The sequence below is a fragment of the Falco cherrug genome, chromosome 1 (genome assembly GCF_023634085.1).
Source record: "Falco cherrug isolate bFalChe1 chromosome 1, bFalChe1.pri, whole genome shotgun sequence".
Classification (NCBI taxonomy): domain Eukaryota; kingdom Metazoa; phylum Chordata; class Aves; order Falconiformes; family Falconidae; genus Falco; species Falco cherrug.
This window is the reverse complement of record NC_073697.1, coordinates 27,965,123-28,109,301: the sequence shown is the minus strand read 5'-3', so window position 1 is coordinate 28,109,301 and position 144,179 is coordinate 27,965,123. Positions and strand designations below refer to the sequence as shown.

Genomic DNA, 144,179 nt, shown 5'->3' with positions numbered 1-144,179 from the left:
GAACAAGGGCATCCCTGTCTTGTTAATTCCTATATCCTTTCAACAACTGCAGAAAATATCAGGAAGAGATTAAGTCACTTAAAAGCCATTTTTAGTACAGAATTAAAGTGCTGCTTCATGCAACCTAAAGAATAAACTTCCTTATTATTCAAATGCTACTGTAATTTTTAAAAAAGTACCAGCAGAAGTAATACTGCATTTTCTATTCTTTGTTTAATGCCTATGAGGCTGTTTTTTTACTGCAAGATGAGAGAGTAATACAGAGCCTTACCGTAACTTTAGTTGTGCATTGGCAGGGACAAGAGAGTAGCTTGCCAACTGATTCTTCATCTGCTTATAAGTGTATTGAAAATTTAGTTGTGATATTACATAGCTCTCAGATGATTTTTTATTATTTGTTCTTAAACTACATCTCTCTGCGCCCTATCTATTGGGGTTTATTTTTTTTTAAAAAAAGAACAACTTTTTGACTATGCTGGGCTATAGCAATATAACAACTGCCAGTTGGACAACATAAAAATATGCATTTCACTGTAAATAAGAGTATAAGTACTTCTCACCAGTTTAATTATAATATACTGGAAGCAATAAGTGATTGCTTTTTATTAAGAGGAACTGAAATGCTAATTAGCACTTTTTTAATGAGTGTTTCAGCTTACACAAGTGTTTACTGCCAACAAAAAAGGATTAATATAGCTCTCCTTTTGTGTACTTGCACTTAAATTTGCCACCATATTGTCTTCATACAGAGCTTGTTTCTTCTTGGAAAGCCAGTGTGGTGGTATATTCATCAGTAATTCTTCTAGTGTCTTAATTTTTGAACAAAAATTAGTCAGTGAAATGATGACTCATGCAATAGAGCTTAAATGGTTTTATTCCTACTGATCTCCAAGGTTAAGATTTCCAGTTTGATACCTTTCCTGTCTGATTTATTGATTTTCATATCATCAGTCAAATAAGCACATGAGCTTTGTTATCAAGCACATTAACTTTCACATAATTTGCAACTATTTCCACAGCTATGAGTTTTTTGTGTGACTATATCCCATAGCTTTCTTCCTTATACCTCGTTCACAGACAGCCTTACCCAGAAACAATTTCACATGAATGACCTCTTGATTGATATCCTGTTCAAATTAGGCTATCACTGCCCAAATATGCTCCTTCCTAAAGTATGTAAAGCACCAGTTTTTCATTTCTATGTATTTTCTTCCTCCTTCTCAGCTCTGTAGGTCACAATATATTAATCTTGCATTCAATACACACATCAGCCATGCGCAAAACATCACTTCAGACAGATGCAAACAAAACAATACAGGTATACCCTGAATTAATAATCTGCAATTAGTATGGTAGATAGATTTGAACTAGCTATTAGCAACAGAGAGCTCAGCCCGGCTTCCAAAGCCTGCTCAGTTAGTACAAGTCAGCTTGCCAGAGTTGTGTTGTAACAGAATCGGGCTATTGTTTGTCTCCCACCTCCAACATGCTGAACAATGCATCCCCACTGCAATTCCAGCTAACCAGGACCATGAGCCCACATACTACAAGCTAAGCCACAAAAGTTCAGAGAGGACTACTACTTCAGCTGTGGTTTAGAATAACAAAATACATTTATAAGGCTCTAAGACCTCTCGGATTCTATCTACAGGGATCTCCCTTGATTTATTTGGAGGCCCCGGTAAGATTATGCATATGAGACCTGTTCTGTTACATCTGTTCTTGTTTCCAATTAATTTCTCACATAGAGGTATCGGTTCACAACTGACAAACTCCACACATGCTTTGGTACTCACCTATCTTCAGTCTTAATCCTAAAAGCAACTCAAATACAGCACCCCTTCAGCTCAAAAGCCATCTCATTTAGAGCTCATTCATTTTCCTACAGACAGGAGTATCCTCTATTAATCTTCTAATGACTTCAGGACACTAAAGAAAATAACCTGCCTGCATACCTGTCAGACAGAAGCATCAGATTCTGACTCCCTGGCAGATACAGGCAGCTTTAGGTGCATGGCTTTAAGACTCAGGATCCGCTCCCCTTATAGTTAGCAGACCATCACATACAGCATGAAGCTGATTATTTCATTCATAATACATCCTTGAGTAAAACCAGCATATCTCACAAGAGAAAGAATAACTAAACCAGCATGGTTAAAATTTTACTGTCAATGTCTTTTAAAAAGGTAAGGTTTACTGCCCCAACCAATTTCAATTTGACAGAGGAGATCTGTCTTAGAAAATTTAAGTCCCTTCAGGTTTCAGGGAAGTCAGCAGAAAGGTAAAAATCTAATTTTCTGCTCACCCTTCTCCCCTGGAGATACCAGGTTGGCAGACAACTTGAGGCTTAGGCTTTGGTAGTTCCACTCCTGAGAAAACTTCCATAGACTACCTTTTTACAAGAACATAGAAAAAACGTTTAATTATGTTGAAGGCAATTCAGCTAGAATCATCAGGAAAGAGCACACCCCAATAAACCTGTACAAAGAATTCACAATTCCATTTTCCCTTACCAATGACAGAAAACATATCTCTTATATTATGAACTCTGGATTTGCAGCACAGGACACAACACACCAAGGCACAGCAAGGGAAAAAGTGGTTACATTTGAATGTATTAGCAAAACCTCAGAAATACAGGACAGAATTTGCATGGAAGCACAAAAGAACATACAAGGATGAGGATGACCTGAAACGCATGTTACCTTCTTGCAAATGTCTTTCAACATTTTACCATAAAAGTCTAAGTACAAACAGAATCTAAACTATAGATTATTGCAGTTTGAGTCCACTGTAACATGTTAATTTCACTCTAATTTAAAACTGAAAGTGTTCACATTTGCAATAAATGCCCATTTATACACCCAGAAGTGCTGCCTTACCAGCTAAAATTCCAAGAACACATGCAAAACTATTGAAAATCGGTAAGTTTCCACTACTGAACTTGGCACAACAGCAGGTGCATAAAGTCAAGATTTTAATTGCTAAAAAGCACACACCCCTGCCTGCTTTACTCCAGTTAGCACGAAGTCATCTTTTTGAAGACAAAGAGTAGCTTCACCCTTTGCTAATTCACTGTTTAGCAAACAAGGTAGTTTACTGGAGCCAGCCCAACTATACCATCAGCATTATGGTTACTCCAGATTTATTTGCACATTTGTATCAAGACTAATACAGCCCTTAAATTTTCATGACTAGCTGCTTGTGACGAGGACCTATTTTCTCCCTAGCTACAGCACATTTCATAGGCTGCCATCTGGCCCTGTAAACGCAGGCTTACAGAGACAGAAATAAAGCAAACTTTCATAGCTTAGGTCCGTAGCAAGAATAAAAGTTGAAACTGCTTATTGTACTCCTGAAGCTGTTTTTAAAACTACTTATCCCAACATGCACATTGCTTATCATTTATATGTTAACCAACAGGTGTTATGCTAAAATGAGATTTTACCCTGTATGATGTGATTGCATCTTGTGCAAAATGCTTGCTAGCTACCAAAAAGCGTTTGCTATTCTGTTCCAAATACCTGATTCAGTAACCACCATGGGGAGCATTTGTTTGACACGAATATGTAGATATGTGAAGATCTGTGTTCCAAACAAGACAGACTATGATGAAAAGGTCAAGTTTGACAGGCTGGAAAAAAGCCTTAAGGCTCCTCTTCAAATCAAGTTTGAGTTTTCTTCAAAGGTCAATGCCACTGTGACCTATTTCTATTTTCTTCATTAGCAGGCTTCAGGAATGCTTTGAAATATTATTTTTCTAAGCACATGAGGAAAACCTTAATACTGATAAAAATGTATTACTGCACAACTAGCACAACACAGCCTCCATAGCATGTTAGTTCCTGTGATTAAAAAGACTTCTCTATATCATACATCTTTGCATCAAAATTCAGAAGCAATTTTGATCGTTGAGTGTTTCAAAAAACACTCCGTCAATATGCTCACAATCTAATGAGCATTCCCTCAACTATAAAGTACATCTTTTTCACATAGCATTTGAAATGACCTGGCTTTTTGTTTTGGGATAAGCCAATGATTTTTATACCTCTTGTGCATACCAGTTGATGATCATTAGAGCACTCACATGAGAGAACTTATTTGTGACACTTTCCACAGGAGGCTTCTTCAAGCATCCTGCAAAAATGACATATCCTGTCTGTTCAAGTCCAATATGACTACTGCACCAACTGGCATCAGAGATAAGATCCATAATTATCAACTAAAAGCATTACATAAGACATTTCCTAAGAATAATGAGATATGTAGGTATGGAAGACTTTTGTTTTACTCAAATTTGTGTTCGTTTAGGAAGAACTACACAAACTGACTACATGAAGCTCATTTCTCTTTCACATTGGAAGTAACTGTAGAGTTCAATTTAGATCGCATGATCCTGCCTGAAAAGTAGTTTGAAGACTCAACTTTTATATTTCAGTTAATCCACACTGCATTAGAAACACTCCATAGTCATTGATTCCCTTGAATTATTTTGTAGTAAAGACAGGAAGAGGTGGAAAGATACATGAAAGGCACACATGAAGTAACTAAATCCTTCTCCAGAAACATTTTTTAAAATGTGTAATCTAACACTTTCCCCTTGCACAAATTCTGTTTAGGAAGAGATCTAGACCAGGAAGCGTTCCCATCAAGTTACATATCTCACAAATAAAATAAATGACACAAATAGCTACAACAAGATACAAGTTAGAAAGCTTTTACTTCACCCTTCACCTACCTCAATAAATTAAATGAGATGGCTACCTACATTTGTGTATAACAGGGCAGGGGAACCACCTCCAACAAAAATACTTTTACAGCAGGTGTCTTCAGACAGGTCTAACATTTTCTGCATTGTTCTGAAGTTTAGAAACCATACAAGTAAGATTTTATTGAAAAAAATCTTGGGGGTGGGGTGACAAAGACATCATGATACACTATTATCCTTTTGTATTAATTACTTTCCAAAAGCGTACAGTATCCCTGAAAACTCACCGATAAAGTTATTTACCGTTAATATCAACACACATCACAATTAGATACCTTAACATAAGAAACTAAAGGTCATAATTACCATATTCCATGATGTATGAGTATGGTTCACCCCTCATTTTAAAAGGATGTTCATACTATTTATACCATAAGAAGCTTTCATAAGTGACATTTGAGTGCTTTCCAACTTCAGGGAAAGTGATGCACAAAGACAGAGACAAATATTTGTTTTATTGTTAATTTAGCAAAATGCAATTTAATGCAAGGCAGATTTAGCATAAAATAACCCTTACAGACAAGGTGACATCTAAACAATGACATGTCCCTCCCTCTCAATTCCTCAATTGGGAAATTGTCCATTTCATCTTCCACTCAGGTACATCCAGATCATTCAGGGACAGCACTTCTTCGTATCAGCACCTGGCTAATTTCAATGCATTTCATAAACATCCTGTTACAGCAAGAGCATAATGTTATATCAGACAACTGAAAGCCATCACAGCAGGAAAGCCAGATACTCCAACACCTGTAGGCCACACAAAGCTGTTTTGGATATAGAAGAGGCATGGGAAAGGGATGTGCATTCATAGACAACGTAAGCAACTACGGATTGGTTTGCTGGAGCTGGAAGTCCTGCTTGCAACTCCTAAAATTCTTAATTGCGGCCGTGCATGCTAGTGTTTCAATTATATTTGCATAGACAACTTCCAGGCTTTACTAAGCCCCTAGCTCTCCTTCCATCAAGGAGCAGTTTAAAGGTATTTCTCTGCACCAATTGTTTCATCCATGCTGACAGTTACCTTACAGAGAATGTCCTTCTACAAAAACAGAAGCCATTCTTCAAGTTGCTGTAATTCACTGTTGCAAAACTTAAATTACTAGCTCTGCTCGCTCATCCAGGACCCAGGTACAAGCTTCAGTCAGATACATGGCTGAGCAAACAGATCAAGAACAGCACTCACACTAGAAGGGGGTTTACCATGCCCACTCTGGAGGGAAAGCTAGGCTTCAGTGCAAGGTAAAACACACTGAAATGAGAGAACAGCCAGGGAGAAGTAGTACACAACATTTTCCTTTAAACACTCAGGTGCAGATAATGAGCTGGTCAGTACAACTCAGTGGTCGCTGACTGGCTTAAGCAAGTCTCCCTCACCTTCTCCTCCCGCTGAAGATTCTGTTTTCTCTCCTGCCACATGCAAAGAGGCTGTGAGCATACCATGGAGCCAAATTCACATGCACACAAACCCTTCTTGCAGGAGGGAGTAGTGACATCCAAGGTCAACTCATCATGCTAGCAGCAAGCAAACATGCATGGGGTGTGCATGCAAAGGAGGAGATTGTTCAATACCCCGCAAAATACAGATATTCCCGGTCATTGGAGTATTACATGCATTAGTAAAAATCATCGCCACATGAGAGCCTGTTCAAATACGACTAGAGTATTAGGGTTTCAGCTGTTACAAGGGGAAAAAAAAAGAAAATAAAACACACATTTTTCAGACTTAATTGAACACGTTTGCATAAAATCCTCTTTCCAAATCAGAGCAACACCTCTATCACTTACACTTAACACAGGTATAAGATACGCAGTTGTGCGACCCTTTTTACTGCTTTAAAAACCTACAGCACAGGAAAGCACTTCCTCTGCCTTTGCATATTCCCGTTTTAGGGCAGCCTTGCAAAATTCCTGTAGAAGGCAGTCATTACAGACTGAGCTCATATCAAGTGGGAAATCATGAAAACTTTACCCAGGAACTATTTCATAAGCATCCCATCTGTCCTCCTTCCTCTTTTATTTCCATGGAAAACTCCTCATCACAAACTAGTAGATCATACCTACTTTATCATATATAAGCTACAGCTTCTTTTCTCATGTAGCTGCACACAATTATATTTCTCCCCAACTTCTCCTTAATGGAGTCATGTGTTCCCTCTCAAGTTATATAAAGGAGCAAGAACATTCATGGTGTACCTCTTCTATGCCCAGGACTAAAAAATCAGAATATGCTGAAGCATACTACAACACAAATATGCCCACACCTTCAGGACTGCCTACCCTTATAATTACTTTTTCTAATCCTACCTCCTAGAGCTTTTCTTAACAAGAATCCCACAGCCCCTTCCTAAGAACTTTTGTCTGCCTTTTTTTCTTCCCTAGCTCCTAGGGAAGCGAGCTTCTACTTACCCTTTTCTCCTTCAATATCCAGGTAGCAAGCGGATAGAAACATATCCCACTGCATCTCCCTTAAAAAATAAATAAATTAATTAAAAATAGTAATTAAAAAGAACCACCAGAGCCAATAAACCAATCTTTCTGTCACCTTTGTTACAGCAGGAGAGTCAAAGAGCACAAGGCAATCCCTAGGAAGCCTTACAAATATTAAAGTGGCTTTCTTCTCCTCATTTCTAGGTGCAGGTGCCACCTGGCCTGCCCACCTTACCAGGGCCAGATGGGGAACACCTGCTCCACAGGGCAGCAAGGAAGGCTGACTATTTTTCTTTATATGCAATGAGTTCATAGCAGCTGTAATTGGTTTGCATAACTTAGAAAGATCTGGAATGTCAGTAACTTTGCTAATTCTAATGAAAGCCTGCTACATTTCCATAGGTATTTCACTTAGACAAAGCTAACGGCATTGCTTTTAAAAAAAAAACCCTACTGTACTGAGTAACTATCTTTTATGAAGTAGCAGCTTGGGGCAGGGGGCTGGGTAGCTATTCTTAAATGATCTATGAACACTGTAGTTCTGTGCAATCTGGAACACATTTTCTCTAATCAAATAGTATTTCACATTCTTTTTGCAGGAAAAAAGTCTTAATTATCTCTTCTGGATCTAAAAGAAACAGGACAGTTATTCTGTGATATTTTCATGTGCCAGGAATTGCTGAATAGCCTTCTCGTACTGATTTAGACCTTTTTCAGATCCTAAAAAGTCAAAGTTTGCTTTATAGTTTACAAATCTTGAGATACCAGGAAGAAGGTGACTGAATAATATTAACTACCAAAACATGCTGTGCTTGCTAGCACCAGGGCAAGTCAATCTCAACCAAGACTAATCTTCTAAAACAGATGACCTGAGCCAGATTTAACTCCAGTTGGACCCGTACATTATAGTTTCAACGGAATTATTACTTTGTAGTCTCTCTCTCTTTACCCAAAGCAAGACACTTAAACAGTCACTTTTCATTTTGTGCCCCTCTCAAGGTAAAAAAAAAAAGACCTGAAACAGCAAGAGAATAACAGGCTTGCGTGTTTAAAAAGTCATAGTGCTGTTGTGTACATTGTTTTAGTTCTCCGTGATTTACAAATACACAATCCTTATGCAGCCTGGTCTAACGGGCAGCCCTGGCTTGCCTCCTCTTACCCAAAGGAGAAGGGAAGCAGCTTGTTCAGTGAACTCAGCCAGAACGGTGCCTCCTCCTGTTTTCGCACCAGCTGTGGTTTGCCAGCCACTAGTCACAGGCATTGCCCCATCCGCAACCCAGCAGCACAATCCAGCTCTTTGTGTCAGGCAACAGCCATTCCCCCACTCCCAGCAGTGAGAACAAAACACGGCCCGTGAGGGATCCTAGAACCCAAATCTGTCCCATGCAGCTGACGAAACTGGACCACCCTACAGCTAGGAAAGGAACATTTCTTATCTAAGTGCCAGATCTCTTTCCATTACGCAAAATGCGTTTGGGATTGTTGGGAAATGTTGCTTCTTCACTTTCTTGTGAGAAGCCTAGTACCATATGTGCATCAAAGTTATATCATTGCCAGCAGCTGAAAAAGTGTGGGTGCCGGTGTGTGAATACCAAATAATAAAGGAATCCCCAGGAGACATCTGATCCAATTTCCTCGGTAGTACCAGACAAACATGAAAATTCATTGTCTTGATTAGCTTTAGTGCAGGGAAACATCTTTCACAGCTGATTGTAAATCTTCTGAATGATCTCATTTAGCTTTTAACCTTCCTCTCTTTTTCATCCCTGCAAAGATTATTCCAGCACAGACATTCATTTATTTAAATAGCTTAAGACATGCATATGTTGTCTCCAGTTAGAACAAGAAGCCTCTGAAGAGCACGAATAAGACTAAGAACATTATAAACATCCTTCATAGTTTCTTAGTACAAACATATACTGCAGATCTTATTCCTAGAAATAAGAAAACTCTGAGGAGCATTCCCATCACAGACAAAATATATGCACTTTCCTCAAAACTGCTAGTGTTAAAACTGTGGCATGTGGGAATAGTTTAAAAACTGGAGACTGCACCCTGTGTTTTAAATCACCTTCCCGAGGACCTTCACAATGACATGAAAGCTAGTAACGTGCAAAAGCACAGTGCCAGTGTGGGTCACAGAAGCAGGGGATGAGTGTTGTGATCTAATGAGACACTGGCAGCATGCTCACACGGCTGCATTCTTCTTACAGTCACTGCATCTGGTTTATCTGTACCAATTCCTCTGCCCTTCCATTGTTTCATCTGTAATGTTTCTGTTACAGTTACCAAAGGAATTATTCAAATGTCAAGACCTGTTATGACCAAGAGAGAAATCACTCTCTAATACGTTTTTGCAGAATTTTATTAATGCAAATGATGATGGAAATTACTGATCTGCTTTCAAAAGGCATATGAGATTAAATCACAAACAGAGCATCATACCTCAATCTGGTTTCTATCAGTATTCTTCCTCACAGGTCAGAAAATCTAAAATCAAAGCTGTTACATGCTTCACCAGGCAAAATATAAGGAATCAAAATCTTGCAAGATATAATTCTACCTCAGGTACTCTTTGGCCTAATCACGTTTTAGGAATTTCAGTTAGCTATAAATTTTGCAGAATTTTTTTTTTTTTTAAATAACTAAACACCATCTTCTCAAAAGTGCAAAATGTCAAAAAAAAATTTGGTATGTGCTTTCTCCCACCATCTCTTCCCAATATAAATAGGAGGCAAAAAAGATTAGCAGGAATATTTTGTTTATCTGTTTTCATTCACACACATGTCCACAACACCTTAGAATAATTATGAAAATTAATGCCTGCCTTCAGACAGAACTTAAAGACATAAAGATTCAGGACATCTCACTTCAATTCTTCAAACTCAGACCTAATCTAAACTAGCTACCTAGGTTTCTTCCACAGTCTGCAGGGAATTATGGGCATGTTTAACTGCTGTTCAATTCATATATCCTAAAGCCTCTCATGATGCAATGTAGAGCCTGTGGAGATACTCCCTCTCACCATGAGTGATGACAGCCCAAATGATCAGTTTAAGTTAGATATCTGACTCTTACAAAACTAACCTACAAAAATTCTACCTAAACTCTCTATTTCAGATTTTCCATACTACTTACCTGGAAAGAAGAAATAATTAACAAACAGATGATCATTATCACCAATAATGTCAGTGTGTCACCAAAGAGGGGCATATCTGGACAGTTTTGATAGCTGTCTGGCGTGCAGACACCATCCTGACACATCTATGCCAGCTGCAGGGAGCAGCCATCACACTTCCTCCTCCAGACAGAAGGAGATCATAATATGATGTATGTTCTGATAACTTTAATTGCATTAAAAATAACTAATATGTAACAACACAAGAGCACATAATCAGTTTTTAATAAAGTTTTGTATGCATGTTCTTATGAATGCATCAAGTACCTATCGATGTCCAGAACTTTCAGTGAGAAGCAGACAAACATTTCTGCCAAAACCAAGGCAGAGTAAACCAAAACTTCCAATCCCGATTTCAGCAGGGAATGGGAATGGCAGCAAAGGTGAAGTAGCGGCCATCTTCTTCAAATCTAACTTAATTTCCTATGCAATTTGTCTTTTTCCAGTTATTTTATTATGAAGTCAATAATACAGGCTACCTAACAGAGCTGAGACAGCCTGAGGATGCCTCTCGAGATACCCACCAGCCTTTGTACATGCATATCAACGCCAGATACCCATCTGGCCAACCTGCTCGAGAGGAAAAGTCCGGAGGGAATTGAGTGAAGGCTGCCACCTCTCGGCGAATTAAATAGCACAAAAACTGGCTTTGCTGGAAGATGACACGCCCTATGTATTGAGTTCATATTCATTCATCTGAAAGTATGCAATCAGTAAAAGCTTCTTTATGTCATAGCAGTGTATGTTTTAATGTATATCGGTTTCTTAAAAAAAAAAAAAAAACACACCTAAAATTATCCAGTCTTCCACAAAGGCCAAGATTACATAATTTCCAAAAGAAATTAGCTTCATGAGTTTCCATTCACAAATATACCTAGACTGTCAAACAGTAACACCAGTTGAGATGGTCTTATATTCTAAACAACAGATGATGCATAGTGAATAACATAGTGAATAGATTTTGTATACGTGGTGGGTCAAACAGATCAGATAAAAGGAATATTTCAGACCTAACCAACCTCTAATGTGAAGTTCCCGGTAAATTCGCCTTCATCTTGCTCTACTATTGACTTTTAATAGATGAAAAGTTAAAAATTACTTTTATTTAGCATGCTCAGCACATACTGATGCATGTTAACACTTCCCCTCACAACTGAAATGTGAGATTGCTTTGTAAAAAGTCACCAATTTCTATTTATTTTCTTCTGGTTCAACACCACAATTTGAGTGTTCCAGCTTTTTCTTTTCCTTGGCAATAGTTCTGGGGCTTTCATAAAAGTTTTGTAATACTGATAAAATCCCCAAAGCTGTAAGATTTGCTACTATTTCTGTTTCTATCAAAGATCTTTATATTGAATTAAATCTAATGATGACTCCACAAGGTCTCAATAAATATCAGCATGCATTTGAAACAACATTTGTCTTGTATTTCACATATATGACCTTGATCTAGCTTGTCCTCATGCCTTACACAGGACAGCAGTCTGACAGTCATAGAATCCACGTATTTTTTCTTCAGGTAAAATCCTATGAGATAAATACAAAGTCAGTGCATTCAAATGCCATTTAACTTCATTTCTCTTGCGTTTCTGCTTGATGAGGAACTGACACATTTATTCCTCTGACCAATACTAAGAAGATTAAATTAAAATGAGGAGACTAAATTAAAATGAAACATTTATTTTAGTGTGAAATAAGTACAAGATGCATTTATTAGCACTTAAATATAATTACCGTAATGACGCTACTTTTACTGATACCCCAGATTTTATCTTAAGAAGCCTGAGACATAAGTACCTTCTCCTGACTGGACAAAACCCATCCCAAGAAACACCAGGGAGGCCTGCACTAATTAGCCTGTTTTTGGGGTGCTGGTGCGGGGGGAGGAACAAGGCTTGGTCCAGTTTGGGAAGGAGAAAGATGAGGTTACTTAAAGACTTTGAACCAACATCCACTGAAATGAACGACAGCCTCTCAAAAGAAAGTCCCACAGGTTCTCTTCAGAAGAGCCCTGGTTAAGCGGACACTCAGTCCCTGGTTTGTCTTTAGTTCCCTCTCAGGTAACACCAAAGGCTCAGTCCCTGCAGAGGTCAGCACAGCTGGGGATTTGGGTCAAGACAGACATCATGAGTGGATAAATGCTCAGAGAAGTGCTTGCACTACACAGCACTGCAATCACTGTTCTGCTGGGATCAGCGCTGCTAGAAGTTTCTGAAACAAAATTTCAAAAATTACCCATTCTATCTGTGGAAGGCAGCTGCAGTAATGAAAAGCTTACACCAGGTATCTGCAATGTTTGACAGGTCTTTTTGCTGGCCTACAGAATGTGTTAAAGTTTTATCAAAATAATTACTTTGGAAAAGGCACACTTTGACACTGCTCATTGGTTCCAGGTTTGTAGCTCTCTGTTACATTAGGCAGCATGTCCTACCTCTCCTCAGTTTAGAGTAAGTGCCACCAGATATCTGTGGAATAAAGGAAAATGCTTCAGTACCAAAGAACTATTTAAGCCTTTAATGGGATGGATTACCAGCTCTATCTCAGAAGAGGTGTACAGACAGATATAAATATTGTTGCTAAACTGACACTGAAGTATTACTCCAACTATAGACATGTCCCTCAGAATAGGAAATGAATTAATCTGCTCATAGTGCAAATAATTTTGCTTCTTACTACAGGCCTCGTTTAAGCAGCACAGTAAGTTCTGGAGCTAACTTTTCACAGAAGGTCTGCACAGTATGACTTAGCTTAGCAACATCTAACTTACCAATGATTTTTTTTTCTATCTTCTGCAGAGCTTTCCAACTTCTAAACAAAATCATTACTCAAAATTGTGTTTAGAGTGCAGAATCGCAAAAGAAACCTGAGTGTCAAGACGAAGAGCTTGATTTTATAACAGCAAAGACATTCCAAGGAGAACGAAACATTCTCGTAGCCTCTTAAACTCTGCTTTCTGGACTTTGGGGTATGAATTACTTCTACAGACTGAATATCTCCCTAGCAGGCATTTTCATATTATTTATAGATTACTTGGTCTGGCCTACTACATGCAGAACTGATGCCAGTGTAAGTTCAATAAACACGCTTTCATTAGTCTAGGCATTTTTCCCATAACTGGCCTCTGAGCGTTATCTATATCACAACTCCATATTCTTATGCACCTACCAGAGCACACAGCATTACCATATGCTAGTCTTAGAGTCATCCAAGCACACAATGACAAATATGATGCATAGTATAAAAACCAAGTTGAGATCAAGCCAGATTATTTTTCACCTAGTATTTGGCCTCCATCATATTTGCAACTTGCTCTCTGGGTACTAAATAAACCTTTTCCATCCTGTTCTATAACCTCTTAATAGGGCTGACATACTTCTCATAAAAAGCTTGAATACTTTTTTTCCTCCCACAGGCAGGCTCCAACTGTTCTGTAAGTATCTGTTCCAAACAGATTGATATGTTAGGGGCAATTTAAGAGAGTGGCAACCAGGGCATGTATGTAGTTTTAGTCCAATCACCTTCTTCAAAAACTTGCCCCAATGCATGAACCTGTTCCATCTGGAACCAGCTGATTTGAGTTTGGGAGGAACAGATTGCTTCAGAGGGGTCAGCAGGTTCCTGGGTGGAAATGAGGGTGTTCAGGTATTTGCAGGAGGAACTACTTTTATCTTCAGAGCAAAATGAGTTTTCAGTGTAGAGATATGAGAAGTAAATGTATCACTCATATCTGAACAGGTGTTTAAAATCTTATCCTTCTAGCAATGTAGTAAAGTAGCTATGCTATTATGTCAGGCTCCCACAGCAGAATCACATCTATAGACAGTAATTCTGAAACATCGCTATCTCTATTTTAAAATAATCTAACACAGCATCAGAGCGGGAGGTATAGATGTTGCCACCAACAATTTGTGGTGTCTAGGTGGGTGAGGCAAAGATAATCCATATGGCAGTAATAACAGAATATGGAACTTTAGCTTAATTCCTTAGAAAGCCTACAGCTATCTATTATAAAAGTATTTTTAAAAATCTGATTTTAGGTTCCTCAAGGAAACATCTTTGAGTTATTGCCTACATCATTTATGATTAATGCAACAGAGAATCATCCTTGTTCATAAGTTCTAGTCTGAACTCTTGAGCATTCTGAATATTTTCTGTTGGACATTTCAAGGTTACTTTTCTTATAAAAATTGTGTTTAATTCTGACTAGACAAAGGCACCTAAACCAGTTCAAAATCATAGTACAGTGGCTTTCTATATATATGTAAAGTATCAACTTGAATAGGTAATAACCGTGCCTCCTCAAGTTCCAAGATTATTATATGACATGCTACCACTTCTCTGGCCATTTTAGCCACTGCTCAGTAATTTTTAGTATCACCTTTTCTTGTGCTTCAACTAGCTATGAGCTACCTGGACTAACAATAGAAGAGAGGATATTAATTCAGCACTGAAGATGCATGCTGTAGCTTGACCCAAATATATCCTATTACTGTAGGATTGCTTGGCTTCTTATGGCTCCTAGTACTCAGGAATCAAATTCAGCCGAAACATTCTGATAAATGCTTGTCAGAAAATGCCAATGTGTGTGTGGAACACAAACTTTTATTAAAAATATCTCAGGCTTGACAACCGTTTGCCAAATGCTGACTGAGTGCTCTAGAACATGGAACCTAGAGGAATCAAGAGCCCTCAATGGTCCAGGTGTGCCTGTCCCCAGGACCTTCCCAAAACCAGGAGCACAGCTCTTTCAAGGTCCACACTTTCAGGGTCGATCTTTTGATGAGTAACTCAGGGCTTTAGCTCTACAGTAGAGCTAGGAATCTAAAATCTCTATCCAAAAACACAAACCTGGGCATTTTAGACTACAGCTCAGTGAATTCATCTTTCTTTTTATTTGCCAACGTGAACTAGATACCAGTTTCAGGTTCACAGAACAGTTCCAAGGTATAGCAAGCATATTTAATTTTGAAAATATATAAATGTTTAAAAAAAAAATTACTTGGAAAATTTCAAAACCAAAATTATTCCAGTCTAGTTCTTAACCGAAAAAAAATCCCATCATCGTGTACTTACAGAGGGTAAGGTCCCAGCCTTCATCACTGACCTTGCTTATTAACAACTAATCCACAGTTGCACAACTGTTCATGAGCAGCTGATCTTCAGAAAAGCCTACAGTTATTCCTGCTTGTCCGAATGATGAAAGCTTGAAAGGCAGATGCTTCCACTGAACAGAGAAAAAGACTGTCCTTTTCTTCTGAGAAATGTTGAGGACGTTCCTGCTAGCAGATAGAATAAGAATGCCTTCACACTTTACAGCATGGATGTGGAATGGAAACAGTGATGGTTCCCTTATGATTTCATTGACCTTTCTGTGAGTAAGTGAACTCTTTAGACAGAGATACTCTTCAGTGAATAGAAGCTGATTAAACTCCTTTGCAAGACAACTGAAAAATGAAAGTAGAAGGCACCTGCAGTACCTTTCGTACCTCAAAAAAGCATAAGAGAATAGAATGAGTTAAGGATACCAATGCACTGGAAATATTAGTCAGCTTCATGTGAGGAAGTTGAACTGAAATTACTATGATGATCCAGCCAAGTACTGACCTGTTTAAAATGCGGATTTAAAATATTAGTCTGGGATTTGCAATCTGGTAATACCTAACTCTACCACAGACCTTCTCATCAGCGTAAGCAGGCTGGTTGGTACATCAACTTCTTATGTGCCAAAATAAAAGTAGACTTCCAGAAGTCACAGAAGCTCAGCAGAATATCCATTGAGAAGCATAGAGTGCCCAAGAGATGTAGTAAATCCGCTTCCGAGTATATTGTAAATATGGTAGGGTTTTAATGAAAACTATCCTCACAAAGTGCAATAAGCAGTCCTAGAGCCAGTTCTTGTAGTTTTCATCATTTCTATGTTTAGAAATAATTTATCAAACTCACAGATATTAAAATAGTGGAAAGAAAAATCAGGATTAGAGGAGAAACATGACAGATGCAGCAATCAAAACAGGTCACACACATTTTTTATTTTTTCTCCAGTCTCACTGAGAATCACTGCAGATTTACAGAGTGTTATTTGATGAATAAAAATGAAGCTTCTAATCTGTAATTTAGCTCTATTAGGAATAGCATTAGAACTGCTGTCAACAGCTTAAATACACAAACTGTCCACATAAAAATTGTTGCTCTAAAGAAATAATTATATACCACTTCCTCTAAAAGATCACAGTAAACAGGAGTTTTGCTTCAGAAATCCCAACACAACTAAAGTCTTCAGCTCCCCTCCATCAGGACTAAATGTGCCCCCTCTTTAATACCCAAATGGTCTCAGATTAAGCCCTCAGGCTCTGGTCCCTCCTTCATCCTCCAAGCTGCTCTTTTTGGCAGCAGCCCTGCTCCTGCCTCACATCCTCCCATAATCCCTCTCTGAGACCTTTCCTTTAGGCATTGCTCTGGTACCTGACTGCAGCTGTCTTTTGCTGCAAAGTTGTTAAGCAGGGAAGGGAAAATCTCAGCATTACCAGATGGGAAATGGTGGTGGGATCAGGACACAGTGTCTCTGCAGTTTTCTACACTGACAGTCACTGTGGGAAGGTGACTACATCCTGAGCCTCTGCAGCTAAAATGCCTCCAGGAAGTTTGTTATAGATGTTTCACATTTAAATAAGCAACAGAATATATCATTGACTTACATTCATACAGAAGAGTCGTCTGTAATTTAGCTAAATGCTGCTGAGTCGGGATCATGGAGCTCCTCCTACTCTTGTGTATTCAACCATCTTTCTCCTGGCACAGCCTCTTTCCTCTTCCATAACCTTCTCTTGCTTGACTTTGCTTGCTGCTTTACTTGTACTTGTTCTCTCTCTTGGCATCTTTCCTTCTCATTGACATCCAAGGTATCACTAGCATTTTCTGCTCTCAAATAAAGTCCCTTAACTCCAGTTTCTCTCTTCAGCCTTTGTTCCTAGTATTGATATCATCGAGCACGACTCCTCTGGGAAAAGAATCCAAAACACACTTCTGGTTCCCCTTCATTTAAAAACTCCTTGAAAAGGGCATTAACCCCTACTACCCTCCTTTACATGGTTTCAGTACCTTTCTAGAACCTTCTGGTACCTTACGCAACTTTGGTTGCAGAAAACCACTTAACATCATACAAAGTCACAAACTTCCCCTTTGATGAAAACACAGAGAACATGTGTAAATAGTTAAATGCCAGTTCAGAAATAACTTGTGCAACAACAATATCCTCTTTACGGGGATCGTAAGTACAAGTTGATGTTTGGCAGACCTTGTATTTTTATAGATTTTTTTAAAACACCTCTCAGGTTTTACTGGATGAAAAAGAGTTTAAAATTAATTCCAGTTCTTATTCTCCACACAGCATGTGCATCAAGATCGTAATTAAATGGTTCAAGAGTGATAATCTCAACATGAAATGGTGTCAGCTCACTGCCACTTGCAAGTGACAGATACAATGAAAAATGTTAGAGAAAAAATACTTTTTTAGGGGAGCTCCCTCGAATTATGATAAAGTATATGCATGCAACAAACTTCTGAAATCTTTGCAGTTTGACAGTCACACCCATGACCAGGGTGTTAAGCAGTTGCCTACCTGGCTAGCATGACTGCACTGTCCATCTAATTTACATAGACTCTACACATTCCTTCAAAAGTAGTAAACCAAAAGAAGACAAACAAATGTAAGCAAAACATTCTCTTAGAAAAGTTATACAGAAGTGAGACTACCAGTTAACGCAAGCAGCATCCTGGAACTAGAACCAAGACCTTACCAAGAGGGCAGGATAGCAGCAGACACAAATTTGCCAAGATATCCTGCCACAATGAAGGATCTCAAATTTACTTTGCTGAATGATTCCCCTTACACATACTACCACAGCTTTAGCTTTTTCCCAGAATGCCACAGCTGATAAAGCTCAGCTGTCACACCACAGGGAGAGGCATCAGCACACCTCTCCTTCATTGCACAGGGTACAGCTACTACTGTAATCACCTCACAGGTCCGGACAGCTTTGTCCAGGATGCGATGCTGTCTGGGGCTAGATGTAGTTACTGCTTCCACCCTCTCATTTTACATCACTAGTTAAACAAACACATTTAATAATTGCCTTATTGTTATTGCCTGTGCAAAAAGGGCTAATTAGGCTCTAGAACACTTTTCCTGTAGAAGATAGGACAGCCTGTGATATGGCACTTGCTAAATTATGACTAGAAATTAAAGGAAACAAAATTATGCAAAGTGTCAGACGAGACAGTAATCCACAGTTTGTCCAAACAATGTTGGAAAGGATCATCTTATTCTCTTGATAAGAGCCAGAAATAATATTCTTCACTTATGTCTGTGACACAGAGCTCCAGAATGTAGAGTTCAGCAAACCGAAGCTTGCTCCTTGAAAAGTGTTTGTTTATTTTGGATACCTTGGTTTTTCATCACCCAGTTTGGGAAGGCTGAAGCTAGTTTTCTGCTCAATATTTACCACTGATTTGCTCAGCCCTAAAAATTACCAACCTTCTTTGCAAGTATACAGGGTCTCCTGTGACTGCCAGGATGTCCGTGGAGGGGAGTCACTCTGTGAAGGCAAGTGCCCAGCACAACATCATTCATTCTACTATAGGCTGTTCAGGTCTCTCTTCTGGAATGCTTCCCAGTTATTTCTGACAAGCTGGTTATGTTGCAAGCCTGCTAATGTGTTGTAAGGCAATTAAAAACAAGGGGGGGGGTTGCATCAATTTCTACCAAATTAGAAACACTAAGCCCTATTGTTTCTTTTGCCCCCAAGAGAAGTTCAACATGAAGTCTACAGGTTGCACTACTCAAATTGTAAGTTTTCCCTTTCATTTGGGCAAGTAGCCAGGCAGTGAAGATTTTCCTATCCAGAACTAATGGTTGCCTCTGTCACCTCTTCCCTTCAATTATTTAGACTTCCCCCACACTTAAGCTCGCTTCCTGCTGGCAGCACTGCAGACTGTGTCTATTAATCATTAACTGTCATTGTGCTTTAAAAAGGAGGAAGGTGAAAAGATTGCTCAAGAACAAAAATAGACCTTTCTGTTTTTTTCCTGATGAATAAATGACAGCTATGTGCTACCTGGATTTATAGTGTCTTCAAATATGTTTTCCGTTTTCCTGAGGAATAATTAATATTCTCGACAAGCAGAGCAAATTGGCTGGTCCCAGTAAGTCCATATTCCAGGACTCACTTTTCCCTATCATATCAAGGTTTGGTAGCCTCTCTTAAAGCTTATGAGTTCTTCTTCATCAGTAGTCCACCTCTGGACAAGTATCAGGGGAACAGGATTATGTTCCCCATCTAGTACTGGAGGCTTAGCCTATTAAATCACTGGGAATCTCTCTTTTCCAGTGTTCAACCTGACCTGCTTCACTATTTCCCAGGAACTTGCCCAGCACAATACATACTCTTAGGCCTCCTCTGCTGCCCTTGTCCAGACAGACCTCTTGTAGACCACAGCCAGAATGCTCCTCTGCAAGTCCTCCCTTGTGGTCTTCTCACTGCAAAGTCCACAGGGAGGTTCCAGGTCCAGAGCCTCTTTCCCTGAACGCTTGGACTTCCCACAACTTTTTTTCCTAGCAGGTCTTCCTCTTCCTCAGTTGTGCACTACTCCTCTGGAAACCACAGGCACAGCTGAATGCTTGGCTGTACTGAGGCAGACACCACAGAACAAGAGTGTTTCCCAAGCCTTGTGCTTTGAAGACACATAAAGCTCATGCCAACTCAGAAAACAGGAAAACACTCCAGCTTCCACTTCAACATATACTCTCAGTTTTGGTTCTTCCAGACTGAAAAGCCACGATAAGCAGAAAATCACATCAAACTGCTCCTATTCACTGCACGCTGTTTTGTGCTCAGAATAAACTATTGCCATATGCCCGACCCAGTCACTCCAATAAATAATTCATGGTATGTCTCACTCAGATGCTTTCCTGCAGGGTCCAAGAAAAGAGGATTTCAGAGAAAATAACACGTCCTATGAAGAAATGTCCATTTGAGTAAGCATAATGAAATTCCTCCTCGAGTTGCAGTACATCCTGCCAGAGACAGAAGTCAGCCCCAGCTGATGGAAGTGAGACAGGTGCAAGGACTCAAACGAGCTGAATCTACATGGCTGAAACACTTCGAAGTCAATGAAAAGTTGGTTTGGACCTAAGGATCCTGCTCTCTCTTGTCTCATTAGGAATTAAATCCAAAGACTATGCTGTATATTTACATGCTTTCTTTGCATTTTAATCTATTATGGACACCATGTTACAGAATGTAAGAACAGAAAGGTTTTCAGAAACTTGCCAGGGAAAAACATTTGCCATTTATAAGGCTAAATACTGATTTTATTCACTACAATATACTCATATATTTATAATGTTATATTATTATTCTTACCATCACATAGTATTATAATAATATGTATGTCATTACATGTTATTAAATTATTGCCATAATATTTATAATATTATCTTATAAGAAATGACCTGATAAATGTCAGGCACTCGTGGCTTTAAATGTATTACCAACAACTGGAATGCTAATTAGTTTGGATAGGCCCTGTGCATGTATACAAGTGCGTACATGTGCTGGTGTATTGTGCACTCCTCCTCAGCTAGTGTGTTACCACAGCTGTAAGCAGACAATGCACGTGGCTGGGCTGATTCAAAGCATCTTTACTTAATTTACATTACAAGTGATTTTATTTTTTGAGAACAGTGGAACAGGGGAAACCAAAATTAAAGTCAAAGGTGCTGACTGTAAAGGAGACAATACATAGGCCACATTTTCCAACAAAAACTGTTTATCTAGCAGTAGAGAGAAACTGGAGCAGCAGATTAAACTGTTTCCTGGCATCCTCATTTCTGATCTTTCAGTTGTATGGGAATTCAAAAGGTGTAATTTAAATCATCAGTAGTAATGCATAAGAATGCTATTTCTTTTCTGACTACCAAAAAAATACAGATCCTGAGGTCTGTCTTTCTATAGATCAGGGATGTTTTCTGTTCCCCATTTTCTGAAAATTTTCAGCAGAAGTCTCTAGTTTGTGCTACCTTTTAGCTACGTCTACATTAGCAAGTAGTGTGGACCACTCTGTAAAGCAAAACTGTTGATGCAAAGGTCTGAACACAAACAGCATACACATTTTACATTTTGATATTTTACTTCAGATTATCTCCAGTCTGGCTCCATGGGCTGAATGCCACAGCTTGCCTTTCAGTTTATATCACCCAAAAAGAATCCAGTTCACGCACTCCAAGACTACTGTATGATACCAGCCAAAACCCAGTAAGTGGGGGCTACTGGGAGAGATTTATCACAAGTGCACTTCAACCCAAACTGAATATGGAGGCATTTCCCTGTAACTTAGTGGTGCCTGCCCTTCCACTGCTGCCACTTCTGGGTTTCGAAATCAATCTGCATCACAGAAGAAAAGGCAGTTCTGTTCTTCAGCATCCACTAATCTGTTTACTATAACATGGATGAATTTATTTGCAAGGGAAAGTGGAGCAGATGGGACCAAAACAAATTAATGTAAGTATCCATTAAGACATTAATTAAATTATAGCATAGATATGATATAAAATTAATTCACACCTAAGAAAACTAGTTAATTAAACTTAATCCTGTTTACCTGGAATACATATAAAAATAAAGTTTTGCAACTAAGAGAAAAAATATTTCCATTGACTACCTTAGTACCTCTTGAAAACACAAGACTCTGAAATGTAACAGCTGTAAGGTGCCACCTATTTCTGTATTGTTGCAAAATGTCACAAAAGACCTTAAAGAGTACAGAACTAAACAGCTTTATGCATTTCACTGCGATACCCACCTAATTTTGTGAGTAATAAGCCTGTAAGACCAAAGTTTGGGAGACCTTACCAGTTGCAGACATTTTCAGTGCTGTTTTCTCTGAACAGTCATAGTATCGTTGCACTCTGAAGGCACAGCAAGTTATTTGCTCAACAGATTATTTGGCAGTGAGCTTTTATCTTCTGAACAGCTCAACTGCCCTTCTCCTCTGGAAAGCAGCAAGCAACCTTCGTGACACACTCAATATGAAGAATGAAACTTTAATCCATTCCTAAATACAGACAATACAGACCACCACTATGTCAAGGATCCTCTGTGCTGCTGGCTTCCCAAAACACTGCCAAACAGGGAGCACATTACTTGCCAAGCAGCTTTGCAGAGGTGGACAGACCCAGCAATGCAAATAGCCTCAGCACCTGGTTTAAGCTCATAATGTTTCACACGTGAAGGCTGTGTCTTTGAAGAACAACGTTTGCTCTGAAAAGCTCGGTTCCAGTGCTATACCTGAAAACAAACACAGAAAAGGAACGCTTAACACAAACACACTATCCCAGGAATCAGTGTTATAAAAAATTCAGAACTCGTATAAAAGACACTGCTCCTTAAGTGAACCATGAAGTGGAAACTGCTGAGGAGGTGCCATGGTAACTTGTAACACCTATCTGCTCTCACTGATTCAATACCATGGGATGAATTTAGCACAGGGTGTCGATCAAAATGCTATTTTCCATGTGAAAAGCTAAATGATGTCTTATGCCCTTGGGTTATGAGAGTACCAAAAGCAATCCTCCCAAGAGTAGTAGATTTAAGTCCACTGTACTGTACTGGTCAAACTCTGACTTGGTAAACTAGATTATTTCAATTTTTTAAATTACATACTTCCTTTTTAAGGATCAACCAGTGAAATTTGTAAAGACATCCAATAGTACCTGGAGGCTCTCATGCTCGTTTTCCTCATGAGCTCTAATGCTTCCAGCGACCTTGTGAGGTGAGGAGATACTACAGCTTCTATCTTAGCTCCCTCACAGCTTACAAATGAGGAAATGAAGTATATAAACTTACTGCTAAAGCTGTTCAGCCCTCAGCCCCAACTTTGACTCCCTGGCTCCTGAAGATCCATAGGAAGAATTATTTTCTGAGGAAAGAGGCTCTCAGAAGCCATAAGGCTGAGTAACCTAAATTAGCAATTCTAGAATTAAGGATTCAGCAGCATCCAAAGAAGGATTGTGATCACCTGGAGTTGTATCCTTAAACTTCTCAGTAGATCTAGTCCTAGATGACTTGCTTAATCATTGCATAGGAAACTTTGACAGACCTGGGAGTCAAACCCCAGCCTCCTGACACCCTGACCATGCCTTGTTCTCTGTGTGTTGAAGAGAATACATAACATATATTTGGCCCTTTTTTGGAAGGAACCTAAAAGGAAATCTATTTTACTTAGTTACGTATATCACACTCTATAACACATTTTTCAACACCCAGTAACAAACTGAAGCCTGCATACTTTGTACAACACTACAAAGCCACAAAATTACTGTAGGCATGAGAATTTGTGGAGCAAATACGCTCAATGACTGCTTGAAGCAGATCAGGCCACCCATAACAGCGGGTAGCAAATACAGCCAACAGTCTTAGGCCACCTGGCCTGTAGGGAATCATCTTCATGGCTCAGATTTAGCAATTTGTTTAACTGTGTGTGCACAAGCAAGATACAAGCCAGCAGGAAGCAGAAGGCTTCATCCCAGCTCCAGCTGTGCTCTGTCTCCTACTCAAATCAACAGGAGTACTCGCTTCCTTGGAGGAAGGCACTTTTCCTCAGCTTGCATGCTTTTTATGTGCTTTCACTTACAAATTAATTTGGGAGGAGGGGGATGCTGTGTGATAAAATGTGCTCAGATATTTTCATTTTTTTTTCTTTTTTTTTTTTTTTACAAGACAGAGTAAGACATGAACTTCTGTTTCAGTCACTTCAATTAAGACTCAAGAATTCGGGGTTCAGTTCTCCAGACATGCCTGAACCGTCACTTAGCATCTCCAGGCCCTACTTCCATCATGAGAAGATGATCACAAAAAGGGCAATAAAGTGAATTCACACACTCCTAGTGGGAGAACAGCTCTATTTCTGAACAAATACAATTTATTGTTTTTAGGAGGTTTGTGGGTAGTTGGACATCTTAAAGCAAAGCTTTTACTTAGAGTTGTATTTATAAAAGATGTAGAGCCATCCAACCAGTTTCAGTTGGCATCCAGACAAACAAGAGAGAACCATGTCTCTTGGAAGGCCAGCCACCAACTCTCTTAAGTGGGAAAACTAAAAAAGGAGTGACTGCACCAATCAGGCAGCTCATCCATCAGGAAATATTCAATCCCACGCTCAGCACACTTACCTGCTGGCAGAATACTTGGCAAAGAGTCAGAGGCTGGTGCCTAGAGTAAGCAGCTAGGGAGTGTTGGGGCACCTGTCTCTCTGTCTGGTGCCTGCTGCTGCTCCAGTCTGGCCCGAACCTGCAGATTTTCTTCCCAAGAAAAACAATGCACAAGAGGGGCTGGTGCATGATCTCACCCTGACAGTGACCTTCAATACAACTGTATAACTGGGAGCTCTGAAACATTTTTGGGCCTGCCAGTTTACACGTACCTACACTGACGAAAGAACAGACTCTGATGCCATTCTTTACAACAAGCAATGAGTAACTCATAGAAGAGACTTATTGAATTATTTAAATGGCTCACCAAATATGATTAACAGCCAAGAACAGATCTAAACTATTCTTGCTTCTGTAAAAAATAAAATAAAATCATTTTATGGAAGCAATGACCCAAATGACAGATTTTATTTGGAGATAAAGACTATTTCAAATTAAAATTCACCCTTGGATGATGATAGCTGTCTTCACGATTCTTCAGCGAATGTTTTTACATTCAGGCTGCCTAAGGGCCTTCATAACACTTCAGAGAACATCACTGCACAACTGTGGCAGAGCAATGGTTGCAAAACATGTCTATGATGGCATTTGGTAATAAGGTACTCCATGCTCCATCAACTTACACAAATCAGTATTAGCAACAGTAGACTAGAGACAGAAATCCACTGCCGTCATTTCTGTGGCAAAACGACCAGATTCATGTAAAGACATTCCCTTTTGCTCTCAGTGCTTGTCTCCAAGATTAAGTACTTTGTACTGGACTTGGAGCTGGTGGAGAGCTTCCTTTTCCCCCAGCATCATTGCAGTATCAATTCAGGAACCAGATGAAAAATGATGGCATACACTAAATAAGACTAAAAAAAAGTGACAGCTGCTTTTTCAGAACCTCTGCAGGTAAAACAAAGCTTAGCAAGTTTGGGGTTTTTGCTTTCTTAGCACTAAAAAGACAAATTATTGTGGCTATTATAATCCCACTCCCCTGGGTCTTCATATGTCTAAAAGAAACATACCATGTCAATAACTCCTATAAAATCACATTAACTACGGAGTGTAAATGGCTTCATTTTCTATTAGCACAAACACATCGGAGTACCGATTTTATTTGCTATGTAATGTGCACAAATAAATAAATACACTCACACGCACACATGTATAATCAGATTGTTAAGCTTTATTCATCAGCACCCCTGCAGCATATTTTGACTCATCTATTTAAAATTCACTTGCCACATGTGCAGCAGGTGTAGTTCACTTAGAAGAAGAAAACACATAAAATCCTGCACAGCAGATGGCCCTCTCTTAACTCCGCTGCAGACGTGTACGTACTCACCAGGCTCACCCTCTCCCTAACTGCTGTTTCAAACACGATTCCAAGATGACTTGCCATAACAATCTATGCAAAAGCAGCAGCACAGAAAGTTGGACAGGCTCAGAGAGAAACATCTCAGCCTTCTGTCCCTCCTCCTTTACTTTCTGATTTGTATTTGGATTGCATTTCCCCAGAGGGAGTCCAACATGTATCTTCTTTGCTGCTGCAAGCAACTTCTAGACCGAGAAGCCTTTAGGTCCATCTCAGACGTTCTCACCATATGGAACTTTACCATGCATGTCACCACTAGCAGTATGTATTTTTAAAAACTAAAGTGCCTTTTTACTGTCCTAGGAGAAGTGCCTGTCAGAGAGCAGCAGGGGCGATCCCACCACCTCCAGGATGGGAGGGAGCAGAGCAGGCAGAGGGGAAAGGGAGGACTGAGCTCAGGTGGGGAACTGGGGAGAAAGGAGGCTCGGAACAGCTATGCAAAGTCATGATCCCTAGAAAGGAAAGGGACAGAAGAGCTACGAGTGATTGACCAAAAAATGAGGGGGGGTGGGGGGTGGGGGTGTGTGAAGACTAGGACCAGCGGCTGAGAGAGGGGGAAAACAGGTGGCAGGCAATGGAAAGAGACAGACACATCGGACAGGAATCTGGAAAAAGGGTAAAAGGACTGGGTAAGACAAGCTGACTGGGATGATGAAAGGGAGGCTGAAGTAGGATAAAATCCCTAGGGAAGAAGACTAAGAGTGTGGGAAGACTGTGATGGTGGGTTAAAGAGGGAAATTATGGCTTACTGAGTAAGCTAAAAACACATGGGAGCGTATTTTGCTTATTTCGTTGTAACTATTGATAACCTTTAAGGATGATGCAGGACCGTAAAACAAAGGAGACTGCTGATTGCTGAGGTTAGGAGGTGCAGGAAAGAGGCAAGGAATTACAGGACAGGAAAAGATAATTTCATGGCTAAGAAAGTGAATGTTGCTCCAGAGTAGGAGGGAATTACATTCCATCCTGTCTTTCACCACAGATTTCCTTGGATGTTAATTAAGTAATTTAAATTTTTCAGGGGTGGTCATAAATTCTAGGTTCTTCATCTTTTGGGCACCTGATTTGGAAGTCTGAAAGTTTAAACACAAACCCACTGAACACTCTCAGCTACAACCCAAGCTGATAAAAATGGTGTCCTGTACTTAGTATCTGATACCAGTTACTTTAAAAAAACGCAGTCCTTGGTATCTCGGAGAGGGCATCCAAAATTAACAGATACTTTGGGTGTTAATTTTCCTGTGCTTCAGTGGAACAAGTATGCTTCAATAATGAAATATTCTCTCTCTTGGGTGTTATTCAGATTTTGGAAGTGCTTGTATACTTACTAGCTTGGGAAATTATATGGAAGAGCTCAGAAGAAAAAGACAGCTTCTGTCTTTTGTCAGGGTCTGAACATTGAGCCGCAAATATGCCACTGAACACACCCCGACAGGTGACTACTGTTCATTAAAGGAACGGCCCTCTTCTCTGCACTGAGGTATGTCAAGGGATGGTAAAACAGAGTTCTAGGTCAGTTAAAGATTGCTATAAGGTCTGTTGTGCAACAGGGTAAAATTTAAAGCTATAGGGGCAAGTCTGAACGACTAACTTTGAAATCTTACTATTGCATACTGCCTGTGTGAATTTAACAATCCATACGTCCTTGTGTGTCTTTTAAGTGTGTGTGTGCATGTGTATACGCACCTGTCCTTGGGGAGGGTACATCTATGTATGTGTGCAAGAGAACGCTAATTCTGTATGAAGAAACAGGTTTCTTTTAAGCTTCCAGTAGAAACTAAGACAAAAATAATTTCCATGCCTTCATAATGTTAATTTAGCTGCAAAGAACTTTTAAATCAAGTGTGACATGAGATAAAAATAAAGATGTGGTATAGCCACTTACAACATTTTAAGAGAAAAGGATATGTTTGCCTTGCTAGGTTCAAAGAAAACAGATTTTTAAAGAAGCTCAAAAAAAGAAAAAAAATGGGGGGGAGAAGAAGAAAAAAAACTGTGCAGACCTCTTCCATTTCTAGACCGTTGTCATTCCAGGAGTTAAGGCAGATTCCTGGGGGTGCATTGTTTTTAGAATAAAGTAGAATTCCCTGTGCCAATGCCAGCTGGCAAGTAAGACTAGGACTTCAAGGTGAGAATGAAGTACTGCTGTTCTTACAAAGCTACAAACCTAACCAGTTTGGAAGTATTATCTTTCCCGCTTTCCTTGAAATATAAATTAATCTGCATATTGTACAGTGGCATAATTACATTGCTTGGCAGCTCCTGAACACCAAGGTTGTTCTTATGCCTCTGATTTGGAAATCTTATTCTAGGTTGGAGTCCCCTCCCTAGCACTTCTGAAAGTGATGTGGTTTGAAGACTTCACATGTATTCCATTACTGTATATTCAAAAGCAAAACAGCAAAATGGAAAAAGTAAAGGGTTTTTTTTATTATTATTAAATTGTACAGACAACATGGAGAAGTTACCAGAATTTCATTACAGGCTCATCCATAGGAAAAAATGTATTCCTGGACTGAAAAACACAGAAACTCAAACTTGTCCTTGTTTTATGAGACTTAAGTTTAGCATCCCCTTTTGGATCCAGTAATGTAGGTGTTTCAGAGAAAGTGTAAGAACATTCCACTGGGCCAATGTCAAAAACCTCCTCTTGATGTGACGCAGTGACTGACTGGATTTCCTACCTTGCTATTAAGGATCTTGATGTGTGATGAAGGCTTTCAGTGTGTGCCTTCAGATGACACAAAAAACCCAGCTGCAAACCCAGTGCAAACCAACACAGCATCATCTCTGAGACCTTGCAGTCAGCTCACAAAACTCTGCTGCTCCGAGCAGCTCCTCTGAAGGGCTGTAGAGCAAAATGACTATCACTCCAGACAGGTTCTCTGTTACAGCTTGTAAACCATGTTGTCAGGGAGACTGAAGGTTACTGTCAAGTCTGTCTATTGGAAAAGCCTGATACAGCAACCTATTCACAGCATGGAAGAGATTAATCCCCAAAACCTTGAGGTGTCAGAGCACAAGCAGTGAGAGGGGCTGGGGGAAGGAGACAAACCTTTTTAGCTCCCCAAACTGGGCAGAAAATGGAAGTCCACATGAAGTACACTGAGCCCTGAAATGGTTGTGAAAGGTCCTTAGAGGAACCCAGTACCCGTGTAAGATTTGCTAAGACATCTTTTACTTCTTGCAATCAGTTTCTTGACATAAATATAAACTCAGTAAGCCTTGGCAGCCTGTCGTTCCTAATTTGCAAGGATAATAATAACAGGGGGTTTTTTAGTGAAGCATGAATTCTGTGAGCTCTCTAGTCTTAGCACATCTGCCCCTGATCTCCTGCCAATCCAACCACCCCAGCAAAAGTAATACAGCACTGTCAAGAAAAAGGAGCAGAGAAGGAACACAGAAAGTTTCTCCCCTCAGTTTCAGCAGCAGCAAGCTGAAGCAGAGACAAGAACAAATAGATGGGCTGTTCAAACAGGACTGTGGCCATGGTTCCAGTGGTTAAGGAGCTTGCTTAGTCTCAGCACCTTAGCAGCTCGGCGAGAATGACGCCTGGGGAATGCACCAAGTCCTCACTGAACAGGCAGAAACGGGCACAGAGTCACAGGGTCTCTTTCTTGCTTAAAATGCGATTTTATTGCCTCCTTTCATCTGTCACTCTAGGCAGCTGCCTGCTTTGCTGGCTCTTAAAACTGGGCCAGCTTGCTAGGGAGGTGCAAAAAACCCCTCAGCTTTAAGTTAGTAGTCAATCAAAAGATGTAACTCCACACAGGTGTCTTTTAGATACTACGTGAAAGGGAAGATGCTGGTCATTTTGCTGACACTTAAACTTTGATTTTTGACCTGATCTTAAAACTTTACCTTCCCAACTCCTGCAAATACCTACACTGGTTTGGAAAGAAGACAATAGGAAAACTGAACATGCACCCCCTGGCAGAACCAGGCTCTAAACATCTGAGGAGAATTGATGGGTATTTTAAGTACCTAGGCCATACCTCAGTGGCTGTATTTTAACACAGGGCAAAACATTTTACTTGAAAGATCTTTAAAAAAACCCTCAGCTATTATGACCCTGTCACATATTTGGTATAGGATTTCCAAAAGTGCTAACTACAGGTACGCCTTCACTTCAACAAAATTACCGAGCATGTCTCCACTGATTGCAGTGAGATTGAAATTAAACCACTGCTGAGCACTTTTGCACACCCGCAGTAAGTATTAAAGCACATATGAACAAGAACATAAATTTAGCTTGCAGAGTAGTAAGTTTCTTTCTCATAGTTAAGTCTGTATCACAACACTGCCTATAGTGTAACACTCAGGTTACTTCCTAAGCTCTTCAAACTATTCGAGTTGATCTATAATGCTCATCTTTATGCAAAACTGAACTTGGAATAACATGTCTCAGAAAGCTGTTTGTAAACTGCAAACCCTTACTCATGCTGGGTTTAAGCCAAAGAACTTGGTGCATTTTTTTATTATCTCCATGGATTTGGATCAGGAGTACTGAGCTATACTTCATACCTCCAGTGTCTTATTATTTCTTGTGGGACTGCTCAAGAAGTAAAGCTTTGTCTGAATTACAGAAGGATCAGGCCATCAGGAATAACCTTGGTTTACTCATGTGTTTTACCAAGGGATGCATTCTGTAGCTTCATTTGAATACATCTGAACTTGGAGCATATGAGGCCAGAATGATAACCAAGAACTGTTCAGATAAAAGGGAAAACATGTATACTGAATGCATATGAGTAAAGATTCCCTGCTACTTTACTGATTTACAGTTTTTCAGGATCAAGCTACTAGCTGTGTTTACATTAAGTCACTTGCAGGATTACAGATCTGTATTCCTGTTCAGCACAAGGATACTTCTTCCATTAATTTAAATGACAAACACTAAAGATCTGCTCCAAGTACAGTAAAGTCACTGTGAAAGTTTGGGGACCATGCCTTCATACAATGTTCTGCAATCTTTCCTACAGGATGAGAATCTCTATTCAGGCAGCTTCCACATAACCCATTTGGAACTCAAATACAGACTCTAAAACATCACTTCTAAAGTAGTACATTTGCCCAAATGAAAAATTTACAAAATCTGTTATTCAATATGAAACAGAATAATTTTGATGTATGTTTTATAATGAACACAGCAGTACTCTTCATGATTTGGGTTTACATAACATTCTTTGATACTTTTTCTTGTCAAATTAACAAAGTAATTCTTTTTAATTTAAGAAAAGCTACCAACTAATCTCCAAACTCCAGAGTTAACCCTGAGTGTTTTCATACTGATAAAGTCTTAGGTAAAGCAATAAATTAGTTTCTCTGTAATCATTTCTTTATCCTCTCCATTTAAGCCTCGTTGTATTTCGTTCTCAGCATTTTATATTCATAGGTGCTGAATCGGAGAGTGCTGAGCCCCAAAAGCAGACAGACTGAAGCCGGACAGCTGAAGAGATTACCATTCCAAGGCATCTGTCCAGTTCAGCTCTCACAGAGGTGGCAGTTACCATGACAGGAAGATGAGTCATGCACAAAGGCAATCCAGTTTACAGATCAAAATAGTAATATAGATCCGCACAGGTTCTGAAATGCAAAGTAGGAGCCTGCAAGATGCACAGACTGCCTGCTTCGTATGCAACGCAACTATGCCTGCTGCAAGAGCAGTAACACCCAGGCCATAAACAGGGTGAACAGCTGGAAATCATAGGTCTGGTCCCATTTGATTCAGCCTGGGTTTGCGAGACAATATACTAAGTTAAAAGCTGATGCTGTTGTCAACGCTGTCAAAGAAAAAAACCCAAAAGAGTTCAACCTATGCAGACTCAAGTTTTCAACTTAGTAAAGGCGACTGTCAAAAAGAGTCTTCAAAAACCACTACATTATATCTGGCATGGTAAAGGGGTAGATCAATGAGCCTCATCTTCCAAAGAAGCCATCTGAGAAATGTACTGATGAGAATACTAAGGCAGCAGGAATATGAAGTGAAAGTCTCTGCATCCTTACCAGGAGCTACTTGCACAAGCAAATTCATATTTAAGAACTGCCTAGTACTTTACGCTGGAAAAGCAAAGGAGATAGTCCCAGCAAAGTACGTAAGACGTAATTCAGCCTGCACTATAAATCATTTCCTTCATGCATTCATTAACTGTCTGCAACCTCAGAGAAATGCTTTTCAGCTTACTATTAGAGAAATTACCTGTTCATGATACAAGCCAGAAAAAGGCCATCTAAACACATTGGCTATACAAAGGGTAAGTGAAGTGCAGATAAGACCAATAGTTTTGTAAGCAGTGACATATATGAAGCCTCATTGCCTAGGGAACTGCATCTCATGACCGTCAGATTTTTTAACCAAATTACACCAAAGCTTCAGGCTTCTCTTAAACAGAGCATCAGAGAATCTGCAGAGAAGAGAAATACGCATGTTTACTACAAAAGGCTTCAAGTGAGATTTGCTACTTATTGGACACCACCAAATCCTACATGAATATATATTTTGATTGAAAGAGGGATTTTCCAATTCCTAGGCATTCAGTTCCCAACACAGTGGTACAACCTCTCTGTCCAATGCTGACATTTCAATATTAATGGTTGAAATGTATGTTGCGTATTTTTCTCTTTGCAAGTAAGTGTACTCTCCTCTGCCCAGCTATGTTCACAGAACTTAAAGGAATGTTCTCTCTTTGAGAGTTAATATCTTAAAATTTGCCCCTCTGTTTCATTTGGTTGAAATCGGCCCAAAATTTATGGGCTGCAGAACTAAAGCAACAGCAAGCAAACAGCAAGAAAATTACTCCCTTATACTCACATGCAAATACACACAGGATGCAATTCTGCATATGCCTCATTTCTTTAAGAAATCAGAATTAAAAAAAAAAAAATCTGCTCAGCAATACTTAAGGAACCCATCTGGCTGTCACCTTCGTTTCTGAAACTGAGCTGAGCAGTTTGCTTTTGCCTACTTTAGTAGCGAAAGCCAGCTCAGGCTCCCCTCTTGCTGACACTGCCAGACACAGCCGGCATCTTGTCCGGCAGGGACCCCAGCGGGGCTGGTGGAAAGCAAGCAGAAGGACGGGGTGGGGAGACCTCAGCTCTTAAAAATACACAAAAAGGTTCTTTTACATACATTATACAGATTGTATTATATATTTAATATGTGTAAATACACAAACCAGCTTGCTATCATATATAGCACATGAAACAGCCTATATAGATACCACCCACATTAAAGACTTTCATGTTTTAAGATGCCTTTTAAGCACACAGAAACACCTGCAAACCCCTGCCGAAGTCTGCATCTTCCTTCCAAGAAGGTATTCCCACGGCCAGCAGAGCCACCAGGCTAATTGAGGCCTCGTGCCCATCCCTCCCCTGCCCCCCCCCGCCCCCAGCCCCTCCTCTCCGCTTTGCTGCCAGGTCCCTGCCTGCCGCCCCTCCCCGGGAGGTTTCTAAACTGTGCGGCTCGCCGAAGGCCTGCCGCCCGCTGGGGCTGGGGCCGCCGCACCGCACCGCACCGCACCACCAGCCTCCAGCGGGGACCGGCCCGCCCGCCCCCGCCCGCCCCGGCGCACGGCGGAGCCGCGGCCCGACCCCGCCGCCCTCCTGAATATTTCATCGGCGCTGCCCGACGGGATGCCCCGCCACTGACTGCTGCAAAGGGACCGCATCCCGCCGGCTGCTAGTCTCGCTGCTTCCTTCCTCTTTCATTCTTCAAACCGGGGCTTTTCATTTATTCCGATAAATAAATAACTGATTAAAAAAAAAAAAAGAAAAAAAAGAAAACAAGCAGCAAGAGCATCACTCTTTTGTATCTGAGCAGGTGGGACTCCGGTGCAGGTGACTACAGAACAAAACACAAGAAAAGGGCTCTGAACTTCGGAGCGCGGAGGATGAGGCGGCAGCGGTTTTCCTATAAAAATCCGATCCCGGGGCTGTGACACACTCGGAGGAGGGAAGGCGCCGTCAGCCTTGCCGGAGACGTCCCTGCGTTGGACAACCGCAAGCCCTCGGGGGCGGAGGGGACCCCGAGAGACCCGCCGGCCCCACCGCGCAGTGGCTCTCCCGGCGCCCGGCTCTCCCGCTGCTCTCCGCGGCGGCCGGGGCCGCAGGCGGGCGGTGCTGGGGGTGCAGGCGGCCGCCGTCCCGCCGCCCGCCGCCCCCGCCGCGCTCGGCACCGCTCCGCCGCAAACTTTCTTCCCGCGCCCTCCCCGCCGCCGGCCGCCGCTGGGCAGCGGCGCGGGGGGCGTCCGGCGCCTCGCCTCCTCGCTGCCCCCGCGCTCCGGCGCCGGGCGGCGGCTCCAGCCTCGACCGCGCCGCCGCCGAGGAGGCGGGCAGCGGCCCCGGGCGGCCGGAGGGTCCGCATGGCCGCTGCCGGCGAGCCGGTGGCGAGCGCCGCTGCCGCCGCCGCGGCGCTCCGGCGGCTGCCCTGAGCCGGGGCCCGGCGGCCGCCTGCGAGGACCGCCCTGCGGCTCGGCGCGATGTGGCCGGCCGGGGCGGGCGGCAGGCTGCCCTGCCCGCGGGACGCGGCGCTGCGGCGGGCGGCTTTCTCCGGCAACCTCGCAGCGCTGCCGTCCCACCTGGTGCCGAGCGGCAGGAGCGTCCGCGTCTTCATCAGCGCCAACCCAGAAGGTAACCCGCGGCCGCCGGGCCCCGCCGCTCCCCGCCGCCCGCCCCGCAGCTCCCCCTGCCGCCCGCGCCGCTCCCCGCACCCGGTCCCGGCGCCGCCGCGGCACCTCCGCTCGGCGGGCCCGCGCCCTGGCCGCGACCCGCTCCTGCCGCTGCCCCCGCGGCCGCCCCCGGGCCGCCAGGACGGCGGGGAGCGGGGCCATCCCGCGCCGCCGCCGGGCGCCGTGTGGGGCGGCGGGGCGGGGCGCGGGGAGCGGGGCGGGCGGCTCGCTTTGCCGGCTGTCGGGGTACGAGCTCGGGGAGCGGGAGCGGGGCCGGTGGAGGCGCCGGTACACTCCGGTGCTGGAGTTTTATGCCTGTAAATGTCACGTTCGAAGGGCACCGGGGTGTGTGTGTCATTTTTGCGGAGTCGGAGTGGCGGGGCACTGGGGCTCGGGACGGGGGAAGGGGTTGCCTTCCCGAGGAGAGGAGGCTTTCCTGGGGGGATGTGTTGTGGAGCTCTCCTGGGGAGGCTGGTTAATGGAGTTTCTGATTGGTTTCATAGCACGGTGAAAGCAGGTCTCAGCCGGCAGAGGCTACTGCAAATGTGATCCTTTGATGCCGGCCGTACTCAGCTTCCAAGGAAGCATGCACTGAAACCTGCAGGTTTAGCTTAATAAAGTCGGGGTCGCGTGCTAGCTATCTGAACTAATTAGGCATCCCACTACTTAAGTCTATTTTTAACGTTGCCCTTTGATAAGAGGAATTTGCATACATTCAGGAGGTGGCATTCCCACTCATAAGTTTTTAGTTGCTGAAGCGTATTCCCACTTGAAGCACGGTAATAACAAATCAAGTGTTCACACCTGTGACATCCCTTGTCTCTGTAAGTATGCCCACTGTATTCATGATTCTCTTTCATGCTGCCACCCACTACCTTCCCCCCAACACTTCTAATTCAACAATACTGTCACCTTTTATGCAAACATCAGAGATCCGAAAATCATGTCAGAAATGGCAAAACAGTTTGAATTTTGAAGTGCAAATTGTCTTGGCACTAGTACTTACAGGAGTATGAGAAACAGCACTCACAAGTAAAAAAGTGTGCATAGTGCTGCCTTGAAGAATTCCCACACCTCCAGGCCTTCCAATTTGCTCTCGACACAAGGAAACTCTGCTCTCACATCCGGCATCCCTGTTGGTTTAAAAAGATGCGATTATTTAAGGCGGGCATGAAAATGTTTATTGTTGCAATCTAAGCAAAGATGTATAAATAGTGATAATAATTTCAAAAATGTTTATTTGGTTCTGAAAGAAGATCAGTATGAATTTTTATTCATTAGAAATGGATTTCTGCTAGCATTGCCTTAACTGTAGAGCTACTGATGCCTCCATATTTGATGTGAACTGCATTTAGATAGCTTGGTATGTTAGCTAGCTATTTGCTAAAATGAAGAGAGGGGGGGAAAAAAAAAACCCACTAAACTCATTCTAAAAGTTGGAGTTTGAAGCCATATATATCCATTTGCAGGATTTGACCCTTGCATTGTTATCTGAATATTTCAGCTTCAAAAAACAAACAAACAACAACAACAAAAAAAAACCACGAAAAGAAAGAAAATAATTTGGTCATTTCAGAATTATTTGGATTAGCTTCTTTACAGACTCACGTGGTCCACAAGGATTAACACTTCTCATGTCCAAAATTTTATCAACAACACTACTCCTGGTTTTAAAAACGATAGCATGGGACAGAAATTTCAGAGTGATGACAGATTTTTATTATGAACGTTTAGGGACTCTAAATAATGGGAAACAACCATAAGTATTTGTCAGTGATATCACTTACAGAAGTATTGCTAACTGTATGTGACCGTAAAAAATATATGTATGGATAAACAAGGAAAAGTAGCCTCAATAGGGTTTAGATACCATCTAGTAAAGCAGTTAGAAATAGAAATGCTGTTGGCAAAACACCTAAAAGACTTCACAATGCAAGAGTTCTGGAAAAAAAGGTTAAACTCTTCCTACTTAGTAAACTGTTTAACATATTTCAGCCCCAAACCACAATGTATATTTGCATGACTGAGGCCTGCCTTTTTGATTTTTCAGCACATAACAGAGTTTATACCTGTTGTTCTTGATGCAGAGCATTCCTGACAGGAGCAGTGAGTCCCCAAACTCCTAGAGGTAGAACTGAATACCCCCAGCTGTGCTCTGTATGGATCAGCAGTGGGCTAGAGCAGCTTAGGGATCAATCCTGCTAGCAGTCACAAGAAAACTTTATGTACAACCTAAAGCGTGCAAACTTAAAAGTTTTCTTGAATTATATCAGTTTAACAAGTGTATATTGGAGATCTCTGGTGAATCAGTGTCTGGTCTGTTCTTTATGAACGTACTTTAGTATGACTGAAATATGTTTTTATTATGCAGCTAGGAAAATAGTTATTTGTAAAATGTCTTATTCAGACTCTCTGAAAAGAACAGTGTGGTGACAGTAAGCATGGGTAATAGGAACAAAATTGGTTCATTTTACTGTCTCTTGTTTTCTGGAGGAAATTTTGTAGACAAGTGAAACTATATTTTCCTCTAGTTGTTAACATCATTGTCTTGCTCAAATTGTTGATATCAATTAATCAACCTTCATATCACTGAAGATCATTGGCTCTTTAGAAACATTGAAGTTGCTTTATTATTTGAATGTAAATAAGTCTGTTTTGTCATTTCAGTAGATATAAGCAATCAGACACTTTAAATATGTATTTTGGCTAAGAGAGGTTGAAGATTTTGCATTAAATAATTTTGGGGGTTTTCAAGATAATTTTATTGCTTCCAAGTGATAACGAAAGTAAGTTATGTTCACCTGGTTGTAGTAAGTGCTTTTACTGTTTCATGTAGAAATCTATGGACTGTAACAGCAACCAGTTAATGACAGTTTCTCTGCTACTCAGTGGTGCTTGCATAGATGATTGACATTAACATACAGTTCATACTAAATACAACAGGTCCACATTCCATATGGTCCTGTTACATGGAGCTGTGGCATCAGCCCCTATGTAGGTTAAGAACATTCCAATGATTCTCGTTACTACTTCTAACATTATTTGAGTTGCAAAGTTTGCTATTTCAAGAAATTATGTGGTGTTATACAGCAATAGTACAACGCCTGCTTGAAACTGATGCCTTAAACAGAGTTAGAAATTTGTCTTGAAAATGAAATCCTGTGAATTGGAACATACAGTCAAAACTCCAATAATTTCAAATTCTCGACGCTTCTGAAAGTGGGAAGTTAGCCCTTTGCTGGTTTGAATTAAGGTGTTGCTACAGCTTTGGTTAGTTAAGGCATGGATAATTTTTTACTCTGAGCTCTTTAAGTTTTGGTTGTGAAGGTGCCTTTCATGTCTGTAATTCAACAGACACAAATGAATGCACTGGTGAGGGATATGTGTAAAGCCAAATCTTACACACAGGTGGTTCCATTGAAGACAGGATAACACCTTTTATATAGCTCCTGAGTGTGTCCTGACATTGGTGGTGTTAGCCAGTCTTATCTCAAAGTGTAAAGAGGGTTGCCTTTAGCACTTCACATGGTAAGGATGCTCCCTTTTTCATCCCTTATTACAGCTCTATACTGCTCTCTCTCCTCTGTGCAGCACCTCCGCGTACCTCCCAAGTTCTAGTACAGGATTGCTTTTATTGGATCTTGAAAGTTAATACTTTTCAGCCAATTTTTAGCCATGAAAAACATTTCTGTTGCACAGAAAGAACTGTGATAAGATCATGGACAAGCTTTGTTTAAACAGCCATTTTTAATATAGAAAAGCTATGTTCCTCGTGGTTTCTGTGCCTCCAGTACCCATTTTTTAAAACTATAAAACAAGCTATATATAAAAACCCTAAACTAATACTAGTTTGGGCATGATTAAAAATCTTAAGAATGAAGTCCTACATATATATATGTAGGAATGTAAAATTAAGAACTTACTTTAAGAGAAGGTAGTACTGATAGTACTTTAATGCCTCCATTGTAACAACAACACAGTATAAAACTAACCTGTCAGCTGGAACTTTACCAGCTTCCTCATAGATTGCCTGAGTGAGATTTCCTTTTCTTACTCTATTGAATGAGTTTGAGTTTTCTTGTGTTATTCTAGTGTTTTTCAACTTTGTTTATTTCCATTGACATGCATCATCCAGAACATTATATTAATCTGAAAATACTCAATTCTAATAAGCTAGAAGTGTCTGATGCCCAATTTACATATTTTCTCATGATACATAAAGCAAAATTCTCACCTGCTGTTAGTTTCGCTGACTAGAAAACAATTATTCCTATGAATAGTGATTGCAGAAATGGGTCACCAATCTTTGTGTTTGGATCTATTATTGTAGGCTGCTTTGCAGGAATTACATGTATTTTTATGCATGTTGATGTACATTGAAAGAGATGTTATTTGCATTTGTAGTTTAGTACTACTGAACATGAGGATGGATAACTCATAAAATATGAAGGATTATGGCTGCTTTACTTACAAAGTTCTTGCCATATGTGGTAAAAGAAAGGTATAACCTTGCATTCTTAGCATGTTCCAGGTGTACTATATTGTTTTTACCTGTAATGTTGTTTCCCTTAAGAAAAATATAATTGAGGAAATGTTAATGTGGAAAAATACTCAAAAGCCGTAATAATGCTTAGTTAATGATGGTCCATTTTGTCCAGCCCCAAAATACCATATGGTGTCCCTACTTGGATACATTGCATGAAGATCTTTTTATAAAGACAATTTTATATAATCTGGGTGGAATTTATTCCTTAGCTAAAGGAAAACACAGATGTTCAAGTGCATGAAATTGCAAGGGAGGTGTTGCGGAGATGTGGAGACAAATAAATCCAGGACTTTTTTTGTGCTAAGTGTTAGTTCTGGTTACCTAACTTTGTACCTATTTATGGCCTTACGTGACGCATATCACTGTAATGTTTAAGAACTACAAACCAAGCTACACTTTGGGGGGGGGCGGGGGAAAGTTGATAGTTTTAGAGATAAAGTTGAGTAAAGTCAGAGTCTGGGAGGGCAACATGGTTAAAGTACCTGGGTTTGGTTTGAGTCTTGATTTAAAATATGTCTTATTTCAGGAGGCCTAGATGTCAGAGATACCTACAGTTCATAGGTTGGAAAGAAGCCTGCCATTTTCAGTACTTCTGCCTCTACATGGAGTTTTCTCTCTGTCCTCTTGTGCCACAGAACAACTCTGCTGTAGGTGTGGTTGAGGAAGAAGCAAGATCTGACTCTCCTTGAGATTGTATGAGCAAGTCTCATGTAGGTTTTGATATTTATTTTTTTTTTTTTGCAAGGCAGAGACAGTAGATCTCAAGCAGAACCAGTACAAGATGATTTTTTGTTGAATAGATCTTCAAGACTTTTTTCCTGTTAGAAGAAATTATCTTTTTGGGCTAGGGTGGAGATTGAATTGGATGGAAGTTTATTCTGCCTAACAGACAAACTCAAGAAACTGTTGATAAACTGTATGAAAAAAATGGCTTTTCATGTCCCCCTGTTCTTTTTGTGAGTTCTTTACTGATGCAGCCTGGGGACTGGGCTAAGGATTTGCTCTAAATGTACTAAATACACAAGTATAAACATTGAGAACTTTGTTTAATATTCAACAAAATTTTTCATTCACATACTCAAAAGGTAGGATGTGTGTTTGGAGAGCAAGACTAAGATCAAGAGGTGTGGGTTGTTTTCTTTTAGTAAAACAGCATATCTTCAGTCTCTTCTTGATGTTTAGAAATAAGCAAAGTCATCTGAAACCCAGTCACCTTCCTGCATCTGAAATTACCAGCTCCAAAAGTTTGGATTAGGTATTTACGCTATCTACGTAAAAAACAGCACTTAAATTTTTTAACCAATGACAATTCTTTTTTAATTAAAATAAAAATTATTAAAATTGTATTTTTTATATTTTTTGCATATCTTTCTATAGTGTGTGTGTATACACACATGCACACATATATGCAAATTATATAAGATTGTATGAACTGTATGGCATAAATGGGTGTATAAAACTCAAGCCACTGTCATAGACTATTTTAAAACTTGCTGTTAGAACCCCTTGTGAGAACTGAGTATTCATGTTCAAAGGGCATCACTCAAGGTTAGAATTCTAGCATTACTGAAGAACAGCCTAAGTTTTGTTAAATGCTGTTTTAAAAGTAAGAGCTTTACAGAGGAGTTTAGATTTTATCCACAAATAAACTTGTAAATTCAGGGTTGTATGTACCTGCAGCTTAGGTTTGATCAATGTTTTTCTTAGCACTGAAGAAATAATATTAGAACAGAGCAGAACCTACAAGTTCATTTCTTCCTTTCTAACTTTCCAAATAATTGCTTTATTTCTTCAGATATATTTGCATGCTAAACTGGTTCCATATATTGTGGTTTATGTATATATAAATGCATGCATCTTTTTATTAAACGAGAAATACAGAGAAGTCAAGATGAGCGTAGCACACTGGAGCATGCCTTGTGCATGGTCTTGTGCAAAGTGGCCATTCTTCCAATGACAGGGGAGCTTGCAGCCCTGTACACTTGACATAGTTTCTAATGACACACTTGTGCAAATTCCACGTGATGCTAATTTCTCAAATAGTATGTTTGACAATGGGCAGAAGTAGTACTGAATCGTGTCCTTATGGTGAATCGTTACCTCAGCGAGGTATGAGACCTAGCTTGAAATGAGAGGCAGCACTGTGCATGCAGTGTTACAGTGCCTTCCCCCATCAACACAGGGGAGCTTCTTTCCTGCCCCATCAAGGGCAGTGAGGTGACCTCTCAGCTGAGCAACAGTCTGCTGTGCAGCAAACTAAAGAGGATTTCGGAGGCTGTTTCAAGGAGACCATGTGTATTCTGTGGTGGGATTTGTGTAATCACATAAGAACAGGGTAGTACAAAGGGTACATATCTTGGCATCCTCTCTCTAAGCTTATGCAGCAAAATAACTCCTTTTAAGAAACTTACGTGTGTCCACAGGTGTGTAAACACACAAGAGAAAATCTTACATTAGACCATTAGACCTAAAGTTTTGTTTGGACAATTTTAAAATATTTATAATGGAAAGTGAACTTCAGATCAAAGAGTTACTGAACTTCTAATTCAAGATATGAGGGCAATGCCTGAGCAGCAATTTTTTTCATCTGAAACAAATGAAATATCTTTGCATTTTTATCTGCTGAAAGGGTATTTTGTGATAAGTTACCCTGTCAGGCTGCAGTAATAATACATTAGTAATATTTAGCTACCAGTAATTTAAGGTTGTAATACAGCGAAGGTGTTAGATATAAATATAATGTTGTCATAAATAGTCATGTGTATGGAATACAGAGAAATCTGGCAGTTTTTAATATAGGCAGTGCTGTTCAAGACAACTGCTTTATCACCTTACTGGAATTTTAATTAAAGAAGGATAATAATAGATGGAATTAGAGAGTCCAATTTAATCATGGTTGTGCCGGTGCAACTCCACTGCCCTGATGGTACTCTCATTAATTTTGGTTTTGTATTGGAGAGAGGCTTTTACTTAGAAAATCTCTAGTCAAAAGGGGAGTAGAGCTAAATCACAGGTAACTGAAAACAAGGAGTGTAGCAAGGTAAAGAGGAAGGAGCCCAGAGTCAGTGCAGAGCACCATGTGCATGCTGCTGTGTTGGGCAAGGAGGAGATATACCACACGCAACTCTTGTAAGCCACCCCATCACCACCATAATTACATGCCTGCCTCTGTCTTTGACTTGGCCTTAAACTCCATCTGTAAGCGTCTGGTATTGCCCATTGTTGGAGACAAGACACTGTGCTGGACAGACCTTATGCCTGACCAGCTACAGTCATTCTTGTACAGAATCTGGATCCAGAGAAAAAATGTCACCTTTACAGACTAGATTTATCAGGCTGTTCAAAATACACTTGTGCTAGAAACTGGAAAGACTAGCAAATGGCAGGACTTTCTCACTGGGCTTAATCCAGAGCCATGCTTTTGCTATGTATCTGTCATTGGGACTGATCAAACAGCTAAACAAATGAGATTTCAAATTGTCAGAGCCTGACAAATACTCTCGTACAACCTCCGCCTGGCGGTTGCTTAGGGTGGCACAGCTGCAGTCTTCAGTAACATGCCTCTGGTGTGATTAAACACTCAAAAATGTGTATTAATAGAGTCCATTTCACCCTGCTAGCAACTGAGTACCTTTTCAGTCTCACCTATGCTTTATGAATCTCCAGCTTTGTCCTCCAGCTCTCTGTTAATGTGAATCAGGTATTGAGACATGTAATTATTACAGTGTATGTATGATAACTAGCAAATGTTATTTGTAAAAATATTTTTTAGAGTCTCTAATTAGCATCATTTTACAAAACATTAAGATGAAATCAGAATTAAAGACTAAGCGTCCTATCTGGACAGCTTTAGTTTGAGAGCTCCCCAACAATAACGTTTGCTATTAGTGGGCACTTCTGAAGCCTAGATCCTTTGATGTGTTCGTATTATTAAAAAGCATTTGCATTTCTTACAAGCTACAGCACTTCTTTAAAAGTACAGAATAGACATTTGACATTCAGAAGCGTATAGAAGTTCACAGTTAAAAATCATTGGCAAAATAAATGGCTTGTGCAAACCCTCCAAAAATCCCTTAAGCATGGTGGTTTTGATACATACTGTTAGTTAGTATTGTGTATTTGTGTTGTACAAGGCTGATGCCTGACTGTGCAATGTAAGAAGAAGTGACTGGCACTTAAGAGTATATGTAACAAGCCCTGACACTGCCTAAGTTTACACTCAGTGTTTATTCCCAAGCAATCTCACTGACTGGATTTTCTTAGATTAAGATTATTTTTAAATGATTGAGAACCATCAAATAACCATGTGAGTTTAATACTTCTAGGTGAGAGGAGTTATCCGTATTTATAGAGTTATGCACGTCAGCAATTATATGTAAAATAAATGATAAGCAAATGCAATAAGATCGGATTTAGTGGATTAGACCTAAGGCGCCCAATACTCCTCCTCTGACCCTGACAGTTATGGATGCATGACGAAAGAATAAAAGATCACAACAAAGACAAAATGATAAAGGTTACATGTTTGTGTTTAATAGTCTGTGAGGTCCTTTGCTTCCATGAAATGGTCTAGTTGCTTTACTAAGTAATTAATAGTCTTGGTACTTGTAACAGCTTTGCCAAGTTAACTTTTCCAGTTTAACTGTGAGGACCTAGTTATCTGATCTCCATATTTCCATGGGGTTATTAAACTGGAGCCATGCTAATAAATAAGGAAATGACAGTGGTCAATAATCTAAGGAGCTTAAGGTATGGAGTCTAATCTAAAGGAGACCAATGTGTCATGCAGGACTCTTAAGGAATTTTCCACACCTGACTATGTCAGCATGACACATCTAGAGGACCTTGCTTTACTAGCATAATCAAACATAACATAAATCATGTATGACTGCTTTATAAGTGATTTTCTTAAAATGAAGAACTTCATTTTTTTATTTTTTCATACCTACTGTTGTTTAATAAAGACCCCACAAGTTCTAGAAAAGGAGATCAGAAGAAAAATATTTTCTTACTTGATAATAGTCGTAGTGGCTAGATTCATAATCTGTACTGTTCTGGCAAGACAAAGTTATTTGTTCTGAAGAAATTGCCTATTTTTCTCCTTTATTTTCCACCCTATAATATTTCTGATAGCTCAGATACTGAGAGCAGTGAGCAGGAAGTGTTGATCCTCTTTTTAGGAGTGGTTACTAGAAAATACTAGGAAAATTATAAAATCATAGTATTGGTTGATAATAGTCTTGATTTACTTACATATTTATTGGATTACATTTAAATGTGATGAAGGATTATGCAATGAGGCAAGTTACTGAAGCATTCCTGTTTGTGATCCCTAATTTGGTGTATCCAGACACTAACAAAGTTTGTATGATGATTTACTTTGAAATGCAAGTCATTTACAAGATGGGATTATAAAGAATTAAGCAATCAGTGGTGAGCAAAATGAGTGCCATTGAGTTAAATGACATGCCATTTAAACCAGATATATGTGGTCATAACAGAGGTCCAAGGGACCTAAGGCAGTTATTTCATTAGTCAGTTATTTATTGTTGTGTAAATCACAGACCAGGAAGCTGGAAGGGACCTCTTGAGGCCTTCAGATCTGTCCTCCTGCCTGAAGCAGGATCAAATATAGCTGTGCTATCCCTGAGAGAAGATTGTCTAGCTCTTCATGAGCTGTCTCCAAGCCAGTTAAGAAAGTACACAAGAAAACAGACTGTACAGCATACTGCTGCACTGTATCTTCCATAGCACTACCAGCAGTGTTTACAGCAACATGCACAGACACAAAATTAGCTCATTAGTCAATATAAAATTTCCTTGCTTAGAATGAGTTTCAGTGACTTGCACTAGTGTATGTCATTTTTCATAAATTTCTCAAATCCAGTTTCTGCCTCTTCATCCTTTTACCATGTCAGGAAGCCAGTCTATACATCATTGCAAAAGAGAGAAAATATAAAGCAATAAACTCCCATAAAGATTATTTTACCATGGCTGTATGTCCTGTAGTGGCCTGCTTGTTTCAGGAGAAGCTTTCCTGCAAATGAGGCATTTATGAAGGGTCTAATAGTTCATGTTACAACTTTTCCTTTGGTGGTTTATTTGAGAATGGGGAGGAGACTCACAGGATTGTTTACCTGGTGATTTATTCTCACGTAGGATATTCATTATATTTGAGATTAATATACTTCAGTCAGATTTGTTTAATGTCAGTCACTGAGTTAAAAATATTTTTCAAAGGAGAACAGAAGACATTCCTACATGATCTACACAGATTAACATTTATTCCTCCTTTCTTCAAAAAGCAGAGCTAAAAATGCAAATTAACTCCTTAAATCTCACCTGTTTTAATTACGCCTGTTCTATTTTATACTTTCTATAATCAACCGTGTATAATACTACATAATTCTATTAAGCAATGCCATTGCTGGTGTATTGTTCCGTTGTTAATACCACAGTCAGCTCCTCATAGTCATTATGTAAATTCAGAATTGTTTCAAGTAAAAGAAATGAGATCCTCAGTTGTGGATTCAGTTGCTTTTAACCCTGTACAGGCGTGGAAGGTAACAGACAGCTTGCACATGTTTTTATCTATTCTGTGCCAAGGGACAGATAACTTCAGAGGCACTGAGAAAGACTGATAGTGTCTGGCAGTGCAAGAAATGGAAATTAAGTCCACCCTTTAAGCCACCCTCTACACTGCCATTGAGAGTATAGCATCACAGAAGATCTTTAAAGGTAATTGTAAGTCATTGGGTATCATTCTTGTGAAAATAGGAGCAAAGAGGTGGGGGAGATGGCTACAGTAATTTGAAAGTACTAATTTGGGAGACAGTCTGTAATTCAGTCGCTGATTGATTTAATTGGTATGCCAGTTCTGGAAGTTCTTCAAATAGTGTTTCCTGGATCACGCTTATGAAAGGTATTTGTGAGAAATTGAACTTAGTTGTTTCAACTACATCTGCTTCTGAAACAGAGCTACTGACTAGAACATGTACTATCCATTTTCAATCACTAACTCCTCAAGATTGTTAAAATGCAAATTTACTATTACTTTAATATATATAATCAACCAACTGTGGTTAGCGAGCAGAAGAAATTAATAAAATCTGGAACAAGAAAAGAATATCTAGTAAAATCAAGGCATCAGAAAAATATTTTACTCATAAAACCAGATACATTTTAGAATTTATTAAAAATGACCTTTTCAACTGGATTACATAAGGTTCACTAAAAATAATGCTTAGATGAATCATTAGAACTGGAAAGAGTAAGGAAGAACGGAGGTAAGATAAATCACTCTTCCTTTACATGTCAGTCACTGTGAGTTTTCCTCTCAGATGTTACATAAACCATCAAAACAAGCCAGTTTTGTGAATTATTTGGTCATGTTCAATGACTTTTAGCGCAGACCCCACCTGGAATTCTCAGTTTTAAAATCTGTTGTACCGCAGTGCCTGTAAGTGGGTGGTTATAGCTAGGTAGAAGTTGTCTGTCGGTATGTGAAATAGTCCTGTAAAGAAATCAGTTGAGATTCTCTTATTTAGGCAAGGCGTAGTTGAGTTTCTGGCATCCCTCCCTCATGTAGTCACATTGTTCTGGGCTTAATGCCCTCTTGCAGCTGCTCTCCTTTACTGGGATTGTCATTTACTTTCTTCATCTTTGATAACTGTCTCTACAGCAGCCAAGAACTATTCTGACTGTGCAGTGATGTTATTTAATAGTTCTCTCCATTTAGCATCAAGAAAAAAAAGTCTGTTGCAAAGAAAACTCCTACTATGCAAACGTACTGCACTGAAGCAAGCAGCACCTCTCACTTCTGTGGGCGTCTCTGCGCACACGCAGGTGTCAGGTTCAAGACTATTTCATCTTCTGGCATAAAAGTTTTCACATCTTTTACTTGAAGCTATTACTGTAGGCTACGTTTATCGGTCGTGCTTTTCCAGCTGGCCTGACTGACTTCAGCATTTCTGTATTGACCCAAACCATGGCCATGTTCCACCAGACTTAAGGAAGAATACAACCTGGATTAGAAATTTGTAGCTTGTGAACTTCAATAGAACATTTAGAGAAGGGACGGCCAACTTTACCAGAGAGCCAGCAGTGCTCGCAGAGCTCTTCCGTAGCTGTGCAGCACTGTCGGGTATAAAGTCACGTAGAATTGTTAGTTGGAATTTCTTCAGAACGAGGTGTATTTAATGATCCTGTGCTGGCCTGTACTGTGAAATATGTCTGTGCTTTTATGAGCCTTGCTTTCTCATGGTTTTTTTTGGTTTTTTTTTTTATGGCTCGCCTCTGCTTTCTGCCTTCTCAAAGCTCACAACATACGACTTTGCTTCCAGCACTTGAATCTGCAGTTCAGTTATGAGGCAAAAAGTCTGTGACATCCCGTTGCTTTATTGATTGCCAGTGCCTCATTACCTTAAGTGCTTTAGTAACATAACCTGATTGTTTTCTCTTTGGTCTGGTGATGTCAGAAATAAAATAGTAAAGCTACTGCAGTACACATAACTTATTAAAAATATTTTACAGTGTTGTACAGCTTTTGTTCCGCTTTCCAGGTAATTCCACATTTTTTGAAGTGTGAGTTGACACCTTTAGATGAATTAGTAGGATTTTTGCACATATCTTTTATACTGCACTGGCCCTTTTTAGGTCTTCAGTTACGCGTTTTTGCACAGCTCACTCAGAAGTCCTCTTTTGGGTTTCACAAGAAGTTTTTCTTTCACATTAATTTTGATTATAGTTGCAAATTCTTGTCCTTGCAGGCTTTGCTGTTTTCCAGTGCTTAATTGTAACAAGCTTTGGTGTTCTGTAGAGATAATTTTCAGACTTAATTTTGGTGTCTCTAAATATGCTGTGTCTTCAGTTTCTCCTATCACATCATTTAATTGTATGACAGTAATTGTTTGTAAATTGTCATGTTTTCAAGAGCTTTTCCTAGTTTGCTTTATTAAAAGAAAGAATTAGATTTTGGCAAATTCTTCATCTTGTGCAGTTTGCAGAATGCGAAGTTCTCCCCTGGAGAGATTCTGCCTGCAACCCGTGGTGCTGCTAAAGCTCCCACTGTGCATTGGTGTTTGCATTCAGGTGCATTTACATTTGCAGTGTTTGCCACAAATCATAGTCAAGGGATGCAAAGATGCCTAGGCACCTAAGCTGCAATCTAGGTGCCATTTGCAGGATTGGGAAAGGATTGCAGGTCAACCTAACTCTTTTGTTTTCTTTAAGGACATCTACATGTAAGGGTGCTGTATTCCCAAGGGTTAATGTGATGTTAGTTATTAGGATATGTTATGAGATAAACTTCTGCTTCGGAGTCCTTACCGATGCCATACCCACTAGATTTAATGAGTGTTTGTTTATCTATTAATTTATTTATGGATTGGAGGATTTAATTCAAACCTGTGGAAGTCAGTAAGGTGTCAGAAGGTACAGGGTTTCAAATTGTGCCACAAATGTAGAACTTCATTTAAAATCCACTGAGATTAACGGATCTTTCCATTAACTTCACCAACCTTTGGATCAGACTCCAAATTTGTTCCATGTAAGCATACTGCACACATAATAAAACTCAGAATTCTTAGAAACCAACATTTGTTTTAAATTAAGAATGCAATCATCTGTGAATAATGAAAATTTTGATCTTTATATTTGGACTTAGTAACTGCTTTTCCCTTCTGTCACGTCAGTTCCATACTGATATTTCCCCTAAATTCTGTATGTTAACATGGGTCTTTACCCCTTTGATTTTGCTAGTTGCCTCATTTTCTTATGTATATAAAATGACAACTGGGTGTTATTGTTAAGCCAATAGGTGGCACTGGTTAATCATATTAACAGTCAGGATGAAGGTTATTTTGTAATTAAGATGTCACTGTGAAATGTGGCCAGCTATTAAACGTTATAATTTAAAAAATACTAAATACATATTCTATATGTGTTGCATCTTGCAAAACTGACAGTAGGGAACATTTCAGAGAAATAGATTTTAAAAGTACACCTAATTTTAAATTCAATATTGTTTGATTTGGAGCCAAAAAGAAGAGCTAATTGCTGCCACTAGAAGTTTTAGGCTTATAATTATGGCCTACATTTTGAATCCTGCCTCAGATAGTTAGGTCTTTTGTTCTGAAAATGTGTTTGTTTAAATGTTCTGGTGTAGACCACAAATTTGTAGTCACATCCTGTCATTTCTTCAGAATTGAAAGACACATTTCAGGATTACTTACGATTTTAATATTATTTTTCATTTCTTCTGACTTTTGTGCCAAGCAGCCATTCCTTTGGGCTCAAATACTCAGCCCACTGTTGTTGTATTTACTTATTTATTTTAAGAGCTGAGAAGTCTGAGGGAAGGGAGGTGCCACCAGTGTTGTTATACAAGAGCCTGGTGGCTAGCATGCTAACCTCTGAGCTGAAGGACTGTGATCTCAATCCTCCCTAATCCAGCGGAGTCACGCACATTTTCTGCACATCTTATGAAAGAGCTCCCACCATCAGGTGGGTGAGGACACACAGCTGTGTATGTCACAGTAATGTTGCAGTATTTTGCTAGTGAGAATTTATTTGGACAGTTACAGTCAGTTGTGGGGTTTAGTTTAATTAATGAATGGCCTTCAGTCTGTCCACTTTCTTATTTGCCGCCTTAGAGAGCCAGTAGAGACCTGAAGGTTGGCAGTGTTTTTTGGGGAGGGGACACTGGAAGAAGTGACCCAGACCAATCTCTTCCCATTCCCAGTCTACCTAAAAAGAGCCTTGGGAAGATTTGGATGCTTATTCTAATGCTCTCTACTCACAGAAACTGCAGGGGAAGGTAATGACAACAGAGCCTGTGGAGTATTTTGTAGGAAGGCAGGGGTACTAGGTAGCTCAAGTTATTTTTCCCTCTCTTACCAGCTACATGATTCAAAGTCATTGCTTGCAAAGTTCTCTGAGACTCTCAGATGAAAGACACTATAGAAATGCAAATGACTTATTATTATGGTATTATTTTCAGATACAAGGTTTCCATAATATTTAGGGATGTTTGTTACCTACTGGTATTCAAATCTTTTACTATTAGGGGTAATACACAATGCTATTTTGCATTATTAGTAAAAAGGCAGTTTAAAAGGAATAATTCAGTCGTATGTGACAAGAACATACTACCATTAAGAGGCTTGGCAGCTACTTGGTATTGCTGCTAAGTAATTTTTAACCTTATTTGCATCATAACCTTAGATAATTCAAGTGCAGAAATTCCCCCTGTGGTAATAGACAATGGTTATAAAACACCCACATTTTTTAATATTGCAATGCATTAAAAAAAAATCCTACGGCAAGAATTTGGCCTGCCCATCTAGCAAATCTAAGCATTTAGAGCAAACAGCTGAGTGTCTTTGTGGATGTGCATTCAGGACTAGATTAGAAGTTCTCTGCTCATCCAGGGCTTCCATAGGTGCACAAGAGACTCCAACATTATGTGGTAATAAACAGTTATGTGTGCACTTATGCAGGGGATCAAGCTAGCAGGGAAGTAGGCTATGAAAGAGGTGAGACCAAGACCTCCAGCAAGCTTTTGTCCTAACCACTGCAAAGTGCAGGAACACCGAGAAAAAGGGGATGATTCAGAAATTGTTTCTTCTGTGCGTACAAGGAGCTGCTCTTCCCTGGGTGAGAGGCTGGAGATGAAACCTGCAGGCAGGTCTGTAACCCCATATGACATTCATTTCTGCAGTGCCTTCAACAGCTGCAAGGACAGCTTTTTTCTTCTGTTTCTTCCTTGGTTCTTCCAGGTTCCACTCCCTGCCTCAACATGTTATGTAAGTCAACAAATTTCCTGCCGGCTCCCGTGAGCTGGGTAATGCAGCATTCCTTTGTCAGTCAAACCGTAGCAGTGCTAACACCCTCCCTGCTTAGGACTTTCCCCAGCTTGAGGGCATTGGTTTGCATCATGCATGGGTAAGGTTACTCATGGGTTACATTTCTGAGAATATACTGTCGTGGATGCACATTTGAGGGTGGTCGAGTGGCGCTCACTGTCCTCACATTGGCACCCCCTGTGCAACATGTGACAGCAAGATGGGGCTGAGCAACGTCCTTATTCTCCTGCATCAAGACTTGGTTGAATAAGAGTCGTTGTGTGACTGCAGCCCACATGCATGAAACAGCCGTTCCCATCACTGGCTGAACTCAGACCAGTACAACCCCGGTGAGAAGAGAAACTGGTCTTAGGGCAGAATAACTGGTGCTTGAAAATGGGCAATTTCTGTTGGGCTTCCATGCTAACTCTTTCTGTTAACTTGTATGTATGTTTTGAAATTTTCTTCAACTAGGCTATTTTCCATGACTTATTTTATCCCAGAGATTAGTATTTGGCAACTGTTTGTAAATACACATCATCTGTTTACTAACACAAGAATGAAAAATTTACTTTCCCTATTAAAAATAAAATAAGCAACTTTAATAGCAGAACAGCTTGTGTTTGAAGGTCGGACTTTGGCATGGAAGTGGTTCACACTGAGAAGCAGCACCTTGGAGTACTCTAATGAAAACTGGCAGTGATTTGACTGAGCTCTAAGCCTTCAGAAATCACACCTCACACAGTCATGTTTAAACAGTGATTGCCTGTTATTTGGCAAAAAGGCTGTAAATGCATAGGTGGCTCATTCAGTTCAGTCGTCAGCATTACACTGGGGATGCCCGGGGAGAGGAAGGGCTGGGATGGCATTCCGTCACTTCAGAGTGTAGCAGTGGGCAGGGCGGTGTGGTCATGGACTGGCTTAGGAGGCAACCATCTGCAAGTCTTAGCACTTGTATGGAAGCTGTGCATTCAAGTCACTGTCTTGCTCAAGATGGAGTTGTTTTTTGGTTTCATTCAAGTACTGGAGACAAGCTTAGGGCTGCAGGGGGCTTAAGTCTTATCTTTTCACGGATGTAGTTTCATTCTCACAGTTTATTGTGGAGTATTATTTGGATTTCAGAGTATCAGAATTAACATTAGGAGGTGTATAAAGTTTCTCTCGAAACTATACTCTCATTTTGGCGGCTAGAAGAATGTCATTTAGTTAATTTGTTCATCTGCAGCAGCAGCCTGGAAAGTAGAATTTGCCTGTGTGACATTTTTGTTGTTAGGATCTGCCAGCTTCACAGATTTGCTGTCACTGTAAATCAGGTTAGACTTTATTTAATTAAACTAGCTTATCTGCCATCCATACTAATTACTCTAATTCATCCTAACTACATGCACTTTTATTTCCGTAAAGTTTTGCAACTTAGTACAAATATAGAGGGACTCTTAAAATTCATTAATATAAGCACCAGATGCAAATTCCAATGTGACAAGCATATTCCATTAGGCAGGAATAAAAATACAGGATAGGTACACCAAGTATCTTATCCAGAGCACAGTTCTAGTTGAAGGAATGTTTTATCTCTTTCAATTTCATTTATAAGGTATTAGAAAGGTAGCACTACTCTTGCAGTGTGTTGTTTCATTTTGTGAACAACTCTACAAGATACCCTGCAGGAAGCAGCACCGTGCTCTAAAACTAGAGCCAGTGGGGTTCTGCAGTGTAAATCCTATGGGCATAAATGGCAAGCAGCAGGATATGGTTTTAGTTGTTCTATATCTCAGACAATATGTTTCCCATTTATCATTTAATCACGTTTACTCCTCTTCACTTCTTCCCTTTCCCAATATTTTTTTTCTGTTGTTCCTGCAACTTAGCCTATTTTAGTTCCCTACTAAGACCGTTGCGTCTGCTATCACATTGATCATTTAAGTAACTGCAAACAGTAACTGTGAATTGTTTCTTCATTAATAATAAAGCTGTAGTCATTATTAATTTCCACTTAGAGACAAGAATTTTTTTTTTTTAGCTTAGTAACTGAGTAGTAAGTTGGTTTTCAACAGTTTGTTCTACTCAGTCATGATGATATGATGTTCTGTGTTTTCATAGACTTGCATGCCAAAATTAACCTGTGTTAAGACAAAGAATATAGAATATATAGCCTTCTATCACAAACTAATCTAAGGGTCTCAGTTACTGTAAAGGTTAAAATAAAAAAGTGAACTATTTCAGATGAAGCAAAGTATGCGTGTAGCTTTTACCACAAAGTACAGAAACCATGCAGTACAGTGACTCCAAGCTAGCACTGAGAAAAGGTGCTTTGGGAGCCAAAATAAGACTGCTGTGTTGGCACAGTGCAAACCTCTGGCTAATTAGCCTTGTAAGCTGTGTACTACATTATGCAAGAAAAGGTTGACTTAGGCACTAAAGTATGAGAGAATATTAGTGACTGTGGATCCTAAGGAGGGAGCAACTCACCTGTCCCTCTGTTCCTTATGTACTATCTCAGGCAGCTCTGGGCTGAAAGCATTGTTTTTTGCAGTCTGTTCCTACATATATGTAGGATATGTCTGTATTCATCTAGAACTGGAGTACATTTCTGAGGTGGGTCTCTTGAACATCACTATCTAATATCATATCATAGAGCAGTCTTGGCGTGCATGAACTGGGTTCCTTTTGAATTAAAAACAGGAAGATAACTCCAGGATCTCACCTAATGCACTCCAAGTGTGTGTGAGGGTTGAGCCCAACCCAAAGTAAAATCCCCTGAAATACATATGGCATGGACATTGGGTCCCTGGCACCAGCTAGTTTACTCTACAGTTTTGCTCCCACTGGCCCACACAGTAGCAAAAGTCTTCCCAGGTACTCTGTGAGGGGCTTGGATGACTAAGCCAAACCTGCAGCTTCTTCTGAGGGTCAGGATCACTGCTGGTTGCAAGGGGGACTCAGGAGGTCATCTGGGCTAACCTCTCTGTTGAAGTGCTGCCAACAGTAACTTGGTCAACCATGAACTTGTCTAGTCAAGGGCTGAAGAGTTCCAAGGACAGAGGAGCTTCTCCTAAGTGTCCAAGCTGAACTTCCCAGCTGTTAATATGTTATTGTTGCTTTTATTGTACGGTCTGACACTGCCACAGAAAGCTTGGGTCCATCATCGTTGTAAGTGCCTTAGAAGTAGTTGTAGACTGTTCACCACATTAAAGAAGCCCAGATCGTCAATCTCCCCTTGGAGGCCATGTGCTTTTAGCCCCAACCATCTCAGTAGCATCTCCAGTTTCCTCCCCATCCTCCTGATTTGGGGTGCACAGAGCTGGACACAGCACTCCTGGTGCAGCCTCTTCAGTGCCAGGGAGAGAAGGGTAATAACTTCCTGAGAGACAAGTGAGTGAGGAGAGGGGGAGTGAGGCCACAATCCTCTGAATGTAGTCCAGAGCAGGGTCTGTCTTATTTGCAGTGTTCAACTTGGATATATAAAAGCTGAGCACTTCAGATTCAGGATCTTGCCTTGAGTGGTGCGCCCACAGTCAAATAGAAAGCTTGTGATGGAGCAAGGAGTTGGCAAATGCTTCTGGACTGTTGTCTTCAGAACACATTAGTATAGTTAGTATATTGTAAAACATGAAATCATAAATACGTAATATTGTTACACTTTAAAAGGATGTTTTATGAAAACTACTACTCTTTTGAGTTCTTTTTTCCCCATCAAAAGTTGGCGAAGGAAGAACTGTGGTAATTCAGATAAATTGGGTTAAGCTCATAACTGTACTTTCAAGCCTTTTTACCTTGATGAAAATTTCACAAGAAATAATTCTCTGGAAGTGTTCTGGATTGCTGTCTGTTTATAAAATAAATGGTAATTACACCACACGTTTGTGAAATATTTCAAAGATATGTTTAAATATTAAGAAGGATATTATGAATTTGGTGTAATTAATTGAAGTATGCATTTCACACTCTCCTAGTATTGTCAAAATAAAAAATATAAATCTGTGTCTTTGATTCTATGAACAGACCTCTGACTTAGATGTATCAGCTGTGGCTCTGATAAACAAAACGTTGTTAGATTTGTATACATATCTCTGATATACAACAATACGGGGATTGTTAAATTGGGTTTAACCTATTGTTTCAGTGCAGTTATACAAATACTGCTTTAACTGCAGCAGATGTTCTCCATCATTCATAAGTTAACACTTTATTTTTCATCATATGGTGCTCAGATCTAGTGGTTTACAGCAGTTGTGTTTTATTTTTGAAAATAACTTAGCAACAGTGTCATCCCTCTGTGTCTTAACTCAGTTGACACTGGTCATAATCTAGACCTAGCAAAATCGATCACATATCTTAGTCTTATTAGGAAAGACAATAAAATTTATTATCTACAGAAGATGTCATTGCTAACCAAATCTACTTCACATTTGACAGTATGTTTCTTGAGTGTTAAGTTGTATATAAATGTGTTGGATAGATGGAAATTAATAATAATTTTGGTGTCATTGCCTTATTGTACCTTATCAAAAAACATGTCATTGTGCATGGTAAGAATAACATGATGTCAGAACTGTGCATTTAGTATGATAGCAGGAATCACCTGGACCAAAAAGATACCATAAATAATGGTGTTAACAGCTTTCTTCCTTTTAAGATACTATCAGATTAAAGATGGTGAAGAAAGTTATAGTGTTTGACACAATGTCAGTAATTCATGTTATTGATTTATTTCTAAGTATAGAGAGATCTCTCATCTTTGGTCTATCTCTTTGATCCATGGTGTTTCTAATTTGTAAAATTCAGCTTCCTGAAAATGAAATATAAGTCAGACTGATAAAGAAATTCTGATTGCTGAATTGCAAAATTAATTCAGCTGCATTGTATTGGAATATGCTGCAATAGTAAGATGTTTCTGAAGCCTAATGATGCACAAATAAACACATAAATGTGTTTGTACAACATACAGTTTGGAGATAAAATCCCAGCACCTGATTTTAATTTGGTGGGGGTGTGAGGGTGGGTGTGTGAGTTAAGGGCTCTTCTTTATGTGATAAATCTGTATCTCTGACTAAAAGAACAGAGTTTGTCTAAATATTGTTAATAACATCTTTTTTCCCAACACAGATACAATAGCAGAAAGGAGCACCCTAAGAGAACACGTGTATCCTAAGCTGAGAGAATTCTGCAGGGAAAACTATGGGCTGGAATTTCAGGTAGGTTTTTTTGGTTGAATCTTGTGTTATTTTTTTGTGAAATTAACTCTATTTAGAACAGATTTTTATTATGATTGGTAAACCAGAAAACTGCAAAAAATGTCTTTCATATGTTAATTGTACTGAATTGATGTACTTAAATTATTTTACAGGCAGATTTGAGGTAAATTCTACATAGAGGAAAGGAACAGGATTTTACAGTGCAACATTGCATGGGTGTTAAAAACAATATGGCAACAAACTGACAACTTTCACATTAGAAACTTAATGAAGCCACCTCTATTTTAGATACTCAAAGTATTTAAGAAGAAATAATGTTACATCTGAATTACTGTGTTGTACTTCTAGAAAACATACTCAATGCAACCTACTTTTCATGTAATCATTGAAGTAGCACCATCTGTATACTCACATAATTGTTACATTATATCTACTCCAACTATAGGTTTGTCTTCCACTGCAGTGTGTAAAATACTTTAACGAGGTGAATATTGAAACTGATTACCAAAATGAATCAAATGTGGAACATTTCTATTGTGATTTTATACTACGAAATTTGCTTCCTTTAATGTCAATTGTGAAATTCCCATTGCTTCAGTCGGTTCATGTTTTCCTTTGTGTTAAGGAAGACACAGACCCATACACATCTTTGGTAAGAGCCAATTCGTAATAAATACAGTTGCATAAGTCACTGGTACTTTTTAAGTCAGGTATATCCTAATTCACAGTCCAGTAAAGTCATCCAGTAAAGTCCCATATGTGTCAACAGGCTTGGAATAGGCTCTCTGCTAAGAGAAACAAATACAGCATGTGATGTTCTAAAAATGTTATTCAGTTTTTCAAAAATTCTGGTTCTACATCCTCAAGCCTTCCTCACATACTGGTATTAACTTCCCATCTTAGCAGCTTCGAAAACTCAGCTCTCCAGAGCGTAGCTTACTTGGAAACAGCTAACGCCTTTTATGGAACATCCTGTTCCTCCCAGTGTATTATTCTTGATGCACATGCAGCTGTTTTTTAATCAAAATAACAAGTTCTTAAATTACAATATTTGGTTTTAATTCCCTGAGTCACAGTGGAGTTGCTGATTCTGCATAGTCATAAATTCCAGAGTGATTTTTGATTATGGCTATCAAAGAATTTCATCTGAAGGCCCTAGCTCATCAGCTGATTGGGAAGTCCCAGCTGCAGTGGTACATGCAAGGAATAGCAAAAGATATTTAAATAATACAGCATATTTCTCCTGTTACAATCATGTGATATTAAATGGAAAACATCAGCTCTTTATTTCTCAGTCATCTTTGAGGAGAGATCTCAGTGACAGGAGGGAAATGTCTATTCCAAGGAGATCATGAACCACTGAGTTCTTTGTGAGATGAAACACATCTTTCTTCACATACGTTGCAATGTAGTCTCTAGGGGAGGAATAATTACGTTTACTCTAGTTGATATTCGTGGAAGCAAATTATTTTATTATATAGTTTCAACACCGGGAGCATCCTTATGTGATACGAGGCCTGAGAGACAGCTCCACTGACACATTTTTGAAAACAGCTAGAAAGCTCTCGCATTTCTGTGGAAGCAAAGTATGAAAACTTGTACAAAAAATTACCAAGGGAAAATAGTAAGGCATTTTGGATGAGACTGTGAGATAGAGTTTATCAAAACTTTTTTTTTTTTCCTTTTCTTTTCCTGATACACTGAGTTTCTCTACGTTAGCGTGCAAAATTAAGACTACTGGTTTTAGTGCCGTGGTGGTAAGGAAATACTATGTACTTTTTAGATACAGGGATAAATTTATATTTCCCTGTACAGAGAAGAACACATAACTTTTCATCCTGATATGTAATCTTCTACTGAACAAACAAGAATACCTTGTGTGCAACTACCACAAACATGCTGCAATATAGGGTGTTGTAAAGACGTCCTTTTCCTAATAAATCGTGACCCACATGAAATGCACTTGAGTAATTCATTGCTCCAGCTTCCACTGAGTCATCTGGCTGCACTGATAAGTGTTTCAGTTGTTGCAAAGCATGAGATCTGTCAGGCATCCTCAAGTTGGTGGAAGCTGTTAGGGAATATAACCACCATGTGTATGGAAGCAGAACTGAATATATTCAATCACTGTATGAATCTGTTGGCTCGATGGACTTCCTTTTCCATTGAATCAGAAAATATTTCTGAAAAACAGGTATTGGTGGAGACAGAAAGCAAGTAATCTGAGAAAAAGACTCAGTGCATGGTGTTTCATACCTGAAACACAGTACTTTTTTTTAAGGAAGGACAGAGATTAAAGAAAGCAGTTGTAACAGAAAATTTTGGGAGGATAACTAACCATAGTTAATTAACAGTATACTCTTTTCTTCTTGGGAACAACGAACTGTTTAAAATCATTTTCACCATGTGATAATATGTTAGAAGGTAAGTGGAATTTTGCATTAATGCATTTTTAATGGTTTTTTTAAGCATTTGAAAGCAATAAAGATAAAATTATTTCATTTCCTTATAAAAATCTGTGAAACTCTCAGATTGGTAGGACAAAAGGAAACACTGAATTATGAACAAGAAGTCTCCGTTAGATGACTAGTGTGGAACTGAACTAAGCCAGGGTCAGTGTGCTGTGTGTAAGTAGCCCTCACACAGCATTGGTTGTCGTCTCACCTTGGCAGCTCTACTGACAGTTAGAGTGGGTGTTTTCCACACAGGTTTTCCAAGTATAAGTAAAAACATACTTCAAAATCAGAAATACTTGTCTTCTTGTTTCATTTCTTCAATTTTGTAAATCCTATTTATTTTAATTAACATAAAGAATAACTGATAAGCCCCTCATTTTGAAATTCTTGGTGTCTTCAGAGGCTTGAAGGCTAAAATATTTCTTCTTGCAGGACAAAATTATAACATGTTAACATCCTATGTGCCAAAATTGTGTTACCCCACAAAAATAATCTATAATGTTATAACACAGAGAAGGCAGCCACTAAGCCCCTACAATATCTGCTATTCCAGAGAATTTCCTCTTCACATTTACAGAACTAACATGATTCCTGAACAGTTAATTAAAATAGAAATTGATTTTATGTTTCAGATGAACTTGCGCAGCAAAATAAATTCATTCAACCAAGTAATTCAAATATTTTTGACTGTATGCTAAGAAGGTCTAATTTTATGACTAGAATAGTTAAGCTTTATCATATGTCATTCAAGTAATCAGACAGCTGAACACAATGTGATGTTCAGTAATGAGGTCATATTGATAAATAACAGAAGGGAGAGAGGAAGAAGGGAACACTTTTTTCCGAATGAGACTAAAAGAGAAAAGGACAGAGAAGAAATCAGTGCAAATGAGGGAAACAGGAAGGATGCTTGAGATGCCGTTTTGTAAAGCAGAAGCGCTTGTTCCAGCAAAATTTTGGAACAGAGTTCCTGTAATAAATAAAGGTATTAAGTGTATTTTCTTGGCAGTGTCAGCTATAATGCATTCTATACATTGGGCTATTTCACTCATCATCAGTCATTACCTCTCATGTTTGGCAACAGTGTGTCTACTCCAGCAAAAACTGGCACGTCCCAAACTTTTCTGGCAGAAATAACCAACAAGGCTGTTGGTAGTGAAATTAAACATGGGCATAAATACTTCTACAATTAGGTCTTAAACCTTGGTATTTATTGCTATGAGAAACTTTCCAAGTAGATGAACCAGCTGCAAAGTGGTGAATTTTACTTTTATATCAACCCATTATTAGTTCCTATATTAGATCTTCAGGCTGATCTTATGATCTGTTTAGAGAACAGCTAGTTTTGTGATTCTGTTTCTTATGGAAACAGCAGAGTGCTTCCATAGTACAAATCATATTACAATAAACAATATTGTAATATATTTGTGCCTTAATACAATTTTGATTTTTTTTAACTATTTGGACTTTTTTTGTTCAAGTTACATATGTGATGTTAATAAGCAATAGTAGCTTAAATGAGAGCATAGTAGCACGTACCATCAGTTTTATTCCAAAAGAATTGCATACATCTGATCCCTATTCTTTTAAATTAAATTTCCCATGGTAAGAATTCAGCCTTTTAGAATGTGTAGTGAAATCACAATTCACTTAATCGCTTCAAATAAATTTAACATCCATATTCCAGTTTCTTCCAGGAATTTGTTGCAACTGATTACCATCACAAAACTGAGTCAGTAGCTACAGATGAAAGGCAGAACAGCAAGCTGTCTGCCATTGCATATCTATACAATCTCTGCTTCTAAAGTAACAAAGACCAGCTAACAAAGGAAGTACAATATTACAGAACCGCATATATTTTTTGCTTTTGAGCCATATGCACAGAATGAGTTTATATCCTGTGGATACAAGTTACACAGGGTGTCAAGTCATGGTCTTGACTGTGATCCCATTAATTTCCACGGAGCCAGGATTTTATCGATGCATTTTGTCATTATTCTGACCCATCCATTATACGCAATCTAGCAGCAAATAAAGACTACATCAAATCTAGACCTTGTCATGCTAATCTCTGAAAAAATGTATGAATGTGAAATGAGAGACTATCCCAGGAGGGATTGTCTGGGTGGGAAAATAAGAGGCTTGAATTGTCATTTACCTAAGGAAACCCTGTGAGTCTGTGTAAGGACTGGATGTCGACCTCATTGCCTTTTACTGCACTGTAGAGCAATCCTTAGCAGTACATGAAATGTTGACAAAGTTAATTTTTAATTTGATAGGTAGAAAGGGCATATGATAAAGTAACAATGTTGCATGCTCTTTTCCAGGTCATAGACTTATACTGGGGAGTTGAAGCAGATGAATGGGACAGTCCTGAGCTGCAAAAGACTCGCATGAAGCTGTTAGAAGATTGCTTGAAAAGTTCTGCAGGTCCATGTTTTGTTGTGGGTATAAAAATAATCTTTTACTTTACAACAAAAATATAATGTTAGCCATCATAACATGCATGATTCAGTAACAAATGTATTCTTTTCTTCTTTCTAAAATATTTGGTAATCTTCACTGTACATTTGCTATACTGCACCCAAATGTTTCCCCGTGCAGCACTATAGATTAACAGCAATTACTCAGTATTAGCAGAGAGGAAAGAAGGATCATTCATGATCAGTCCCCATAGCAAGATGGGTTTAGAAATCACATGGTATGACTGTACTACTATCACAACAGAAGTATGGACTACTTGTTTAAGGAGGCCACCGATAATTAATTCTTGGCAGTTCTCACACAGGCATTATTGGCTGGCCTAGAAGGACTTAGAAAAGCACAGCAGCAACAAAGAACTATCTGTTCTGATCTGTGTTTTGCTGTTTTGTGTTTTAAACCCAAGACGAGTTAGTATGCCAGGTATTAGAGTCTGAAAAGACTGGAGGTCAGTGACAACCTGAGGAGGCTCTGAGTCTTGGTGTTTTTCCTACTCTCTGCCTTCTCTTTACTGTTGCCAGAACAAGCGTTGCTTTTAGGATTCCGTAAGAGTCGGTAAAGCTGGCAAAAAAGATAGGTCTTCACTGGCTTTTCCTATTAGGCCTAAAAGAAGAGACTGAACCACTTTTACAGGAGTGGTTTATAAAGCTTTACATATTTATTTTAATGTCAGAGAGGTCTTTTTCTGTATACATCAGGCTCAGCAGTCTTCAGCTATCCCTCACAGCTTTTACAGCTGAAGCAGTATGAATTTATGAAGTCATGTCAAACACTGTGTAGGGTTGTAATAGCTGAAAGGCACTGTGAGTAGGCTATATGTGTGTATATATATATATATATATATATATAAAAAATATCCTGGCAGGTGTGCTTTTCCCTGTTCCAAAGAATCATGTACCATAGATTTTGCTCTCATTTATTTTATATTAAATATACAATTCAGAGTAGTGCATTTTTTCCCTCTTTCTTCTGCATTTAGAAAGATCTGTCTCATGTTTTAAGATTAACTTAGTTAACTTGAAAAAGTTTAGTTCAACAGTTTAGTGTATGGAATGCTGACTGTGTTAGTTTTCAGTGCATAGACAAAAAAATATAACTTTTGATAAATGCCTTTTCGCAGCTGCTCAGAGAGTAGCATAGCCTCTTTATCTGTGAAGGGTAAAGCTGTTCTTTAACGTTCTGGGTGTTATCTAGGTAGAGAATCTCTCTAATGAGATTGGCTATTCAGTGTCATATACTGCATACTTAACAGCATCTATTAAAGCCTCAAAACAAAAGACAAGGTAGTTTGGGAAGAATGTGGGTTTATTTTGTATATGATAAGTACTATGTATAAGGGAGACTTCAGTGAAAGTACAAAAAGGCCACAATGAGTAGGATTTGTTGTGATCAAAGATATTTCTCTATAAAAGATAAATATTTATATTATTGCAAAACGTATTTAATTCTTTATGAGCTGTCTTGAGGCTCCATCTTTGTGAGAAATAAATAGGGGATGTATGACAATTGTTTTTCTCTGCATAGTTGTAGGGCTGCAAAGACACTAGGATAAGTCTCAAGTTAACGTCTGTAAAGCTTTTCATTTGTGTTTAAGACAACAACCAAGATTTTTTTTAAAACAAAGTGCTTGCAGAGAAAAAAGTAGATATCCAGCCTATATTAGATAAATTCAATTCCAGTTTCATTCTAGTGCTGTAGAAGCACCAGAGCATACAAGGCAAAAAACAGACTCATTCAGTACCTACCTGCCAGGCTGGATGTTTTCAAGTAAACATGCCTAATCCTACTTAACTAATTTTGGTCAATGATTATATTAATTGCTAGTGTAAGTTTTACTAAATTAAAAGAATTTTGCTATTACATATCTTTATTACAAGTTTTCAAGAATTGGTTTGAAAGTGAAAAAAGATCACTTCTGTTTACTACTTATATACTACTGATTGTCCTCTCCATAGTCACCTATTTATTGCAACTGGAAGGGCCATGGAAATGCTTTTCACTCAGACATCAAAGGACAACTGCCACTCTCCTTTGACAGCTTTAATTCCAACTTATTAACCTGTGTTTTTATGTTAGACTTCAATGGAAAACAATTGGAAAGACATGCCTTTGCTATTCCAAATTTCTTTTCATTATTATGTTTGCTAAGGAAATAATTTAGAAAAGGTAGATTTCTCCTCTATACCTAAACATAGCTAAGTGAGCTCTAATTCTTAGATTTGTCATAATAAGGCAGAGAAGAGTTCTGAAAAAACTGCAAGTCCTTGATTGAAGAATTTTAAAGATTTAGTGAACTGAAACCACAGAATCCCATGGGGATGGAAAAGAGACAAAATGCTACCTGCTGTGAAGGCTGGAGATCACTTCTCTCCATGGCAGAGATTAGAGAAAGAGCAAGCTGTAGTATGTGTTGTTCTGTACTTTTATCACACCCTTACAACCATCTCGCTGGCTCCGTTTCATTCACTCGCTTGCCTCACTCTGTTACTTAGCTTCAGAGCCCTGGGGAACAAAGGCCATCTTCAGCACTTGACTGTAAAGAGCCTGGTGCTTGGAGACCTGAGTCTGGGCTGGGTTTTATGCTGTCATGACCCTGTTTTTCACAAGCACACACTGGCCCAGATCTCTAGCAGGTTTGGGTAGCTTCCATGCTGCGTGACTAAATTTAGTTTCCAGAGTTTATTTTTCCACTTTTTATCTCCCCTTTGATGAAAAAACGGAGTTGGAACAGAAAGCCATGGCTTTTTTTGCTGTGTCCTTAGACATGGATATTCTAAGATCTGACAGTGAAAGAAACCTCATCATGTACCATTGCTGCATTTTTTAGCAGAATTTTTAAGCTGTTAAGAATTGCCTGCCTCATATTGTTGCTAAGGAAAGAAATCAAGCCAAATCACAAAATTTAAACAGAACAAAACAGTTAGTGAAGAGGTTGCAGTGAGCCAACAACTTCAATATTTATTCCAGGTTTTCCAAGTATGGGCCAGAGTAATAGCTCTCCCAATGACTAGACTGGCAAAACTACAGAAGTCTCTCTATGCACATTTGGTTTTTGCTCTGTTGTACCTTAGTGGGATGGGGTTTATTTCATTTACAACGCAAATTGAAGATGATTCTACTCCAACAAACATAATTAGTTTTAATTTATAGTAACATAATTACAAACTGACTGTGGAACTGCAGGCTTTGGGCAACTTCCCTGTTCTTGAGAAAGTTCTATAAAAAGTGCCACTTCCATTCAGCTGGGTATTCTTTTTACTTTTCAATTACCACTTTTTTAATTCAGACACAGATCTGGGATTAAATCAGACTATTCAGAATTAACTAGCAGATATGGAATGATTTTAGAAAGTGTTTCTTTATGGCACCTTGTGCCTGCATTGTTATATCAGATGGAGGGAAAATGAAATTCAGTTCTTAAATTAGTGCAGTGTGTAAGTTGAAACTCCTAAGCTTTTCTTCAGATACAAAACAACAAAATCCAAATGAGCATATATTCATAAATACAAAGGAGGAAACAGTTCTGAAAAAAATGGGTAATTAATTTCCTGTGACACTTTCTTTGGGAACATACAGTCTCCCTCTTATCTACTGCCTAAACTCTATCAACACACAATCCAATTAAGGGAAAGGGGAGTTGTTTGGGTTTTGTTTTGGTTGGGTTTTTTGTTTCATTGGTTATTTTCTGGGTGAAATCAGTGCCTATTATACATGATCATTTTAAAACTCATAGCCTTTACTGTAGGTAAATACATACCATGCTGGTTTTGATCTACAGAATCATTTATCAAGACTTATTTATGAGGGGAAAAGTACTATTTCTGTGGGAAAAACAGTTTCTGTGCAAATTTTCTGCAGAAATCATGCTGGTTGTCTCTGGAATCTACGTGGGGAGACTGAAATGCAGTACATTTATTAAATTGTGAACTGCTTAAACTCTGCATTACATAATGATACCAAAGACAAAATACATTTAGTGCATCCCTGGAACCTATATATTTTGTTGGGTTATGTTTCCTAGTAAACTCATAGGAGATGGCAGTGTAGACAGGATCGTAGAGTGACAGTAAAGGTTATATTATCATCCCACAACTAGTACTGAAAATGAACAGGATTCATCTATTACAGAACTAGTCTCAGCTTCAACAACTAATAGAAGGATACAGGTACCTCCAGTAACATCCGAGTCATCTTCTGGATGACTGTTTCTCCATTAACAGCAAGGAGACACTAGGGAGTTGGACTGCTGACCTAGCAAACCAAGTACTGTGCTTCATATCAGTTAAGGCTTTGAGCTATTTAGGGTGTCGTTAGTCTGTAGTGATTATGTGCAGAGTAAGCTTACTGCCCTTTTATCGGGGTTCCCTAACTAATACTGCAGTACTAACCTGCTGTTGACTGTGCCTTAGTACAGACGAGAGAACTGGCAGGCTTCTCTGCACTTCTTTTCAAACACACTCTGCAAGTTATAACACATGGGTGCTCTTTTCCATCTGTGCAGCACCACACAGTCTCTGCCTGAACTGCTGTTCTTGCATGGCTATGTCCTGAAAATTTGTAAAATGAAAGAGAGAAGTGAAAATTAAATGTTAGTTTATCACTTGTAACTTGTAACCTCAGTTAAATATGTCTGTACAAACCTCAGAGATTCTCTCCACCCAGGATTCAAATAATCTGGTTTAAAGAATAGTCAACACATTTTCTACCTGCTCTGAACAGCCACTGTAACTTACATTATTGCTCTCAAATTATTGACAGCTTGTTATTAATTTCAGCATTAATAAACCCTTAAAAAAGACCTAGCATTATAAAATTGGAATTCCATTAGGTTTTTAAAAGAATATTAGCAGTTTACAATATTTGGCATGTCCTTAAATCACCCTGAAATTGAAGATAAAATATGGTAAATTGATTGAGGAGTTAAAGGTTTTTTACGTCTTTGGATCTTTTTGTTCCTACAGTACAATGCATACTTTAATCATTCCACAAAGTACACTGGTACTTGGTTCTCTTTGCTTAGTACAAATGATTGATAATTAATTCTGAGCGCATTCCAGCTCAGAGAAAATTCCAAATTATATTACTCCAGCTCTGCTGAATCTCCTCAACTCCCATTTCAGTTCTGGTGTTACTTTAGGGTTTATTTCTAATGTGAAAACCAAATATATACAGGTTCTGGAACACCTGAGTTACATTTTGCTTTTTCTCTCCTGGGGAAATTGCCACACATTTTAAGTTAGGGAGGCTAAAGTCAGTTAAACGTGTCCATACTAAAACAGCCAGTTTAGGGGGAATCTAAGAACCCAGTGCTCTTTGGGAATTCAGCTGGAGTTACATGCTCTTGGTATATTTTTCTCAAGGAAGCAGCTCTATATATAGTTTTTAAGTGAATGAGGAGAAGTAGCTGGAACCAGACATCACACGACCGCCTACCTCTCCCAATGAAGTATATTCCAAGAAACAAATATCAAATTATAAATTTTCTTCTCACTCCAAATCTGATTAAAAAACCCATCCCAATAAAAGCTCTAACATAAGTGTGTTCGGGGTCATACAATATAAAAGGAATGGCTCCATAGAACTTGTTGGCATTAATCTGAAGTAAAGTATATGTCTGCGGACACTAATCCTGTTTTAGATGGACATTCCCCTCAGCAAGCCTTGGTCTTTTTTTGCAGCCTCCAGACCAACAGGCAAAGGGTGTATATCCCATTTCATGTTGTCTATCTCTGAACAACAGATATACACACAAAGTGAAATCAAGCGTGGGGGATATTTGTATGATTAAGATATTATAAGTGAGTTCCTTGATCTGCTTTAGAGTTGGGAATGTACTTTCCTGTGAATCATCTCTGATTCTCTAAATCTAAAATCTAGGGTCTAAAAATGCTTACCATTTTTTAAAACATATCCCATGGAAAATAGCTACAAGATTCATCAGGCAGTTTTTCCATGGAACAGAGAAACTGCATGGGTTTTGAGGTAGCCTTAAAATAGCTTGCATTTTCAGCCTACATCAAAAGACTGTACATATTTTCTGCTAAGTCACTGTATTTCTTTACATAAATAGAATTTTTGGTGCTGCCTCCCAGAAAGGTAAGTATTATATTTAATATAAATGATCATATTAGGGAGAATAAGATTAGCATGAACTCAGACTTCCATTATTCTGTGTAGCGTGTAAAGGAAGAAATAGGCTGCATGAGATTTATGAGATTTATTCTCTCTTGATCCTCAAGAGCTTTAACATACCATCTTCTGAGGCAGTACTGTAATCAGCTAGATGTAATGGTCTGCTCTGCAAATGAAACTGTAGATCAGAAAGCCAATATCAGCTATTTTACCAGGGGCAGGGGAAATCCTAAACCTTGCAATGCTACTTCTGTGTAAAGAAACAGCATACATTACAGTATTTAGCAGGCAGTTGATAAGTACAAAGAGAGATATTAATCCTGTTGCTTGCACCTAGCATATATACCTTCCGTTTTCTCAACTACAGAGATTCACTTGAGAGATCCTTCCGTTCTCGAATAACAGACCCAGAAACAAATACCTACCCACAAAGTAACTAGTTCACATTTCACTCTGATTATTGTTAAATCCAACTAGAAGTAGCTGGGTCTTTTCTTTTTTTGTAAGATAATCAGAGTGTATAATTTCCCAAGATCTTTTTTTCTTCCGTGAAAGATACTGATTTACAGAGGTAAAATAAGACACAGTATCAGTGTTCTTCATAGTGATACTGGTATGCATCCATAACATATTGCCTCTTTTCTCTTAAAATATATGCTTTCAGTGCAAGGTGCTTTCATAGAGTTACTGTTCCGTTATCGTGCAATGTAGCAACTAATTATCATATGCTTCTTTCTTCCATAACTGGAAAACCTCACAGAGTAACTTTTTATTCCATTTCACCTTGAAAAGAATGAAGCAGAGAATACTTGCATAGAAAACTATGTAGACTGTAATTATTAGGAGTAAACTACATGTTTATGAGTAAACTTTTGTTGTTAACTCTTTTACATAGAAATTAATCCTTAACAGTGTTTTAAAAAAATTTAGAATAGTAGTACTCACGGCTGGAAAAACAACTTGTCACCTGGCCACACACTTTTGCAGAGCATATACTCTGCCTCTGAATCTTGCCATTGTATGGCATAGGCAAGATAGTGTTTTTACTGAGAGAGGTGTCATGACCTGATATATTTCATTCATTTCCATGAGGGTTTGCTATAGATTTTTTAAACATTTGGCTAATGACTTGACCTTACCTGCAGGCAGCATTTAGTATTTAGTGCTTGTACACTTACTTAAGCCTGATTATCTTTTAGTTAAAAATTAAGTGTTAGAAAAGGCATGGAGATGTCCTAGTAGACAGCTACTATAGATAAGATTTTATTTTGATCTATTCCATTCTTGAAGAAATATGGCAAGTGAAAGCTAAGGGGATTTATAAAGGTGATTTTTTTCATCTATATTATAAATGGAAAACTAACACTGGGTAGTTTTAAAGAACAATAGTTTTTGAAATGTGGCAGTTGTGAAGGTGGCTTTATGGAAAGCTGGATTTATATTTAATATAAATTAATTAAGGTTAGCATTCTCATCGTAATAATTGGCTAGATGCCTCTCTGTCAACCCCTGAAGTGCCTGATCCATCTCTTCTTGCCATGCTCAACTTTACCTCAGTCTAAGCTCTTTGGCTAATCATTTATTACTTAAATACCATCCCAAAATGGGAATTTAGAAACTAAACTGCCCTTCTGATAAACACTAGCAAGATCATATTTCACAGAAAATAAAGATATGGCCCCTTCTTTTTAGAGGGTGCATGGATGCAGCAGGAGGCAGCATCCTTTCTTACATATGAAGCATACCAAACAGGGCAGTAAGAATGAAGAAGAGTCCTAGTTTTTAACTCCAGGGCTTGGTGTCCAGAAGCCAGTGCCCTGTCCTCTCAGCTGACTACACTGATAGGCTCAGAATATCTTCTTTTCTGGCTTCATGATGCCTGTATCTGTGGGTGCTCAGTAAGGCACATGGAACAGCAACAGCAAGAAAAGCTCTTCTCCATTAGCCAGAATTCACCTATGAGATGCAAGACAGGATTTAAAACCCTATCACAGTTCCTCCCTGCTTGGGTTAGTGTTGTGATTATTTTACAAAGTTGGGGAAGCTGCACCACCATGCCCTGCTCAAAAAGACAAGATTGATCTCCTTGCTGTTTTCAGGAAAGGTACATTTCCAACTCCCTGTAGGAACAGTAGTAATTTCCACAGATAAGATTATTGACTCCAGTCTGGGCTGTGCGCTAAAATCTTTTCTTAAACCTAGCCCTTGTAGTTTGGTTTTCCACCCAGCCTTACTGCTGTAAAGTGTTACAGGACCTTGTCAGAGAGTTAACAGGGATATGGGCTGCGGTAGGAGTTACCTGCAAGATCCAGAGTTTTATATGAGATGAAAAATGTAGATGCCTGTCACAGAATCACAGAATGGTCAGTGCTGGAAGGGACCTCTAGAGATCATGTATTCCAACCTCCTGCTAAAGCAGGTTCACCTAGCGCAGATGCACAGCATCCCATCCAGGTGGGTTTTGAACGTCTTCAGAAAAGGAGACTCCACAACCTCTCTGGGCAGCCTTTTCCAGTGCTCTGTCACTGTCAAAGTAAAGACGTTTTTCCTTATACTCGGGACTTCCTGGCTGCTGTTTGTGCCTATTGCCCTTTGTTCTGGCACTGGGCACTGCTGAAAACAGCCTGAAAAGGCACTCATCATCCTGACATTCACCCTTAAGATATCTGTATCATTGATAAGATCCCCTCCCCAGTCTTTTCTTCTCCAGGCTAAAGAGGCTCAGCTCTCTCAGCCTTTGCTCACCAGGGAGATGCTCCAGTCCCCTCATCATCTTCATAACCCTCTGCTGGACCATCTCCAGCCGTTCCCTGTCTCTCCTGAACTGGGGAGCCCAGCACTGGACACAGCACTCCAGGTATGGCCTCACCAGGGCAGAGCAGAGGGGCAGAATCACCTCCCTCAACCTGCTGGCCACGCTCCCCCTAATGCATGTTAACATCCTAATAATGAGGATGTTAAGGGAGACAGTGTCACAAGTCTTCTTGAAGTCAAGGTAGACAGTCTCCACTAGTCTCCCCTCATCTACCCAGCCAGTCATTCCATCACAGAAGGCTATTGGGTTGGTTGGGCATGATTTCCTCTTGGTGAATGCATGTTGACTACTCCTGGTAACATTCTTTTCCTCCACGTGCCTTGAGACAACCCTCAGGGTGAGCTGTTCTATCACTTTTCCAGGGATGGAGGTGAGGGTGACCTGCCTGTAGTTTCCTGGGTCCTCTTTCCTGCCCTTTTTGAGGACTGGAGTGACACTGGCTTTCCTCCAGTTCTCAGGCACTTCTGTTCCCCATGAGTTTTCAAAGATGATGCAGAGTGGCTTGGCAATAACATCAGCACCCTCCACACTCAGGGGTGCATCCCATCAAGGCCCATGGATTTGTGGGTGTCAAGTTTGCTTAAGTGATCTCTTAACTTGATCCTCCTCGACCAGGGGAAAGTCTTCCTTTCTCCAGACCTGGTCTCTTGCCTCCAGGGTCTGAGAAATCTGAGGGCTGGCCTTGGCAGTAAAGACTGAAGCAAAGAAAGTATTGAGTAACTCCACCTTCTCTGTGTCCTTCATCACCATTTCTGTCAAGAAATCTCCCAACCAGTTTCAAAAAATAAACCCAAAGTGAGAATGTTACATTTCTTCGGAGGTGAATCAGAATGAGCAGCTCAAATCTGTAGCCAGAGGTAGGCAAAATCTTCTCTGGTCCTTACTCTACCCTACTTTTGTCCACAGAACTCTTTCCTAGTTTCATTCCTTTTGACTAATTTTCTCACCTGCACCCACACTCCGGGAGATCAAAGACCCAGCAATGCCAAACAATGAAGAAAGAAGCAACACATGATCATGTAGAAGACAGGAGAAAAAGTGTGGAGGAAGACCATTGATGCTTCCATAGCCAGGAGGAAGGAGATTTCTGATGAAGCGAAGTGTATCAGGGAAGTCATTAATTTCTTCTGAGAAAGCACATTTACTCTGTGTGATGGACAGTTAGCTCTTACCCACTGTGTCCTGAGAAATTACTCATCATTATTTCATATCTCTGTACCACTAGGGAAAAGCTTTGAGATTTAAAAATACTGCACTGTGGGTGGAGTTCAGAGCTGAGGGAATTGTTTGTTTACAGCTGGATTTGGCTGCTCTCGTTTAATTTTCTGAAAGACAGTGAAGCATCAAGTGACTCCATCATCATTTTCTTCTTACACATTATGTCAGGAACATTACTCACAGCAAAAAACTTTCAAGCACTTGCACCTCATCCTTCCAATCCCAATTCCAGTCAGTTTTCTTACAAGGTAGTTCAACAGCCCTTTTTGTGTTTTTCATGGAACTAAAACCAATACCCATTTCAAGTTTCTGAAATACGTATAACCCCCCCAAGCCCTCCCTACCCTGTGCTTCTGCAGTGCCTCCAGGGAAAAAAGGAAGAGAGAAATTAGGCATGGCTTTGTGAAACAATGCACAGCAAAACTTCTCAAGACAAGGAACATAAATGCATGTCCAGGCAGGTGGAAAAAAAAATCTATTTCTCAGCACGAGATGTCTTTATTATGCCTTAAGTTTTCTATTCACTTCAGTAATTTCAATTAAAAATTGTATTCTTATTTTATGTTTTGTACAGTCAGCTGAAGTTCTAAAACTAAATCTATTTACCCTTAAGCTTCAATGAAAGAACTGAGATATGGACACTATTATTATCACTAGGTATGGAGAAACATCAAATGAAAATGTTTGATACTGCTCTATGGTATCATTTTCCCCTTAAAAACTAAACAGGACAAATAATGTAAAGCAACAGACCCATCCCTGCTGATACATAAATACACAAGTTCTTTTGCATATCAGCACTCAAAATAGAAAAGCTTGTTTTGCAAGCTATCGTTAGCTTCATTTTAGAGATAGGAAATCTAAGACAGTGGCAAAAGCATCAGGAAGTTACCATTTTCCATACTGAGATGAAGCAAATGTGGAAAGAAGATTTAAGAGATTTGCAGCAGCTCTGACATTCTGTCTACTAACTTGCACTGCCAATGGTTGTAAGATAGAACAAGAATGTTGTTCTGAAGGCACTTTGACCTGTACATCCTAGAAATCACAGAATACATTTTTGTCTTTTTTATATATATATTTGATTTCTAATGGAAGTATTCTGGGGGGACTTAATTCCAATGCAACATAACATTTGTCCTTTGATCACTACCATGAATAGGCAAGAAAAGCAGTCAAATGTATTTAATTGAAGAATATTTTCTCTGAGCTTGTATCAGGAGGTCCTCACACTGTACTGTATTGTAGCTAGAAGTAAAAAAAAAAAAAAAAAAAAAAGAGTAGAGGCAGCTATTTTCAGGACAACTCTTGGGCACCAGCTACTCTGGAACTCCAGCTTCCTAAAACTTGGTTTAGATTAAGTGCATTATTAAAGCTTTTTCCATCTTGGTTTCTGTTGTTCAGCTCCGTTCAGTTTAATGGCTTGGAGTTTGTCCTAACAAGCAGTTAACATACATACTCCATTGAGATTTTCAATTAATTCATATATTTGTTTTTCTTCTTACTGAAATCATTAGTACATTGAAAATAAGTAAATACAATTTTCAGGTTTCAATTCAGATGATTCACTGTTGCTTAGCCATTAGCATTTTTGCTTTGAGTTTGAGAAGAATTGGCTGTTGTTCCCTTAAGGAAGAAGAAGAAGAAGAAGAATTAAAAAAAAATAAGTAATAAAAAAGGGACATTCTTTTCTGTTTGTTTCTGATAGCAAATTCTCAGTTTCGATTCAAATCATATTTATTTCTCAGAAACAAGGTTCCAGCTAATCCTGTTATTTTGGTTTTCATTTTTTTCCCAAAAATATCTCTAGTTGCATCTGAACATCTCATATTGAATAAGTAATTTATATAGGATACTGTTAGAACAGAGTTACAATATACTGGCAACAAATAAAAAAGGCCTATAGTTATACTAAATTTCCTTGAATTAAATGTTAAATATAAGGTCTTTAAAAATTTTTATCCTGACCATTTGTTCCAGCGTTTCAAAACATGATTTACCTGTATATTTGGTTATGTCAGTTAAGCCCACATCTCTGCAGACAAGGAGGGTAAACACATGTACATGTTACAAATTCTGCATGCCTTCCCTGACTCTGTTGTGCCACCTAAGTAGGTTCACACATGCAAATGCACTCTGTAACCACCTCCGAATTCAGTATGACAGGACACAGAATGTAACCACTATACATATAAAATTAAGGTTTGAAAAGAATGGAGCATTTCGTTAGTTATGCTGAAATTATTCTGTTTTCCATTTGTATATATATATATATATATATCAACTGAAAGAAATTGATGGGTATTGGCATCTGATTATAATAAGTACGCTTTTTAGACAAAATATTTAGAAGAAAATTGAGGCCTTTTAAAACTGGTGTTAAATAGAAATGTCAATCTTTTATTTGTATTTTTTCTTTATGTGTCTTTTTTCTACAGAAATCTGATCTATTAAGATTCTTTTTATTAGCTAATAGATACATTACATTAACATCACAGTAAGCAGTAGAGCAAAAACCATGTTTCCATGAGCAAAATGCTATTTGACTGAAATGTATGGCTTTAAAGAGGAAAAAGGTTTTTATTTCATAAGAAAGATTTAGCTACCAGAGGAAGGAAGCCTAGAAGTGCAGGCTGAGGAAGCAGGGAGTTAGGTGTCAAGCCCCACAATTCACAGAAGGCAGTGAAGAGCAAGTGACCACAGGAGAGACAGGGATCCAGAGGACTGACTTTGTAGCCCTTGGTTAGGGCACTCATGCAAACTGTGGAAAGATAAGGTTCATGATCCTGCCCCAATTAATATTGAGTTACTTATACAGTGCTGTGTGATTTCTTGTACAGAAAGGAGCTGCACTAGTAGGAGCTCTGACATACTGACATAACCAATCATTCCTGTCCAGAAGCCTGATGAGTAGGGTAGTATATACCTGGTGACCACAGACTTGTCCTTTTTCCAGTTCAGGAGAGATTTTGAAACAGGCCTCTTGCTTTATGGATGAGCTCCCTTATTACCCACCTGGCTCTAGATTATGACCCACTAGCTACAGCCTGCTCCTCACCAGTTTTCTGCTGCCTGGTGAGGGGTGACATATCAGACAGCAATCCACAGTTCCCATGGGGATAGTGGAAGGACACCTCCGGGACATCCGTGAGAGCAGCATTTGCCAAACCCTGGCAACAGATAAGCATAATATCCCAAGGCATTTTAAAAGTACTTAAGTCCTTACAAGTCAAGCAGCTGCTGAAGAACCATTTGGTGCATCTCAGTGGCACCTGAATGCTGATGCTGGGTGCCTGCAGGCAATTTTCAGCCAAAGCGTGAAACATTCCCTGCATCTTCAATAACGTGAGATACTCTTTCTACTAATGGAGCTGTTCTACTTTAAGTCATCTCAGTTTAAGTTTACATTAATTTAGCAGGCTGAAATGTGAGTCGCTCAGGTCCTCATTCGCAAGTGGGCAGGGCTTTCCTCCTTCAGTATTGAGCAGTTTCTGTAAGAAGGACCAGGCTGTGAATTAGGAACAGCTTCCACTACCCAGTTATAACTAACCACTGCGTACCTGTCACAGCTCTGAATCCCTGCCCAGGCTTAATGCCCTGCACATAATTCCTATGTCAAATGGGGACAACAATACTCCCTAACCCATCATGGATCTTGAAAAAAACAAATCATTTAAGGGGTGCTCAGATCTGGACACACAGAGGTATCTTAGCTTAAAAAATGAATTGTGGTTAGATTTTAACTCCTTCAAAGATGATTTCTTGAGTGCTTATGCTTCAAAAAGCTGGCAGTCCAGGACGGCTCTGAGAAGAGGCAGAGAGGACATATGTATGCGCTTTAGTGTCACATGTGAAACTTCACAAAGACCAAGAGGTAAAAGTAGTAGGACTGATTCCATGAAGTCCAGCAAAAGATCATTGGATACAACTACAAATCTGTACTTTCAATGAATCTTCAGCTTTCTGCATTGGCAAACCAGAAAAAAACTTGTTGTTTTCAAGTTGACAGGTATCTGAAATCACTTCAGAAAACATTACAGATCTGACTTTTCAAACTACTTGGTTTGCAGATGTTAATATAGAATTTATTTAAAAAAAAACAGATAAATTAAACCAATTAATAATGAATATAACTTGCTGATATTTGACAGCATGTTTTTTATTAAAATTACCACTAAATATCTTGGAATTAAATATATCTAAAACTTCAACTTGTTCTGTATTAATATAAGGTATGGTATTGGGTTTCATAAACATTTCAGTGGTGATGTCTGAACTAATTACATGACATGCACTATGAATCTATCATATCTCAAGATCAAATCCAAATCTTGTTAGTTTCCTCCTTTTGGTCATTATTGTGACTATGCCTATAATTTTAGTATCTTTCCGCGCCAAGAATATTACAACAAAAACATATTTCCCATCTTGATTGAAACAGTAAATTTTTAATCTTTATTTAATAGTTACTTCACCATCAGGCTGAACGAAGCTAGCAAGACTACTGCTGAGGTTGCTCTGCATTGATTCTATAAAGTTTTGTTAGATACAAGTGGTTGCCGAGGGTTTTATACATGTTTGTCAGTCTGGTAGCTTTAAACAGTTCAATCACCTTCAGTCTAATGAATCTTTAATTTGTTGTTTTACTATTAAAGGAAAATGACTCATCAGGTGGGAGATTTTGATTCACGAGTCCGCATATAAAACTGTCTCTTGGTACTGAACATAGTGTAAACATTACTGTTCCCTTTAAAAATAATTTCCTATAATATTCATAAAAATGCTGCAATGTTGTTATCACAAATTGAAGTTTTGAATTATTGCTACAAAGTACTGTGGTATTTTTCATAAAGGTCTGAAATAATGATAATGTTTATTTGCAGCCTTAGTATGAAACAACATGAAGATTGTGAGAAATTGTATTTTCCTTCAATTCTGTTGCTTCATTTTTCTTCACTTTTCTATGAAGAAATCTGCGTTTACTTGAATGTATAAGGAATATGGAGACAGAGCAATTTCCAGAGGCTGCTGCAAACCTCTGGCATTGATGCAGTTTAGACACTGAAGCCCCTGGAGGGAAAGTGCAATTCAGAGCTTCTTATTTAGGCCTCTAAAGGTTTGAGTGTTTTTGTAGTACCCTGATAGACTACACTTACACAGCCAGGTATAAATTTAAATATAATGACACCAAAATTGTGTAGGGGAGGTGGCTATTCCCCGGTACCAGCTAGAAGGAGGTACTTTCAAGCTTCACCACTGTGTCCAGACATGGGAAGGTGTAGTTTTTCACAGCCTGGCCACGCAAATACACCCATCCTGAGGCTGTCATGTAGCGTTACAAACAATATTTTATTAAGATTCCAGCAAACACATATACTCTGTTTATAGTCTTTTTTTTTTTTTTTTTTTTTTTACTAGTGACCATCGTTAATGGAAAACACACAGTGCTTCTAGAGAAAGGTGTATTTAGGTGAAGAACAGTTCCCCAGAAACCTGGTGTGTTTAAGTGACACAACATAGCATTTGAGCACTAGTGCCACAGTAGAAAACAGTGGCACTTACTCAGCATGCCTCCTGCTTTCAACATTGGGGTGTGATATAGCAGTCCTTTAGAAAAACAGTGTCAGTTACTTTTGTCCTCTCCAGAAAAATGAAAAGGAGTTGTGTTTCAATACCTCAGTTAAATGGCCAGTGAAACTGAGCTGTAGATTGAGGCTAGCCCAGTGTTATCAGAAAGCACAGAAATAATTCCATGAAGAATTTACTACCACATAAAATATTTACCAGAATATTTATCAAATGGCTACAAGAAGTCAGGTACTAATACCAGAACCTCAGCTAACTTTTTGGGGGCACTGAGAGGAACACAGCTGCAATGCAACATCTGGGATTGCCTTGCTCTAAATGACAGACCTGCTCAGCACAGTATTTATGACTTGCTGGTTCTACGTGTGTAAACAATTCCCTTCTTCATACCAGTGCTGTTCTTTTTATTCCCTGTCATGTTCCTATTTCTATTTCTCTTTGTTTACTTGTCAATTATTAGAATGTATTAGAATATCAAAGAAACCAACTAATTTAATTAGCTTTCTGAATGCACATATTGACCAAGTAGGTGCCACAGGTGTCCTCAAAATCTGTTTAGCTTTGTCCTTAACTTTGCTTTAATTGCAGAAATGCCTAAGTTTTGGCTAAAACATGGAGTCCTTGTTCACATCAGTCCATGAAGCAGTATTCCTGAGTTAGGCAAATTTCAGAAGTATACTCTGGGCTTGGCCAGCTCATGCAGCTTCTATGAAGGACTTGTAGCACAATCCCTGCAATAGTTTTCTGGTGTGCAGTTGGCACAGTTACAGAAGACTGGTCAGCACCATACTGCCTGCTCTTCCCTGAGCAGTTCTCAGGGAAAAAATACATGGCAATGGGGTGCTGGCATGGCCTCTGCAGCTTTGTTTTTGCCTTGATCCAAGCCAACTTTTTCTAAGTTCTAAAAGCAAATGTAAAAAAAAATGTAAAAAAAAAATAGGAAAAATAAAAAACATTTATATCTTTACATGATATTCAGCTGATGTGTTCCTTTGTTGGTATTGCTGTTAGCTGCAGGCTTTCCTAAACACTAGATGTCAACAATAACAAGCTAGACTCAGTTTTCACTTTGCAGTGCAATGTATATTCGCTCAGACTTCTCTTTCCTCCACACTTCCTCACTCCTTTTCTTCCTAGCACTATGCATGTGTCATCTTTTAAGATTAACCTTAAGTTTTCCATAAACCACAACCAACCAAAATGAGGAGAAAGACCTCAAAGCAAAATGATACAAGGTTTATTATGTTGTTTATTAAGATTTATGGATATTCACTGCCATCATCCCAAATGGAGGACACTCTTCTATCTGTGTGATTTCTCTTCTACGTGTGTCTATTCTTCCTTCAACTAATGCTAGACTTCTAGTAAAATATTAGCAATGCCATCTCTAGCACAAAGATACACCATGCTAATGTCCTCTATTGTTTAACATTTGATTTTTTAAAAAGTGAAGGCTTTCAAATAATACTTGCATAGGCCTCCATTTAATTTAAAAGCTCATGATACAGTCATCCACAATGATTCTAGTATTCTGACCATGTCATGTCCCTTTTTATTGTGTTTTGCTCAAGTAGCCAGGAAGATGATCCCTAACACATTATTTACATAATATCTGTTGCAATGACAGATAAGATAGAAGAAAAAAACATACATCCTTTCATTTTAAAGTACTGCTGTTTGTTATTTACCTATAGTACAGTGGAGAGAGAAGAGCACAAACTGTACCAGAGAAGCAGAAAAGTACACAGAATAATTCCAAAACAAATTTCGATGATTAAATGCGGTACATTAAAAACAGACATTTTAATGTTGACATTTTAGTATTGGTAATGAAGGGCCCAGCTATCGATCTTTGCTCAGGCAACTGCCTATTGAATCTACTGGACTTCAATTCAGAAAAAGTGTAGACAAATGAATTTCAAGTAATAATTGCTGTACAAGGTAATAGCAAAATCTGCATAGCAGAGCTCCTCTGAGAGATACATTTCTCTCAAGCTGAATGTGCAAAGTCTTGCAATTCAGCATGGTATGAGTTATTAGCCTCACTCGAATAAAGAAGGAAAAGAGTATTATATTGTTTAACTTCTGCAGCTTCGGAATTCCAAAATTAATAGAGGTCTATGAATAGATTAGAACAGTAAAAACTTTTTCCCTGGTTATCTCATTATGTGAAGCAACATAGCTCTCTCTGTGAGGGGAGTTACTAGTTAGAATGACCACACAGAAAAAATAAATTCATGTTAGAGAAATACTGGATCATTTCATTAAAATTATTATTATATAATTCTAGTTACTAAACACATTTGTTCCTTTCTCCTGACTCCTTGTTGTGCACCCTGAATGAAGCTACTGTGGAATCTGAATGGACAGCCAGGCAAAACCCATCTTTCCCCTAATGCCTCTCTATTGGAGCAGCTTCTTGAAGGACTTGGGTGCTGGGACTTGGCAGAGACTGGAACCTGACCTATATGAACTATCACAATTCCTACATTCCTTCTTTTCTCCTAAACAGTGGACAGGCATTGACTTGTTCCTGTCTGCCAGCTTTCTGTCACTACTCCTCTGTTGGAGGGTGTCAACCACTTGTCATAAGAGCCAGCACTGTAGTTCATGTGAGTTCTTCCTGATCTGCTCCAGGCAAAAATCAGGCAGATTAGTTTACACAATGTGAACTGTGGTCCAAGCTAACTGAGGTGGTTTTGCCTAAAAGAAGTTAGGAAGTGTTCACGTGCACTGCTCTGACATCTCTGCTCTGAAGCTGCAGCACCTAGGATGATGAGCTGCTTGAGTACCTTCTGCCAACATAGCTGGATTCAGAAAAGTGGTCTGCAGGTTCACACTTTTATAATCAGTGAAGCAGGCTTCATCATCATCAGTTATTGATTTTCAAGGTTTAGTTACAGCTGGAAGAGTTTAAAACAGCTTCTCATTATGATGAGTGGTTTAAAAATAATGAATATTTAGATTTTTATTATTTACAAACAAGGTAATTTACATTTTTAGAGTATTACTGTATTTGCATTAGCATTACTTTACTAAGAGGTCTTTCTGATTCAAATCAAGATGCTGACACTGTTGGTTCCTCTCCATATTAAGTACTCCTTCTCATTAACTCATAAATCTTTACTGAATACATTTAAATGAGGAAAGAAATTAAAAAATCCTATTTTAAACGAAGTAGGAATTCTCACTGACTTCCTTGGACTAAGATTTGAATGCAGAATTAATCTGATGATCACAAATTTGAAAAAAAAATGTCAAAAGAATGCAGTAATATCCTATAACTCTATGTTCTCTAAAGCTGAAGAACATGACAATTGTATTTTTATGAAATATTTACAGACAGCAAAATACAGAAGTAAATTCAAAAAAAGTGTATTCAGAGCATCACAACCAATATTTTAATTCTCATTTTTGAAAGTGAAATATCTCCTGTGCCACAGTTTATAAATGAACTGACTTCCACAAACCTTTACCTGTATAGGAAATATGTGCATTTAAGTACTAAAATGGGGTTTGATCCATTCCTATTTGGTATTAGGTCAAAACTGTTTTCCCGTGCCCCCACTGTTCATTCAGTGGACAGCTACTGGGGCAAAGACGTTGAACGTTTTTTGCAGCAAGTGAATATAATACAGCAAAGCAGCTTGTGGTTCTGTAACATTGATCCTTGGTATTGTTGGTATAAGCCACATCTTTAACAATACCAATAGGAGCTGTATGTAACATCATGTGAATTTTTATCAAAGAGAACATAAAATCTTCTGTTCCATTACTGTGGGAACTAAGAATAAAGCCAAGACATAAAGAATCCAGACATGCATCTTTATCCTTAGTCCAGGAAAAAGGATTTCCACATTCGCTTTTGCATGTGAGATTAATCCCAACCTGTGACTAATAATACATAAGTCAATACTGTGCTAACTATGTTGGGTGGTTTTTAATTACTTGTTTGGAATGCCTTTGTATCTTTCTTGCCATTTAATATTATGAAAGACAATGCATCTACTTGAAATTTTATTAACTCATCATAGTAGAATACAGCTCAGTACAGTACCCTTAACAGTTATTCAGCTTACACTGTATGTTTCCCTTCCTAGTAATTTCAAAGTCATTAAACTAACACCACACTGATTTTTATGAAATTCAGATCCTGAGGAGGGTTTTTGCATAACTAAAAAGAAAAAATTAATCCCTACTTTCCTGCAAATACACAGGGCCTATTGGGAGAGAAGTACGGGAATATCCGAATACCAGGGGAAGTTGAGTCAGCAGAATTTGAAATGATCCTGGATGCTGCTGTAGAAGCCAAGCTAGAGACAAGGATTTTAGAAGAGTGGTACTGCAGGGATGAGAATGCAGTGCCACCAGCATATTACCTCAGACCAAAATCTGAAATGCTGAAGAACTACCAGAATACAGTAAGTCATAGTCACCTCCTTACAAAATTCTTCTCTATTAATTACAGTGGCAGGCAGTCCTCAGGGCCAGGCACTGGCCGCTGTCTCTGAATTAGCCTCTACAGTTCTGTCCACAGCTGGGCAACTGGTGCTGTGATGCTCCTTTCCCATACGTGAAGGGAGCAGCTGCAAAACACCAAGGAACATGACGGGTCATGACTCCTGCATTGATGCACTCTCTGGTAACAGCTAGAGCAAGTGGATTTCAGTCATTCATGACTCATTGGGGCTAGTGGGACAGTTGTACAGATTTCTTTTCCCTTCTCTGATGTTGGAATAGGGAGAGCTCAGGCTATCCTGCCCTGATATTGTGCTTTTGCTAGATTTCAATGAACAGGATTTGCAGAGGAAATACACACTTTCCTTTCTGTCCTCATACAAGAAAGGTTTTTAACAGTCAAAAAAGTGCTTAGAGCTGTCCTGAGGCAGATCTCATATTTTCAGCTTATTAACTGTATTCTAACAGAAGATTTTTGAACACTGTTAATTATGATTTTCAAAACAGGCATTTATCTTTAACCAATGACAATAAAAACTGCATATTACCCAGGGCTCAGTTCTACCCTCTTACATATCCAATATACCCAAGAACAGATTTCAGTGTACAAAAAAATGAAATCCTTAACAGTACTCACCTTGAGTGCTTACTGTATTAACACAAGAAAAATTAAATTAAACCATTATACTGCATTCATCTACCATGTAACAGAATGTTTTTTCTGTTGCATGAAAAAACATTGAAAACATGAAAAACATAGACACAGAAAGAGTTTTAATGAGTTGAAGACAGTATAATGTGGCTAATTTTGAAGCAAGTTTTGTAACTTCGCATTTTTTTGCAAATGCCCACAATATCTCTTTGAATAAAGCTTGACTTTTTTGTTATTAAAACTTTTTACCTTTCCACAAGCTACTGATACACAGGAGTGAGAACTTAAAACTAATGAGAGTTTCATCTCATAAACTTACCAAAAGTAATAAAAGATACACAGCTCTGAACATGACAAAGAAGGGTTGCTAGGGAGCTTGTCCTGGAGGCTGCCTTTTTTCCTATTACACCTTCCAGGAAAACTGGAGACCCCTTGAACACTTCACCTGCAGCAAGTAATGCAGCAGTGGCTACTAGCTGCCTTAGAGAAACCTCCATTGTGGCACCTGTGAGATACCATCAGAAAGGATTAGTGAATTTATATTAAAGTCCCTCTCTGGTGACTGTAAGATTACTGTTACTATAGCAATGAGTGAATGAAAGTAATATCACATATAATCTTGTATTTTTCAAATATGGAAGCTAATATTAGGTCTTAATTACAGGTACCAGGAACCTCATTTTCAGATCCAAATTCAGATTTTGAGATCCAATTTTATAATAATAATATTATCATTATTATTATTGTTGTTATTATTATTATTATTTCTTATTATTAAATGAGCAATAATTTTAGCAGTATTACTGCTGCTTTATTATCATTATTTCAGGCTTAGTTCTCAAAACCCTTTTTCAATAAAGGTACTGTTGGTCTTATTCCTGAAAAATATTGCATTAGCTGCCTACAGTAGGAATTCAGAAAATACTCAAAGTAGCAAACTTTCAGAATTCTAAAATGCAATATATTATGATTATCTGCAGTATAAAAAGTGAACTCTTACTCATTTATTTTTAGTGTATATGTTTCTGTGTAACCATGGCATTTATGACCTTCAATGTTAGACTTTTACTTTCTGAAGTTGTAAATGTGTGTATTCCAGCTACTGTTTAACTATGGGTATTTTTTAAAGATGGAATCTTCTTCAAACTCTGTTAATGAAAACAAATGGCAAGATATATCAGAAGAGATTAAGAAAATTTTTAAGACTGCTGTGAAATTGCTGTATGAGAAAGGAAAAATGAAACACAGCCAAGCAAAGAGATATCTTTCCTCTGGTAAAGTTCTCATTATTTCTATATTTTCATTTACTGTGTTTTCTACCAACCTTTCCACAAACAGGAAAATGTACTTCTGTCAGCATTTCTCATGTAATTGGAGAAAAAAAAAGTTCATTGTGCTTGCTTGAGACCAAAACCCATATGAAAGCACCCAGCAATTTTTCTGTGCTTTTTCTGTGTTTTACAAAAAATGGATGCATTCATTCAAGAGTCTGCATGGTGGGGGTGGGGGGATGTTCTTGAAGTGTTTATAAAGAAAAGTTAACAGAGACTCTTGTGTTCTCTTTCCAACTCAGCTATTGAAGATGAACTTGATTTTGCCTTGGGTAAACAAACACCCGCTTTCCTAAAGAAGTGTGTTTGCTACATTCGGAAAATTGCCAACATTGAGCGTTTTGTTAAAATTCCAGAGATGGGAAAATACATGGATGTGGTGCATACAGCTGGGAAGTTTCTACGAGATCCTGAAGCCCATGAGAAACTGATCAAGCTCAGGGATGAATTCATTCCTACCATTGTCGCATCGTCCAATCTGAGAGTGTACACATCTGTCACTCACTGTGACATGAAACTGGGTTACTCCCAAGAAGTGGAGAACCATTACATTGAAGGACTCGGTAAACAGTTCTATGAAGACATGATTGATATAATCCAAGCAACAGTGCAGCAGAATTTTGACACTGAGACAGACTTGCTGTACGATGAAGTTCTTCAGCACTCATCGCTATGTAAAACATACTCCGCTTTTTATGAATATAGATGCGAGGCACTAAACATAGTTCACAAGTACGTTCTACCTAGCAAAATAGGACATATTAACCCTCTTATCATATATGGAGGACCATGCACAGGGAAGACTCTTTTATTAGCTGAAGTGGCGAAGAAGGTAAATAAATACCTTACATAATATGGTGATGTTAGGACTATTAGTGTGTAAAGGCCAGCTTAGTTTTCATTCTTCCTTTTATCAACAGGCCTGATATCAATCTGTAATATATAAATTAAAAATAAAAAGTATATTCTTCGTATTATTGTACACATATTTCAAAAAATACTTACCTTTCAATAATAGTATGTGCTTAGCCAAAACTTCATCAGAGCTTTTAAAAACCTAAGAGGAATCAATATATTTTTGAAATAACAACATGTATTTCAGAAGGATCTCTTTCCCTCTTGTTCCACTGAGGTCCTACCAATCTGAAACCATCTAAATATCATATGCTGGTTTTAGTTTTAATCACAAATACAATATGTCTTTCCAAGTCATGCCATCTTATGTTCTCATCAGAAATTATTCCGGAATTAGTATGATACACTTGCTACAAATCTATCTATAATAACCTGCAAAAATACCTGTACGTATTTATCTGACGTATGCTGTTTAAGTCATTGAGCTGAGTACTACAGGGAAATGAGTGAAACACTTTGTGCAAAGCAGGACCAGTTGCAGAAAAGACCAAGCTGGCATCTCTAAGCCAAATTCTCCAGCTGGGAGTCACAACTTTGAGTTCTCTGCAGGGTGCTCAGGGAATTTAACACAGTGGGCTGGGGAACAGCTGTTTCAGCCAGAAGGAAATGGAGAAGGGTACAATAATGTTTAAAATCCCATATCTTTCCCAATTGTAACTTCCTGTAGACTCACATTAGTTGCATATATGAAATAGGGATTTGCAACTCAAGGCCTCACTGCAGATCTGGGTATATAAGTTAACCTAGAGACTCTGGTTACACTTTTAAAATATTCTGTAATAACTTAAAGTGAGGTTAAAAGACTGAGTAAGAGAAATGAGTGTGTCAGCCTGTACAGAGAGGACTTAAAGCCATATTCCTCACTTGCTTAGAGTACGCTAACCAAAGAATACAGCAAGAGATACCTTTTATCCTTTGTGGCAGCACATAAGAGCAAAAGTCACAGGCACACCAAGACAGAACTGTGGTCCAGCAGAGAACTTCTGTGAAGGTAACCAGCTAGTAAAGGGCAATCTGTGCTCTGATATCTGTCCTCCAAAACCATCAGGGCACGCATTTATACTCAGCTGGGAATCAATGTTAAGTTTAGGTGGGAAGATGGTCTGCCTGGCCAAGGATGACATTGCTTAGTGTCTAAGAAAGTCTATTTATAAGAGAATCTACCTACTGACTTCCAGAAGTGAGGCACAGATTTTGCAAAGAGTGCCCTGAGATTTATGGACTACATTCTACTCATGTCCCCTTAGACGTAAGCCTGTGGATCTGGGTCTTAGTGTTTTGAGGTATTACCTGTGCTAAACAAATATGGCATATGATATGAATTTCATTCAGTGTATATAAATCAAGCCTACCTTGAACTCTGCCAGTAAAAGCATTTCCATTCAACCAGTAACATTTAAAATGTTTATGTACATACAGGCAATCACTTTTTATAAACTCTGTTACTGTGTTTCATTTTGATATTAACTACATTATGCTCTATATTCTAGGCCTATTCCTGGTTGCAAGAAGAAATGGGACCAGATTCTGACCCTGTGGTAGTTATAAGATTTTTGGGATCCACCGAAACAAGTACAGATCTGAAGAATATACTTCAAAGCATTTGTGAACAATTAGCAGTCAACTATCGTTGCCTCGTACAAAGTTACCCAAAAAAGATTCATGACCTTCGGGACTTGTTCATAAATCTCTTGAATGAGTCTTCATTCCACAGGCCACTGGTGATAATATTTGATGCCCTAGAACAGCTAACAGATAGTGATGATGGTAGGAAGCTCTGGTGGCTTCCCATTCACCTTCCCCGTTCAGTACGGATAATTTTGTCAACACTGCCAAACAAGCATGGGATCCTGCAAAAACTGAGGTGCCTTATTCATGAAGAAAATAACTACATTGAATTGACTGCAAGGGACAGAAAGATGTGTAGCCAAGTACTAAAACATCAGCTGCTGCGAGTTAAAAGAAAAGTAACATCAGGGCAACAAATCTACGTCAATGAAGCATTCTCCAAGTGTACACTGCCTATGTTTGTGAACTTAACCTTCAGAGAGGTCAGGAACTGGAGATCTCACAAAGATGTAGATGAGTCCTCCCTCTGCGTCACTGTCCATGAAAGCATAGAGCAGTTGTTTTGGTCACTGGAAAACAAGTGTGGATCAAGACTATTGTCAAGAGCACTTGGCTACATCACGATGTCCAAATCTGGCCTAAGTGAAATGGAACTGGAAGATATTTTAGCTCTTGACAACAGTGTTATGTACGAACTGAGTGAGAGTGTCAGAGAAAGTAACCCACTGAGAATTCCATATATATACATTGCAAGGCTTAAGGAGGGCTTACAGGGGTACTTAATAGAGCGACAGGTGAAAAATGTAACACTGCTGCTTTGGGCAAATAGGCACTTGCAACTAATTGCCCAGAAATTGTACCTGCAAAATGAAGAAGACTTGCATGAAATGCACACTGTCATGGCAGAGTATTTCCTTGGTGTTTGGTCAGGTGGACGAAGGAAACCTTTTTACAGTAATGACCAGTATCTGAATGGTTGCCCTGCCCCTGACAGTAGAGGCCTGAATGAGGATGAAAAGCACTACGTAGATCAGACTGCTTTTGACAGGCAGGCACCTGATCAGCCATGGGTCTTTCAGTGTAATCCATTAGAGCCTGATATCTTTTTTATCAATCACAGAAAAATGACAGAGCTTATTCATCACTTGACACGATGTGGAAGAACAGATGATCTTCTGTACGGAGTCATTATGAACTTCAGCTGGCTGTACACCATGATTAGAATAGGGCAGTTCGATAAAGCACTTTCTGACATAGAACTGGCTTACACCTACTCTCAAGAAAAGGAACTGAAATTTCTGGCCAGTACCCTCCGCAGTATAAAGTTCAAAGTAGTAAAATACCCAGGTTCGCTTTCTGCTGAATTGCAGCAGAGGCTTCTCCCAGTAGTAAGTTCATTGCCCAAACTCAGACATCTCCTCTTAGAATGTGACAAGGATGGACCAAAGTACTGTTCTATTGTCCCTTTGCATTCCTCCATGGATGTGACTTACAGCCCTGAGCGCCTGCCGCTGTCATCCAGCTGCATGCACGTCATCGAGATTTTGCCTACTTTTAATCCCAGTACAATTATTGCTGCTTTAGAAAATGGCTCCATCAGCACTTGGGATGTAGAGACCCGCCAGTTACTAAGGCAGATTACAACAGCTCCATCTGTTATTTTAGGCATGAAGCTTACTAGTGATGAAAAGTACCTTATAGTGGCTACAACAAAAAACACTCTTTTGATATACGATAACATAAATTCCTGTCTTCTGTCTGAGGTGGAAATTAAGGGGACAAAACATTGTGGAGTTGGGGGGGGCTCCAGTTTTATAAACGGATTTACGTTATCAGTCAACCATGTGCTTGCTTGGCTGGAGGCCAGCAAAGATGTTACTGTAATAGATCTGCTTTACGGTTGGCCTCTCTATCACTTCCATTGCTGGTATGAAGTGACCTGTGTGCAGTGTTCTCCAGATGGAGTTTATGCATTCTGTGGACAGTACTTGAACACTGCAACCATTTTTCACTTGGGCAGTGGTGAGAAACTGGCCACTGTGACCTCTGAATTTTCTGGTGGATTTGTGAAATTCCTTCTCATTCTGGACACCGCGCAAGAAATGGTGATGGTAGACAGTGAGGGTAGCCTCTCTGTTTGGAATACAGAGGAAATAGCGAATCCCCAGCTTACAGATGACTTTGACTGTAGGAGAGAAGACAGTGAAGTTGTCAGCATAGAGCTTTCTGAAGACCAAAGTGCAATTTTAATTTGTAAGGCTCTCAGCATTGAACTTCTTGACACTCATGTGTGGAAGGTGGCTGAAAAGTTTAGAGCTAAACACAACGAGCGCTTCATCTCTGCCGTGTTGTCCAAAAACGGCAACTGTATAATTGCTTCAATGGAAAATACCTCAGCCATTTTTGTTTGGAGAAGAGATACAGGACAGTGTATGGCAAGCTTACAGGAAATCTCAGGAACTATAGTCAGGCTAATTAAATCAAATCATCATAACATGCTGCTATCCTTATCCACCAGTGGTGTCCTTTCTATTTGGGATATAGACATCATAACTGCTATGTCCAATATTGACAAATCTGGCAAGCCTATCCAAAGACTGGTGTTGCCAGCCAGAGGTGAATTAATATACACATTGGATGGATCAGATTCTGTCCATAAATGGAACTTCAGCACTGGATTTATTGAAGCTGTGTTCAAGCACGAAGGTATCGTTGAAAACTGTGTGCTGACCTCTTCTGGAGAGATTATGGTTACATCAGATGATAAATGCAGCCAGTACGTATGGCACACAGTTAGTGGTGAAAATATCTTTCGCATTAATGGACAAAAAATCTCGGAGCTAATGATTACTCATAATGATCAATTTGTAGTCTCTCTCTGTGAGCAAAATGCATCCAGAGTTTGGCGACTGGCTACAGGGCATAGAGTTTGCAATATTTTAGTTGCCTTACAGAATGCATTTATAACAACTGCAAATACATTCGTAGTCGGAATGGCGAAGAATAAAGTGTTGGCAGTGAGTCTCTGGACAGGCAGTATAACCAAGAAGTTTTGCTGTGATGATGGTGCAAGCATTGTGGATATTAAGCTGATACCAGACTGCCCAGATATTGTAGTATTTATAACATCTACTGAAACTGTGAACATCTGGAGCCTAACAGAGGAAGTCATCTGCAGACGTGTACAACTGCCTACCAATTTCTTAAAAAATTTGGAAGACTTTGAAATATCCCCAAATGGGAAGCTAGGAATTATAACCCGTGGTGATGAGAACATCAATGTGCTTGATTTATACAGTGGAAAACTCCGTGTGGTTCACGCTCCAGGTGTCATCTGGCGGCAGAGGCTGTCTCGTGATGGCCGCTATCTTGTGTACATCTGTTTCCGCAGTGAAGAAGATGATGACAATGGTGCGGTCTCTAGCTTAATTGTAATGAGGCTAGCGGATGGCAAAAACATCGGTGCCTGTTCTCTTTATAAAACTCCCACTTTTCTTGCACTCTCACAGAGACATTTAAATATTATTATTGGATTTGATGATGGAAGTATAGGTACTTACACTGTAGTGGATCGAGTTGATGCTGCACTGAAAATCAAAATTGCTACTTCAAACAGCCGTCAGATTTTCAACAATACAACACAGGTGATTAGGCCAAAATGTCACAATTACAGCTTCAAAGTGACTGCAGACTGCATTTGGAGGGAATCAACGGAAGTATTTGCAAGGGATAGCCCCATTACAGTTACAGAGCCTGAGGTGAGTGAAGCAACACCAACCAAAAAACACAACTATTGCTATGAGAAAGTGTGCTCAGCCATAGATTGCAGAGGACACAGTTTTGCTCCTGACAACTGAGTAACCATCGGGATGAATTTATCTGAATAACAGTATACATGCATAGATTTGTCTTCTGAATTCACGTAAAAAACAGTGCATTTCTTGGAAGACAGACAGAAACAGCAGAGGGCAGACCAGCTGTTTTTTCCTCAACAAATATTCTTACATTTATGTAAACATAAAAACAAACGTAAAGCAAATGGGCTGCAGGGTTTTTTAATTTTCGGAATACAAGGTTCAGTCCAGGATTTCACCAGGGCCTTGATTAAAAATTTCTAGCAATACTATCAAAATTGTTATGCTATTACAGAAGTTAGGTGATCTTATCTGGGATTGACAAACTGTTTTAATTAGAACTAAAGCTCCACATGATCGATGAGAAGAGTCAGACCACTATTTTATATACCAAGTCACCTAGATGGGTCTATAGCTAACAGCCAACTTTATACCCACTTGCAAAAATGTGTTTTTCTGCTTGATGGTGCAATGACAAGATGTCACCTGCCAACCTGGAACACTTGATACATTCCATCATCATTTAAATAATATGTACTACTTTTTTTTTTTTTTTTTAATTGGGATTAATCTTTGGGTTGAAAGTAGTAGGTGCCAGTAGCTGCAAACATGTCAACATGTGAGGTGATAAGTATTTGTTCACCTCAATGAATGGACTGAAAGATTATTTTTTTTAATTGCATGCAGGGATTTCAGGTTTCTGTATTGTGATAAAAATGATAAAAACCTAGGTCATAAAAGGAATATAGGATTTTGGGTTTTATTTTTGGTTTGGGGAATTTTTTCGTCTTCACAATGTGTATTAGTATAGGTTGTAATGGAAACTTTTTCAAAAAGAAAGGGCGTTACAAATGAACAGTTAAACATATTAATTTTTTTATGTTAAAAGGTTGCTATCCATTTTGTTGTCAGAAAGTCTAAAGGATCTCCTATGTCCCAAAAGTAATTTAAATAGAAAGTTTTCAGACATACCATGTATTAGTCTCGATAACATTTGCCTTACTATCATTTCTGTTCTTTCTGATGATAAATACAGATCAGATGACCAAACACTCTGGGACTGCTTGTATATGTGCTGAAATACTCCACTAAATGTAAAGGCTGTCCAAAGGTCCTTTACTGGTCCAATTTGTAATGGGTTTTTCTTACTTCCACATACTTACAAGCTTCACTTTCTGCTTTAGAACTGTTCTGAGCCTTTTTTACAATTTTACCAGTTTCAAGGCAGAAATTGTGAAATAATGAGAAATGCTTCAGAAAAAAAAATTTCATTTACCCAAGTAAAAAAATAAAACAAAACTGGTCAACATCTGAAAGGATAAGAAGATTTTTCCCTCCTTACATATCTTAAAGATAGCACACCTGTGGAAATATTTTCAAATCATTTAAACAAAACAGTTTTATTTTTAAAATCAGAACGCCATGCCACAAATTTTCAAGAAATGAATGCTAAGCTAGAATTTAATGTAGTGTGTGAATGTTCAGTGTACAAGCCAATATAGTATATTAAGTGACTTGAATGATTTTTCCTAAATTGTTTGCAACCAATAGATCATATTGAATGTTTTTATGTAAACTTTGTATTGTTGGGAAAACCTACCCAATCAGAGATTTATATTTTCATAAATGTCAAATTTAGTTAAATTTTGTTACAGAGTTGTTACATTAGAAATCTATTGCAGTCTTCAAACAATATACAGTCTTGTGTATGCATTGTTTGTACTAATAAACTATGGAAACAGACTTGTGTGTCCCCCTTGATTTCAGGGAGATTTCAGCCTGGCAAAGGGACACAAGGGATTTACAAGTCCCATTAGCCTGTATTTAATTCATTCTTAAGGGCTATAGTCATAAGGGAACATTCCAATATTTTTCCCACTTTAGTTAACTAAATCAAGCATTCAAAAACCAATGAGATTCACAAAAAAAAAATGCATGCTTATATGCTGCTTATGACTAGATTGCATACTGCCATTATGCAAGTCAACATTCGTGAAGGCTTGTATAACCTACCCAGTGGAAAGCACAGAAAAGTTCATTGAGCACCTGAAATCCTTCTCCCCTTCAGACCTGTGGAGCTATGGGAAGGGGCTGTGGGATCCACACCTCCTGGGATCCTGTCCTGAAGGTAAGCAACTTCCACCTTCTTTCAAACACTGGGTATGACTCACACATTTCAGCCTTGAATTCTTTGCGCATAATGTTGGGAAGTTATCTCCCATCTGCCAGGAGAGTAGCTCAGTTTGGGTAGTAAAGGAGTATAGCATAGAAACAAAGCAAAACACAGAAACAGAAATGTTCTTCGTTTTTGGGCACCACTACCAGAACCTAGCTGGTCCCAGCTCAGCTGAGTAGCTTATAGAGCACCCAAACTTGCTTCTCTTGTTTTCTGGCTCAATGAACTTTGGTCTTCTGCACAGTGGCACAGCTTCTTGGGGCTGGAGACAGTCCCCAGAAAAAAGGAGGATTGATCTAAATGTGAGAGCAGTCTTGCCTTCATCTCAGGCCAAAGAAGGAATTGATTTTAGGCCTTGTCTAGTTTGTCAAAGCAGTGGACTGACATACGAAAGCAGTGATGCTCTATATAACAAGCCATGGGTGTTCTTGTCCTGCTTTGAACCTTAGTCTTTTATGTTCTAATCAAGGACAGCAAGAGTGGGGCAACACTATTATTTTTCTTAATTGTAAAACAGTGAGAAAGATGAACATGATTACTAATCCACTTAAGCCCTTCAGCCAAATGCTGGGTTCCTTACCTCATTGAAGGATGCTGTTTAAGTCCTGTCCCTCCTCATAGTTTTTAAACTATCTCATTCAGCTTTCCAGATTTCTGAATCTATTTCTCATGGGTCAGACTGCTCACAGTGAGCCTAAGCAGCAGACACAGTTTCTGAATGGCATTAGGCTGCACAGTGTCCAAATACTTGCTACTGCAAGAATAAGCACTCCATAGCCCCTCACAAATCTGTCTCCAAGTACATCTGTGTAGTGGTACAGGGACAAAGTAGTTTCTGTAATAATGAGCCATCCCTAATGGCTCTATCCCTACACAGGAATACAGCAATTTACTTTCTTTTAAGGAGTACTATTTGCATATTTAGAACAAACCTTTCATTTATTCTTTATATGAAGTGCATCAATAAACGGGCTTAGATAGGGTCCGTATTTTCTGACATAGAAGACTCTAGGAATAGGCTGTAACTGCAAGAAAGCTTTAGAGGGGAATTAGCCGGAAATTCTTTGGCAGACAAAGGTAAGCCAGAGGTCAGCTAGAAAAAATATTTTTATCAGTCATTTCCTTTGTACCACAGCTGGGGAATGCACGGCCCGTGACTTTATTTCATACAGCCTGTGGCCATTTGACTTTTTTCACATTATTATCAGATAACATCAAAATGTAAGTTAACATGTAGCCTGGAAAAGGCATTCAGAAGGCATTCAGGTTTCAGTGGTTCACCAGCCCTGATTTCTCCTTGCTGTGTGTTCAAGCCCTGTGCATAAACCTATGGAAACAGAAGTTTTAGCCATCTAGCAAAGGGAATGTGCAGCAAAAAACTATCACTAAAATGGCATTCATATGCAGGGGGGACTATTTCAGCCACAGATCAACTTAAAATCCTAAGATTTTCCCCTTGCTCAAAAGCTATATGTGTCTGTATGATACATCATAAAATGGGGCCTTTAGATCATTACCATTAGGGTATTAGCAACAGTCTGCTTTGTTTTATTTTGTTGATCAAGGATTAAAAAATATCTGTTTTAACACAAATATTAAGACTGCAAAAGGACAGAATGCTGAAATAATTTTTTTCTTTTAATTATAAAACCAAAGACATTTTTTCACACATTATTTTTTGTGTAATCATAAAATTGATCATGTAATCATCAAAACATGGACTAGGGCCTTTGGATAGTTCTGGTTATCAAGGATTTATTATGAAGAATCACTGTCAAGCATTTATGCCACAAATATGACATACTGCAAAGTTCTTGTACCCTATTAAGGATGTTATTCTATATCTCTTCCTGGAATACCATGTTGCTGCAGGGAAAGTAATGAGCTACATCTTCCCAGCATGGTCACCAAACACCATTCCTTCCAGTTTGAAGGTAGTCTTCTGACTTATATGATGGGAAGTGATGCTGTCAGTGTGGGTCTAAATCATAGTCTCAATTATCAATTTCAACAGGGAGGTCAAAGGCTGAAGGAATAGTCATCATGATCCTTCCCAGGGCAGGATGAGGCATTTCATCATGTGCTTCTCCAAAAGGGGCAGTTTGAATCACCATCCTTCTGTGAAAAAGGAACTTTCACTATCAAGGACCAGCTACACCATGCTAAATTCACTTGAAAACACAGGCCAATAACCAGAAGACTGTAAGGGAACATTCTCCCAAGATGTCCAGTCCAGCAGAATGTGCTTTCAAAAATCACAAGTGGTTCCCAAAGTGACTGTTAAAATCTGGCTGTAGCAAGCTCTTCTTCCTGTTTCTTCTGCCCTATCATCCCAAGCCCATGCTGCTCCTGCTTACTAGGGTGGGTAATGTTCCCATCCCAACTCAGCAAAGCCCCTGACATGTTCCCAGCCATGGTACACTGTCCACCTGCAGCGCCTGCCCTTTTGGCAGCACACTGCGCTCCTTTCCAGCCTCAGCAGGGAATATACAAAAAGCAAATTTAAGGCACATTCACATGTTCCTGCTCTCACAGCTTTCACCACACAATACTGCCACACCAGCATGAGTCTTACTTTTACATAGCATGTAACAGTTAAATAAAATAATCTCCCGGCTTTCATGCTACAGCTCTGATTCCACATGCATTTCAGTGCATGTGAGAAAGCTTCTAGACTAAAATAAATCTATTCAGCATATTTAAAGTGAAATACACACACTTGCAAGGTGACAGATGAAGCAAAAATCCAGACATGCTGTAGCGCAAATGAAGACAGAACATCCCAAAAGCAACAGGATAGTTTGCTGCCATTTGTCTCCATTATTCCATTGCCTGTTAGTAAATTGCCCAGCACTTCCCACTGTAATATCATGTTGATGATAGTATCTGATGTTACAAAGTTAACCTTTTGGGCTGTAATTTTTCAAGGCAGACTTCTATCTCAGCAGCAACATTCTCCAGAAAACCTCAGCCAAAACAGTTGACTAAGGTACAGGAAAGAGATTAGAGGAAAAAGAGGATTTCTGCAGGCAGAATGTCTCGGCTGCTTTTCCTTTGAAAATATGTTGTCACACCCATGCTTTTGAAAAAGGACTATGGGTTGGTGAGACAGTGATCATTTCCTGCAGGAGACAACTGTGAAAATCTGACCAAAACATCACAGCAGTTTGCATGTATTCATAGAAAATACTAGGTTTCAGGAACAGTCCCCTGCTTGGGACTGCAGAGGCTGGGGCAAAACTTCTCTACTACTGCAGAAATACTGGGTGTGAGTTCAAGAAACCACAAGAATCAAGTTTGTAGAATGACAAAAATACAGTAGCCCTGAGAAGGGTCTGAAGGAGGCTGGGTATCAGGGAAAAAAGGGAGGCAGCCTCCCCCAGGTCACTTCCAGTGATCTCCTAGCCTACAGCATAGCTTTTTGACTGGTATGTTTCTCAGCCTGTTAGCCCAGCTCATTAGCCCAACCACCATGAGGGTAATGGCAAAATACTACCAGATGCAGAGGTGGCCCACGGGGGCTGGCTCTGGCTTGGCAGGGCTGTAAGCTGAGTAAACAGCACACAGCATGTATGGGTCCGTGCACAGCATCACGCTCCGTGCTGTCTGCACCTTGCACCCTCCTCACCCTTCTCTAACAACCTGGGGATGGGTTAGGCTGACAATTCTTTACTTACTGATCAGAGAGCCTTTGGGAGAGTTCAGTGAAGGTTTTGCAGTAAGACATTTCCTGGCTCTCGAAGCCCATTTTCAGCTAAGACTAAAAGCTTACAGGAGAAAAATAAAATAAAAACTAGAATCTGCCAAAGAGCTGTTGCAGAGCTTTGCAGTTCGCTAGCTCACAGGCTATAAATGATATTTGGCCTTTACGATATGCCATAGCTTTCTGCTTAAAAGAAGCATATCCAAAGCAGCTTGTATTAATTTCTTTGCTGGCGTCCGGCGTTTCAGCCTGGCTGGCGTGGCTGCGCAGTGGGCGGCGGGGCTAGGTGGCGCCGGGCTAGGTGGCGCAGCCGAGTCTCTGCGGGCCAGCTCGGGGACCCCGCTGCCCCCTCAGCCCACTGCTGAACCGAGTTCGACGGTCGCATCTTTAGCTCGCCGCAGCGCGCGCGAGGGGAAGCACGACAGGGCAAACAGCCCGCTGCTGAAGTGGCGTTTTAGGAGGATGCTTTGCATGAGCCCGACTCCAGCACGCTCCTTCCATGGGGAAGGCAAGGATACAACCCCTGCCAGGCAGGGAGGCAACTCTAAATCCAGCATTATTTAGGCTGAGAACAGCACACCCTATAGCAGCTGAACCTCGTATAACGGCTTCCATGAGGCTTAACATCACGAACAACCGAAGGATTTAGCAGAACATTTCCAAAGTACTATTGAGTAGGCTCTGTCAGCGCTGCTTTGGACCCCCTCGGTTGTGACGCAGGCAGTTAGGTGACACAATGTTAGTGCCAGTTCTTTCCAGGAGGGCTTTTTTTACAGTTTCCAGGTACATCAATATGTTAAAGATTACAGCTGGGAAACACCTGACCCAGCTGCTTGCAGATATTGCCTAAATAAAATCTCTCCTCCTGCACAGGGAACACTCTCGTAACAGGATTGTGGCAGCAGAACATCTTTCACAATAATTTTGGAAGCACCACACCCAAACCAAAAAAATTCCAGGAAAGTCAGCAACTTTCATAGGTAAACATGATATGATGCCTGCAAATACACCTTATACCCGAGTTCCTCAGTAAAGCATCACCCAAAACAGTGGGGATTAAATGTCATTGCTTGGCAAAATGTAACAGAGGACCTTTCTGCCAAATCCCTCCAGCACTCTTTGGGATATGAGGAGACTTAATGATATGAATATGCAAATGACAATATTAATACACTGACAGGCTCGAACTTTGTTGTGGGTGTTGTAAGGGACTGTCCCAGAGAAAAAGGAATCACTTAGCATGTGTTCTTCCTCTTCCCCTTCTTCTAACCCTGACCAGGAAACGGTGAGCTCTATCTGGTTTTTATCCAGCTTGCAGGTAAAGGGTTACAGATTCTAGGAAGTATTAAATGCAAACTTTAAAGGATTTTATTTTCATCTACAGTCACATGATGCCTTAATACCCAATGACACTAACTACAGTGTCTCATTAAGAGGTCATGCAAACTCCCAAGCTAAACAAGGCATTCTTACATATTTAACATTCAAATGCAGAAGCCAAGCTAAGCCATGGAAGATTGTAATCAGAAAAAAGCTACACTTCCTGATCCACACAAAAGCTACAGGTAAGAAAAGTTCTTCTTCCTTTGAACTTGTAACATTGTGCTTTCAAGAGAAACTGTTTACAGGGCATATTTTGTACTCGCTTTCTTTTTTTCACTTTCAAAATAGCCTAACAGTTTTATCCTGAAAATATCTGGTATCACTTGTTCCACCTGTTGTAGAGTCAGTACTGTTTTTATACTCAGAAACACCATTGGCTCAGCAGAATTCAAAACAAGACTAGTTTTTAAGCCACATCTATTTCAAAAGTAGCATTTTAAAAGATTTCTTAGTTATTGAAATGGTTGTGTTGGAGTATGTGGGGCAAAGGGGGAGTTAATATGTCTTTTATGTCTGAAACAAAGGGATTTAGAACTCTTTTGACTTTACTTATATCATCAATTGCACGTTGTTTCAGTCACTTCAAATTGCATTTGAATGGATGTGGCTTCCTCACTGAACTTACATGATTTCTGATTTCTCCTCCTAGAATTTGGTGCATTTAAAAAAAAGAAAAATCTTAGAAAAGCATATGAAAAGCAGATGGGGAATACTACAGTGCTCCATAAAAGGAGACAAAGTTACAAACTACAGAGTAAGAGGAAAGTCAGTTAAAACCCAGTTAATTGAGAATGTAAACTACATTAAAGCGTAACTATTTTTACATGGAGTGATAAAGTTTCAGTGACAATTGCTGGCAATATTGCAGGAGTTGTCTATTTTTTTTTACTTCTGCTGAAGGATTTTTGCAGGGTACAGCATTAGCATTTTTATCACAAAGATTCCTTTCTCATCACAATTTTTCTTTAAACTGTAATTGTTTTCAGACAGTGTTCTAAATACTCGGCATTTTAATCCCTTTATAGGAATTTAGTTACAGAATACATTCTATAGAGCTACAGAATCTATATTTACTAAAAGATCTCTAGTGCATCGTAAGATTTCCACCCCCTGAGGATTCCCACTGCACAAAAGCAGCAAACAGTGTTTTATTGATTTACGCCTACAATGGTTGGGTGGTGACTGCGAGCAATATATTTTTTCCTTAGTTTATTCTATAAAACACATCTCTTTTTCTTCTTCCCACATAACACTAAGGGATATTAAAAAGAAATTAAGAATAATAGCAACTACAGCAACTTGCTTCAGATTGACTCTCAACTTTCTTTGCAAAAAAAAAAGTTTTTTTCATTACAAGTACTTAGTTTACCAATAAGGCTTAAAAAAAATAATAATCATTCACTTTCAAGGTGCCCATCTCAGAAAAGTAAGTCTAATGTTGAGGAGGGCCAAGACCCTACTATAGCCTAGTATGTTCATCCTCAGACATCAAATAACTTTTTATCAAAACTAATTGTACTCCTAACCTCCCAGTGGAGTCACTCACAACTGCTCTGGTGGGAATGCAGCAAGAAGCCACTATGCTTTAAAAGAACTGTTCCAAATTTACTATAACTGACCTCTGAAAGTAAATTATTTACAAAAATCTATTTAGAAACTCTTGTAAATAAGTGGCTTATTTGTTAAGCTGAATTTAAATCTCAGGGGAGTGAGTGGAATGCACCAGCTCCCAAATAAACAAGCAACCTATTACACAGGCTTTCACTGAGGAGAAACGTTGCACCTGATACAGTAGGAACAGCCTGCTATGGCCGGTGCCTTTTAAGAAATGTTTGTACAAATTGGGTGTGTCGTGGTAAACCAGCACTTAGTAGCTCAGTTGTTAACTGTATTGGATGTCAATTACGTAAAGTATCTTTGTGGAATAGAAGGTAGAATGAACACTGAAGTTACTCTGTGACCAGAAAGACAGACTGGCCATTGAATGAGAGGGAGCCATAACTCCTTTCCTAAAGAAAGGAATACAAATGAGGCATCTGCTGTCGTAACACTCTAGTAGTTCAGACTGTTTTTATACTCGGGATTTTACACTTATTGCAGGAATTTGTATGGCTCTAATTATTACTTTTTTTCCTGATGAAACAAACCTATCTATTCTCCTGCTTTGTCACATCAGTAGAGAGTCAAACGTAGTGTTGTTTCATGGGCAAGATATACAAATAAAAAACTTCCTGCTCATAAACAAGGAAAGAGAGAGGTTATTGGAAACTGAGATTACTGGAAACCTAAGAGAAACTTTTTTCATTTGGATTTTGGGCAAAGTCAAGCAAACATAAAAATAAAAACACTACCAGCAGTTTGGAAGAGTTTTCTTTTTACCCCAGAACCAGAGCTAAGACAAGCATTAGTCAAGTGTCAGTCCAGATCTTCCAAAAGCTTTGTGAGTCTCAGGAAACTTGTACCAGATTTAAGGCTAATACTGAAAATCGTCAACCTGATGATTTTTGTGCAGCTCTACGTAGGTAGGAAGACCTTGCAAAACCTGCAAGTGAAGGGAACAGTGGCCTCCTTGGAAAGCCTGGTTGAAAATGGTCACTATGCAAGGTAAATATTTGTGGGTGCTGAGGCCCTTCTCTTAACCACAGTGTTGCTTGTATCTGATCTCAAGGAAACAAACTTAAGAAGTATTTGCTCCCAGTCTTTACTGAAGGAAAGCCAAGGAAAGCCTTTCTTCACATCTTTCAGGAAGGAATGGTCTTTTGCTATGTTTGCACAGTATCTAGTTAAACATGGCCTCAGCGTTGCCTACGTCTTCCACTGATACCATTTCACAAAAGACTTGGAGTGGGGGGGACTCAACACATACAACCCACTGAAACATGATGAAATGTAGTCAGGCAATAAATATATGTTTGGAACCTAGAATTCCTCCTTCAGACCCTGTTTATCTGAGGATTACATATGGTCACCTGTCAGCAGACTATGCCCGTGATTTCCACACAACAAAGTTGCCGTGTGGAGGGCACAGCTAACAGAGCAGGAGGCCAGATCTCCACTGCTCCTTAACCAGGCCCACCTCATTTAGCACCTGATAATGCTAGAGAAGTCATGTCAAATCTCATGACCAAGCAACGATGCACGGAAATTCTTGATTTTTACTAAGCTACAGAAGAGTGCTGGCAAGCAAGATGTATGGCCAAGGAGAATAGGTATAAAACACAATGTAGTTTTACTTATTAAAAGTTTGACATCAAAATGCACAAAGTAAATGAGTTTTGGTAGAAAGGTCAAAAGGGATTATTGGGGGGGGTGGGGGGAGCGGCCAGCAGTTTTCCTGTGAGCTCTCCTCTGAGTCACTTTCACTTAGACATACGGAGGAACTTTAAAATTTTATTAAGAGCAGAGTACATTGTTTGGAGACTAAATATTTAATCATTTACAGCAGGAAGCAGGAAAAATAGGCCCAAGTTTTCTTTTTTGTGTGACGTTTTCCTGTCTGCAGTTTTTAACACGTTTATTTAACTTCCATTTTTTCACTTTAACCACAGATGTCTGCTGCAAAGCCACGGATGCTTTCTGCTTATAAAAACATTTCTGGTTGAATATTCTATTAATTCACCTTAGTTACTTTTCCATTTGGGATAGCAAGGAATAAGCCATCTCCTTGGGGCTTACTTTTTTTAGTGTTACCAACTGGGCCTGGCTCAACTCTGCATCAGTTCCCAACTCTTTAACAGAGTTGTGTATTCCTGTTACAGAGCAGTTAATTGTCATATTTTATGTAAACAAGGTCCAATGCCTTGCTATAGCAAGCAAGCTGCTTTTCTGAAAGAACTCAGTAACAAGGACAAGAGTATCCCATGTCAAGAAGAACACACCCCCAATGACTAAAAACCCTATCAACCTGAAGTCCACCCTGGGAACTTTTCATACTGGCTCCAATGGGAACAGTATCAAATCCTCACGCTGTCAAGAAAGGCCAGGTGAAAAAGTAATAGCTCAATTCAAGTTACGCCAGTGCTACTTAGCACACTGCTGCCAGCAGAAATGACAGCATGGCAGCAGTACCTGTTTGCCTGTGCTGGACAAAAACTCTCCAGGCTGTATCAAAACAGACTATTTCACTTCTGCCCAGTCTCCCATGCTCAGGACAGGTGCATCTGGATGTTAAGGCACTTTGCCCACACACGTTGGCATTAAGATCTTCTTATGATACACTTCAATGCAGAGTCTCTGAAGGCAGCTTTCAGGCAGGAGAGACAGCGAGTGTCCCAGATGAGCCATATGGAGCCACAATCCCACAGTCCTGAGGACCTGTCATCAGGCTGTGGGTCTGTTCCTCCCCTGACTGCCTAACCTCCCCAATGTATTTATTGCAATGACTCTATTTATTGACTGGGTTGTATATATTACACTCACTCCCCCCTTCACCCCACAGCCACTTTGCAGCGCTTTTATCAGCTGTAGATTTGGGAGTGCCCAGCTTTACCTACCTTATTAAGCTCCTGGGCTTTGTGCAACAGCCTAAGACAGAGAAAGCACCACCTATGCCCTGACACAGCTGCCCAGCAATTTCTTTCTCTCCCTTCTGGGCTGTGCTCTCCCTCCTATAGCCACACTGGTACAGCAGGGGCCCTCCCTGAGGCCCACCATGTCAGGGCATTTCTCATATCTGGACAGCAGACCGCAGCCACACCTGCTGCTCTTCTTGCCCATCTAGCAGATCCACACTGCTCCATGTTACAGGCTGTTTTGTCCCCTCCAAAAAAAGTATTACCAGCTCTTATGCCTCTTATGGCATGCAAGCTTGACACTCGTATTTGCATGATTTTAACACTACAAGTTTCCACAGAGCTATTCTTCTCATCTACTTCTGATCTGTTCATAGTAAAAGAAGCATAAGTCTCAACCAAATTCAAGCTTTTGATGTAAGGTGGCAGGTTTGTTCACTTGCAGCTCAGTGGAAAACAAGCACTTACTGTCAGCTGTCAGGAACCTGAAAAAAGCTTTGTTAAGGTCCCCTCTGTCTCTATTTTTGGTTTGGGTGTGGCATGGAAAAATAATATTTACCATCTCAGTAGCTGTGCCCTTTGTGTATTTGTTTTCATATTCCTTTTCCCCATGTGAATTTAGCAGATGTTGCATGGCTTGATATCAGTCCTGCATTTCTGTTGTCAGAGTACGTGTATGTCTCCACTGAACGCTAGTAATTAATAGGCAATGTCTGTGCAGCAAAGATACAGACTCAACTGCCAGCACTGTTTCAGAAGCAAACATGGATAAAGACCAAAAATACCATAAGATTTCATTTTCAATGTAAATGAAACAAAAGCTACAGTGATCAGCTCTGAACCGAAGGCCTCCAGGGGTCTGAGAAGCCACAACCATGAACAATGTCTAATTTCTGTCCTTAACATCTCTTTTTAAATTAAAATCACTTGGGAGTATTTTCCATTGCTTTCCATGAATGTACACAGATTGCTAAAAGGCTAGTCTGGATTTACCAATATATATATTAAAAACTAATGCTCAATGCAATTATGCAATTAATTACCTCCTATAAAAATGTTTCCATTCACTTCATGTTTATATAGAGTACAAACATACGGATTTGCAAACGGCACCAATGATCAAAAACCCCAAAGACAGTTTAAGAAAACAGAGCGAAGCCAAGGACAAAGAGCTAGACACCAGGGGAAGGCCAGCTTGCTGCATTCACAGCCAATACCAGCATCTAGTATTCATCAGACTACAGCCTTAGCTTTGTTTCATTTCTCTGCCATCCTTCCATGATAAAGCTTTACAGTGGCACCACTGAAACCTGTATGGCTGGACTTTCCTCCTGGAGAGAGCGCACCTATCTAGCTCAGAGCACATATGGCTACCCACATTTTGTGTACGGGGGAAGGCTAGGTCGGAGAAGCAAGAAGCTAAATCAGTCCCGTGGCTCAGTGCAGGAGGCAGAATGTAAATGCAAGTTTCCCAAATGCTCTAAGGGCCAAATCTGCCGCTAGAGACCAACACTTTAAAAATCCAAGCCAGTGTCGACAGCTTTCTTGTCATGAGGCAATATGTCACACTGGCCAATAAAGAAAGTTCTAACACACAGGCAGCAGGTATTTGCTTTATGATACAGCTACCTGAGACACAGCTTTTATAGCCATGGCATAAACTCTTTGGAACAAAGAATTCTGCTGGAAATGTCAGGCTATTGTTAGCATACACCACCACGAGCAACTCCACTGCCGAAACACAGTCCAGCAAGTCAGATTTAGTAGTGCAATTTTCATTGATAATTTTGGTGCATACAGTCCATTCTTTTGCACAGGATTAAAAGAAATAGAAGGGGGGGGGGGGGGGGGGCACGAGGAGCAGAGATTACTAAACTGGCTCAATGCCACACAACACTAAGTCTTTCAAGGCAATGAATACTTTTCTATAGCTTTCAAGTACTGTTCTACTGACAGACTGAAAAAGGCTGCAAATGCATAGATAAGCAATTCAGTAATACTACAGAAATACAACTGTATTTCACTGCTATCTCACCGTTTCTGTATCTTACCCCTATTTCAACCTTTTTAATGCAGTGAGTGGTCAATACTTTGGATCTGCCTTGTTCTGAGAAATAGTTATCGTAATTATAACATAAAAACTCTATATTCTTGTTCACAAAATCATTATATCTAATCATTCCCTTAGACACCCATCATCACTCAATGTCTGTTTAAGGAAATTGGTTTAAAATAACCAAATGGATAAGTTCACCCGCACTCAAAACAGCTCTAGATTAAATTACGTATATGTTTTACATTTAATCTAAGTGCTGTATTTAAAAGAAAATCCCTTTGAATCAAAAGAATTCATGTAAAAGAAAAAGTCACATCAAATAAAAGGGTCTTTATTAAGGCATTGTATCAGTCTTTTCTTGAAGATTTTTGACTGTAACTTTTAGTGATTTCTGTATTTTTCTGTTTCAAAAAGTTTATTAACCATTTTCTCAGTACTTTATAGCTATGGCCCAAATATTCCTCTGTTTTTCTGCTCTCTGCTGACCATTCTTTATGTGAAATGTTCAGGAACAATGAGGTAAAAAATGACTCCTGGTATGTTTCCCATACTTGTTACGTAGAGGCAGTACCATGTAGGGGGAGCACCTTGAGCAATAAAACTGGGGGGAAAGACACCCATACTCACAAAAAAAAGGGTGAAGGAAAAAGAAATGCATCTATTGTATTAATATCTTTCAGGCTATGCCTAACCTGAAAGCTAATAAAGATATAATCTGATAAAGAAACTGGTTTATATGGTTTATACTGGTTTAGAAGTTTTCCTATTTTTAGTATACGTATTTGATCCTTCTCAAACATCTCCAGAGCTGTCTGTGTCTAAGCAGTTCTACTTAGAGGTTACAAGATCATCTCAGAAATAACTGCTTGAGCCAGGCACAACCATAGCCTTACCATTCCCTGAAATACCAGATTCTAAACATATGGCACCCCAACATGCTAGGCATTCATCTGAATGTGGACCACTAGTACCTGACATAACAAACAAAATTACCATTTTGCTCACAAAATAAACCAACTCTGCTCCCACAACATGTCAAATTCTTCTGCTGAGGAAAGGATCCTCTTCAGGTATCCAAACACAACTATATTACTTCACCTAGATTTCATGCTGTGATCCAATTAAAAAGCAACAAAAATAAGGAATAATGATGAAAATTATAAAACTGATTTTGCCGTTGTTTCCATACAATACTGGGTAAGGAAAGTTTGAGTTTGAAGTTTCGTTGGTTGGTTTTTAAGATTAGCAAAGTAAATTTTTTCTTTCAAACTCACTGACTCATCTGCACCAAGTATACTGTTCTCCAGGCTTGAGATTTACTTCTCCCACACTATTCTTCTTTCATGCCTTAACCCAAACACTGTGCCCTACGCACAGCCTTCTGATTCTTAGACCTGCCAGCAGCCATGAATTTGGGCAGGAGGCCAAGCTGTTAATTCACTGTGTTCTCTTTCAGTCTTGCCAAGAAAATATACGTTTTGACTGAACAATGAATTTATAGCACGTGATTTGGGGGTCCTACCTACTCCTCTGTGTAGGGTTCACTTTGAGCTAGAAGTAAGAAGCCAGGGATGTAGCTTTTGTGAACTCAAGCTATTAATAAACAAGTTTCAGTATGCTTTCATTCTGTTTACATTCCAATGTGAAGATCCAGTTATAATTTGAAATTTTCTGAAAAGATTTTCCAGGCTGCCGGCCACACAAAATACAGCTTTTTTCCCTATATCTACTTAAATTTCCTTTGAAACAATGAAACCAACATCAACCCTTTACCCTGTGGATTCTGTTTGCCCTTCCAGGAGCTGAAGTTTTGTGTTTTCCTCCTAAACCTGTTGAGTTGTCTTAACCTGTTAAGCTGCCACACATGTTAAATTGCCTTTGTCACATGATTTTGAAGTCTGTAAACCACTGATTCTTCTAATCTTATGAAATTTATTTTCCAGTCTCTGTAGCATTCTACCTTGCTGCAAAACAACAGATCTGCACAAAAAATTGTTTCATAAGGCCAGTATTTGAGATGAGCCTCAATAGCGTGGCTTATTGCAAATCTGTGGTTTGCCCTGCTGTAACAGCTGCATTAGAGTATTTGTTAGGATAAACTAAACCTGACTGAATTTCTCTACAGTACATTTAGGACAGATAATCCAGCAGTGGTATGCTCTCTGTGCTACAGGGCTTGTATTGTTCAGCATCATGCCATGAAAGAGCCTAGATTTGTATGTTCTATTCTCGGCATGAAATAAAGTTCATCATAGAGTGAGATTTCTTTGTTCAGTAAAACAGATTTTTTTTCTGGCCTGTTCAATTCTACTTTATCTAACACTCCTATAGCCTGCAATACTCTTCTGTCTGCAGAGTTCACTGTGCAGTGCAGTGCTAAATCCATCGAACAACTCACCTAGACACTGGCACAATTTCTCTAACCCAAGGACTGAATCCATCAAATGCCACCTGTTTTCTAGGTTTGGCCTTCTGTTTCCCCAATCTGTGCAAGTCTCTGCTGTTACCATGCAGTATTTGTACTTTATTCAGGTTGTTTTGGTTTTCCTCATCTCCATGGTATCCCCAGAAAGAAGCATAATATCCAAAGGTACAATAAAAAAAAAAAAAGCCTTTTGTGCTTCAGGAGATATACAGGGTTTCTTGAATAAGACTCTGGAAGCTTTACAAAAGAAATTACATGAGTAAATATACTATCTCCCTGGAAAATCCATGCTTCCTCTTCCCAAGCAAATGGAAAGGTTAACTCCATCAAGCCCTGCAGATTCCAAAGTCCTTCATCCTCAAAAATTCCTCATCACATAGCTCTTACAGCTCATTTGACAGAAGGAAAATTAAGCTTAAGTTGGCAAAGACCCCATTCATTTATGCCAAGAAAATCACACACAATTTGGAGTTAATCAATAGCACAGAAATCCCTTCCCACCTACCACATGGAGCCTGGTCTCCAAAAAATCTGCAGTCTCTCTCTAGTGTGGTATTTGAAACAAGCCTGTTGGCAGAACGAGCTTCACCCTCCTCTCATGCCACTTCTGCCACAGAAATCTTTTGCCACTTTCCTCCCATGATAAAAATAACATACCTATGTGGAAAACAAAGGCTAGAGCATCATAAAGCCTGGAAAAGACTGATTTGAGAAAATCTCCTCAATGAGCCAATATATTTTTCTCCCACTAAGAAACACTGTATGTCCAGTCCAGCAAAAAGCAACACAAACAAGACTTAGCATTCATGTCAGTGAGCCCTTTTGAAAGGCCTGGTAACAAAGGCATGCCTGAAACAGAGGCTGGGTTTCACCTTTCCTCTTTTTCCAGGCATTTCTTTTGCTTTCCAGGAGGTCTGAAGATCTCTTTATAGAAGCAAGATTGCAGCTGATTGCCACAAAGCTTTCCATGAATGGCCTTTTTGAAGCATCCAGGCTGAGATGCCAGGAAGACTCTGAGGTGTTTGTTATTCACAGTGTGCAATTACCCAGATTCCATTATACTTCAGGGCTTTTGCCCTCCCTTCCTGCAGGATATCCCCATATAAAGAGGCTGCAGGTGCTTTGCCTCTGAGTTACCTTTAGTTTTTCACAGTATTTCCTTGTTTGTGTTACAGCAGCATCTACAGGCACCAGAAGCAATAAAGGCCTCATTGGTCTGGCTGTCCTGGAGACACCTAGTAAATCATCCCTTCTTTAAACGTTTATAGATTACCTAGACAGTTCCAGACTAGATCCAGACTTCTGGCAACTGCTTACTTTAGGAAGAGTAAGGAAGCATAACCCAATCCCACCTTGCTTATTAGTAAAGAATATACTATCCCTAAGAAATAAACACTCTGAAATTTAATACGTTTGGATTTAGGAGGTACTTAACCACCTGAAATCCCAAGTGATGGGTGACAGTAGGAGGTTATCATACAGTATGTGGTGGGCACTGCCTCATGTGGCTTTGACAGCAGTGGGTTCTGGTGTCTGCCTGGTGCATGAGGTGGGCTCAGAGCTCACGTAGAGTAGCAGGGACTCTTCAGAGTCAAGGTTTGTGAACCTTAAGTTGCTGTGGAAAATGGGGCTGTCAAGCTGCCTTGCTCACATAGAAGGGACCTGCAACAAGCATGCTGCTGTCAAGCCAAGTAACAGGATTTCAGACAGCTACACAAATTTTGTGGGGCAAAATCTAATACATAATAGCCATTAGTATCCCACACAGCTAGGCAGGGCCTTTGTGAATTGTTCCGCCATGATGTGGCACTTTGCTGCTGGAGCTGGGCCGGACCACTCCTGCAGCCCACTCACTGCTGCATCAACAGAAAGTGCAGGCAGGCAGCAACAGCCAGAAAGCCACAAACAGAATGCTGGGTGTTAGTCAGGCCTCTTAATCACAAAGCTGTCCTCCCCAGTCATTGCTCCACCCAAACCACGTAGCTAGTTGCCCCAATATTCATATTTGCCACCTGTTTCTTTCTTCTTAGGCTTTGCCTATGGAGACATCCTTTCCTTAAGCCCAAGTTTCCACACTTTCATGTCTGTAAAACTTTCAGCTACCTGAAAAAGTAATAAAGGGGGGGGGGGGGGGAGACAACAAAACAAAACAAAAATATCACGGGAACTTTCAAAAGAGCTTGAGCTAGACAGGCTTTGTTTCTTTTGTACATTATGCACAACATATTCCTTTCCAGAGACAGCAACAGTATAGTTTCCACTCCCCTCTCCCCATGCAGGTTGCAGCAGGGCTGGTGTTTTAAGACAATGTCATAACAGTGCAGGCATTGCAAACTAAACAGCAGGCTTGTTTTGCAAACTCCCTTGTTGGTTTCTGACTACTAAATACCACCTGAATAAGATAGCTACTTTGTCAGAGGAAGAAAGGAGGAAATCAGCAGAGACCTGCCTCTCTGTCCTCTCACCTCTGAGGAAAACCTCTCCCCATTGCTGGGGGCCACCAGATGCTGTGCTCAAATCCACTGCCCAAGGGTACTCAGCTCCAGCTAGAAAAATGCAATGGTTTCAGTGGGTGTCAAGGTTTATGGTTCACAGGCTCTCAACCTTATGGACTCAGATTAAGCTTTAGCCACAGCAGACTGGCACTTTTTTTTTTCCCCAGGACTTTTGTTCATTGTGCATCTTTAAATTCATTTTTTTTCCTTTTGAATACATGCAGCGCTGTACAAGGAACAGGTGAGAAAAGGGTCATCTCTTGGCAGCCATTCAGTATCACAGAAGTTTAGTTGTGACAGGAAACTACACTGCAAGTCACTCATATGTCACTTTTGCTGGAAGAAAGTTTTGCTACAGAGAAAATAAAAATATAAGCTTGATATATCTAAAGGATTTCAAAAGGTAATATGCCAGATAGCACAGTGTGAAAAAGCGTTCTTTTCTGTAAAGAACAAAAATATCTTATTCTTTCAGACCCCTTCCTCACCTCATCACAAGCCCTGCAGACTGAAACTTCATCAGATAGCAGAAGGGTTAGGAAAGCACCAGCTACATTTTTATGCAGATTTGCCAGTCCATCCTAGCTGAAATGAATTCTGATGTCTTTTTGACATGAACAAGGCAAGACTTGATAGAATATAGCAGGTATCTCAGCCTTCATCAGCAACTCAACCACTTTTCAGTTGCTTCATCATCTCATCTTACCAGCACTATGATCCAAACTGGGAAAGAAGCTCAGTTCTTTTGGATATCAACTGGCAGTCTGACAAGGAGCTCAAAAACTAAGGCCTGATTTTTTTCCAGGGATACAAGAACCTCAAAGCTCTCTCAAATAGGGAAAGACCACCACAAAGATTATCCTGTAGAGTTAAGGGAAAAATGGTGTTTTCACAGAGAATTTTAAGAAGAAACCACAAACAAAATGTGTGTTTTCTCAACCAGGAAAAAGCTACATTTTTTATAGCTTCTGTAAACCAGACTTACCATTCCCCATTCAATCATATTACCACGTGCCATCTGAAAAAAGTATACAATAAATGTGAATGTCTCTAGATGTCAAAATGTTGGGAACTGTGTATGGTGAACCACCACAACAGAAGACCTAGAATTTTGCAGTGCAAGGGACAGCACAGACCCTTACAGGCTCTGGTATCCCCAGTCCATACAGATGTGCCTGCCACTAGGACCTGAGAAGTAACTTAAATAGTTAAGGGGGAAAACATCCTTATTATTTTATATAATATTCATGTTTAGTTCCCATAGATCACTTATGCCCTCAATTAAAGGTGATCTGTAAAACAAAAGCACTGTTAGCTTTGGGATACATGGCAGAGGTCCAGGATTTTAATTTTAACTGATTTTAACATTTAAAAAATAGGTTTTGTCAAAGCTGAGGAACCATCCATTGTGAGAATCAAATCACACGACTGAAGGACTGATACGTCATGCCTGATTACACTACAGAAAAAGGAAGTCTTTGGTACAGACTTAACCATCCTCAGCAACTCCAGAATTTAAGTAAAACTCATTCAAAATGGGATACATAACGTTTGAGAGTGTAAAATCAGAAAGAATACTGATTAACTATAACCTTTGCATTGTCTGCTTAACATCCCAGGAATACATACAAGTTATACCAGTTAGGTTAAATCTAAAAAGAAAAATAAATACCTGAATTTGACACCTTCTTTACAGATGAAGTGATCAAAGACTGCAAAAGGTGAGGATGTCTCTCACCATTTAGAACCATCCCTTTGGATTCAATCCTGCATATGCATATTGCAAGTAAATACCAACACCTGGCAAATACCAAGGAAGCCAGTCTAACACTAGGGCACTGCAAGAGCATCTCAGCACAAGAGATGTGAGAATCCAGCCTGTATTAAATGCTGTAGTGGCACCGCTTCAGCTACAAAGCCATTGCTCAGAGCAGCTCATGGAAAGACCAATGCGTACTACACACTGAAGCAATTCTGTACGTAAGAATGACATGCTGATTTAAAATCGGTTTATCTTGATTAGTTTACTCTTCCTTCACAACAGTGCCACTTCTGTGGGCAAACAAGGCTTCAGCCTTAAGTAGATGCTTGGACTGTCAGTCTCATAGGATTAGCAATTTTAAATTAAGGAATAGCTTGCAAGAAAAAGTAATTTCATGCTTCGAACTTTTTTCAAAGCTTATTTCAAAGACTTGGAACCTAGAACCATCACCCCATAATCTTATCCAAATGTTGATGTCGTCAATGCATTTTAAAGCAGCTTTTAATTAAGTTAAATAAAGAAAACAGATGCTGCTGAAGAAATGCCCAGTAAGAACTTCTATTTCTAGATAAAACTGTTTTAAATGCATAACCAGTTCTGCTAACTGTGGGATGTGATGCACACAACTGAGTTTATAGGTGTTTAGTGAGAGTTTTGTGCCATTTAATATGTCACTGTGAGCAGTCAGCACAAAGATAATGATATAAATACAGAAGAGTGGGCCTATAACCTCCACTTCTTCTAATTAAAAATGTATATAGATTGCACAAGTCACGGCCAGTAGCATTTGGTCTGGGCTGCAACAGCATTTTCTTTCCTTCCAAAAAGTTTTATCTGCCCAAATCAGAAAAGTCCTTTTTCAGTATTCTTAGCTTAGATGAGCATACACATAAGGCAACCATTCAGGGAACATTTTCTATATTTAAACTACGTAAATTAATAGTGATGTAACCCAAGTCCCATACAGGCTATAAATGTTCTTAAGAAAGTTAAATTGTATCAGTTTGGATATCTGTAACAGGAAAAAAAAAAAAGAAAAAAAAAGAAATAAAAATGAGGTCAGTCTAATTGAATTGCAGTAGCTTTTCTGAAAAACACCTTTGCTACCCACTTTGAAAGAGCATTAGAGACCACATTAGGGAAATGTTTTCATTTTCAGAATCTTCTTCTTCATTACTGCCTGCTTCGCTGAGAAGACTTTTAAAATCTTAATCTTTGCTACTGCCTGCTTTTCTCAGAGGACTCACTGCTGATACATCCTCCCGGGTTTTTATTTGGCTAGAGGATAAAAATATTGCTAGCATTAAAGCTAGAACTTCTTCAGCAGGATTTTATGAGCCTTTTAGGCCCTTATGTGCACATTAACGTTTATCAAAAACACTTAAAATTCTCGCCCAGAGGAGCTACCCGGCTGCAGTCTGGTCTTTGTCTGTTTTATGCAGCATACTGCCTACACAAAATGCAGAAGGAGAAAAGGGTAGGGTTGTTGATTACTTCAGCAGCAGGGCTTTCTAGGCTTTGGGGATAGCTTTACACCTCCCTCACACAAGTTGAGCAACCACGAAAAGCAGTAAGCTTCGAGTAAGCCTTGTACTAACACCTCACCTCACTGACATCAGCCTTGGCTCTCCATCACTCGGTCCTCTGGGAGCGATGCAGATGCCAGGAAGCTGTCAGCCAAATTCCCCTGGACTGCAACCCCCATCTCCTAGATGTAACAGGGGTGCTCACACTGTGGATACAAGTATTTCACAACACATTGCAAAACAAATATATGTGACATTTTAAGCATACATTGGTTACATTGATTACTGATGTAAGATGAGCTACATAAATGTATGCCAACTATAAAATAAGGGTCCATCCATCCTCTCAAAAAAACCCGTCATTTTCAGAAGGAACATGTAGCCTACCAAAAGCAGGAGAAAGAAGCAGCAGCCACTGTGACTCACTTCTCTAACTAGAGAAATGTACACTATTAAAAACTAACTTTGATAGTGTAGGGCTTTCCACATACTAACCACAGCAAGCAGGAATATGTATAGATAGATACACGCACCTAACAAAAGTGATGGGGAAAACCTGCTCCCAAGCCTGTGCTTGCTAGCACTGAATATTCAAAATGTCATCTGAAGCACCTCTGTTCCACGTTGGTTTGTTCTTTAATTGTGTCAGTGTAATATTCACACAATTACGAACTATAATGAACAAGTCCCACTCCAAAGTTGGGGCCTTAAAGGCTGCATACATTATCCAAATATGTAAGTGAATGCTAAGCACATTGGGATTCATTCAACCACAAATCTACGTAATGACAACTATTTCAAATGTTGCAACAGAAGTTACACTCAACTAATTATAGCTCAGAACATTTTGCTACTACATCTACTCGAAAAGAAATACCATTCCTCAAAGTTCCCCAATTTTCATAGCCCTCAGCAAAATACATTTCTTACCTCTGTTAGCACAATCTTCATTATTAAGCCATTTATATAAGTTAGTTTTGATTGAATCTCTAATCTTCTGACTGACAGGATTATAGACATAACGTGTTTCCTCAAGGGATTTTTCTACTTAGAGAATCAGTCTGCAGTCTCCTCACTGTCTCAATTATAGCCCATGATTTAATGTCATCCATTTCCACACCCTCAAAATCATGAAGGAAAATCCCATTTCTACAGGTAGCCCCCCATGGCTCTTTGCCAGCAAAAGAGCTTATGACAGTGTGCTACACCCTTCAGAAACCTCTGTAATTTTTGTAGCTAAAATAGATGTTACTTTGTCACCACTGCCTGAAAATAATCAGACTGGGAGATGACTGGGTGTCTAGGAATACCATCTACAGAGCCAGGTCCCAGGCAAAATAGCTCAATTAGAGATAAATAGATAAAAGCTGGGAAGACTGGCTAATCACATGGATACATTTGCATCAGGTAGTGCATGCCACATCAGGCAGTTTTAATGAAAAAGTTAGTGGAAAGAAAAGACAGACATCCACAGGACACACACCTCCCCTTCCTCTTCACCAGTAAATACGTAATTCATAAGAATATAGACAACACAAGCTCCCTGGTAAGGGCAAGCAAGGAAAAGATCCAAGGCAGGTCTGCAGAGAAGAGCTACAGGGAGCAGAGCAACAGGGAAGCAGTGTGAGGTCAGGCTTACAGCCCATTCTTGGCTCTGCCCAGCAGTAAGTCACCTCGTACTGTTAGGTGACACCACAGCATTGCAGCCAGGAACTAAGCCTCAGTGTTTTCCAGTACAGCACAAAAAGGCTGAAAACAAGCCTTCCCCTGAAAGCATCCCCATGAAGCTCCTGACGCAACACAGGGACAAGCTGAACAGCTAAAAGCAGGGCATGACTTTCCAGTAAGGCCCTGCCTTTAACTTGTCAGATGCTTCAGCACCAAGCAACAAAACAACAGAGCCAAGTCTAACACTCAAGTACAAGTGATTCACAGTCCTGCTTTTAGCAAGCTTAAGGACCAGACAAGTTTCTTCCCTTTGGAGGAAGTGTCACTGCCATGGAGAAGACATGGTAGAACATGCAGCAATGAAGGCTAAAATGCAATAAACTGCAGTTCACATTAATATGTGCTGTACACCCTGGTAAAAAGAAGCGGAAGAGGTGCACCCTCTTCCACCTTTCCTACACTGAAAATGGCCTTATCCAGCAATGAAATGAGGCCAGCAGCTGGGGATGACGATTTACTTTCAGCCATCACTAAGACACCAGTGCAGGCAACACAGCCTTTACCTGAAGTGCTGATGAAATCAGGCTGATGAATATGTTTTACATGATAAAATGCTGACAGGTATAGCTTTTATTAAATTCTTTAATTAAAACTTATCTAGAGATGAGAAAGTGAAAATATTTATTCTGAAGTTAAATGAAAAAATGTTCTCTTATAACAAACACAAAGACCTAGCACACCAGTCACCCAGTGTCAGGCATTCTTTGTGAGAATACCCAGAATTACTGATGTCAGTGTCTGGTCATTACAGCTATAAGTGTGTTTAAATATTTAAACTCAGAAAAGAAGAATTTTTTCCTGAAATTTGTTATGGGTGTTCTTGTTTTAACATGAGTGTTTAAAAACCAAGGATCGTGGAACTTTCAGGATATGAACATGACAGGGAAAGGAAGAGAGGTCTGAGGATTTTGCCTGACAAAAATGTGCAGTAGCTTGCACTCTTAACACTCACTTCGAATCTTAAGTTCCAAATAAATATTCATAAATGCATTTACCACAGGTCTGGTAGTGTTGTTCTGAAATTTAGAGGCCAGATTCTCCTTAAGTCCAGATAGGTCCTGCCCAAAAACTCCCTCCAAGCAAACAAATCAAACAAACAAAAAAACACCAAATGACAAAAAAAGCTAGAACTGATACTGTTAGTACAACTTCACAGGGTCCAAGCAATCATAGGACAGTGGATACCATTCTGCACCTAAAGTTACCAGAATGCTCTCACACCTGTAGGAAACACAGGGAATAAAAACCGTCATTTAACCATTTTTTTCAGTATTTTCAAGCTTATTTTTCCATATTTGAATAAAGCACCACTGTTTTCCAATTTACTTAGAGATTAACTTCACATCCCAGAGACATCCACACTAACAAAAGACCTATCCATACAGAAGAGCTCAAATAATGCTCTGAATAACTTTCTTCTTTAAAAAGCTGCATTTCTCAGTATACATTTTTCAAAGTCCTCTGTCTAGACAGCGAAATCCTACACTGCATTGTAGACTAAAGGGAAAGTGTAACCATCCTGTTATAAATACTGGGGAACATTCAATCACATCAAAAAAGCTACTAGTTCAAAATGGAGCAAACAAAATTTTTCCTCCAGCACAACTAGTCTAGGCAATTGCTATCTATAAATTTGTTACGAAGGGAAAAAATGTGATGAGGTTTCCACAGAAAACAACACTATCCAGCATCACAATATTGAATGTGCAAAATCAAATACAGGTTTTCAAAAAATTAGAAGTTTTAAGAGAAGGTAAGTCCTCAAACTCAGAGAATTAAGCCATGTTTGATGTGATGTAGAAGTTGCATAATACCAGCTCCCTGAGGGGTGTTTGCACAACTTCTTCTGAGGCATCTGATGCTGACTACAGCACTGAACTGGGGTCTAATCCAGCCTGACAGTGTCTGTGTCTCTTCTCAAGTAATAAGGTAGAATTAAGAATACAAGAAAAATCAAAGAATGCAGAGATATTTCTGATGATCCATGCAGGGACAGTTTTACAAACAATAAGCTTTTTTCCTGTTTGGTTTGGGGGGTTGGGGTGCGTGTGTGTGGGTTTTGTTTGTTTTTAAAACAGTGGCAGGATAAATCTACTTGAATTTATATTTTTTTTCATGTTACAATTAAATTCACAATCATGGAAAACAGACGAAAAACACTATTTCTGTTTTCCCCTAGAGACTTCTGTAGCAGCCACTACTAATGCTTTATTGAGCAGAACTTAGGTGGAACCACGAAAACACAAGCTAACCTCTGCTCCTTTGTGGCTCTGATCTGGGTTCCAAAGATCAATGATTTGTTGCAGTCATGGGCTTGCCACCTGCCTGAGGCATTCAACCATATCTAGCACAATGATGCTGGAAAGCATTCACGAGTAAATATACAATAACATTTACATGTTTACAGCATCTGTGAAAGGTGTGGGTAGGGCTATTTCTCTACTATGTGTTTCCAGAGCAAGTCAAACCCATTAATTAAATTCATGCTCTTGTCCTGCTTCAAAAGGAAAAACAGAGCTGATTTACAGGCACTGACAGCTGCAGAAACCAGGAGCTGGGTTTGCTCACTCCCCTTAATTTTTAAGCATCTGAGTAGGTTGATTTCTCCGATTCTGATCATAGGAAAGGCTCCATGTCCTCAATTTCTACAAAGAAAGAAAAGGAAGCTGCTCCATGCAGAGTACTGTCTGTCAGGTTTCTCAGTGCTGGCTGAATACTGTCTACAGGAATTGGGGACCTGAACATCTCTGTAACCAAGCAGCTGCAGGATGAAGCTGTAAAAGGTCCCACTCATAAGACATTTCTTATCTAGTCATTATTTTACTTGTCCTGACAACAAAAACTTTAACATGAGAAAGTGGTACCTGAGGAACAGTATAACTTACTGCAACAAAAAAAAATTCTCTTTCTAACAACAGACTCAAGGAAATTGCCACAAATACCTTCTCCTAGAGGGAATATAAATGCATCTGCAATGCCATAGCACAGAGCGACATAGGCAAATACAAATATAAAGCAATACATTAGCTCTTTTCTTCTTTTAGGTTCTTTAAACAGGAGACAAATTCCTAGTGTTTTAGGCTGAGATCTGGAGGTAGGCAATCAGAACGCATATAACACCCAAGCTGAGAACAGGAAACTCTTAACAGAAGTGGAAAATTTTGGATGCTGAACTTTCACCCTAGGCTTCTGGAAGACTTTTACTAATAAAGAACTGTATAAACATAGACAGAGTATATTGAACACTGCATCACCTGCCCAGCAGAGCCATATGCTGCTGCTGCAGATATTGCCAATAAAGATCAAAGCTTCCCATGCATTAATGAGCTAAACCTGGATGTTAAATGTTTCATACCATGCTATAGACCTATACTGACCTCTACAGAGTGGAAGGTTGGCCAGATGAACTCTGGAGCTCCTTTTCAGTCGATTATCTTATGATTCTGTACATAAAACATAAGACAAATTTATTTTGTTGTGATTCACAGTCCAGGCAGTAGAAAGCCTGCTAGGAACAAGAATACTACCATCTAAAACAGCTCATGGTCACTAGCTGCCAGGAGGAAATACAAAGGAGCCAGCATTGCGTACAAAAGTAGTAGAACAAATAGAACATTAAAATATCTTTCTGCCAGTGACCCAAAGGGGCCTCACTAAAAGATGACTGTAGCAAAGAACATGTATACAGACACAAAATGGGCACAGGATAATGGACTGCAAGATCAACTAAACTGACAGTGCTATCCTAAGCTGCCTTAGCTAATAGAGAGGTGGTAATTCTCCAGAAGTCTCCTGTACATATTTGAAAATACCACTTCTTACAGTCCAGCACACCAGCAGTTTATGACATTTTTAGTTTATGGCAAAAAAAGCACAACTCTGCTCACACAGGTGGCAACTGCAAGTTTGGTCCATGCACCCAGGAACTGGCAAAACCACAGAGCTCTTCTATAAATACTACCTATTTTCAGCTGTGCATCGAGATACCTCCTTTTGTCAGCTTGTTTTTACCACTCAGGAAACAACTTGTGCCTTTTCAGTTACTGATCACGCTCCCCACAAATCAGGGAGATTGGTGCAATTTCAAAGAACAGTTAAACAGAGTTCATTTAAATGTGAACTAATACATGGTATCTTGGTTACCAGTTTACGTTCTTCGTGTTGTTAGCGTCAAGTTTGATGTTTACAAGGAGTGTAATGTCAGAATTCAAGAACTAGCATACTGATAAATACATAAAAACTCTTGAAAAACTTCTACGAATTCAAGAAACATTGATAGAATAACTAACCTCAACACAATTGTATCTCTCAGGTACTTTTTGTATAGAATACTGACTATTCATTTCTCTTCCTCATTTCCCCTGGTAAACCAAGACAGCTATAGTTACCTGCATTTTTACTTCTCCTCATCCCTATAAAGCCTAGGAGAGAAGTATGCAGTTCAACAGTTGAAAGATTATTTCTTCACCAAAGCATTCACAGAAACAATTTAGGATTTTCAAATTCAGCTTTGATTTCACAAAACTTCTCCCTTTCATGATCTTGCAACATAACCTTACAGGCTTTGATTCCACTTCTAGCAAGGTCAATCACAGTTTTATCATCAACATGCAGTATGCCTACATTTTATACAGTATCCTTCATACAAAACACCTCAGCTTACCTTGCATAAAGAGCACATTAATACAACCATATGTAAGCAATTATAATGAAATACATGGGCAGAAACACAAAGAATGCATGGAAATCAGATATTTGTTCCACTGAAATTTGAACTGAGATGAAGAGTTGAACTGATAAAAAAGTCCCCCAAAACTCTGTTAGACAACAGAGTTTGCAGCAGAGAAAGCACTTGAACAATACCACAAAAGTACACACGGATCAGGGCCAAGGGAAGGAAACTGAGAGGAATGCAAACCTCAAGGTATAAATTAAAACCACTGTTGATAGGTGAACATTTTCTAAAACTGTCAGGGACAGTGTGGAGTTCCAATACTTTTGACAAACAAAAGAAAACAAGTAAGGTCTACAACCAACTGATCTTCAGATCAGCTTGAAAGACCAAGTTATGAATTCTGGAAAGAGTTAAACCCTGTATTATTTGAGTGAAATATATGTTAGTTCTCTTTGATCCTTAGGATGAGGGAGGGTCTTTTCTTATGAAAATTACTGGTTGACTTCACACAACATTATACAACAGAGAAACTGTGTGTGGTCCTTGAAAACATTGGGGTGGGAGCTCCTAATGAAGCAGGACAATAGGCGGATCAGAGTGACAACAGTCCAGCCTGCACAGAGAAAGCAGCACCCCAAGCACACTTCAAGCAGAGGACAAATACGACTTTGAAAACCAAAAGCCTAGAAAGGCATTCAACAGCAGCACTAGAAGGTAAACACAAGAAACAACTGCTCAGTGTTGAAAAGGTTAGTTTTGTCCAGCACAGAACACACCCAGGGTCTGAAGCATGCCCACTGTCTATGTCAAAGCAGGCTTTGGGCATTGGATTTAGATTTTGACAGCATGACTTAGAGATAGCATGGTTTTCAGCAACTAAATGAAATGCAAAATGCAAAGAGGAGCTTCTGAGAGCCTAATGATTTTGTTTAAATTCAAGGTTATTTTGGAATGGGAAAACTACTTGCAACTTGGATCCATGATAACCATGTAGATACTATTCACTTGCTTTGACAATCTACACCAACATGGTAAGACGTATTCCAAAGATGAGGTCTCAGGTCACTTGTTTTGTCATGCAATAAGTTGGGGTGACTGGGTGTGTAACGCTTCTGTTTTCTGTTTCTGACTCAAAAAGAGTAATATAAAAAGTTTTAGACAACATAAGCATGCAGGATGTGGCAGCATTCCTTGATTTACAAACACTTTTACACACCAGACAAGCATTAGGTTTCCCAGAATGTCTCAAAAGGGATCTTGGTAAGCAGAGATGATGTTAAAAAGAGTATTTAATTAAGATGTTTGAGTGTAATTCGGAAAACTAACAGCCATGTTCCAAACTATTACCAAGCAGAAGAGGGAAAAGCTCCAAATACAATGAGAAGGGGATATTTTTAAATCAAGCTTAAGTACAAATGTAGAACAGTTTATGCCTGATCCTGTCTGACACAGAGAAAATGAACTATTGGTTCAACTGAAAACCAGCTTCTACACACACTCTTCTGTTAAATATCCAGCATTTGAGACTGAGTTTTCAGCACTCATTTTAACATTACAGGCAAACAGTTTCACTAATTCATTGATTTTCCTTTTCCTTAAAGAAAACACACACTCTATTTTCAGGTTAAATTGCCAGTCATATGCATCAGAGAGGTTCACACTGAAATCAGTTATCACTTGACATAACATAATGGGTAAGCTTACAACTTATCAATAGCTATGACTCCTATCATGTCTCCTTTTTGGCATTTTCATTTTAAATTTCAAGGGAATTATAGAAACACATTTCCTAGAAAATTTAAAATAAACAAACAAAACCCAATTATAATTTACAAGAAAACCCTATAGCTAACCTACTACCTACGTACTACTAAAAAATCTGTTAAACAGACAAAAGCAATTCACAGGAGATAAGAATGCACTGTAAGGTTTAGTTGAGCAGGCTACATCTTTTGCATTTCTTAAATAAAATCTGCATCCTTTCAACAAGGGAAAAGAAACTATGGATTTTATTTTTCATTTTACTTTCATTGTACACATAAATGTGTACGTCATGGCTTACACAAAACAAATAAGGGCATCAAGACAGAAGCACACTGTAAGTAAGATTAATTGGAGACTGGAACACAAATTAAATGGAAGAATCTACTTGGTAATTAATAATGACAGCTATATCAAATAACAATAGAATTAAGGTAAAAACAGACACAAGATGACCCAACTAAAAGGTTGCATAAAAACAGGAACACATAATGACTCATCCTTCATAAGCTTTATTATTTACTCCACCTGAAGTACTGACAGCACCCTTAACAGCTGCATCGAAACATTCTTAACCCTTTGCAACAGTATAACACGATTGAATAGGGCTATAAATCTCCAAAGTGCTGCACAAACATTAAGCTCCGAGAAGGATATGAAATGATAGCACAAAAGACAAGTGACTTGCTGTAGGGCAACAGAGCAATGCAATGATTCCGGGTTTCCCAGGTTCTCCTTAGCAACAAGTCACATGAGATATCTGGGCCACCTCAATTTGCATTTAGTTTTCAGTCATACTTCAGGCTTTATCATAAAATCTTCTAAGTATCACCTATGGGTTAGATACTATGCACTGTTGTTGTCTTGACTTTGTAGGCCAACAGCAACCATGGAACTACCTATACAGCTAAAGGCACTTCTTGAACTTGAAATCTAGCAGTGAAATTTTATAAGAACTTTCCAGAGTCTACCCATACATTCTGAAAAGTATAACTGCAAGGAATATGTATGTATGCAAAGACAGTGTAGCAAAACCAGCAGCAACAGCAATGACCATGAAATTGCCTTGTACTGTCCCTCCCCAGTCCCATTACCTATGGATGCTGAATTCAGGAATGAACTGCCTTGCCTTAAATCCTAGGATTCTACTGAAAAGGATCTCAAGGTCAGTAAAAACCTCACTCTCTTACAAGAAAAGCCTTGCAGGTTTCAACAATGGTGCAAGCACAACTATCTGGATTTGTGGCTTGTAGTGTAAGCTGCACTGAGATTTTTCAAGTTACTGTCACTCAGGCAGAGAGATGCTGAGAATGAAAGCAACAACATGGCCCAAATTCTACAATCCCCAGCAAAATACATTGCCCATTTCACAGAAATGACTCAACTTGGTGATTAATATTCATTACACGTTTGCATGCACACACAGATCCACATGGGCATATGCCCACATTCCACTCACTACAAGAAATACAAAAAATACATTTTTTTTAAAAGAGCAAAAGCATCTGCATTGTTTCATTTTAAACTTATCATTATCTCATTAGTTTATCTGTCTCTGTAAAGTCTTAATAAAAAATAATTTTGTTGAATTTTCCATTTGGCCTGGAGCACACATATCTGAAAGAACAATAGCTTTACCAATATCTAGAATATTACTGCAATGCCAGAGGCATTTAAGTTTCAAAGTTCGTGAAAATCTGAAAGTTTTGACAAGCATATAGTAAAGGTAAAGTTTTAGCTGATACTACAAACATCCTGGCTCCCAGCAAAGAAAAAAAAAAAAAAAGAAATCCCATAATACTGCATATTTGAAAGTTGTCTAATTTTGTTGTTGTTTAAACTATAAACACTTCACATGAGTCCTAATCCACTGTAGCAGGCATGCTCATACTCACTTTAAGCAGGTTAGCATTCCAGTTCAGCTCAAGGGGATGAGCATACTACTCAAGTGATTTGTTTGATCATTGTCTAAATTAAAAATTCTCAATGGCACGAAGAGGAGGTTATTATATTTCCACATTGATTGCAATAGACAGCCTACACCTCAGGGTATCCTTCTTACTTGTGTGGGCACATGAAGAAACCACTCACAAAGTGTTTTACTATTGCAGGATGAAGACATTTAAACCAAACATTTCAAGCAGTCGATGAAGTACAATCTGAAAGGTAGGATTATTTTTTTTATTCTCCTTGTGTAAGTTTAAAACTTACTAGCTATTCACTATGGTAACAACAGCACTCCCCAACAGAGAACATCACTGGATTATTTTTGTCTCTGCAGTACTCCACGATATTTTCTAATGATGATGCTTTGCTGCTACAAGCACTGGTGACAGAACAGGTTCTGAATTGTGTTTCTTTCCAACCTTTAATATTTCTGATATAATAAATCAAAGGTTGCCAGTTTCCACTCTGAAGTTTAGAAGAAGATACTGTAAAGAAGAAATACAGGAATACAAAGTTTACTCATTGTATAGTCAATTAACACAGGTGAAAAATGGCAGAAGAAAACATGGAAGTGCAGGCAAATGGTACAGGGAGAACAAGCTAAAGCAAGGGGAAAAGAAAGAGGGGGATCTGGGGAAGAAGAACAAATTGAAAAGCATAAGGACTGATTTGGCTGGAGAGGGAGAGCACACTGACTTCTAACAGTTCCCTTACAAAAGGGTGCAGGTTGTGCCATTAAATGGTCAAATGCAATATCCTGACAATTCTAAGAAAGCTCCTTAGTCCATTTGTTTTTTGTTGATTTTTTTTTACCAGAAGAGAATCATTGACTCATACTAACTGCTTACAGCTTGAAACAATTTTTTTTATATCAAGAGGTTGATGTTCTGAGCCGTACACCACCACCACCAAAATACCTGCCACTAGCAATATTTCGGATTATATAAACAAATCAGAAGTATTCAAAATATTCAGGGCAAGATGATTTTTGGGGCCACAAAGCTACAATTGCATACTACAGCTCAGATCACATATCCTACCTGGCCTCAATCCTGCCTAAAGGCACATACGCAAAACATGTTCAATACCTATTTGAAGCAACCTCCATAGACATCCAAGCTTACTTTCAGAATATTGCTCCCTTCAGTAAAAATGTCTGGCATACTGAAAGGCCTGCAAAATTATAGCTGTGTCTCTTCACGGCAACCTCCAAAAACTGCTTGGGGGAAGAAGCACTGAGCCTATCCATAAAACTGATGAGCAGTACGCTAGAATGCCAAAATTACATGAGTTAACTTGTACCATTTAGCACGCTTACACTTTTCATAGTTTTTTTTTTCATAGTTCTTTTCATAGGTTTTATTATCTTATTTTAACTTACAAGAATTTTACAACATCTAAAACATGAGGTCTCCACCTTCTCTCCTTTCCTCTCTCTCTCGTGTTTCCCAGATCACCTAAAGATTCAAAGTCTTTCAAGAGCATTTTTTAAAGGTTCTGTTATCTATAGCCCCCAAATTGCTACAGAAGGCAAATAAATTCTTTCTGGGTTTTTGCTGCTGTGTGGAACTCACAGGCAAATACAAGAGGCAACAGCTTCCAGCAGATGAAGGATCAGCAAAGAGCTTGATTTCATAGCAGTGTACAGTGTGCTGCTATGCTGCAAGCTAGTGGCAGCTATGTGACCACGCACATGGCACAATCACGTAACATAGCTGGGAACCAGTCCAGCTTGCCAAGTTTTTCTCACAGACTAAATCCTGTGGCAGTAGGCTGTAGCCTTCACGCTCACTGTCTGATATTTTGTTTTCCTAATGTCCCAAGTAGAATTTGTCATTGTTACCATCATCCATAAAACTGATATAATAAAAATGAAATTATTCCAGGAGTCTACAAGAGTAGGCTTTATATATATATATAAGTATACATTCAGTTGAGAAACAATCCAAATCTAGAAAATACTTCTATTTTTAAGCAGGCTCATAGCCTTCAGCTGATTCTGCAAATGGACATCTAAAGAAAAGGGACTTCTGAGCCAGAAAACAAGCAGCTCCACAGCCAGTTGTGCTGACATACAAAAAATCAAAGGATTTGTTTGCTTTTCTGTCAGTACTACAAAGAAAATCAAACTGTGCAGCTTCTGGCTCGTTCAGCCTCAGAGTAATAAATATTCTGAAAGACAGGCTCTGTCCTTATTTGCATTCTTCTGGTCTCCTCTGGTGAGGGTACAGGAAACTAAGGCCACATCACGGCCAGGAGAGAATCTGCTTTGTATTCACACTGCCATGTGATAGTGCATTGCTACAGGATCTTAGGGACTGCCATACCAGTTCAAACCACTGACCTGAGTGACCAGCAATACCCCGATTTTCAGCTCAGTACCCGAGTTTAGTGCTACTTCATGTTTAAGTCACACTTAGCTATTGAAATCCCTCAGGTATACTTCATTAACTACTCTGATTCAGCAGTTTGCTCAGCAGCATCTCACATACAGCCAAAAAGGGACAGAGCCAAAAGTAAATCTGTCAAGGGCTGGATCAGACCCTGACATGTTGTTTTCTTCAAATGTACCTTTCTGACCTCAGCATCTGCCCTTCCTCAAATTGAGCTAAGACTTCAATCTGATCTTTCACCAGGGACAGCAACATGTTTCAACTATTGCTATTTCTAACAGATGTCTTTGACCTCTCAGCAACTATTGAATTTTCTCAGTCCTCAAAATTTACCAAACTGTTTAATATAATGATGGATCAAGCAGCATGCTTCTGTCTTCTTCTCTCTACTCTGAGACCTAAATAACTTTACAGGAGTCAATAAATTTAGTCCTCCTTTGTTACCTCATCTTTCATCCAAAGGTCAAAATTTGACTTCTTCAGCTAACCTTAGAACTAGAAGCATCTGTAAGAAAACCAGTTTTAGTTTTTCTCATTTCCTTAATATTTTAAAGACAGGTCTAAGAGATCTACTGGGGGAAACAACACCAAAAAAAATGTATGTAGTTCTTATGCCAGGAGAAATGGTTCAACCATTAGGAAGAAAAGAAAGCGTAAAGTAGTAACATACATATAAAACCCTCAGTGTTTCCAATTAAATAGACAACTAGTCAGAAATGTGTGAATGGAGGGGCTCATCAATCTTTTATTTTTTTTTATATATAAACTGAAATGTCTCCATTGATTTCAGTGTATGATTGTTTCTCAAGTAGGCACACAGAATATGGGTACACCCAGTATAAAAGTCTTGTGGTCTTCAGGATATTCAGACCAGGCCACCGAACAGCATTGAAATTACAGAATACCACTGAAGGAGGATAGAGCAGTTCAAACAGGTCTGATCCCCCAGTTAATGTGACAAGGGGAAATCCACAGCACAGGCTATGTAATACCTAACAGTACAGACATTTCTAGCAAGAACCAGGAAGCAGCCTCTTATGAAGGTACAGAATAGGAACTATATGAGAAGATAGGGAGTAGAGGAGTATTTTGGAGAATGCAAATATTTCAGAAATTATTAGAGCTTTTAACTAACAGCTTTTAATAGCTACACTAAAATGATGTGAACATGGAACAGAATTTCCAAATTACAGCTTTTATTTTTACTGCAGTATCTTTATAAGCTACCTCATATTCTAACACAAAAAACTGGAACTCAGACATATATGGCATACATCAATTGCCATGCACTTTTCTTGCAGCAGCCTTATGCAACCAAGACAAACAAGTTCTCTGTATGATGTCTTCCTACTATTCCCTTGAGAAGTCCCTGAGGCACAAGAGCAATAACCCTTTGAAATCCATAACCAGGACTTCAGTAGTTGTGTTTCCAAAAGCTGGGGAGCAAATAATGACACAATTTTACCAACAGGAAAAGAAAACTGCTTGGACTACCATGGACCTCTTTAAGAACTTTTTATTTATCTATACATATATGTGTACGACACCTAAGGAGAGGTACATCTATAAATATCTACAGAGAGCTACACGTATATAAAAATACAACCTAACCTGCCATGTCATTTCTTTATCACAAAGATTATGGCATAAAAATGACAAGCCATTTCCTCTAGCTGAATCTGAGTTATCCTGAAAGACTGGACAAATGACGCAAATGAGTCACGTTTTTACCTTGAAAAGATTCACTGCATCATATGTATGACGTGCATGAAGTCTCTGCTGTCCTCAGGAAGGAAAGTCACAGATCAGCTGCCAGTGCTCAGCTTCTACATGTACCATTGCTATGCCAGTGAGACCCAGATTGTCTGCGGTGTAATGCCTAGCTAGCAGAAGTTATCCATACAGACAACCTGTCTTCAGACCCTATTCAAGATTCCGTTTCATTAAGCCCAGGCCAATCTATTGTATATCACACACAGACATATTGTCATCTAGTCAGGATAGAGCCTTTTGAGTCATGAAAATAGGGCATTTTAAATGATTTCTTATTCCAGCTCCATTATTAATTGTGTTCACTCTAATACTTCTAGCACCCTGGTGAAACTTCAATTTTAAGTGCCCAAGCCCAAAACTGAAATTCACAGCACTCTCTGGAAGTCCACAGACACTGCACTTCCATCCAGGTGTCTAGCTGACTAAAGCTGTTTTGACAGACATACCACAGATCCTACCATCTTGACAGGTCTCAGCAAAACATCTCCTGCCAAGCTCATCTAGGAACTGTAAAATAAGCAGACTATTTGTATTAGGAATCAGGAAAGGCTGTCTAGACAAAGACATGATAGAACAGGGAGTCCAAGTTAAGAGCAAAGATTTCTAATCAAATACCCATATGTGTCTATGCCAGGAGGGACAAGGCACTTCAGCTGTATACCCAGCCAAGTCTGCTGAGAGCTTATGAGCCCCTTGCCCTAAACTGTGACTATATTAGATTTCCTGTAGCCTGAAACCACATGGTCTTCCTGAGGCTCCAAAGCCTGGCAGGTGCATTAAGGCCACATCTCACACAGACTAAGAATACAATATTCAACCTAAAACACAGTAGCCACAGCAACGCCCAGTCAAAACCACAGAGGAGCCAGTGATTATTTTACATAGTATTCAAAGGGTTAGAAAATTCCCTCATAAATTAAGAGCCCCTATTCAGTTTGACCATCAGCCTCAAAGCCATGTCTCACAGCCATCAAAGTCATGTCCTTGATGGCATGCTGTGTAGAAGGCTGCTGAAGCCTCCCACTGGGAAGGCAGCTGCTCCAGGCAAAAGCATCAGCAAAGGATTCTGCGAATTGTAGCCTTGCAGCAGCACTATCCCAACCCCTGATTCTAGCACTGTTTCTGCATTGTTTTAAAAAGATATTGGATACAACCAAGGTTTTTTTGGACCAAGGGTTGCAACCCAAGAATCCACTCCCCAAAGTGCAAAGTCACACAAGATTGCAAAGAAGCATTTCAACCTCCTAAGAGAGATGAGATTTCAGATACAGTCCCTCTTTGTTACATAAAAATCAGCTATAACTATTTTGAGGCTCCAGCTGTGTTCCCAAACACAGATCCCCACTAGGGCCTAGCCTAACAATTACTGAATCAAATATAGTTTCTCTGCTGATTGCTTCTTTCAAACGTACATGACCATCTGCTTATATCCATTTTTTGTCTTGTCACACATTTAGACCACACATCCCTTGGGAAGAAGTGAATTTTCATGTTTGCTGCTGCACAGTATGGCCCCAAACACGATTCGGGGTTTTAGGCCCTATTAGAGTACAAGCTATTATACTTTATGGGATTAGCAGTTTTAAAAGACAGGAAATATAAACTTCAGGAACTTAAACGCCAAACAGTGATATAAGTTTGGGAAGACAAGATGTAGGGAATAAGCTTGGTTGAACAGGAAACGAGCGTTTTTATGCTACAAGCTATATTTGTTTTTCCTTTGTGTGAACTGGCTAATGATTGTGAGAGTTTTACCCTTTGCCCCACTCTTCCTTTTACTCAAAAATAAAACAAACATTATGTATGGTAAATAATGGGAGTAGGGAAACATTCTGTGACCTAGTGCTGTGAGTGATGAGGAACCAGTCGTAGAAAACGCATTTCCTTTTAAGTATCTTGTAAACATTTAAAATCAATTGCAAAGAGCCCAACATGAAAAAGGGGCATATTCAGGTCACCTCCAAGTTGTAGCCCATGTGCCCTCTAGATCACTCTACTGCAGTAACGAGGGCCTCACAAAAAGGTCCCTCCCTGTGAGCTGGCCTTACTTTCTCAGAGATGTTTACAAAAAAGCCTGCAGCTACCAGAGATATTAGTCAATGAAATAGTACAAGAATGACTTTAAAATAAAAAAATGTTGGCAGAGTGGAAATAGAAATCTATGATGAGAATAAAACATGGGACTTCATATACTGATAATACTGTCAGGAAAACCACTGGGGTAAGTGGAAGATCTGGCTGACTTTACTGATTTGGAAAGGAGGACATTTTGAGGAGGAGCCAGCAGGACTTAACATAGCTATGCATATTACTACATTTTTTGGAAGAGCAGCTTAGGCAATAACCAACAGTTACAATTCAAAACAAAACACCTTCTGTAAAACTGATAGCATCTACTTTTCATTACCTTCCCCTTTCGCCAGCACACCTGCAAACAAGTGCAGGTGTGCTCAAGCTACAATGAGATCACTCAAGCTTCCCTACCTTGACACCTGCCCACCACTGCATCATAGTTTGGTGCAAAATATCTGCATGAAAAAGAAGGGAAGGGGCAAGGTGGGAACACAAATACCAACAGGATTAGATAAAAATGTAGCTAGATGTCTGGAAGCATGGGGAGAGAGGAGCTGTAAAGAAGTATAACACTTTCTCATGTAGCATTTGCATCAATTCAGATGCTTCCCATTCTAAGTTATTTACACTAGCATGTAACAACTGGCAGGTATTACCATTGCCAACTATACTGATACAGTTTCTTGTTAGTACAACTACATGTATGTAAGATAATTAGTATGTATTTTTCTAATAGCAGACTCTGGCTAAATCTGACGTTTTCTCAGCTCTTTGAGTAAGAATACAAATGTAAGCAGATATTTCCATTACTCTGAGCATCCTGAGTGCCATAGCTGCTTCTCATCAGATTGTAGCCAGACATCATGCTGGCAGGATGCTTTTCCCCCATGTTGAGAAATGTCACAGCACCCACCCACAATTAGAGGACATAATTGACTCCTGCACACCTCTCAGCTAGCAGACAGCACTCTCCCTTGGATGCTGTTATGAATAATCCAAAGATATAATATGCCGTTTGTGCTATTTCATGTACATAGTAATTAGCATTGACTGTTAATGTTGTAATCCTAGGACAAAGAGCACAGTAAGTGCAAATTTTTGACAATTATTATTATTACAAGTTTCCTGGATAAATGCTTAATGCATGCCTACATTTTCAGAAGTTGCCACACAGATAGAGGTTAAAATCATGATAACATTGCTCCCACTGATTATTTGCAAGTAGGCCATAGGTTGGCAATTAGCTGATGCTGTATTGATGGTTCATCGAGCAAGCATAACATTTGCTATTTGGGTGTTTGATATTAAATCATTTTGCTCTACCATCTCCTGAGAAGTGTGGGATTCAGCTAATTAGAAACAGTTCTGTTTAAGTATCACTTGATTTGCTCAATGTCAGAGTACAAAGCATCAAAATTTATGAAGCCGTGACTGAGCAAATCCTATAAATTCCCAGATAACAAACACCCCATGCTTCTGATGCCTGAGAACCTCCAGGTTTTGATACCTGCCCCAGTTAAAGCTACTTTTCTCCCCTGAAAAAACTATGACTCTATATCAGTTTCACAGCTTCGTTGGGAAGAAGTGAAAATTATACCCCTAAGTCGCCCTCCATAAAATCAAACCCAAACTTCATGCCTTGAATAGCATACAGAATACCTCACATTCTTCCTTCATTGAAACAAACAGCCATTATCTGTACACAGTGCCAGTGTATAGTATCACCCAAAAGTCTGATACTTCAGACACAAAACCACATAAAGAATTAGGCCACTGGCTCAAACGACATACAATCCATGATCTCCATTCAGCCTGACCAGTGAGAAAAAACAGAAAAAATTATCTTCAAAAAACCAAAATAAATATTCCTCTCAGCAACTGAAGATAGCGTAAGGATTATCTGCATTCATGCAATGATTACATTTATCTGTGAAAAATTGGATCAAATTTGAAAAGGAACAAGCAGAGGGAGGTAATGGAAGTTAAGACATCCAAAGCTGCCGTGTCACCACTGTAGTTAGGCTGTGGCTGAAGAAGTTTTATGTGAGTCTTTCATGGGTCCCTCTGTATTCTCCCAGCTTCTCTTATCTTCACAGCTAGCTGTTCTAGAGATGCATGCAAACCATTCAGGTGGAAAAATAAGGCCTCAGAGGAAAATAAAAGCGGCTGGTAGACCTGTGCAGCTCCTCAGCTTTGTTTGTAAAATAACAGGCAACTATAACCTTGGCAATAACCTTGTGCTGGCAGGACAGCATAAGGCTCTTTCTGGTGGACTCTGACACTGCTTATTCCCAAATATAGAGCCTGCCTCCCTCAGAACAGTAGGGTAAACCAAGCTGTACCAGGAAAAGCACTTGCACAATTCCCTCTTCTTGCAGAACAATGCAGACAGGGTGACTCAAAGCCAGTCTACCAGTCTCTGTCAGCAGGGTAGCACAGCCAGGTATCTCACTAGGGCTGGACTGCAAGATGGCTGAAGCACAGGAAGAATGACACTTCAGTGCTGCACTTTAAGAAAGTGTGAACAAAGGGACTGAAGCCAATTCAGCTACAGAAAACAAACAAAAAGAGCCCACGAGGTAGGACCTGCTTCTTATTAGTGAGAGTATTATGATATTTCGTTAGGTTAGTTCATTTATTTTAGATTATATATGACAATTCAGTTGTTCCCTGACACACCTTTAAAATAAATTTCCAGACAAAGATTCAGTCAGGAAAAATGAAAGTAGACAGATTTCAGTCCAGCTTTAAGTGTTGGTCCCAATGAAGAATTAAGCACAGACTTATCAAATTTTTACCTCCGTAACAACCACACCAAGACAAGAATTGCCAAAGACTCTAGAGGCTCAATGAAAAAGATCAGGCATTTTATACCACTTCAATTTTTCACAATTTTTTTTTGTTCTCATGCATATGTTAAATGTGACCATTCCAGCCAAATTGGGCTGTAACTTTCAGGTACAGGAGGCGAACTGATCTGGAGTTTTGTAGGAAAGTAATTTGTTTTCAGAACACATCTGTCAGTTCTGAAGGTTTTATTGGTGCTGTTAGTCTCCACAGAGCCTTATAGAATCATAGAATAGTTTGGATCAGAAAGGACCTTTAAAGGTCATCTAGTCCAAGCCCCCTGCAATAAGCAGGGACATCTTCAACTAGATCAGGCTGCTCAGGTAATTCTGGGCCCACGATGTCTTGGTTCCCACCCCCTGCCTCTTTGGAGGCCCTCTGGACTCAGAAGGGTGACCAAGGTCAGGAAAAAACCTAAAGGATTTGCAGTATTCTCTGTATTTTAAGCAAAGTGAGGCAGTTCTTACACATGGTATTCATCCAATAGTAGTCACAGACTGCACAGTGTGTAGCTAACAAAATTTGTCCCTGGTATTTCTTCCTTTACAACTTTTTCCCTGTTTTCTTCTCTCCCTCTACCGCAGGCTGGTAATTTTTTTTTCTACTGTATGTTTACTAGTTTTCTAAATTTCTAAATATAGTTCTTCCCAGCTCTACCATATGCCCACAATCTTTCTGTGCCTCTTTTATATTGTCATCCAGATCAATTGTTTCCCTGCCTCCACCCCTCAGTAACACATTGCCTGTCCCTCCTCCAGTCCAGACACACCTAACCCTTTCTCAGACCTTGGCACATGCTGAGGACAGCCTCTGAAATCTGAGAATTGTGAATGACTACTCAGCACAGAAGGCAAACCACACCTCCCATTAGGAGAAGCTTGCCAAGTGCTACAGCTCTCCAAGGTTATTCCCACCTCAAATTCTTCATGTTCCTTCTGTAAACACTTTCTCTTCCAACATTTGCTCCTGTGAATATGCCTCCTAGCTGGTTAGCATTTGGCATCTATATGAGATCTTGCTAGCAAAAAAAACCCCACTAAGTAAATTGTGGTTTTGTCAGTAGTGCAACAGCCAGGCTTAATTCTGATGAGCAAGGGCTCCTTTCCCTTGCACAGAGACTGGTAGCTCAGGCTAGTAGCCTCAGAATGGACAGGTTTCACTGAGGAGTGCAAAGCACAGCAGACTGATGGGGCAGACACCAGCAGGGTCTAGTCTGAAAGGTGCCTCTACTGGAAAAAGTCATCAGAAAGAGGTGCCCCAGGCCCCTGGGAGATGCATCATCTGGTCTCAGCAGCCCAGATTATACACATGTAGGAAAAAAATACTCGTTATTTTATAATCTAGAGTGGGAAAATATGGAGGAGAGAGAAGAGCCAAAGAAACACAAAATCTCATAAAACACCATGGGTGTGGGGGAGGAAAACCCCAAACCAAACAAAAAACAAAAAACCCAACAAAAAGAATGACCCAGATCAAAAGTCACAAAGCCAGAGTTTATCAGTTTAAGACCTACTAGAAAAGCTGTTTTAATATGCTCTCCCTCAGCTTTCTGCCTTTACTCTTGCAGGGTTTTGGGGTTTTTTTTGTTGTTTGTTGGTGGTTTTTTTTTAAATCAAGACAGAAGAAAAAATACACCACAAAAAAATAAGATTGGAGGTTTTGTGCTTCTGTGTAAACTTCCAAGAATATCAAGAAAGTCTGTCAAACCATTTTTATTTCTCAAAAATATTTCTCCTTCCCTTTTCATGACATTTTACTTCATTTTTTTTTATTTATTCATAACACAGCTACAGTTTAAATAGATAATAGAAGCTATGTTACTATATAACTTAATATCAGATAAGTTGTGTTTCTCGAACCTGATAAAGCAAAGCAAACTCTTCTTAAAGCACATTGTGGCTTGAAATGCAAGCTTACATTTTTGGAGTCAGACACCATTCTTGTTAGTGTCAGCAAGGTCTCACACTTTAAGAAAAGTTCCATTTCATTCTCTTAGCAGGTGTCACCATAAAAATATTTAACAGCCTCCCCTTTTTCAGCATTTATTTTACTGGTGGGATTGGTGTTCTCTTCTCCTCAAATTAAGGCTGATTACTACCTCGTTCCATAGTAGCATTTTTTCCAACTGATTTTAGAATAGTTGCTCTTCTGTATCATTTTCCTTTAAAGGAATAAATTAATTATTTTGTAACATCAGGTCCTCCTGGTCTCTCTGTGAACATTCATTTAATACATTGCAAGGACATTATATCTAGACTATCTTTTGCGTGGTCACCTAAGGGTCTGCTGGGGTGGCTGAAGGAAACACATAGAGCTGGGCTTCTTCCATCTCTTTCACTGAAGAAAAGTATTATAAAACTTTAACTGAAGCAAGCACTTACACTGAATGTGCAAGCCATAAGGCTATCCCTACTCTCTCATGCTGCAAGAATCTGATTATTTTGTAAAACTGGTACAAGCTCAACCTCAGATACACACTTTAGAAGATTGAGCAGCTACTCAAAGCTGGAAGGTGAAAGTTCAAGATTTAGCAGAGCAAAAAAAAAATTAATTCTAGGCCTCCTTCATTCCTCTCGCCCAAACAGCTCCATCTCCTTCCTGTAAATGCCCCAAGTGTTCCAGTGCATGTCTAAAACAACAAATAAATATATGTATTTAACATTTTAGTAGAGCTTTAATGCCAGATGATATGTCAGTGTTCAGGATTAAATGACTCAAAAACCAGTGACTGAAATTTACAGGCCTTCAGGAACTTCATGGTTGAGAATGAATGGTGTCTAGGATTAATGGCAGTTCGGTCTGAATTCTGAGGATATAAATATTAGTGTTCTGCAACAGAGTATTCTGCATCACATCACATTCATCTCAAATTATCTAATCAATTTAGCAGCACAGAATAGATAACAGAATAAACATCATATAAAAAGGCAAAAAAGTTTGATCATAAGAGGATGCAATGTTTCTAAACTCAGTATCAGCATATCATTATGCACTGCTTGAGCTCTCTAACCTTTTCTGTTGCAAGTCTATAGCATGTGCTTGATTCAAACTGCTCCAGAGAGGAGCTTATTAATACTACCTGTCCATTAATGGAACTATGAACATCAAACAATACACAAGTCTTTGGGGCAAGGTACCTAAAACAAGATAAGTAGGATTAAAGCATGCCTTTTCATACTATAGAAGCAATTTGTTCCCTAGAATTACTTTTCAACTTGACTTAAAAGATTATTAAAAATATGGAAGAAAAGGATAAGCGAAAAACCAAACCACTGTTCAGACAGTGATATTGTAAAACCATATTCCTATTTCAGGCATGTGAAATAATTTATAAGATAATACAACTAAAGTATTTTCCATATGCAATAGTTTATTCATGCCAGAGGACAGATGCAGTTGTAACTAATCAGTAGAAAAACTTAACACAGTAGCACAGAGATAATTCAAACAGTAACTGTAATTAAAAAACACAACCAGGAAAGTGCTTCCTATGAAAACAACAACAGTAATTTCCATTTGTAATTGCCTTCGATGACAATGACAAGCACCTTTACGACAGAATAAAGGACAGCAGTTAGCACTTCCCAATGTTTAAAACCTATAAGCAAGATTTTGCACTTTAAAAATTATAAACAGTTATAAGTAAAAGCACTGAATAGGAAATTTGTCAGAAAAAAGTTTGAAGACAAGCAGCCTGACCTGAAGTGCCCCCACCCAGCTAGAAGCAGTATCTCTTCTGAGAACTGGTCTACATATAAACTGGGACTGTTTTCACCAAACCTATAAACCTTAAAGTCAAGCCAAAGGCTGTGTGGGCATTTCAGTAGGCTCACATGGCAACTGACAGCCACTGAAGTTATCGTGATTTAGCAGAGTCGAAATAATAATCAACATACTCCTAGACCATGGCAAGCATGAGGGATGGTAAGACTGAATAGGAAGAGGCTTACCATAAGTCAAGTTACATTGACTTTCCCATGAACAGAGATCACGTCACTTATCTAACACATGGTAACCTACCAGCCACTGCAACTTGAAGGTTGAGTGTATCAACAGCTGGTCAACTTTATGCACTTTTTGTCCTCTCAATTTATATGCAGGTTTAAGCTAAAACTAAAGATGTCAGTCAAACCAAACCAAGTGTTGACACAGGGATTAGCTCAACTGAATTAACTTCATATCAATCTTAAACTAAAGAAGGGCTATAGCTAATTCGGCTTTTAACACAATCAAAGCAAATTGTATTAAGAATTCCTCTTTGGCTGGAAAAGATGGCTATGCCAGCCAGCTCAAATAAGCCCCATATCTAGTCAAACCCATCCAGACACATAGGTACTTCAGAAACTGCACATAAGGAAAGCCAGTACTCATGACCACCTCACCAGTTACTACCTCCTCTTCAGATAAAAACCCCTGTATCAGAAATCCTGTTACGACATTGTTGAGTGGTGGAGGATAACAACATAGAGCACAAGATCAGCAGAGGTGTGGAAGGGACACTGCATTTAAGGAAGACAGGAAAGCAGCACCAAGACAGAGGAAGCAAAGCAGCTGGCTTACAAGCCATCCCAGCAGGCACTGAGCTACAGCAAGCTTGCTACTTCTAATCGAAGTTTCTGCTCCAGAACAGCTCATTTGCAGGCAACAACAAGGATAGATAGGATCAGCTATACACCAGCTAAAACCAGCTGCTGAAGGATGGCTGGTCCTTAGAAGCTCCAAGAATGAGAGGCTTGACATCAGGCATTTTGTTAAGTGCTAATACCAGAGAAAGTCAGATTTTAGAGGAAAAAAAGTGAGACAATAAGCCCATACAGCAGAGTCCTGATCGTAATTTCTGCTAGCATTATCACTGGTGTGAGGTTCAGGCCATGCCTGGTAAGAATAAATCAACACTACTTTCCTTTGGTGTTTTGTGAATAAATCACTCTAGAAAATACCCTGACCTTGCATCATCAATTTCTCTTTTATGGCAAGTGAGCTGCTGTCCTTAGGCAATGGCAAAAGCATGTGAGGTTGGAGAAAAAGAAAGAGCCTGAATAACAATGGACAACTATATTAACAACCTGTCTTGACTTGATTAATTAGAAATAAGATAGCCCCGATCCATGAAGACTAATGAGTTTTGTAGGATTTGGGGATGTTCAGATCTGCATCTTCACGTTAGGTTCCAAACATGAAAGTCCTCAAGGCTCCAAGTTAGCAAACTATTTCTTCCCATAGTAAAAGACCTTGGCATATGAAGCGTGTAAGAGATAGCTCTTAGCATCTCACTGTGTCAGGCAATGACACACATACAAAATCAGCTTGCAATATACAGAGATGTAGCAAAACACAAACACTCTGCTAGTTGTAGTAAAACTCTTTAAGAATTTACTACAGTAAAAAGCAGGTGCAACACTCCACATATAATAAAGTGCCAATCCCAGCAATACGTAGGCTAGTAGCCCAGTAGCTGTCAGAGCCAACTGAGTTGGGACAGGAGTTACTAGGAAAGAAGGAATCTGTGGTTCCCCATACACAGAGAACTCTGCATCTGTGGTTCCCACACCTCATCTAAGAAGGATGTTGAAAAGCCAAAGACTTGGACAAACACACCAAGGACAATCTATAGGCATGAAGCAATGTCAGTGTGTGTAACATTTAAAAATATGAGGATTCTTCAGATTGCATATCAGAACTGAAGAGGCAGTACAGGACCTGTACTGTAGTGATAACAGGACATGATGCTCACCACCTGTTCCAATACAAGAAACAGAAAGCATCAAATGCTGCTAGTAAGAACCAGGTTCAAGTCAAACAAAAGCCAGTGCTTCTTCACAAGGCAAGGCTGGGCTGTGAAACTCCCGAATAATGGATGCTGTAGATGCTAGCAGTTTACTGGAGTTCAAAAAGCAACTTGTCAAATTCACGGAAGAGAAGTCCGGCAATAGCTGCCAAATAAATAAATAAATAAATCCCCCAAATACGCCCCACTACTCTGACTTAGGAGCCTCCAAGTCCTAAAATTGCTTAGCAAACTGTTCTGAGAGAACACTGCTATCTGTTTAAGAACTGTTAAATTCTTCCCCAACTAAAGGCCCCTGTCAACTCAAGTAAGCAACCTAGAAAGACCTTGAACCATACTGCATCCATTCTTACGTAGGCATCTTTCTTTTTAGGTAATAAAACCCTTCTAAACATGAGCATAATTTTCAATGCAATTGCCCATGTACTGATTTCATAATGCTTCACTCACCTTCCCTCTCCCTTGCCTTCCCTCTCTCTCTTTCCAGATTAAAGAAAATCCAGATGGGGTGCAGGTGCTGCAAAATGATACAAAGGTACAACAGAACAAGAGCTGCTTAGACTGGATAAAAGAAATGCATTAAAATATGTGTCTGTTCTCCCCTACACCTGTTGCTTAAATTAAGCCCATTTGCAAGATTGGAGTTTCCCAAAAGTTTCTGGTATTCTTTAAAGTCACGCCAGAGTATAGGCATACTGATTTCCTGGGAATGTAATTTTGATTTACTGTAATTGAGGTCCATTTCTATAATTTCTATCCCACACAAAAATTGTGCAGCATTGAAAACATCTTTAGCAAAGCCTTTTCTCATTTAGGTAGCATGAGCTTCCCTCAATTCAGTAAAACAAAGAACACATACATTATCAGATCCTCCCTTTCTCCTAAGCAATGAAACCCAACCACAGATCCTTGCTTAAATGCTATGATGGAAGCATAGTTAGTTGTGGGAATAATTCCCACATTAGAAATCTCCCTGGAGAGCAAGACTGACTAGTTTTAGAAAGACACTTTCTATTTGTTTGTTTGATATTTGACAACATTTGACAGTTTTTTTGACATTTGACAGTTACTCCTTCCTTTGGCCACACCTCTAGAACAAGTAAGGAAGTGGGAAAGAAAATTGGTGCTATGAGAGAAAGAGGGGAAATAAAGAAGAGAGACACACTCTGCAAGAAGCAAGTCGAGGAAAATATGGAACAAGAGGAAAAATGAAGAAAGGAAAAAGGAGAGCACAAAAAGGAAAAGGGCAAAGAGATAAGGCTTCAAAGGAAAAACACCAGGAAAAAAAAAAAAGGGACATATTTTAGCAGCTACATGAGGACATATTAATTAACAATCTATGTGATGACTATTGGCTAATCAACCCCCCAGAGAAAATAAAAAATAAAGCTGGAAACATGCAACAACCAGCACACAGTTGTCTGATATCCTCCTTATGCCCCTCATGAATCTCACTACAGGGGTTAGTTAAGATTAGTCCTGGGAGACAGCAGCCTACAGCACAGTTCAGCATTTCCATTTGGTTTAGCTCATTCTCGGGACCCCAGGTAAAGTTTAGTGACACCAGGTAAAGTTTAGTGACACCAGGTCCTCAAGATCTCCAGCTTAAAAATTAAGCTTAATGCTTCTTTTAATTCTATTGATTAACAGCATAATTAACATTTCTTCTACAAATTTTCCTTACTCCAGCTATATTTTTGATCCAGAAGAAGTACAGTCGCCTGGACGCATTCATGAAGTAAACAGCTATGAACACAATGAGCAAGGTGGCAATAAATCCAAATTCAAAGAGAACAGTAAAATTCAAGAATGTAAAAATGAACTCCAGAAGGATGAGCTAAATAGACCAGAAAATAGAAATCAGGTAAATAGCACAAAAGAAACTCTCTGGAACCACAGAGGCAATGATTTTCAAGAAGATGGACTTGTGAAGTGTGTTGCAAAGCTTGATGTTGCAGTCAATAGTGGCACCTCCTGTGCTGGAGTGCACTCCATGCTCAACCCCAACACAAACACAGTGAAAGAAGCCAGTGAACAGGGAACATCCAGCCAGTCAGAGGCTTCTTTAGTCACCAATAAAGACTTCTACACCAAATCAAATAGGTCTGGGCAGGAACTTGAACTAGAGGCAGGTAGGCAGGCAAAGGCAGCCTGCAATGAACCAAACAGTATTCAAGATGAGAACTCTGGGTCTGCAGAAGACAAAGGAAGTGCAATATTGGAGACACAAGACAATGCCATACAACTGCCAGATGTTGATTATCCCCAAAATGGCAAACAAACCAGGAACTATGTTGAAAAATATAGCTTTCCAGTCAATTGTGCACATTCAGACCAAAATGCTGGGCCTTCAGCAATACAGGACCAGGACTTTTGTGTAATCCCACCTTTGCCTATGAAGGAGAGCAGTATTGAACCTTTTAAAACTTACTCCACAAGTTTGAGTGAGGGTATTACTGGTAGTATCACTGCTGTGGCTGTTACCAAAGTAGCACAGGCACCCACACACCCCAAATATAAAGACATTAATGGAGAAACTGAAGATGAAGATGCAGAAGTTGCAGCAGCTCTGGCTGCACTGGAGGCTGCAACTGCAGGGGAAGACCTGGAAGATGACGATGAGTACTAGATGAACGTTTCTTTCTAATACACTGGGTAAGATCCAGATTTCATTTCTGGATCTATATAAGCATGTGACAGCTGCTGTGAACAGCATATATAAAAGGAATTGAGACTAAACCTCTGGCCCTTCAGCTGTTTTATACAGCCTTTCAGTTTCTACTGCCTGCGGTACAGAAGTGTTCCCTTCACTAACGGCAATACTAACACACTTCTCCATGAGGCCAACCAGGAGAGCAAAGCATCATTTCTTCTGCATAGGATATTCTGCTTTATACCCACCTCACCTGGACTCGTGCAAATGTTTCCTTTGGTTTTGACCCTCCAGAAGGTCTGTGCACACAACATGTTCCAGGTTCAGAAAACTTCCATTATTTACAACAGAACTATGGAAGCCATGGAGTTAGAAATCACAGTTTTTCATCATGTTAGCACAAAAAAGAAGAAACTGACCCAAAGTTCTATGATCTAATGAAGTATGAAATAGGGAAGGCAGCTTGGCTTGCACTTCACTGCAGTTAAGGTTCCATTCTGGATTAAGCCTACAACCGTGCATGTGCAGCTGGTGTTAGGACCTTGTCTCTTCCCTTACGCCTCCCCTGGAATTTCTTTGATACCCCAAGTGACCTGCTTCAGCTCATTAAAACCGCAAGAAGTCTAGACACATCTAAGAAAGTGGCTAATTTTCTGTTGGCTTCATGAGCTGAAGTAGCTCACATAAGAATAGCACACATACTCTTAGAGGTGCTAGAGAGGAATCCAAACTCAGTCCTGCTAGTTTGCATAAATTAAAATTGTTATAAAAGTACAGCCTAAGACTTTTCAACTCTGCTAAATTTTCCAGGCACGCATCTCTTGCCTTAACAAACAGTTTGCAAACAGGTTGTATCTCAAACACCCCCAGCAAGATATGGGGTTTTTTTATATACAAACAGTAAGAGCCAGCGTGGACCCCTCCCTGGCTCTGCTTCAGTCCTTAAACTTACAGCAGAAAAGGGATTTAGCTTCCAAGCTGCATTAAGCATAAGACCTGAAAATATCAGCTGCATTCCTGGAGTATTTACTCTTCCTCTGATCTAAAGACTAGTATGTTAACCTTTCAGGGGGGAGGTAGAAACCAATTCACCTGGCAATTCATCAAAATTTGGATCTTAATGGTTGAAATAGAGTGCTTGACATTTTATACAGAAATTTTGTGTTTTCCGAGTTTGTTATAAAATCTTAATAAATTTTTTTAATCATATAAAGAAGTCATCTGGGAGCTTTTATGCTTTATGCATTTTCTGATTGTATGTTACATAAAAGAAGTACTATAAGATATAGCCCTCATTAGATACGTGAAAAGCACCAGTCATGTATATGCTGAATCCTAGTCCATTAACATATGTAAGGATGCGAGTCTTATGTGTAGATATTTAAATTATTTTTGTTTAAATGCAGATTCCCTCTTTTCCTCCAAATACTGCAAGACCAAATCAAGATTTCTGTTTCTCAAAACTTTAATGTTACCCTTGGAGCAATTAAAAAAATCCTGAAGTCTCAGCTTTAGAACTACATACAGCTACAGGTGAAAGTCACCACCTTGTTTCTGAAAATAAAAAAGCTTTATATGTTTTTAAAGTATTGTAGTACTGTTGATTTGTCTACCACTCTCCTGCTTTAATAGGTCCTTTAAGCATTTTCATAAGCACACACAAGTTTTATGTGCACGTTTGTGCATCAAAAATTACTGTAACGAAAACGACTTGCACATTGCATATGACTAGTTATGGTTATGACAGAACATAGCATATGTCTGCTTTTATATTGTGAGGGCCCTGGAGTGCATCACCAGGCCTAACTGTCCCTGCCCACTGCCCCAGAGCTTCCCCAGCCCGGCCCAGGACCCCATGTCAGCCCCCCTTCCCAAGGGCATCAGACCCTGCCTCAGCTCAGCCATGGGCCCTGCCGAGCTGGGCCTACCTGCAGGCTGACAGCCTGGCTCCACTGGAGGTGCCTGATGCCCAGGGGGCTGGCATTGCCCCAGTGCCCCCCAGCCTGCCCTGCTCCCTGGCTGGGGCAGTGGGACAGGCCCTGGTTGTGAAGTCCAGCCCTGTTGTCCCCCGGGGAGCCTCTGCTGCTCACCAAATCCCAGCCCCAGGGAGCCACCAGTGCCTGCTGCACCATGACACAAACCATGAAAAATTATTTATGTAAAAAACCATCAGAGAGTTATGCAATAAACATCCCACTGAACCTATTTGATTTTTCAATATCCACTCAATTAGATTTTTCTAACCTGAACTCCAACCTGAACTCCGAGTGCTAATCACAGGAAGTTTTCATCTTTCTTCCCAAGAATTAAAACAGACTCGACGAGAGCATTTGGTCAGCCCAGCCAGTGCCCTGGACACTCCTAACCAGGCATCGCTTCGACAGACAACTGCCCACAACTGTGGACCACCAGACTTAAATCCTCTGCAAAAGACCAGCTGAGCCACAAACATCACATTTCTTGCAGCCCAAGTTAGTTTTCATGATCTTAAATATAAAGAAGGAATCACTGTAACGCAAATATATTCACTGCATAAGAAACAAATGGTCAATGCTTCTCATAACCAAAAAAAAAAAACCAAAAAAAAACCCCAAAACCAAAAAAACACACACACCCCCCACAACAGCAAAACAAAACCAAACCAAAACTGTCTGGCATATATATACCTCAACTCTGCAGTATATGGAAAGCTTCCATAGAACAAACCTATGAGGAATCATCAACATTCAGACTTCTCTTATCTGCTATCTAAAAGTGTCTTGTGCAGCTAAAAAAAGTTTTTATATTTATGTATGTGTTTATATCCCTTCAGCTCTATAGTGTCACAGCTGAGTGTCAAGAATCCCTAGTAGTTTCTCAGACAGCAGTATATGTTTCACAATTAATGTGAAACAATCAATTATCTCAGAAATAATTTTTAAATACCACAATTTCCTCCATAAAAATCAGCCTTTAAATAATTACGAGAACCAAATCTTACCCAGTTTGATCAGATGTTGATGCAAAGAAACACAAACACTGCCAGCTTGAACAATCCATTTTGCTCAGGCAATTATGGGAGTAAAGTTTAGTATCTTGAAAAAACAAAATATAGGAAGAAAAAGTTACTGGAATCAACAGTAAACTGTGTATTTTAATACTTCTCTCAAAAACTACACAGCTTTTAAGACACCTCCTTCATGTCAAACACCATAACTTCAGACACTAATCAATTATGTTTCCTATATTCAGAGGTTTCACTTAGGAAGTACAGCTTAGATGTTTTAGTTTTCCTTTGATACAAAAGGAATTAATGAGGTAGCTGACTGACTGGCCAATATCTATTTTTACTGTTTCTGTATTCGATGTAATTCTATATAGGTGAGTGTGAAGACATATGTAGTAATAAAGAACAGGCAAGCAGGATGGGGAACTTACAGGAGCTAGTATTTCTGTGAAAGATTTTGCATCTTGGAAGCTCATGTTTCACTCACTACTACTACCAAAGCTACTAACACGACTTAAATGGAAATTGTAATCTTTCCATATATAAGCAATGAGACAGTAATTAAGAGTAAGCTTAGCACCTTCTCATTTAGCAGTGGGTTACCACTGGATTATGAAAAAAAAAAAAAAAAAATCAGATCACTGCAGAGATTCCAGATACAACAACAGGAGTGGAAAATGGCCCAGTCCACCCAATTCAGGGAAGTTAATTATTTTCTAGAGAAAACGTTATGGGGGAAGTTTGTTTACAGAGCAACAGAAGAACCTGAAATTTGATATTGCAGAATTCTTCAGTTCAGCAAACAAAACCCTAACAAGAAAGCAGAAACCTGGAAATAAATAAATCCCACACAGATTTATTTATTATTTTTCCTCCCTTTTAAAGCACAAAGGCAATCCACTGGGCAAGCGTTGCTATGGAGACTTCCCATTAAAAATTAATATCCAGTAATAGAAAGTCTACTATTTTCTAAAGATATTTCAGATTAGATTGCTTTAAAGTAATCAAAAAATACCACTTTTTATCATCATTTAAATGATGAAATAAGAAGCACTGACTTAAAAGTAAAAAAGTATTCTTGGCCTTATGCTGTATTGTAGTTTCAATTTCCTATATGTGATTTAATTTTCCAAAAGATTAATTCTTGCCAAAGTATCACATTTTGCTAAATAGAACAGAATACTTCATATTTATTAAGACCTGTGTATATGGTATTTCATACATTTATTCAAAGTTAGGTTTACAGTTGGACTCTGATCTTGAAGGTCTTTTCCAACCTAAATGATTCTATGATTCTATGAAATGTCTATATTGTACATTATAATTACATTGAAACAACGAATCTTGATAGATTATTTATCTTGATTTGTAATATCCCTCCTTGAATGTACACGGAAATTGGAATCCATGTGAGTTGTGCAAGAGCAATACTTCAAAATTAAACATATTAGAACTTTGTTCAACATGCTGAATACACAAGAAAATAAATTTATCAAAGTCATTCTACATTAGAAACTAATTTATTTTTAAAGGAAGTTTTATCAACAGAATTGTTTCAGACATTGTGTCCTCCTTCCAAGTTTTAGAACACCTATATCATACAACGTGTAAGAATAATTGTTAGAAGCAGATTAACCTTTTCGTTGGTCTTTCCAACACAAACTGCCCTCAACAAATACAATTATGGCCATTATGAAATTAAAACAGAAAATCCTCAGTTCCTTCCCTGGACAGGATTTCCAAATTTCATGCATCCACATACACAGCTAGAGACCTCAGTCTCAGGACTTCTCCAT

At 39.3% G+C, this 144,179-nt stretch overlaps 2 protein-coding genes across 3 annotated transcripts; both read left to right on the top strand.

The window, feature by feature from the left end:
* Positions 1-33,412: 33,412 nt before the first annotated feature.
* NWD2 (NACHT and WD repeat domain containing 2) lies at positions 33,413-91,465 on the top strand. The gene is made up of 7 exons (XM_055700574.1): positions 33,413-34,633; positions 56,167-56,255; positions 61,039-61,155; positions 81,161-81,364; positions 83,183-83,327; positions 83,627-84,216; positions 85,790-91,465. The coding sequence occupies exons 1-7, from the start codon at positions 34,483-34,485 to the stop codon at positions 89,723-89,725; spliced, it is 5,232 nt and encodes a 1,743-aa protein (XP_055556549.1). The 5' UTR covers positions 33,413-34,482; the 3' UTR covers positions 89,726-91,465.
* Positions 91,466-96,868: 5,403 nt separating this feature from the next.
* Positions 96,869-140,983, top strand: C1H4orf19 (chromosome 1 C4orf19 homolog). 2 transcript variants are annotated; one of them, XM_005435259.4, is made up of 4 exons: positions 96,869-97,166; positions 122,035-122,089; positions 137,232-137,279; positions 138,434-140,983. In XM_005435259.4, exons 3-4 carry the CDS (start codon positions 137,248-137,250, stop codon positions 139,371-139,373), a joined length of 972 nt encoding a protein of 323 aa, XP_005435316.1. In that variant the 5' UTR covers positions 96,869-97,166; positions 122,035-122,089; positions 137,232-137,247; the 3' UTR covers positions 139,374-140,983. The 2 variants fall into 2 exon arrangements, with proteins under 2 accessions (XP_005435316.1, XP_027655623.2); XM_027799822.2 differs by lacking the exons at positions 96,869-97,166; positions 122,035-122,089 and having other exon boundaries at positions 135,878-137,279.
* Positions 140,984-144,179: the final 3,196 nt, after the last annotated feature.

Bases quoted from the DNA above. Each gene is read 5' to 3' on its own strand.
- C1H4orf19 (XM_027799822.2), top strand. From the start codon at position 137,182: ATGCTTCACTCACCTTCCCTCTCCCTTGCCTTCCCTCTCTCTCTTTCC. The intron at 137,280-138,433 runs GTACAACAGAAC...TCCTTACTCCAG, and splicing joins TGCTGCAAAATGATACAAAG to CTATATTTTTGATCCAGAAG.
- NWD2 (XM_055700574.1), top strand. From the start codon at position 34,483: ATGTGGCCGGCCGGGGCGGGCGGCAGGCTGCCCTGCCCGCGGGACGCG. The intron at 56,256-61,038 runs GTAGGTTTTTTT...GCTCTTTTCCAG, and splicing joins ACTATGGGCTGGAATTTCAG to GTCATAGACTTATACTGGGG. The intron at 83,328-83,626 runs GTAAAGTTCTCA...TTTCCAACTCAG, and splicing joins AAAGAGATATCTTTCCTCTG to CTATTGAAGATGAACTTGAT.